At 42.9% G+C, this 144,179-nt stretch overlaps 1 protein-coding gene across 1 annotated transcript; it reads left to right on the top strand.

Moving 5' to 3' along the window:
* Positions 1-72,700: 72,700 nt before the first annotated feature.
* Positions 72,701-142,802, top strand: LOC126267634 (odorant receptor Or2-like). Its single transcript, XM_049972931.1, has 5 exons — positions 72,701-73,506; positions 117,705-117,804; positions 133,628-133,729; positions 136,439-136,594; positions 142,746-142,802. The coding sequence occupies exons 1-5, from the start codon at positions 72,701-72,703 to the stop codon at positions 142,800-142,802; spliced, it is 1,221 nt and encodes a 406-aa protein (XP_049828888.1).
* Positions 142,803-144,179: the final 1,377 nt, after the last annotated feature.

Here is a 144,179-nt window from a genome sequence, read left to right as displayed (position 1 = left end):
CCTTTTTTCCTCTCTCTCCTCCCTGATGAAGGAACAAACTTCCATAAGCTAGGAAAATAAATTTTCTGTTCTGTTTTGTGTATCTATCGGCTGTACTGAGCTGAGGTAATTAGTGGCCAGCCCCTCTATCTCTTTGTTAGTATTTGTTTCACATCTTTATATGAGATTTTCCATTGTTCATTAAGTATTAATAAAGTTATAAACAGATTGTAATGGGAAGTTAACTCCCATCCACGCAGTAGAACGTGTGTTAAGATGGTTCAAGTGGCTCTGAACACTATGGGACTCAACGTCTGAGGTCATCAGTCCTCTAGAACTTAGAACTACTTATACCTAACTGACCTAAGGACATCACACACATCCATGCCCGAGGTAGTATTCGAACCTGCGACCGTAGCGGTGTGTTAAGAAATTTGACAAATGTATCAGTTTATCCTGATACTATGTCCGGTTTTCCTATATAATCTCAGTTGGGTAGAACGGCCCATGTTATTATGGGCAATATGAATGCAAAAGTTTTCTGTTTCTCAGGGAACGATGTCCACAGACATGCAGCGTCTGAATCATGCTGCACTGCTTTATTGGAATCATTACTAGCGGTTTATTGCAATTTTTCTGGTGGAATTCATTTGGATGATGGAACAATTCAACTATGGCTGTCAATAATGAAAAAAAAAGACTCTCTCTCTCTTTCTCATCTCGGAGGGACAGTTAAACATGTACAGGGTGCTTCAAAATTCCTGCTGCAGATTTATAGCGTTTGCGAATGGAACTAGATAAAGTTTCGGTAAGGAACTCACGTCCGGCAGTGCACAGCTAGGACTTTAAATAAATCTGAACATAGGATCACTTCCAAATTTGCTGCTACACGGTACGCATACAGCGGAGACACAGAACTCTGTTATGTGTGACCTACAGCAGCCTGTGGCATGGGCAGCGTTCCATCGAGAATGGTTGGTGACATAGTAATTACAACAGGGACTGATGACGGCGTCCTCTTCTCAATTTATGTGCGTACCGTGAAGTGGGCATTTGAAAGTGGTCCGATATTCGAACTGACACGGCCCGTCCAAAACGATCCGATGCTGATTTTAATACTGGCGTATAAGCGACGTCAGTGTACTAACTACTGTGGCAGCTTAAACGAATAACTGCAGACAACAATGGTGTCTTCGAAAGTTCACTTGTAAGCAAGTAATGCTAAATAGTGGACATGCAGCCATAGTGTGTCAACGTTGTTCTGAGACAAATCGTAGTGGAACGATACCTCAAGTCAAGTGTTCAAGACATTCTGTAGAATGAGGAGAAGTGAGTGCAAAGAGAGAAGTGAGTGCAAATTTTGTCCCGCACACCTCGACTCCCAAACAAAAACAGCGACTAGATTGAAATGCAAAACATGGAAGGTTCTTTTTAGAGAAAATCCTCATGGATGGTGAGACCTATTAAAAACGACAAAGTGCACAAATTAGCATGAAGGGTCAACGCTTTGACGACATAACCGACATTCAAGCGAATGTGCGCGTGAGCTGAACAAAATCCCAAAGTAGGAACTTTCTGGCGGTTTCACATGGTTGTATGAAAGCTCTGTGCGTTGTGTTCAAGTGGGGGAGACTATGAAGAGCACCTGACGCATTAAGACCACCATCTTAACAATTCTCTCTCTCTTTCTTTTTTATTTATTTATTTATTTATTTTTTTATAAGCCAGGTCTCGAAACTTTTCGAACAAACGGGGTACAGTATATTGAAATAGTAAATTTCTGGGCAGGGTTCCTTATCAAGACTTAACTATTAAATGCTCTCTACTAACCCTAGAACGATGTAACAGTAAACCATAAGCACCATGTACCTCCAGAACGCATATATAAAGAGGCGTGGTTTTCATTAACTTCTAACGGGCAATCCGACGAATTTTCAAACGTACGTAAGAAATTTTTAATGTTTATAGCTCCCGAATTATGACACCGAATTGGAATTTTTAAGGAAACTATATACTCTTTTCCTATGGTATTGTAACAGTACTTCAGCTAAATAACATTTATGGATATTGTACAAAAAAAACCAAGATAGCAGTTCCGAAATCACTGTCTAGTCGTCAGGACTTGGGGCCTCGAAAACGTGTGCCACACCGTACCAAATATAAGTGAAGACATAATTCAGGTACGTACACTCACATAGTTTTGTGCAGATTATGTCATTCTCACGCTTGATTGAAGGTATATGTGCAGTACTGCTTCGACGCTGTGATTGTGTTGAATGAGGGGTTTCTTTTTTTTCGAAACGGTAGTTCGTAAAATGCTTTCTTCAATATAAATTGTATCAATTCAAGCAGGTCTTTATCATTAAGTTTTGTTCATCTATTTAATTTAGTTCTTCGATTGGCCGCCTCCGTAGCGTTGCGGCAGCGTTACCGCCTACCACACAGGGGGCCCGGATTCGATTCCCGGCAGGGGACTGGGTGTTGTGTGTCCTTAATTATCATTTTCATCATCATTGACTCCCAAGTCGTCGATGTGGCGTCACCTAAAAGGGGACTTGCAAAACGGGGCCCGAACTTATCCGAATGGGGCCTTCCCGCCAACAAAGCCATACGATAATTTCTACAAAACTTTTTTGATATCGCTTGTCCGTGTGAGTATGTGAGACAAACAGGACGTAATTAGTAGAGGCACACTCCATGGGCAAGTCCCTCTAGAAGTACTTTTGTGTTCTTTAAAAAGACTCCAGTAATGTAGTAAGCTATGAGTAGGTCCCCATTTACTCCTAACAGAGCGTTTAAGTTCAGGGAACCGATAACAGAACGAAGCTGGCAGTTGTTTCTATTCTTCCTTATAGTGATGATTAGTTGTTATGGACATTTTGAGAGAAGCACTCTGATACGCAAGATCTTCACTGTGGTGCAGTTCAGACTTTGAGCTCCATAGCAGAACAAATCCACCCGATTTTGTATAAACCACGTTGGATTGACACGAATACTTCCATTCCGATATAGGAAAGTTCCAATTTCAAACTGATGCCACTGTGTAAAAAGGGAGCTGTTCTGTAAAGTGAATATTTTGGTGGGCCACTTGGCAACAGAATCAGGGACTGATTACACTATTATAATAACATACGTTGAGCATTAAATTACTGAATAAGAGAAACATTATCATTTCTGTGCATTTTTATATTCGCGTCGTAGTGATACCTGGAACAACACTAAGGGACCAGAAGATTTGTAGACGTTAAAAGAAATGCAACACTACACAATTTAAAAAAAAATGGTTCAGAAATAATAGGAAAACGATAATGTTCCTTCTGCCTCATGCTGCGTTCGGCCCATCAGCGTGATCGTAATTTCTGCTGATGAACTAACAGAAAATATTTATCAATTGAGTAAATGAGGAGATGGAAATCATCAAGGTTAATTTACCATCTTTAACACACCTTTTCTAATGCTACGTACCTTTTCATATTAAATTACGATAGATGACCATTGTGGTTAAATACCTTATACATAACAGTCAAAATGTCCTCTTGATGCTGTCTGTTCGTAATCAGTTACAAAAAACTACATGTTTTCTGATTGGAAAAATAACAATTAGCATATTCACTCAGTATTTTCACATGAAATATAAAATACCGTTGCGGAACGCAGCAAGTCCGTGTCCACCTTTCATGAAATACAAACAGTAAAAGGTGAGGCGCCCATTGTCTCATTTGCCTTGAAACAACAGAATTCTTTTTTATATCATTAACAGATACATGTACATAGAGATTTACAGGCACCGCGCAAGAACGGCAAAGATAAAGAATAATAGATTCTGTCGCTGCTATGCGATGGTTCATTTCTTTTACTTTACAACTGTTCTATAACTTTAGGCCATCAGGCGTGTACTATTGAGCGTATATTAAGGTTTGTTAGGCGAAAATCACTGATATTACAACTTTCTGGCCAAATAAACGGATGACATCAGTTATCAAAACAGATATGCAGAGTTAAACGCAGATGCCAATCAGAAGTGCGTTAGATTCGAGGGCTCACTTGCTGGTGAAAAGTCCTTATCAATTTTATACATTAACAGAATTTAAGTATTTTCAGAGTTTTATTTTTTGTATGTATGTTTATCGGGTGACCCTATTTTTTTTAACTAATCCTGTGGATCAATTCTTCGTTCGAGGACGTGCCGCTGAATTTTTTGGGTTTCATAACTTGTGTTAATTTGATTCTTTTTGTTTCTCGTGTTTGTTTGTGTGTGTGGAGGACATTGGTTGAAGTATGATTCCATTCACTGGCGTGTGTCGTGTTATGATTGGTCTTCTTTCTGAGTGAAGCCAAGGATCACATCATTAGAAGCAAAAAACTGGAATAGAGACTCTTGTTCTCGGTTTTGCCGCTCCGCCTGTGTTAGTCTCTGTTCTCATGAATTTTCTGTCGTGTGGGGTTTGGCCTGCCAAGGGTGGATTTACGTAGCCTCATACGTGGGGAACGTGTTGAGATTAGAGGGTCAGATGGCTCGTGGATGCGTTTGTTTCTTTGTTAGAGAACTGTCTGGCTGACGAGTTGGAAGGGCATCGCAACAGTGCTAGCTGCACTATGTCTGCTGATACGGCAAGACGGCTGACACGTGCGGCTTACACAGCGAACATTACGTCACTTCAAGTGCTGTGATGAGTGAGTGTGAAGTGAAAATTGTGCTTCGAATATTGTTTCGACAACGAATGAGAACAAACTGCGGATTACCGCAAAACGGTACATCAGACTGGAAGAAAGGGGCACATAATGCCAGATAAACTGTTTCTGTAAATTCATTTTTACTGTTTGATCACCTCATTTGGAGCACAGGCGCTGATTACTCAAATCTGATACAGTATCTTGATAGTCAAATGTTTTATTTGCATACAAAGTGTTACTGTCACCCACGAACAAGTACATATGAGATTAGTTTATTTGTGACACATGAAGTGAAAAGGGACCTCTCGCAGAAAAATTTGGATTTTGAGCTATTGTAATTTTTACATGCTGCGTTAAATTCTGAATAACTTGCTATCTCTAGATTTGAGTGAGTTACGACAAGCTGAATATTGGTGATAGAAAATACGTGTTTTGAGATAATACGTGTTACAGATTCATTTTCTTATCATTGTTAAATTTTACAAATTTAAGAAAAATTCTGCATGTATATTATCCGTAAAATGCCATTTGTCAAACGGTACAAATTTTTTAAGTTAACATTACACGTAGATTGGTTAGCCCCTTGAGACCTATAGCACATTATAGTGTGCAGAAATTCAAAACCAAATAAATTGAACCCGAACTGAGAAAAATTAGTGTACGCTGCATAACTCTTTTTTGACAAAATACGAGGTCGGTTTAAAAAATTTCGGATACAAAATTTTCCTACACTTAACTTATATTTATTGCGCATGGTCTCCTTCGAAATACTCACCTCCACAATTGATACGCCGCACCCCACGCCTTTTCCACTTCCGGAAGCTCTCTTGGTAGGTCTGTTGCTGGATCTTGCGAATTTTCTTTCGTCTCGTCTATCGACGCAAACCTTCGTCCTTCCATCGGGGTTTTCAACTTCAGAAAGAAAAAAAAGTCCGCAGGGGCCAGGTCCTGAGGGCACAGAGGATGAGGCAGCACAGTGGTTTCGTTTCTTGCGCAACAGTCACGCACCAACGGGTGCGTTATCGTGATGGAAGAGCCATGAATTGTCTCGCCACATTTCAGGCCGTTTCCTCCTCTCATTTTCTAGCAGGCCTGATAGTACCATAGATTAACGGTATGTCACTGTGGCCCGAATTCATGATGAACTCATCCTTCAAAGTCAAAGAAATTTGACCTGATCTGACGAGCTTTTATTGGTTTTGGAGTACCTTTCCCGACCCATTGTGAAGATTAAACCTTGTTTTCAGCGTCATAAGCGTAGAACTATGTCTCACCACCAGTTTTGATTCCCTTGAAGAACATCTCGTTCTCATATCCGCTTTTCAAAAGCTCTTCACAGATTGCGAGGCGAAGGTCCTTCTGGTCTTTGACTCATGAGCCGTGTGACGAATTTGGCGGCAACACGATGCACTGTGTCAGGATTTCATGAAATGATCTACCTGAAATGTTACATTCTTTTGCAGTCCCTCGGACATCGGTCTTCGATTGGCACGCACAATTTGGTTGACGTTCCTGACATGAGCGTCGTCGTTAGACGTCGAAGGGCGTCCTGAACAAGACTCGCTCCCGTCCGACCAGTTTCAAACCGAGTGAATCATTCTTAACACCGAGTACAGCTTAAGCACTCATCACCATAAGTTTTCTGTATAATTTGGTGTGTCGCTGAGTTTCACTCAAAATTTAATGCAGACTCGTTGCACCTCTAACTCTGCCATCTCGAAATTTGCAAACTGTGTGACACAACGCTCTACTCAATACTGCACTGAACAATAACTGATAGACATACAGCAATGAAACTTTCAACAACTACACATTAAACACAGGCGTGTGCAGGGATGCCAATCACATTTTTCTCCAACACACAATTGGCGCGAAATTACGAATGTTACAGAATTTTTAGAACAGACCTCGCATTGGTATTTTTACTCTGTGGTGTGGCATCTTTTAGACCAAATTGGGATTTTAAAGTCATTGCTGGACCCTAAATCCCATAAAATTCCGAATTAAAGAAGCAGCAAAAAGGGATTACTTGGATCCCATATTTTATACTTCGCAAAGGATTTTATTTTATACTTCTAATATACTTGTGTCTGAGGGGGCTAGAGATCGCTCACTAACAGCGTTCCCGCCCCTTCTTCTTTGCTTCTGGAATATCTAGGTGGTAAGGTTCTGTCATCGACTTGAGGTTCTGTTTTTTTTTTTCTAGTTTTCCAGTTCCACTTCAGGACGCACGTTTTCTTTTTATTCCTCTTTGCAAAAGATTCTGGCGTTTTTCAAAAGATAATATTTTCTTTCTCTTGTCCTCCGTGCTGCGGCAACTGCACCAGAAACCCAACAGGTCAATTTTCCTTGGGAAAGATGTGGTTGGTTCAAATGGCTCTGAGCACTATGAGGCTTAACTTCTATGGTCGTCACTCCCCTAGAACTTAGAACTACTTAGACCTAACTAACCTAAGGACATCACATACATCCATGCCCGAGGCAGGATTCGAACCTGCGACCGTAGTGGTCGTACGGTTCCAGACTGTAGCGCCTAGAACCGCTAGGCCACTCCGGCCGGCGGAAAGATGCGGTTCACAAATTCATTTCCTTAAACGTCCATTTTGCATGCACACCACCTTAGTCGTTAGGACACTTCATTAACATTACTATTCTTCAAGACATATATCCAGTCATACGTATTCACAGCAACTTCACCTTTTCCATTTCTAGCAGCAAGAACCTAGTTAACATTAGTTTAGGTCCAGATTTTTGTTACTACAGTAACGTCAGTTGTCTGCTGGCGTTTTAGGGCTGCCAACTGCAAATAAATAACATCTGTACATATTTATCACTCTCATATAAAAATGGGCCATTTGTCTTGTTAGACATTATTGTATTCACAAAAGTTCTTCTTTTATACAAAGCTACTCTGAGCTCTTTAAAATGCCTATATAATTTAGGAGATACTATTTTGTAAGCATTGGATAGTCAACTGCGAGACTTAGAAAAGGGGCCTCTTATAGGGTCGTTGTTATTTCCCCATAACGAAAAGAGGTCCTTCTTAAGAATACTGACATAGCGATATGATGATAGACCAAATGAAGTAAATTACTACAATATGCAAAAGAACGAAAATAAATATTTTCGACATTATCGAACATTTTTGCTTGGATTAAAAATTTTACTTATACGACAAAAGGACCTTTTTATTTTCCCTTTCGGATTTATTATGCCTCTGGTTTGTAAATATGTTATTCTCTCTAATTTTGAATTATTACACTGACAAATTTATACAAGTTCAGTTTAAGACGTCAAATACGAACCACACATAGTGATGGTCTTACCATTGTACAAAAGATTATATTTTTATGGTTATTTATGTTATATTTTGCTGATTGTTATATGGGTATCTTCGAGAAACTAGTTTAATTCTTGGTGCTGCTTTGCTTAACTTAGTCACTGCTTGAAAGATAAGGTAAGCGGAGATATTGTGACACGACGAACTATTATTTGAGCATGAGTGATTGATTGGTTTTGGCCGCGGGTGGCGTTTGATTTGTGTGCGCTTCGGTACCAGGAGGCAGGACGTGAGCACATTTCTGGCCAGGGCTGTGTAGAGAGCCTGTCTACGTCAGATTCAAATGAGCGGACGTGACGTCCGTTCCGCCGCTAGCGACCACAAAGTCATTTTATGTATTGTTAGTTTATACAGGGTGAATTTTTTATACCGTGTACAAACCCTAGGGATTGATCGATGAGACAATATGGCACAAGAAAGATCGAATGAACTTATGTCCGTAAATGCGTGTTTTTCATGCGAGAGACCATTTATTCAATCATACTTTGTTACAGAGACTGAGGTCTAATGCGCGCTGTACCATGCAGCCACAGTTACAGTATGCATGGTTTCCTCCTTAGAGGATGGCTGGGTTCAAATGGCTCTGAGCACTATGGGACTTAACATCTGTGGTCATCAGTCCCCTAGAACTTAGAACTACTTAAACCTAACTAACCTAAGGACATCACACACATCCATGCTCGAGGCAGGATTCTAACCTGCGACTGCAGCGATCGCGCGGTTCCAGACTGTAGCGCCTATTTTTTTGAAAATGCACAATAGGGAGGCGAAGACGATATATCATCGCCGGGCCGATCAGTGGCCGTGCGGTTCCAGGCGCTACAGTCTGGAGCAGCGTGACCGCTGCGGTCGCAGGTTAGAATCCTGCCTCGAGCATGAATGTGTGTGATGTCCTTAGGTTAGTTAGGTTTAAGTAGTTCTAAGTTCTAGGGAACTCATGACCACAGCAGTTAAGTACCATAGTGCTCAGAGCCATTTGAACCATCATCGTCGGGTACTCACCGACAGCCGTCAACGCTTTTCAGCCCCCCTTTGTTGCATTGTCCAAGTTTCCATTCCAGTATTTACATGGGCAAATGCTGAAAGTAATAACTAACGAAAAGCTCTGTCCGTTGCCTTTAATCTCGCACATGAGAACTTAATCTGAGCTCGTGTTTTGGATCTCATTATAATCCAGGCATTATCGCATCAAAGAAGTTTCGTGCAGGCAAATGTCACCTGGTATTAGCACTTTTGGCAGTGACGGTCTAAACTGTGCACTCAAGTTAATACTTCGTTTGCAGACGAGGTTGACAATGCTGTAGTGCAGGTCTATCTGATGGCGCCATATACGGCCCTGTGTACCTCGTGTGTCTGCAGACTTAATCACTTAAATACTATTCTACACATCGACCAGATATGATTTCTTGTGGATGTTTCCTGGTGTTGTAACTGATACAAGCTTTAATATATTTGCAAATGGTTTTATAGAATCAATGTTTCTCGTTTTTTTCCATTTCGCTTACATTCAATTTTTGTCGGCGTTAACTGATTCATTAATTGTCACACGTGCCACAGATATTAGTAAAAGTCTCACAAATTATGTCATTCCATTCTAGATTACGCCTACTACTGTTTAATTATAAGAGGCGATCAAAAAAGTTCCTTTTAAGGGGGTTTCTGGAACGCATATGTAACATAGCGCGACTCCGATGTGACTACAGTGTGAAGCGAAATTTGCGCACTCGGACTTCGCAGAGTGACTCCTCACATGCCAGCCATAAAATAAATAAATAAATAAAATAAAAAATAAAAATCTGTTCTCAAAATTTCGTCCGGCGAGTACACCCGGCAGAAAAAGGACGTTAAAGAGTGGAAATCTAGCAACACTTATCAGATGCATAGTAACTGGCTCTGTCAACATACGACATTGTGCTGTGCAGTTGGTGCAGTGGATAGAGTGGGTACAAGAATATGTTTTTTACTTAGTAAATGTAGTCCAGATGGTATGGTATCTGGCATCTTAATCGTCAACAGCGATTGCAGCGGGTCCTCTGGAAAACATTTGCCCTTACATACGACAATCGTAGAAATGGAACATCGGTCAGCTTTGAAAGATGTCCTTTACACGTCGTGGGCTCGAATTTATTCGCACCACTTCCTCTTCTAGAAGCGAAACCTGTTTTGTTTGTACCCTCCCCTAATGGTCACACAGATTAGTACCAACTATTATTCTTGCCTCGTTCAGGTCAATTTCATTTCGTTAGGAGCTTACGTTACCAGTAGGAGTAGCAACGTGCTTTGCGAATGGTGTCCAAACTCGGTTACTATTTGTATGTGTTAGCACCATGATCCCATTAATTGTTTGAGCTGTCTATTTCTTAGTTGTCTAAGCAAGTATTTGTTGTGTTCAGCGTTACAAAATGTTGTAAATTTAGGGTACATGTGACATACGTGACATCGTGATCATACGACAACGCATGATGCATAAAGGCGAGTGTGAACTGGCCGACGCCTTAGGGGATAGCGACATGCAGAACGTCTGGTTGGTTTCAGCGGAAGTAGATGATGGGGTTTGCGGCCCAAGGACAACCACAGCACGACTGACACCCAAGTGGTACAGATCACTGGTATTGGTGACCTGTGGATTATTCTCTGAAGGATTTACATTGAAATTACCAGCAATAAAAGCCTCTTTTTCATCGACAGCAGTGAGCCAAAGTCTGACACCCCAGAGACCCTCTGGGTAGCTGATGTGTGGACTACAACACTCGTTGCTCCCACAGTAGTCAGCTCTGGAAGATGCACCTGATAGTGCCGAAGTGACCTCTTACGTGGACTGCCATTCCAATGCCTGCTGTCAAACTGTCAGTTCAGTAGCAACAGTAGTTGGTTACTTTGACGTTGACCTCCAGCCTTGAGGTGAGTTTCGCAGATGAGACAGATATCAACAGACAAATATTGGAGGAATTAACGAAACTCTCCGTCCTGAGTATGGATATTGTTGGTATTCCAGGCACAAACGATGAAGTCATGAATAGCAGTGTCATCTATGGTGGTGCTGCTGATGTGCTTGGGCGATGTCCTGGATGGTAGCCGAGACTGAAGAGATTATGATTCCTGGGAGTTGCTGGATGAGCTTCTTGAGGGACCATATGAGCAACCATAGATTGTGTGCCTTGGTCCCACCAGCAGCCCCTCATCATGTGAGATGGGATTGGTGCTGGGAGCCCCTCCATGGACTATACTGGCTGTATAATGAACAGTACACTTTGTGTTCTGGGGCAGTGGGCTGGGTTAGGGCGTTCTATCCTACATCCACCCCTATGTGTAGCAACCTGCACTTCCTGGGAATTGACTGCACTGTTTGAATATCTGCATCAGATGCCCCAATGCACTGATATGTCCCTCGCTAGCCCCAGTCTGCTGTTTGCTAGGCTGGTTCAGGTTGAGTAACTGATGCTTTCTGCTAAGGGGCAAGAATAGCACTATATCTCATTCCAGGCAGAACACTCCTGGCTTGCTGCACTGTTTGCCGCCTGCCTGCTTAAGAGCACTGAAGTCATGATAGCTCAAAATGTGTGACTTGGTGCAGTTACAATACTGTGATTGTTCTTCTCTAGGTTTCGAGCAGTCCTTTCTGTGGTGTAGCTCAGGGAACTTGAGGCAGCAGACCAGCTTCTTTCAATAACCAGCCGCACAAGAACTGTACCGTGCAATGTTTGGCTCTTAGTTCTTCCACTCTCACCCATATGTGGGCTACCGACTTCAGCTGAAAAATCTTATGATTATCTATATTGTCAATGGCGACAACGAGGAAAAGAGGCATGTCCTACGTGTCTTTGTTTACCTTATGCTTTAGCCAGAGCGCACAGCAAAGCCGAATTCCTCCAGCTATTCTTTGACGTGGTTTGGAGGCATCTTGAGTTTGACATTCTATAAGATCACCTTCATTGGCATGAATGTCTCCAACGAATAGGCATAGCCGCCGATGAGCTCCATGACTTTGCGGTAGTCATCATTGGTGCGTAATGTTAGTTACAAAGGTCGCTGTGGATGGGCATTTGAGGAGTGGTCTTGTTCGCCTGTGATTCGGCATCACATTCGCCAAAGCAGGCAGCCATCTGCAGTGACGGAACTTCATCAAACACTGTTGTTTTGGCACAGTGCCTGCAGTTTTGGGTGATAAATACGTCGTCGTGACTCCGTTGCTCGCATAGTAGAAATGGCATGGCACCTTTCCTTGATGCCATACTTACGGTTTGCAGCCTGGGTGCACTAGCAGATGGTGCAGTGGCAGACTGTGGTATAGACTCGTCCTTAACTGCAACAGCAAGGTGCTTTCAGGAGACCTGGACATCTCCATCTATTCCTCTGGGTTTGTTGCATGAAGTAGGCCAGTTTCGACTCTGCAATAGTAGTGGCAACAGTGTTTCGTAATTTCTTAGACTTTCCCGGTGACTTTGTGACATCTCGTTGAAACGAGTAGACTGCCGGTGGTCTGCGTTTGCATAGCACAATATTTCGACTTCGTACCTCGGCGTCTTCATCAGGTGCTTCCTGTGACGGAACGACAGGCTGACCGTGCCCCATATCTACGCCTGGACGGTGTCTGGCGTTCCCTAAGCCGTCCGCTCCCGCTGCGACCGTGTCGCTTGGTCGCCAGATGTTCCCTCCTTCCGTCCGTGACCGCTTCCGTTGTTTTCCCCGGTGGCGGCCGTTTCATGGCGTATCCTACTAGATACGCGCCCGCCACGCGCGTTCCTAGCACTGTCGATAGGGTGCGTTTGCTGCTGGTGACCGTTCCGACTATCTCCAGCGCCCCTGTCATTCCCCTGATATAGGTCCAGCGTGTCTAGCATACAGATATGTTGGTCGCATACCATAAATTAGCGTCCTTCTAACCAACACATAATCTTGACTGCCACTGAGGCAGTCAGCTTTTATCGGAAAACACAACAGACTTTCCACCTTGCCCTCCAACGTGCTCTCGTTTGACGCCATTCAAGTCGCAAATGGCGGTGGTTTAGTCTCAGTGAAGTGCACGTTACAGGTCTGGCTTGCAGCTGTTCTTGAAGTAATCGTTTTGTAACATTTTCTTCGCACTGTTTTGCCAAATGATGCTTAAATTGCTGCTGCAGATGCAGTGCCATACGCCAAAACACGATGGTCTTCCCTTTCAGTAGTGCCACATGGCCATCCGGAGTCCGTCCTTTCGGCTACAGTACATTATCGTGACCAACGCTGCCAGAAATTATGTACAGTGGCTACATTCCTGCCAAGTCATACTGTAATATCGCGGATGGAATATCCAACTTATCGCAGTCCTATTACACGACCTCGTTCCAATTCGGCGAGATGCTGATAATACCGTCTTTTCGCTATAAAGATATTCTTGACTAACGTCAACTCACCACGTCCAGTCTCAAAGGTAACTAACGCTCACGACCGTTACAGCGTGTGTTTAAAGCAAACCTGATTTGCATCCTAATAATGGCGGTACTAGCACCACTCTTTTGCAACTGGTGCAGAATTTGAATAATGTAGAAACAGGCTTACCAACTTTCGCTTATGTCGCACAACTGATTCATGGTGCTGCGATTTTTTTTCCGTCAGTGCACAAACGTTTGCAATTGAACATGTTTTCTTATATCATTCGTTATATTTATTTGGTCTATTGTACACGACCGTATAGAAACGTTTTGAAAATACTTTCAATGAAGAGGTTGTTTAGTACCTCTATACTAATTTTTTGTCTCCTTTGTTATGAAGTACTGTGACAACAGCTTGTTTAAAGGTCTCTGGGAAATTACAGCTTGGAAAAGCATCCTCATATTAGTAACGCACTGTATTAGATAGTTTAGCTAAACATTATTTGAGTATGGCTACTGATTTAATAATAACCTCCTCAAAATTTATTTTTAAAAGAGTTTTATTTAGAGGTTTATCAAACTTATTTTGAAATCCTATTCTTAGACACTGTAAACTATCCACTAAGAGAGAGCTGAAACCTAAATGTTTGCTCCCAGCAGAAAAAATTATTAAATTTTTTTACAACAATTAGCTTTCACCAGTTTATTGACTACCTATAAAAATTTCGTCATATTCTGGATTCATTTTTGTCCATCTTATTTTTTACTATGCCCCGAGTAGTTCTAGTGTTGTTGCTGGAGGACCTTATTTTTTTCTTGGATGTACTTCTATTTTAATGCTCTAGTAACTTTGCTTAAAATATTACAGTGAAGTTTATCATGTGATTTGACCCTGTCATCATCTGTGACACTTGATGCAAAGTAGTCTTCTCTCCGTTTTGCTTGATATTGTGATTACGTTCTAACCCAGTGGTTAGGTTCATTTAATCGTCTTCCACCGATCAATTTCTTATGAAAAAGTGTTCAGAGTAGTCTACGACTAACGGCAGGTAAGTACAAGAGCAATCGACAATCACCTTAACATCAGTATCATCCAAATTGCTAAGATGAATACTGTACAGAAGAAATAAAATAAATTGAAGATCTGTTAGATGACGATCAGTTTGGCTTCGACAAAGATATTGGCACCAAAGAGGCAGTGCTGACATTGCTCTCGATGACGAAAGTACATTAATTCACGTTCGGAAGATCTGTCGAACTAGAAAAAGCGTGTGACAATGTAAATTGGTGAAAGATGTTCGAAATTCTCAGAAAAATTGGTGTCACGTGTAGAAAAGGACGGATAACATCATTACAATCATCTTCATGTTCTCTTCAGATATTAGGAAGGAATTGGCTGTTATGGTACTCATCTCTGTCGGGGTCTTCCTCTGTCTCTTCTCCCATGTCACTTATAATTTCCTGCCTTTAATGGAAGTCTCTCACTCTCCATTCTTTGTAGATGTTCGTTACATTTTCTTCTGTAATCTTGAATTTTATCACTGAGGCTAAAGATTTGCGGTTTTCCTCTAAATTCTTGATTTCTTAGCCTGTCTTCTCTTGTGCAATATTTAACATCTCTAAGGAATTTCATTTCTTGTGACTGAATCTGGCGTTCTTGCTTCTTTGTAAACACCCAGGTCTCACTTCCATAGAGCAGTGGGGGAAATGCAAGTTTTGTAAAATTTAATTTGAGTGTCTTTCCTGGTTTTGTTTTTTAGGTTTCTGTTAATTGTTCCACATACCTGGCTGAATTTACTAGGCTTAATTTCAATATCTCTGCTGTAGCCATATTTCATTTCACATCTGTGGTAATTGAAATGGTGTACTTGCTCTAAATCTTCTGATCTATCACTATCTTGGTTCTGATTGGTTCTTCCCGCTTGAAGGCCATTGTCTTAGTTTTTTATTTTGAAATTTCCATGTTAAATTTTGCACTTATTTCTTTTAGCAAGTAGATTCCTTTCTGAAAGTCGTCTTCCTTCTCTGTTAGGATCACTGCATCATCAGCACATAGTAAATTATTTAAAAGAATGTTCCTGTATAGGTAGATGCCTTTTTGAATTTGTGGTTTCCATATATGTATTATTTCATTAATGTAGATGTTGAACAAAGTTGGAGAGATGCAGCAGCCTTGTCCTACCCCTTTGTTAGTTGGTATCTCATTAGTTGTTTAACCATTGAGATCTAGAGTGATATTTGTGTCTTGATATAAGCTTTTTATCGCAGTTACTAGATGCTTTGGATATCCTAGGTCTGTCATTACTTTCCGAAGTTTCTTTCTGTTGACATTATCAAAAGCTTTTTTAAATTCAATAAAAGCAATGTGTGTTTCTTTGTTATGCTCTGTACATTTTTCTATTATTTGCTGTAGAATAAAAACTGAATCTATTGTGGAGCGTCCTTTCTCAAAACCCATGTATTCCTCATCCAGTACTGCTTCTGCTACGTTTTTGAGTCTTGTTTTTAAAATCTTAGCATACACCTTGTATGCTGAGTCTAGTAAACTTATTCCTTTGTAATTACTTCATAGGCTTTTATCTCCTTTTTTAAAATAGATATCACTCTAGCTGTTTTCCAGTGTTTGGAAATACTCTTCGTTAAAAAGGTGATGCAGTCGTTGATATAACATCATTCCTCCATATTTTAATAATTCAGAATTAATGCCAACTTTCCCTGTTGCTTTTCTATTCTTAAGTGATGTTCAGATGTTAATTTGTCAGAATGTATTTCATGTAATCATTTCTCATCTAGTTTATAAATTTCAGTTTCTTATGCTGTATGATCATATCACAATTCGCTGTAATGATTTATCCACTGTTCTTCTTCAAAACTAAGTATTTGTATCTTCTCTCTTTCTGTTATGTTTAAGGTTTTTAAAACCTTATAAGCCATTTGTTGTCTTCCGTGGATATCATGTTCAGTATTAGAAATAAATCTATTCCACTGTTTCTGATGTGTTTTCTTTACTATGAATTTAGCTTTATTTCTTTTCTCCTTATAGTATTGTTTGTTCTAAATAGTGGAGTTGCTTAAGTATTTTATATATGAATCCTGTTTTACTTTGACAGCTTACATCGGATAACATACGATATCTGTAACAACCAAGAAGAAACAATGAAAATGGAAGACAAATGCTGAAATGTTGGCATTAAAAAGGACAGAGATGCAGCTATTTACCTCAACTGTACCATCTCTATTGTGGAGAAACAATGACGGAAATAAAAAAGATCAGGATTAAAATTCATGGTGGAAGGTCACTAATGATAAGAACCTCTGATGACATTGCTATTCTGTGAGGAAGCAAAGAGAATTATGGGACATATTAAATGAATTGGACGGTCCTTTGCGCACAGAATATATACTGAGAATAAACCTAAGAAAGATGAAAGTAATGAGGAGTATCAGAATTAAGATTAATAAGAAACTTATCATCAAAATTGAGGACTACAAAGTAGTCGAAATTAAGGGATTCTGCTGTCTAGGAAGCAAAATAACACATGATGGACAAAGCAAGAAGCATACTAAAGGCAAGCTAGCATGGGCAAAGAGGGATTCATGGCCACAAGAAGACTACTAGTATTCGACACAGGAAATAACTTGAGGAAGAAATTCCTGAGAATGTACGTTTCGAGCACAGCATCGTATGGTAATGAAATATAGAAAAATGGTTCAAAAGGCTCTGAGCACTATGGGACAGGACTTAACATCTATGGTCATCAGTCCCCTAGAACTTAGAACTACTTAAACCTAACTAACCTAAGGACAACACACAATACCCAGTTATCACGAGGCAGAGAAAATCCCTGACCCCGCCGGGAATCGAACCTGGGAACCCGGGCGTGGGAAGCGAGAACGCTTCTGAACGACCACGAGCTGCAGACAATGAAATGTAGACTGTTGGAAAACTGGAAAAGAAGAAAACCAAAGTAGTTGTGATATCATGGTATAGAAAGATGTTGGAAATTAGGTGGAGTGATAAGATAAGGACTGAGGTTCTTCGCACAATTGAAGAAAGAAGGAACATGTGAAAACACTGACACAAAGAGAGTACATAATTATAGGATCAGTGCACAACTTCCATGGTACTGAGAGGATCTGCAGAATGTAAAGACTGTAAGGGAAGACAGACATTGGGAAACATTCAACAAATGATTGAGAACGTAGGGTGCAATTGCCATTATGAAATGAAGATGTTGTCACACGAGAGATGTTTATAGCAGCCCACGTTTAACCAACCAGAAGACTGGTGACCCTAAAACAATGATTATAGTACACAATACATTACGTTGTTCATTAACACCACTCTTACTGTCTACGTCTTTGCAGTAGTTGACAAATATTTCTTGACTTACTCAATTCCTTTATCATTTATTTCCCGTGTAGTTGTCTGTTCCATTGACGAGTATGTACTCTGATAGTCTCAGTAGCTAACTAATGATGCCTGAGAGACCAATAACTACAGGAATTACAATAAGAACTTGCAGTCTCAGTGCATCCACCAAAATGTTGTCGAGTGTATTCCTGCTGATACTCATAAATCTTGTTGCAAATTGTATGGCGAGAGTTAGACGTATGAAAGGGCAAGGGACTCCAGTATAACCTCATAACATATATGCTTTTAAAAACTGAAATTTATATCTTGACTTAGTATCACGTCGCTCTGCTTGAGAGTTAAGAAGGTTAGTAATATATGAGTCAAAATTACCAAATGAACCCCTGTGTATTGTCACTAATTATATTAACTTTCCATGAATATTTACCTCTGCAGCAAAAGTTTCAGAAGGCTTAAGTGTTCAAAATCTGTGGGTGTCAATACTTTTATATTACTGTCCCTTTTTAGTGTAGATGGTAAGCCCTTCTTTTTCTATGCCTCACCTGCAGCAACTGGATGCTAAGTTATAGCCATCCTCATTTAGCATTCCTATAGCAGTGTTCAAATTATGTTCATAAACACACTGTTTTACTAAACAGGTATCTTGAAACCCAGTGCCAGTTGCAAGTTATCTAGCTGCCAGCAAGCATTTATCTTTGTCTTATGGTTTTAATGTGTAACTAAAGTATTTTGTTGTTCTACTTGTTTTAGCTTGTGTTTTCCATGTATTGGAGCTAAAATATCTTACTGTTTTAGTTGTTAGTGATTTAAACTCGCGTGTTTACTTATATACCTTAGAATGGAGAAGTAGGGTATTTGGAGGAAATAACCATGACATTATAGGTAATGTGATCATATTTTCTGAAGCTCAAAATGTGACATTTCTCAACTGAGCTTGTTAAATTAGGCTTTTAAGTTCAGGCAACTACAAAATCTAAAACCTTATACTGAATATGCATTGATTATCAATAAACAAAATATGGCTATCGAAGTACTCAATGTATTCTTTATGACAGAGGCAATGTTATTACAATATACAAAATAATACTATATATAACATTACTGTTACTATAAATATAAACACAAAACAATTATCATACTATATAACTCATAACACTGTTATTGGACATATCTTCCTGAAGAATGAATTTTCTTCAGGTTCCTCATTCTGCTTCAAGTAATTGTGGAACTCAAAACAACTGTATTTGAAATTTTGTTTGATAAGCAACATTGCTTTCAGCGTTTCAACTTTCAGTTGAGTTTTTTCTGATGTCCTTATCCATATTTTGTTCATGGTTGCAAAATCTCTCTCTACAGGTGTATTGGTACGTGGCAGTGATAAACCAAATTTTACTACTGTAGAAAAGTTGCTGAATGATAACTTTTGAGGGGAGAGATAGTGGAACATTTCTACCCAACTTTTTTCCCTCATTACTCCACTTAGAAATCCTGCCTGCAATAGCAAATTGCTTAACAAACAAAATCACTGAAAATGGTACACCATCAATATTTATTGATTCAGCAGATGCATATCTAATCATTAACAAACATGTTTCAACATCACTCCATTTTGGAACATTGTTAAGCAAGATCCATATACATTTCTCATGCATTTAAAATCTCTCATTCCAGACTGTTACTTACTCAATACATGAACCATAGAAAGCATATACTACTGTTCAGGAATCCTCTACTTTCACCTCACTTTCATCTTATAATTCACGCTAAGCACACTTTGCAACATGTGTGATAAAAGTGTTCTCCTTTCCCTGAGTCATATTTTCTTTCAACTTGGAAAGAGTGTTAGCTACTTCAACATCCGTTATAAACTCACCTCCTACCCAGAGAACTGCCTTGTGGAAACTGGTCGCTTGGTTGTGGAGAAAAGGAACAGCAGCTTTTGCCAATGGGTTTTAATAAAGGATTTTATTATCAATGGAGTTTTTCTAACAAAGTAAATAGAACTTCAGTCCTTCAAAAAGAGGAAGAACTCTTCCAAGGGTTGAAATTAATGCTAACCAACTATTATTACAATAACCCAATAATTTCCTGTTCTCAATTTGAGCAAAGCTGCAGAAATCATTCTGTGGTTCTATTTGCATGGTCTATGTGCGTAAATGATGGTAAATTTTGTGGACAACCATTTCTAAAGGGAGTCTTAATTGTGTTGTTGACTGTATGTGCTACTCATCGAAACTTGAAGGATTTCACGATTCAGTAGCATTGTAGGTTTGTGAAAAATATTTCTTGTTCCTTTGTGTGCCTCCTCACTAAAGTTACTACTGGTATTACCACCATAGAACGCTATTATTTTGCTATCTAGCTTTTTTTACGTGCGCATCAATTAGGTAATTTGTAACAATATTTGCTGTTTCACCAGTGCGTTCATCACGTTCCAAAATAAGACGCGGACTCCCTGAAGTGGTAAAAAGTGCCTAATTATAACAGGAAAAATAAGTTTCTCCCCAGGATTGGAAGTATCTGTAAACACTGTAACATAACTTACTTCCTGCAACTCTTTTGTAATGTTCCACAAGAATGAGGGGCAAATACTTTCACAACAGTGGCTTCAGTCTTCAAGTGACCGCAAGGGAATTTCTGATCACGTCAGTTTCTTATTAGTTTCGAAGCACAGACATTTGAGCGAGAACTACGATTTTCTTCAGCCACATGGTAATCCCAAGTTCCTTCAATTGCAACGAAGTGCAATTCACGGTCTGGTGCTGAATTTCGCCAGAAAAATGAAGTTACACTTCTGGATGGTGCATCAGTAATTTCTGCCTTTTTATGTCTACTTGAATTTATGTGTTGATCAATGTCACCCTTCTCTCCATGACATATGCAAGATTTGATGTTACAAGTAGCGCAATGCACATCAGAATCTAACCGCATTTTCTTTATGAATATGTTGATTGATGCATAATTATTAGGAGTTAATTGAAAGTTCTCTACGATTTACAAGTCCTATGCCATAGGCCAAGGTACTTAAGTTTTCTTGCAACGCAGCAATGGACACACACTTTGGTTTCAGCATCCCGAATCTCTCAAGAAACTGCCAAAACAATGCACATCACGCACTGGCTGTCACCGAGTCACTGGAGAGAACGGAATCGAATTGTCAAAGTGAAATATGGGAAACAAAACAATGTCAGCAGTGTGCCCATTTAAAATATTTGTTTTCGTAACAAATTTTGTTCATCGATAACATAACTTTCGTTCTTAGCAATTATGGAGATAAGGATTTAAATACTATATAGCATAACAGCGAATAAAAAATAAATGCAGCTTTTTAACAAAACGAGACGAAGAGGCGTCCCGACAAAATCTAGCGGGACATCTGGGTCACAGCCTGAAAAGCAGAGCTGTCCCTTCCGAGAAGAGACATCTGGGCACTTTGTTATAAGGGAAAGTGTCATTGGCAGTCTGGAAACAACACAGCCTGGCCCCATATGTACACGGTCGGCATTTAAGGAAAAAGTGGTGGCGGAGCACTAAGAAAAAATGTGACTAGATTGCGGGTTTTAAGGACATACGTGCTAACAAGAGAAAATCATATTTAGAGAACGAATGTTCGAGAAGTCGAGATATCAAAAATAAGTTCAATAGCGATGATGCCTACATACTTCTGTCTCCGTGGATACTAGCTAGTGCGAGAGTAAACACCTAACCATGGCGAGTGAGCAACAACCACAGCTACGAGGAAATAATCAGTGTGGGGCAACAAAAATATAACATTTTGGGTTCTTTCTGTCAGTGTTGTTGCCGATGCTTAGTATTAGTCGACCACAACATTATTGCACCTGGGAGTGAGAGTACTTCGGTCGGCTTATCGCGAGTTTCTATCGTTATATTTCACGAGGACACCCTGAAACAGTTGATAGTGCACGCACAATATTTTTTGAAATCATTCACAATACGAAGCATTAGCTTTGGTTATCACTAGACCGCGGATTCTAGGTAAAAACCTATTTTGTTCCTCAGTTTCTATTTGCATAAAAATTTGTACTTATGCGTTTCATGACTATTTGCACTTAACAGCGTTAATTCTATAGGACCTAAAAAAGCCTATTTCGACGTTAGTGCCTATTTTTGCCTATTTCGGCTTTAATATCCTAAAAAGTGCATATTCCATCATAGTATAAGTTTTTCCACACTATACGACAGATGAAAAAAAATATTTTCTGCCCAGCGTGCAGCAAGGTGGCTAGTGATATGCGCTCACGCTTCGTATTTGCCTAACACTTCGGTCTTTTTTTATTTTTTTTTATATCGCTATCCCTGTTAATACCAAATACTCTTTATAGTTGTTTTATTATTCGTATGTAAAAAAATCACGGATCCTTAGGTTAAAACCTATTTTTTTTCCTAAGCTCCAATTTGCATATAAATTGGTCTTACGCGTTTCACGACTATATAAACGGAATATCTTCAGTTCTATAGGACCTAAATTGCGTATTTCGACGTTGACGCCTAATTTTGCCTATTTCGTCATCAAAATCCTAAAACGTACCTATTTCGTTAATCTGACATAGAGTTCTTGTGTTTTCAAAGATTAGAAAAAGGAAGTAAACTTAGCGCTTTACGTCTCGTCGAAGGCGGAGGTCGTTAGAGACTGTTTACAATTCCTTTGCTTGCCTTACTACCAACAGCACTCGGCACGCTTGAATGGTCATCCATCCAAGTACGCGCCGAGCGCGACAGTGCTTAACTTCGGTGAGCGAATGGGAACCGGTCAAAGATTTGAGTTACACATTAGAATCGAACGTGGGAGTACTACATGTTACATCTGAAAATATTTCGTTCGTAGGATTCTGGCCAGCTGTGTATTTTCGCAAAGAATCGGTTTCATAGGCCTTAAGCTGAGCACAGATTCAAAAATCACAATGTTAATCGTAGACGCCCTCTATTGCTAAATTACTGCCCTTCGCGCATTTTCTCGCTGCTGTCTACAGGCAGTCCTATCAAACTACTCTGTTTCGTGAAAGGTATTGTACGTAAATTTTCCGGTTCGAAGAATAATTTGCCAGTAATGAGATGTTTTCATCTGAAGCACCGGTAGGTTCCATTCGCTTGTTCAGAAGGGGCGGCCATCTGTCAGGTGCCATATGTCCAGCAACGAGTACGGTACTTCCCCTACCGCTCCCAAGCAGGTCATCATTAACTTTTTCCCAGCGAAAAAAAATCAGTACATTATGTAGCGACCGACATGTTAAGTGTTACTGACGTTCTAAGTGTAAAATAAATTCTAGTTTCTGTGTGAGAATACTACGCCATGCCGAAAACAGCTAGTCCAAAGTCTACTCATATAAGGCAGTGGCTGCAAGATTTTCCGCATTATACAACAGATGGGAAAATCATTTTCTGCCAAGCATGCAACAAGGAGGTTAGTTGATGTTTTCCTTAGACTTCTTATTTTCCTGTAACTTAGGATTCTTTTTTATCGCTATCCTTTAGTAATACGAAATACTCTTTATATGCGATTCTAAACCGCATTTCCCGTTTCTCTCGTATTGGGTTTCGAGTGTTAAGAAATCTCACTTAACTCAGCATGCAGATGGAATCGCACATAAAGCTAATGTTGAACGAAAGTCAAAATTGAAGCAAACTCTTTTAACCACTAAATATGGTGAATCCAAAAAATACAAGTTCTGCAGTGATTTGTGTCATGCACTTGTGGCAGCAAACATCCCCTTTCGGAAACTAGAAAACTCTATTTGCAGAGGTTTTCTTGAGAAGTACTGCCCTCAGTCTATTCCTGCAGAGTCAACTTTACGTAAGAATTATGTGGATTCAGCTTACAGTGCTGCATTGCACAGAATCCGAGAAGATGTTGGAGAATCTTGTATATGGATTTCTGTGGATGAAACTACTGACAGTCTTGGCCGTTACATTGCAAACCTGATTATTGGCAAGTTACATCCAGATGCTCCATCCAGGGCTCATTTGATTTACTCAAAACAGCTTGCAAAAACTAACCAACAAACAGTAGCACAATTTGTGAACAATGGGCTTAAGGTGCTATACCCAAACGCAGTGGATGAGAATAAGGTGCTTCTGGCCGTCACTGATGCTGCTGCATATATGATAGCACCGTTTCAACTATTAAAAGTATTTTACCCATTGATGCTGCACGCAACTTGTGTAGTGCATGGGATCAACCGCATAGCAGAGCAAGTAACGCTACTATCTTCCTAAAGTAAATAAAGTAGTATCTATGGTGAAGAAAATTTCTGTTAAGGCACCATCAAGAATACAGGCATTCAAAGAACAGCTTCCAGATGTCCCATTGCCGCCAAAGCCTGTTGTCACGTGGCTGATAGCAGCAGAATACTTTAGTACGCATCTCTCAGCTGTCCAGAAGGTGGTTGAAAATATACTGGAGGATGCTGCACCCGTCACTGCAGCAATGGAGTTACTCAAAGATTCTTCTTTAAAACGGGACTTATCTTACATTAGGGCCCACTACACATTTATGGCAAGAATAATTTCACAATTAGAAGGCTCAGGGAGACCTATCTACGACAATATTTCTTTGCTTGAAGAAGTCAAAATGAAAATTAATGAAGCGCCAGGTGAAGTAGGGGAAAAAGTACGGGCAAAAATGCAAACGGTTTTGCAGAAGAACACCGGCCTGAAGGAGTTGTGTGCAGCTGCCAACCATCTCTTCCTCATCGTGATCCTCCTCCATCGGAACTTTCGCGGCTTTCGGTCACACAAAGGTGATTTTCGGCTGCTTTTAGCATCGCAGCGTCCCCTTGTATTCTGACCTTAGAAATGGAAATTGCGCCCTCACGACCACTTTGACCTTTCACGTTTCCTACAGTTCGTTTTGGCCTTCCGCCTTAGGTCGGCATTCCGTCTCATGGGGGCGTCATGCTGCTCATACAGGGTGGCATGCATAGTCACCCCATCTCCCTGACTACCTATCTTCAAGCTGTCGCAGTTCGCCACCTGATTTTTTCCCTCTGTACCGTTTATGTACCTCTGACATTCGATGTCACTAGGGCACACTTCCTTCAGCTTCTTGGGCAACTACCTCCCCCATTTGTTGCTACTCAGTGACTTCAACGTCCTTCCAGGACCTGCCAGAGAGCAGGGAGGTTTCCTCTTGGCTGATCTTCTTAACCAACTTAACCTCTCCTGCCTTAACAGTGGAGCTCCCACTTTCCTCTCTGACCCCTTGCTCACCTATTCTCATTTGGACCCATCCTTCTGCACTGCCCAGCTTGACCATCGTTTTGAGTGGTCCGTTCTTTCTGACACCTACTTGAGCGGCCATTTCCCATGTGCTATCCGTTTGCTGACTCCTACTCCATCTCTGTGCACACCCAAATCAAATGGCAGTTTACTAAGGCTGACTGGTAGCTTTACTCCTCCCTGGCTACCTTCGGAGAACAAGATTTCCCTAGTTGTGGAATACCTCACAAACGTTTTTCCTTAATGCTGCAGAACGTTCCATTCCAAGCACTTCTTCGTTACCACGTCGTGTCCCAGTCCCCTGGTGGACTGAGGCATGTCGCGACGCAATTCGCACACGGAGACGTGCTCTCCGCGTTTTTAACCGTCATTCTTCAATGACAAACTGCATTCATTATAAACAGATGCGCGCAAAGTGTCGACGCATTCTTCGGGATAGCAAAAGATCTAGCTGGATTTCAAAAATGGTTCAAATGGCTCTGAGCACTATGGGACTTAACATCTTAGGTCATCAGTCCCCTAGAACTTAGAACTACTTAAACCTAACTAACCTAAGGTCATCACACACATCCATGCCCGAGGCAGGATTCGAACCTGCGACCGTAGCAGTCTCACGGTTCCAGACTGCAGCGCCTAGAACCGCAAGACCACCGCGGCCGGCTCTGGATTTCATTTACTGCTTCTTTTAACAGTTCCACCTCTTCCTCTGTCGTGTGGGCCAACCTCCGATGGCTCTCTGGGACGAAGATCCATTCCCCAATTTCCGTCCTGACAGTAGCAGATAATGCCATCGTGGACTCTATTGCTATCTCCACGTTGGGCTGTCATTTTGCGAACATTTCTAGCTCTTCCCACTACCGCCCTGCTTTCCTCCACCGGAAATTAGTGGAGGAAGCTCGGCCGATGCCCTCCTCATCTCTGAATCGTGAGTCCTACAATCCCGCCTTTTCTATGAGAGAGCTAGATTACGCTCTCAGTTCATCCCGCACAGGGCACATTTCCCGGACGCTGGCAGAAGCCACGGTCATACCCATACCTAAGTCTGGTAAGGACAAAAACGTTCCTTCTGGCTACCAGCTGTGTTTTTGCATTCTGATGAAACATATGATTCTTGCCTGGCTGGTATGGTGGCTTGAGTCTCGCAACTTACTGAAAAATGCACAGTGTGGATCTCGAGTGTGGCGTTCTGCAGTTGACCATCTCATTACTTTGTCCACCCATGTCATGAATGCTTTTCTACAGAAATCCCAAAATCCCAGACAGTGGCCGTGTTTTTCGATTTAGAGAAGGCCTACGACACCTGCTGGATAACTAGTCTCCACCGTAGTCTTTACACGTGGGGCTTCCATAGCCGCCTGCCCTGTTTCCTTCAGGAATTTTTAGAAGATCGCGTTTTCAAGGTGAGTGTTGGTTCTGCCTTGTCGGACACATTTATCCAAGAAAACGGTGTGCCTCGGGGTTCCGTCCTGAGAGTCGTCCCCTTTGCTATCGCCGTTAACCCTATAATGACCTGCACCCGCTGTGTATTTCTGGCTCCCCTTTTGTTGACGATTTTGCCATCTATTGCAGTTCTCCACGGACCTGTCTCACTGAGCGGCGTCTTCAGCGATGTCTTGATCGTCTTTACTCCTGGAGCATCGACAATCCGCTTTTCCACTGACAAAACCGTCTGTCTGAATTGCTAGCGACGCAGTTGGTTTCTCCCACGGTCTTTACATCTTGGCCCTCCTGCCTTCTGTTCGTTCAAACTACGAAATTCCTGGGTCTCTTGCTCGATAGGAAACTCTCTTGGACCTCTCATGTGTCTTACCTGGCAGCCCACTGTGTCCTCAATAGCACCTCCTGGGGTGCCGATCGAACCACCTCCTCCGTTTGTACCTCAACTTGTCTGTTCGAAAATCGGCTATGGGTGCTTTGTTTGTGCGTCCTCACGTCCATCTCTCTTATGCCGTCTCAACACTATCCACCATCGTGGCATCCGTTTGGCCACGGGCGCCTTTTACACTAGCCCAGTTGAGAGTCTGTATGCTGAAGCTGCTGAACTACCTCGCTCCTACTGCCGTGACTTTCTCCTCAGCAGGTATGCAGGCCGTTTGTCCAACATATGTGGCCACCCATCCTATGCCTCCTTCTTTGATGATTCCTTTGATCGCCAGTATGGGCCACGTCCCTCTTCTCTGTTACCTCCTGGAGTCCGCTTTTGGCACTTGCTACAGTGGCTTAACTTCACACTATCTGCAACTTTCCCAATGGGTGTGAGCCCTTCACCACCTTGGCTTCGTGAAGCGGCCCGTATTACCCTTGGCCTACATTCGCTTCCTAAGGGCACTACTCCAGTCTCGCTCTATCGCCTTAAGTTTCACGACCTTCACATGAAACTTCGTTGTAGTACCTTTGTATACACTGACTGGGACTGACCGTGGGGTCGAGTGTGCCTTCGTTATTGGCACCAGTGTCTTTCGATATCGGCTTCCGGTACACTGCTCAATATTTAAATCCGAGCTCTTCGCCCTGTATCAGGCCACGGAGTACTTCTGTACATCTGGCGATGCAGGCTTTTCAGTTGTGTCCTCTGATCAGACCCTTTCGCCGCCCTTCAAATTCTCTGTGAGCTGTACACCTCCCATCCCTTAGTGCAGTGGGTCACTCTTCATGGAGCCAGTGTGATGTTTCTGTGGGTCCCTGGTCCTGTCGGTCTGCCAGGAAACGAGGCTGCTGACGTTGCTGCCAAGGCGGCAGTCCTTGTACTTCAGCCCACGAGTTCCCATATTCCCTCCGATGATCTCTGTGTTGCCGTCTTGCAAAAGGTGGTGTCCCTTTGGCGTCACCAATGGTCCTCCCTTCATGGGAATAAGCTCCGGCTTATAAGCCTCTCCCAGCGGCTTGGACGACCTCCTCTTGGCCCTCCCGCCAGGAGGAGGTCATTTTAAATAGGCTGCGTATTGGGCACTGCCTTTTTAACCATTGTCATTTGTTAAGTGGCGCTACCCCACCACTTTGTACACATTGCACCCAAGTTTTAGATGTCCGCCACTTCCTGACAGAATATCCATTTCTTACCCGTTTACGTTCCCGCTTGGGTTTGCTGTCTGAATTGTCGGTCGTTTTAGCAAATGTCTCGCAGGATGTTTACCGAGTTTTACTTTTTATGTGCCAAAGCAATATAGCGAAGGTCATTTAATTTTTACTTTAAAGTCAGTTCCGCCATTAGACTGTTGTTTATTTACAGTGTTACATTAACACTTACACAATCATTGCCTAAGGTGGCAATTTATTACACTTACAACACTTGATAATGGCACTTTGAAGCCGAAATCATGATTGTGTAAGTGCCATTATCAAGTGTTATAAATTGACTAAGATGGCAATTTATAACACTTAAAACACTTGGTAATGGAACTTTGAAGCCGAAACCAAGATTGTGTAAGCGTGAATGTAACACTGTAAATAAACGACACTCTAATAGCGGTACTGACTTTAAAAAAATACATCATGACTATGGTCCAGCATTATGAAAAGGAGTGGGTTACAACCATGCAAGGCATTACTAGGGATTGTGCTTTTGAGTGTCAATGTGGACTCCCTTATTCAGATATTATGGTACGTGATGCAATTGCACAGAACGTTTCTGATGTTCGTATAAGGGAACATTTTGAAACTAGTAGATCCCTCCCTTCAACAAGTGATGGACATATTGGATCGACAGGACACACTTGACTTTGCTCAGGAATCATTTGAAACTTCGCCAGCAGTGCGTCAGGTTAACCGGCCCGCCGTGCGAGCTGCACGGAACAGTAAACAGTTCTCGCGCCCGGCCGCGCCGCTGCCGCCAGGCTCTCAGCCACGTGTAACGCGACGGCAAGCTAATGTAGTGATCAAATCATGCTCGCGGTGTACTACTAAACACTCGCGGGAGAACTGCCCGTCACGCCAAGCTATTTGCTTTTATTGTAATAAAAAAGGACATGTTCAGAGTGTTTGCCAGAAAAAGCTCAGATCGGAAGCTCAAGACCGTTCCAGGCCCTTTCCTTCGCGCCGGAATCAGAGTCGAACCAAGGATACTCAGGCTCGCGAAACTTCGCCCATGGAAATTCATGTAGTTCATTCTACTCCGCGCAGTGCCACTCTCTCTAACAGTGACTGTGTTCGTCCCAAAAATAGTGTGCGTCGTCATCGCCGGAACTCTCGTCAAGTCGCAAGTGATTATGTACCAGTGTCAGTTCACGTTGCAAGAGACAGTCGCTCTTGTCGTCAGCAGGACAATAAACTTTTTGTGGACTTGGACATTAACGGCACAGTGATACCATTCCAGCTCGATACCGGCGTTGCAGTTTCACTGATCAATCAAGACACTTACAAACTGCTGGGCACACCTCCGTTGCGTGCCGCAGATGTTAACTAGCTATTCCGGTCAAGATATCCCTGTGTTATGACAGTGCAGCCTTCTTGCAACATACAAAGGACAAACAAAACTTGTGTCATTTTACGTCGTTCGTTCTTCTTCGGCGCTGAACTTGTTTGGTATCAATTTATTTCAGTTGTTTAACTTGTCTATAGTAAATCGGGTCCTATCAGTGAACCAGACAGTGCCTTCCGACAGTGTTTCTCGTCTCTGTGAAGAATTTGCAGACATTTTTGCACCGGGCCTCGGTTGCGCTAAGAACTATAAAGCACATTTGGAACTGCAAGTAAACGTGCAACCGAAATTTTTCAGAGCGCGCAATGTTCCCCACGCATACCGTGATGAGGTCGCAAAAACATTCCACGATTTGGAGTTACAAGGTGTAATTGAGCGTGTGCAGGCTTCTCTCTGGGCATCACCCTTAGTAATTTTGCCAAAACCTTCCAGAAAGTTGAGACTTTGTGTGGACTTCAAGGCAACAGTGAAACCACAACTAGTGATTGCAACTTTTCCTTTACCCCGCCCGGAAAATCTTCTTTACAAACTGTGCCCGGGTAAATATTTTTCGAAGTTGGACCTCGCAGATGCGTACTTGCAAATACCGGTGGACAAAGAATCCCAGCGCGTTTTGGTGGTTCACACGCATCTTGGTTTGTATCGATTCAAAAGACTGCCATTCGGGTGTGCATCCGCCCCTGCATTGTTTCAGCAATATCTACAAACTGTTTGTGCGTCGGTCCCTACTGCAGCAAATTATCTGGACGATATTGTCATCTCCGGAAAGACGGAAGAAGAGCATTTGGCCAATCTCAGAACATTATTTCAGGTCTTGCGACAAATTGGTCTTCGCTTGCGGAAGGACAAATGTGTGTTTTTTGCTCGTGACTTGCCATACTTGGACATGTACTCAATGCCCAAGGCATACATCCCAGTCCCGCGCACCTTCGTGCCATACAAGACTTGCCTTCGCCGCAGAATTTGAAGCAGCTACAGAGTGTGCTGGGAAAAGTCAACTATTATCATAACTATGTTCCCCATGCCTCTTCCATTTCAGTTCCGCTTCATCGCTTGCGCCGTAAGGGTGTTCCGTTCGTCTGGACGACGGAATGCGAACGCGCCTTTCGCCAGTTGAAATCGGCGTTGCTTTCCAATACTCGCCTTACGCCTTTAGATCCCCAGAAACCCCTCTTGTTGATGGTGGATGCATCGGATTTCGGGATCGGCGCTGTGCTTGCGTACAAAGATGGATCGCACGATCGCCCTATTGCCTTTGCGTCCAAATTTCTCTCGTCTGCGCAAAGAAATTATTCCCAGATCGAGAAAGAAGCATTGCCTCTCGTATTTGGTGTTACAAAGTTTCATGATTTCTTGTATGGTCGTCACTTTACCATAATCACAGACCACAAACCTTTGACATCGCTTTTTCATCCGACCAAGCCTGTACCTCCACGTACAGCGCAGAAATTCATTCGCTGGTCTCTTTTCCTCTCGCAGTACCGCTACGATATCTTGTATCGGTCCACTGCTAAGCACGGAAACACCGATGTGTTGTCCCGCTTGCCTGTGGCTGAGGATAGGGCATTCGATTCCTCCGAACTTGCTTACATGTTCATTGATGCGGAAACCGATGACGTGGTCGATCCTTTCCGATTGATTTTCGTCTTGTAGCTACAGCCACAGCTGCCTACCATGTCCTTGCTCCCGTTCTGCGTTTTGTTGCTACGCAATGGCCCTTGTCAAAGTCACGGATCGGGGATCCATTGGTTCGCCGATTTTTTGCTCACAGGGAGAGACTTTTTGTACGACGTGGTGTTTTGCTGTTGCGTTCTGATAATGATCAGTCCAGGGTCGTGGTACCACGTTCGTTACAGTTCTCTGTCTTATAGCTTCTCCACCAAGGACATTGGGGTATAGTGAGAACGAAACAACTTGCTCGTCAGCAATGTACTTGGTTCGGAATCGATGCCGCGATTACGAATATGTGCTCTTCTTGCATGGTGTGTGCCGAACAACAATCAGCTCCACCGCGGAAATTCTTTGCATGGCCAAAAGCCACTTCCCCTTGGCAACGCTTACACATCGATTTTGCTGGTCCATTCTGGAATGCTCGATGGCTGGTAGTGGTAGATTCATTCAGTAATTTTTCTTTTGTTGTCCGGATGTCTTCCACGACGTCATCTGCCACTATCCAAGCGTTATCCGCTATCTTTTGCATTGAAGGTCTTCCACAGACTATTGTTTCCGACAATGGCCCACAATTCATGTCCGCAGAATTTGTCATTCTGCAAGGCCAATGGTATTCAACATCTGACTTTCGCGCCGTTTTCGCCACAGTCAAACGCTGCCGCTGAACGATTGGTCAGGACTTTCAAGTCACAGATGTTGAAGTTGAAAGAGTCGCATTCTCGGGAGGACGCGTTATTGCTCTTTTTTCCTCGTGTCGCTCTCAGCCCCGAGATGGTCGCTCGCCGGCTGAGTTGCTCCACGGTCGTCGTCATCGAACCTTGATGTCTTTGCTACATCCGCCCCATCAGGTTCCTGTGCCGCGGCAGACATCTGCTTTTGCTCCAGGCGACGTTGTCTACTATCGCCACTATCGAGGTTCACGGCGTTGGCTCGAAGGGCGCATTCTTCGCTGCCTCGGACGCGCTATGTATCTGGTTTTGGGGGCCTCTGATGAGGTGCGTCGCAATCTCAATCAGCTGCGCCTCTGTCGTCGCACGGGATCTGCCGCTCGCCGTCTGCTTTCATCGACGGTGCCGTCCGGTCATCGCCCCGGGGACCCATCTACTGGCTCGCCTCAGCCCCAGGTGTTACCGACGCTGCCTTCCATTTTGCCCATGGCGACGCGCCGCCGCCGCCGCGACCGCCGCCGCCGCCTGTCCTCCCACCGGCGACGCCCGCAGTGGACGCGTCGCTGCAACCGCCGGGCGCCTCCCTGGGTCACGCGCCGCCGATCGCTTCCCGTGACCAGTTGTCCTCCGACATGGAACTCTTGCCCGCTCAGGACCATATGTCGTCTTCGCCCGTCGGGTACCCCGGCCCGATGGAGGTCGACCCTTGGGCCCCTCCTGTCTCCTTAGGGGCGCATACACTGCATGTTGGCGTGTACCCTGAAGCAGGTTTTCAGGCGTTTCCTAGCTCCCCGCGATCCGAATGGCAGGGTGCGGGTGGCACAGCCTCGCCTGTTGTTGGGCTCCCCACCTCGTCGCATACGTCAACATAGGGTCCTCCCCACGGCGGGCGGAAGCCTTATGCCACAACCGTACGCCGATTTGCGGGGAAAGAATGTGGTGTTACCGCCAGACACCACACTTGCCGGGTGGTAGCCTTTAAATCGGCCGCGGTCCGGTAGTATACGACGGACCCACGTGTCGCCACTATCAGTGATTGCAGACCGAGCGCCGCCACACGGCAGGTCTAGAGAGACTTCCTAGCACTCGCCCCAGTTGTACAGCCGACTTTGCTAGCGATGGTTCACTGACGTCCACGCTCTCATTTGCCGAGACGATAGTTAGCATAGCCTTCAGCTACGTTATTTGCTACGACCTAGCAAGGCGCCATTATCTGTTAGTATTGATACTGTGAATCACGTAATGTCAAGAGCGACGTTCTTCATTAATGGATTAAAGTTAAGTATTCCACCAGCTACGTCCGTTGTTTCTAAATTCTAATTTCCTTGCCCTGTTCCAGACGTCACGCCAGACTGCGTGAGCTAAATCGCGTGCCTTTCGGCCTCCTTTAGTACCAAGGTCTTGGCTCTCCTGCCAGCCACAACAGCCTCTGTGTCAGTACCTGATTTCAGTATTTACTAGTGACGGCGGCCCACAAATAGCAGCATGAAGATTTTTACCAATAACTCCAATTCTCCAAAAACGTGAGGGGAAAAAGTGAACACCGCTACCTTTAAACAGCGTACAACCATCTATGGACACCAGTGGAATAACGAAGACGATACCAACAGGAGGATCAGACGTTAGCAATCGAATATGACGCCGCCTAATGTCTCACAAGATTTTATTAGCAATACAGCACACTTACGTGCTTATTTTACAATAGTAACCGACTTAGAGATAGTTCTGCTATAAGTGATTTTTATCTGTGTCAAAATATTTTGTTTTAAATAGCACCCTATATTTTTTATTCAGCAATCCACTTACTTTCCTCATGACTGATTCATAAACTTACCACACTGCACCTAATCATAACATTATGAAAATGTAACACAATATTGACTCTGATTCTCATATACTAGCATGCAGTGCAGGTACCTGGGGTAAGATAAGAAGTTGAAGGTTTGTGTAAATACAATGTATAACAAAGAAGACGAGGTAGGAATGCTACTAGTATATAGAGAATGTGACCTAGCGGAACAGTCACGACTGGTGTACATCTGTACTTCCATTTGTTTACTGTTAACTCTAGCAAATGGGTGACTTTACACCAGGTACGTGTCCTATGTGCTAGTACAGTAGTACGGGAAAGTCAAAGACAATTCTATGTTTATATTAATGATACACTGTGATGCGTTTCTGGTCTTGTTTTGTGGAGAGTAAATGAACTGCCGATTTAAAAACCTAGGGTGTTATTTAAAAAATACGTGCTGCTGTTCGTAATTCCATAACGGAACGGAAAAAGACACAAGAAAGGCTATTACGCCTCATGCTGGTTAATGTACCCCTAGTAGCTAAAAATATTTGCTTTTTATGGATAAACGTTGGTTATGCTGGTCAGGAGACACTATGATGCTCTTTGTGGATGGAATTATGTACGTTTTCCTAGGCGTATGTGAAAAGCTGATGGAAGAAAACGATCAATCTCATATCTTCCTGAGCCACTAGAAATTGTTAGCAACTAATTGAGAGTACTGCAGAGATAAATCTCATTATCAACTCTAAATTAATGTAAGACTCAAAAACGAAAGTCCATTATATCAGAATCATAATTAAATGATAGCATAGTCTATTTGAATACGTAGGGATGTGAATACGTAGGGATGTGAATCCGAAATTCAATTTACGTTTCGTTAGAGAAAGGCTGAAGCGACAATATGGGATGATCCCAACAGTCACTTTGACACACATGAGAAACTAAATCTTCCTGGAACACGTCATCGAATTATTACAGTAGAGGAAATCAGTCAATCTATCGCATATGACGAGCACGAGGCAAAAATTATTATAGTCAATTTTTTCCATTTTCTGGTTAGGACAGGAATTTGTAGCTCGAGTACGGCCGAATTTGTATGGGGGTGTACATGGCAAGAATGCTGGTAGTTACTAAATTATTTGTCATTTTATTTTTGTTGTGCGCGGTAAAACCGATTAATGTCATCTGTGTTCACGGCAGATATGATGAGAGTCATTTCATAAGGTTGGCAAAACCTGCTTGATCAGGAGTTCAACGTGCTGTCTTCATTCTTTTGTTTACTTTGTGTTTGTGGTTAGAAAGTTGCCAAAGTTTATAGCTTCTGTTCTTGGTAGTAGTTTATGTGAAAATGAATGAATTAAGTGAGTCAAGTGTGGATGAAGATAGTGAAAACGTCAGTAAACCTAGCACAAAGAAGAGACAATCGTATGGAAGGGTAAGATATGTGATGAAAAAACTTAAAGTGTGTACTCAAGAAACTGGGCCCTATTCAAGATGTAAAAGACTACAGTTTGTGAAGGTGAAAGAAAAAGATTAATTTCTCATTTTAATAGTTTAGAATCTAATGATGCGCAGTCCACATACTTAGCTGAGCTTATCAATGTTTATGACGTCAAAAATCGCAGACCAAGATAGCCTGAAAGTGAATCACGTTTTAATTATAAGAGCTACACTTACAAAGTAAGAATGGTTCAAATGGCTCTGAGCACTGTGGGACTTAACTGCTGTGGTCATCAATCCTCTAGAACTTGGAACTGCTTAAACCTAACTAACCTAAGGACATCACACACACCCATGCCCGAGGCAGGATGCGAACCTGCGACCGTAGCAGTCGCGCGGTTCCAGACTGTAGCGCCTAGAACCGCTCGGCCACACCGGCCGGCTACAAAGTAAGAATAAAGGATGGTGATAATTTTATTGACACCCCTGTGTCTTATAAAGCATTTTTGTCTATTTTTGTGTGTAACTGGGAGAAGGGTTCAAACTATTCAAACGAGTCTGAAAGAAACAGGTGAACCTCCGACAGACAAGAGATGAAGGTATGACCACAAACATTGTAGGACCCCGGAAGAAGTTATCAAAGTGTCATTGATCACATTGCATCGTTTAAGGGCCGTAGAAGCCATTATAGTTTTGATAAAACTAAAAAAACGTACTTGCCAACACTCGAAATTTGAAAATAATGTACATATTGTACAAGGCAGGTAGACCTAGTGGTAAGATTGTGTCCTATGAATATTATTGACAGATGTTCGTATCTAAGTTTAACATAGCTTTTGGATATCCCAGAAGCGACACCTGCAGTGCATGTGACAGGTACCAAGCAGGAGTGAAAGCTCTAAACCTCTAGCTGGAACAGACTAATGATGACAAGGAAAAAGCAGATATTTTAAGCAGCATTAAGACAAAACAATGTGAGAATGAACTACACTTGAGGAAAACTAACATGTTTTATGACGCAAAGAGAAAATTTAGAAAAATTTCAAGGAAAAGGGAGGATACTGAGACACCATTGATTTAAAAAAAATTAAGCTTACCTAATTTGACCACAAATGACGTTTACTACCGCCGTCAGCTGTCATTGTATTTGTCCAATGTCCACATCCTATCTACGGGAAATGCAACTATTTTTGCTTACCCAGAAACAGAAGGAGGTAAAGGTGCACACGAAGTAGTATGCCTAGGAAACCTGCTTCTCGGATCGCTAGACAACAATTCAAGTAAATCGTGTTAATTAAGTTTATTACAAAACGAAATGATTACTATACTTAACTTCGTGAAATACAGACGTGTCGCTAGCATAGGGCGACAGACAAACAGAAGCAAGCTCTTCACTATATAAAGTCGGAGCGTCGCTTATGTTCTCTGCGCTTAGACGTCGCTGCTGTCTCGGGGTCGTCCTAGAGAGGGGTCAGTCAGCATACTATTGGCTGACGTCTTCATCACAGCCCTCTCTACTTTAAAATTCTTGGGCGGCATGCCGGCGTTTGACGTTATGACGGAGCAAATACAATGAATATTAAATTTAACTCACGGAAGGCAACCATTAAAGAAGTCAGCGAATAAAGCTTGGAAACAGGAACATAGACAGCTAAAAAATGAGTCTGACAGGAAGTGTAGTATGAGAAATTAGAAATTAGGAAAGGAGAAATGCAAAACTTAAATGTATGCTTGACTATGTGAGAGATAGATGCTACCAATAGGAAAATTAAAGACGCTTTTGGAAAATAAAAGAAACAGCTGCCTGAATATCCAGCGCTCATGTGGTAAGCCAGTACTAAGCAAAGAAGGGAAAATTGAAAGGTGAAAATAATATATTCAAGGACTGTCCAAAGCAAGAAACCTGAAGACTTTATTTTGTGAAGGAAAGAGGAAGCAAATGAATATGAGATGCGATACTGCAAGAAGAATTTTACAGAACACTGAAAGATCTAAGGAAAACGGCACATAGAGCAGACGACATTACCTTAGAATTTCTTAAACCCTGTGTGGAATGAACTATCACAAAACTATTCACCTGGTAAGTAAGATGTATGGGACAAGTAAAGTACCATCAGATGTAAAAAAGAATGTCGCAGTTTAATTTTTAAAAAATCGTAGGTGACAATGTTACTGAACCACCAGTCATAGTGTCAGAATAGTAACAGCAATTATTTGCAAAGGATGGAAAGACTGACAAAAGCCACCTCTAGGGGAAGATAGATTAGGACTCCAGAGAAATACATGAACACAGGAGTATACTGACCCTACAGTTTAACATAGGCTGTAGAAGATAGACTCCAGAAAGACAAAATAGTATTTGTAGATGTAAAAACCACTTTCGGCAGTTTATTCTGGAATGCACTTTTAGAAATACTGGAATTAACAAAAATAAAACATAGGGAGCAAAAGTTCATCTACTACTTGCACAGAAGCGAGTCTGCAGTTCCAAGAGTCTATGGATTCCAAGGCGTGGCAGTATTTGGGGCGAGACTGAGGCATGTTTTCCTTCTTTTCCCCATTTATTGCCTCTGTCAATTGAGCAAGCCGAAACGGAAGCTAAAGAGAATTACAAATAAAATTAAAAGTTCATGGAGTAGAAGTTATCTGCAGAATGTCAACATAAGTAAAACAAGGATAATGGAATGTATTCAGATTAAGTCAGGGGGTACTGAGGAAATAAGATTAGGAAATGGGGCACTAAAAGAAGCTGATCTGTTTGCTATTTGGGCAAAAAAGAAAAAAAAAACAACTGATGACGAGAGGGGTAGAGAAAAAAGACTGACTATTGCATGAAAAATGTTTCTGGAGAAGAAGAAATGGTTCAGATGGCTCTGAGCACTATGGTACTTAACTTCGGAGGTCATAAGTCCCCTAGAACTTAGAAATACTTAAACCTAACTAACCTAAGGACATAACACACATCCATGCCCGAGGCAGGATTCGAACCTGCGACCGTAGCGGTCGCGCAGTTCCAGACTGTACCGCCTAGAACCGCTCGGTCACTCCGTCCAGCCTGAGAAGAATGAACTGGGTACTATGGAATATAAATCTAAATATTAGGAAGGCTTTCCCGAAGGCATTTTTCTGATATGGAGCCTAATTTGGAATGAATACATGGCCGATAAGCAGTTCAGAGACGAACAGCATAGATGCATTTCAGTGTGGTGCTACAAACGTTGATAATAAGATGATATGGATAACCAGTGAGGTGGCATTTTTCTGATATGGAGCCTAATTTGGAATGAATACATGGCCGATAAGCAGTTCAGAGACGAACAGCATAGATGCATTTCAGTGTGGTGCTACAAACGTTGATAATAAAATGATATGGATAACCAGTGAGGTGGTACTGAATCGAATTGGCAAATAAAACAAGTTATGGATAAATATGACATATTATGAGGCATCAAGGGATCGTCGATTTGTTAATGGAAGGAAAAGTAAAGGGTAAAAATTTTAGAGGGGGACCAAGATGTGAAAAAAGTAAGCAGGTTCAAATGGATGCAGGTTGCAGTGTGGAAGTCAGCACCAACACAAACAAGGAAGGAGATAAGTGCGTTGGCTGGTGGAAGGAATCCAAAATGATTTATATATTAAAATTCCAAATTAACAGAGCACTTTGTTTCTGACAACGAAAGAAACATAACTTCTCTTTACTAAGTGGCTTGATGTTCTTATTGTGCCTCCCACATCCAATTACTTTTCTCTGTTGCTATTCGGGGAATTCAGGCTAAGTATTATCTTACTATTATTCAGTACTGATTCTCTCGAAATCTGCGACCGAACTGGAGCCGACCAGCGATGGGCGTTACGTGAGCGTTGACAGGCCGCGCTGAAGTCTGCCTTCCTGGAGGTGTTGCGCTGCGCGCTCATCCACTGACGCGCAGATCAGCGCCTTCTTGATTACGTTCCGTGGCACTGCGCTGCTCGGTGTACAGTCGATGCCTTAGTATTGCACACAGGTTGCAATAGCTACTCAGAGAAAAAAAGCTTTGTACAGGATAGACTGAGATGGAGAGCGCTTCAAAACTGTCTTCAGATCACAAAAACAACAATCTCAAACCATAGCTTCACAAATTGTTCCCTTTTTGTCATCATTGTCCCTTTTCATCTGTCCTTTCTTTGTCAGCTTTTGTTATCGGATTTTAAGGCTCTTGCTTATGATATTGGCAGTTATGCCTCCAATGAAAACTGTTGAATCTTTGTTTTATTATGTCCTCACTTTCTGTGACATCTTTCTCTGTTGTGTGTGTGTGTGTGTGTGTGTGTGTGTGTGTGTGTCATATGAACAGTAATGTTATGCTTGTGTCTCTTCTAAGTGTTCGTCCTTGTTTGTGAAATTAATGTCAGTATTATGTTTTCTGGTATATAAATGTTTTATTTACTTTTACATTGATCACACTCTGGCTGCTGCCTGACAAATGTGTTTTCATGTATTGAAATACTTCCTTTCATCATTTCTCTGATTGTCTTAAAAAATAACACAATACATATTTCTATTTGGCTAACTGTTACATCTTTTTTTGCTTACTTACATCGTCGTGCTTTCTTTTTTTTATCTTCTCTCATCACTATTTACTATGCCACCCTTTTTCCGCTACCATCTCCTTCTTCCTTTATTATCTCTCTCCTAACAATTGCTGCCACAGTGCATAGTGCAGACCTACCTTTTTGTTAACTGTCTTTATATTCTGTTTTCACTTACAATATAACATGAGTTAATGTTAGCTGTAGAATTATTATTTGTATTCTTTTACTCATTTAGATTTCTAAATAGTGGATTCTGTATCAAATACTTGAAAAATTAACTTTAGAACATGTTTCAAAATGAATTAACCGATAAAATTGTGAAGAATCATTCATCAGATGTAATAAATTGCCTTAGAATCCTAACATTGAAAGAATAAATAATTTTTTCGGATGTTTGGTCAGTACTGTAAACGATTATTACTATCAAACACCTTTAGCTTAATGTAGATTACATTAGAACATACGGAAACACCTGTATGACCTTGGTATTTACAAAGTAAAAGCTGCAGCTGATCTAATTGTCTCAGCCAAAGAACTGAACCACTGTTTCACATTACCTTGAATCACAATTGAACCACAAACAGACTCATTGATTACTTCATGGAGGTAAACGATTGTCGCCACGAAAAATTCTATCTAAACATGTTACTTGCAATGCCGTCCAAAAATTCATCATGCCTATCCAATTAGCATCTACTGGACCCTGTGGCACCCCAGCACAAATAATGAAGCTTATTACTGACCTACTACTGCTCACTAAACAGATACCTTCCATTACTCCTTAAACACATGTTTTACCCTTTAAGCCACTACCAAAAAAAAAGGACGTTACCACAGTACCTTATGATTACCGACCTGTTCGCATTCTTCCTGCACTGTCCACAGCCTTAGAATACATACTCCAAGATCAGCTAACGAATTATCTGACCACAAACACACCTACTAGACGAATACAAATCAGGTTCCCATGAACTCTGCGGCACAACTTCTGCCTTAATAAAAGTAACAGATGACCTGAAGCTTGGCATGAATGCACAAAAAGCGACTCTCATGTGCTCCTCAGGTTGCAGCAAGACCTTTGACACTGTCGACTTCGACATTGTACTTGCCAGCAACCAAACTTTTTCGCCAAGTGCCACACAGTGGTTTCACTCATACCTGACGTCTCGCCAACAATGCCTCATATCCGGCGCCATAGTCACAGTGGAGGCAGGTAGTATCAAGTCGTTTACATATTTCTGTATTACGTACTATAGTCTTTTCATTGTACTCATATGTCGACGATGTATCATCAGTTTTGTCCTACAGCAAATACCACATGTACACTGAAAGCCTCCAGTTACACCTAAGTGCAAAACAAATAAACCTGATGACAGCTGTCGGGAATCTTAGTACCCACCTGCGTGAACTATCAAAATGGGTGCAGGATATGGGGTTGAAGCTTGGCCCATCCATAACCCAAGCGTTGTAGGTCGGTCATTCTAGGCTCGTTAGCCGAAAATATCGGGAATCCCTACCACCTTTAACCGCAATGGGACAAATATCAACGTCTCTCCTTCAGTAAAGAGTCTAGGAGTAATATATCTATATCCGGATCCCGCTCCAGCTACTGCCGGGTCTGGGTGTTTACGAGTCCTCTCCATTTGGCTCGGTCACCCAACCACTTTTCTTCCTCCACTTGCTGCCTTGTCACACCTCTCCTTTCCACAGATCCGTTTTACACCGTGTTCTTGGGTTGCCTCTAGGTCTTTTTCCATCGATACTTAGTTCTTCCATAATTTTAGGGATCCTCTGCCCAGCATCCTCTTAACATCCACGTGCCATCTTAATCTCTTTTTTCGATTTATTCTCTCATACTTCCTTGTTTAAGGTCCTTTCAAATATCTACACTTCTTACTCTGTCCGTTCTTGTTTTTCCCTTAACTGCTGTGAGAAACTTCATTTCTCCTGCTTGCAGTGTGCTCCAGTTCCTTTCTGATACTGTCCATGTTTCTACTCCATAGATGACAATAGGGAAATAACTCTTATACATAAGGAGTTTTGTTTTTTCTGAAACCTTCTTATTCCAAATCAGGCGTTTTATTGCTGGATAGAAATTGGCTCCCTTCTATAACCTCCTATTAATTTCGTTGGTTATTCTTCCATCACTAGATATAGTCTAGGAGTAATAATAGTTGAAAATCTAAACTGGCATGAGTACACAACTGCAATGTACAAGAAGGTATCAGCATCTCTTCATGTCCTACAAAAATACAAAACTTCTTGCCTCTTGACATGAAAAAAAAACTTGTACAAACAGCTATACTTCCAATTACTGATTACAGCGATGATATCCTGCAAGACCTTTCTCGTGTCAAGAAAGACCATGGCGCCTGGAACTGGTTATAAATACCTATGTTCATTATATATATGTGATTTTCGACTCTCTGATCATATTTCATCATCATATGCGCAGCTATCCTGGGTGCTTGCGCACAAGCATAGAGATTTCCGCCCCACTCTGCCTTCTCTGCTGTGTTATCAACATACACTGTTCACCATATCTATCCATCACTGAGCCACCTTCTCGACATCCTTCTCAGTAGCAGAAACCCGACTCTGAAATAACATTCTGCATTACTGCATTATACAGGATGCAACAGGTACACATACAGAAATTTTTGTATGTTTTACCTTAATATGTACGCACATCAGTGTGTTAGCTGATTTTTCTGCATGTCGAACAGTCTTCTCACAAATACGTCATGGTCGTGACTGCACCACTACGTGGACTACGCTTGACGGTACTGACTAACCGCTTTGTGTCCACATGTCCACACTTCAGCCTCTGATATGTTGTTGGTGTTGTGGTCTTTAGTCCTGAGACTGGTTTGATGCAGCTCTCCATGCTACTCTATCCTGTGCAAGCTTCTTCATCTCCCAGTACCTACTGCAACCTACATCCTTCTGAATCTGCTTAGTGTAGTCATCTCTTGGTCTCCCTCTACGGTTTTTCCCTCCACGCTGCCCTCCAATACTAAACTGGTGATCCCTTGATGCCTCAGAACATGTCCTACCAACCGATCCCTTCTTCTAGTCAAGTTGTTCCATAAACTCCTCTTCTCCCCCATTCCATTCAATACTTCATCATTAGTTATGTGATCTACCCATCTTCAGCATTCTTCTGTAGCACCACGTTTCGAAAGCTTCTATTCTCTTCTTGTCCAAACTATTTATCGTCCCTGTTTCACTTCCATACAAGGATACACTCCATACAAATACTTTCAGAAAACACTTCCTGACACTTAAATCTGTACTCGATGTTAACAAAACGCTTTCCTTGCCATTGCCAGTCTACATATCCTCTCTACTTCGACCATCATCAGTTATTTTGCTCCTCAAATAGCAAAACTCCTTTACTACTTTAAGTGTCTCATTTCCTAATCTAATTCCCTCAGCAACACAAGACTTAATTCGACTACATTCCATTATCTTCATTTTGCTTTTGTTGATGTTCATCTTATATACTCCTCTCAAGACACTGTCCATTCCATTCAACTGCTCTTCCAAGTCCTTTGCTGTCTCTGACAGAATTGCAATGTCATCGGCGAACCTCAAAGTTTTTATTTCTTCTCCATGGATTTTAATACCTACTCCGAATTTTTCTTTTGTTTCCTTTATTGTTTGCTCCATATAGAGATTGAATAACATCGGAGAGAGGCTACAACCCTGTCTCACTCGCTTCCCAACCACTGCTTCCCTTTCATGTCCCTCGACTCTTACAACTGCCATCTGGTTTCTGTACAAATTGTAAATAGCCTTTCGCTCCCTGTATTTTACCCCTGCCACCTTTAGAATTTGAAAGAGAGTATTCCAATCAACATTGTCAAAAGCTTTCTCTAAGTCTACAAATGCTAGAAACGTAGGTTTGCCTTTCCTTAATCTTTCTTCTAAGATAAGTCGTAAGGTCAGTATTGCCTCACGTGTTCCAGTATTTCTACGGAATCCAAACTGATCTTCCCCGAGGTCGGCTTCTACTAGTTTTTCCATTCGTCTGTAAAGAATTCGTGTTAGTATTTTGCAGCTGTGGCTTGTTAAACTGATTGTTCGGTAATTTTCACATCTGTAAACACCTGCTTTCTTTGGGATTGGAATTATTATATTCTTCTTGAAGTCTGAGGGTATTTCGCCTGTTTCATACATCTTGCTCACCAGATGGTAGAGTTTTGTCAGGAATGGCTCTCCCAAGGCCCTCAGCAGTTCCAATGGAATGTTGTGCACTCCGGGGGCCTTGTTTCGACTCAGGTCTTTCAGTGCTCTGTCAAACTCTTCACGCAGTACCGTATCTCCCATTTCATCTTCATCTACATCCTCTTCCATTTCCATAATATTGTCCTCAAGTACATCGCCCTTGTATAGACCCTCTATATACTCCTTCCACCTTTCTGCTTTCCTTTCTTTGTTTAGAACTGGGTTTCCATCTGAGCTCTTGATGTTCATACAAGTGGTTCTCTTATCTCCAAAGGTCTCTCTAATTTTCCTGTAGGCAGTGTCTATCTTACCGCTAGTGAGATAAGCCTCTACATCCTTACATTTGTCCTCTAGCCATCCATCCCGGCATAGCCATTTTGCACTTCCTGTCGATCTCATTTTTGAGACGTTTGTGTTCCTTTTTGCCTGCTTCATTTATTGCATTTTTGTATTTTCTCCTTTCATCAATTAAATTCAATATTTCTTCTGTTACCCAAGGATTTCTACTAGCCCTCGTCTTTTTACCTACTTGATCCTCTGCTGCCTTCACTACTTTATCCCTCAAAGCTACCCATTCTTCTATACTGTATTTCTTTCCCCCATTCCCGTCAATTGTTCCCTTATGCTCTCAGTGAAACTCTGTACAACCTCTGGTTTTTTCAGTTTATTCAGGTCCCATCTCCTTAAATTCCCACCTTTTTGCAGTTTCTTCAGTTTTAATCTACAGGTCATAAACAATAGATTGTGGTCAGAGTCCACATCTGCCCCTGGAGATGTCTTACAATTCAAAACCTAGTTCCTAAATCTCTATCTTACCATTATATAATCTATCTGATACCTTTTAGTATCTCCAGGGTTCTTCCATGTATACAACTTCCTTTCGTGATTCTTAATCCAAATGTTTGCTATGATTAAGTTGTGCTCTGTGCAGAATTCTACCAGGCGGCTTCCTCTTTCATTTCTTAGCCCCAATCCATATACACCTATTACGTCTCCTTCTCTCCCTTTTCCTACACTCGAATTCCAGTCACCCATTACTATTAAATTTTCATCTCCCTTCACTATCTGAATAATTTCTTTTATTTAATCATACATTTCTTCAATTTCTACGTCATCTGCAGAGCTAGTTGTCATATAAACTTGTACTACTGTAGTAGGTGTGGGCTTCGTATCTATCTTGGCCACAATAATGCGTTCACTATGCTGTTTGTAGTAGCTTACCCGCATTCCTATTTTCCTTTTCATTATTAAACCTACTCCTGCATTACCTGTATTTGATTTTGTGTTTATAACCCTGTAGTCATCTGACCAAAAGTCTTTTTCCTCCTGCCACCGAACTTCACTAATTACCACTAAATCTAACTTTAACCTATCCATTTCCCTTTTTAAATTTTGTAACCTACCTGTCTGATTAAGAGATCTGACATTCCACGCTCCGATCTGTAGAACACCAGTTTTCTTTCTTCTGATAACAACCTCCTCTTGAGTAGTCCTCACCCGGAGTTCCGAATGGGGGACTATTTTACCTCCGGAATATTTTACCCAAGAGGACGCCATCATCATTTAATCATACAGTAAAGCTGCATACCCTCGGGAAAAATTACGGCCGTAGTTTCCCCTTGCTTTCAGCCGTTCGCAGTACCAGCACAGCAAGGCCGTTTTGGTTAGTATTACAAGGCCAGATCAGTCAATCATCCAGACGGTTGCCCTTGCAACTACTGAAAAGGCTGCTGCCCTATTCAGGAACCACACGTTTGTCTGGCCTCTCAACAGATACCCCTCCGTAGTGGTTGCACCTACGTTACGGCTATCTGTATCACAGAGACACGCAAGCCTCCCCACAAACGGCAAGGTCCATGGTTCATGGAGGGGGGGGGGGGGGGGGGCTCTGATATGCTACCCTGGAAAAACAAGCATTAATGGCTTGGTCTTGCCAGACATACCTGCAGATACTAACCAACCTAAAAACATGCGACACCCACCCACACCCAACAACACCCACCCACCCACCCACCCACCCACACCCACACACACACACACACACACACACACACACACACATTGATATATATATATATATATATCACTCTTCTGACTGGTTTGATGCAGCCCTCCACGAATTCCTCTCCTATGCTAGCCTCTTCATCTCTGAGTAGCACTTGCAGCCTACATCCTCAGTTACTTCATGGATGTATTCCAGTCTCTCTTTTCCTCTGCAGTTTCTGCCCTCTACTGCTCCCTCTAGTATTGTGGAAGTCATTCCCTGATGTCTCAACAGATGTCCTATATCCTGTCACTTCTTCTTGTCAGTGTTTTCCACATATTTATTTCCTCTCTGATTCTGGGCAGAACCTCCTCATTCCCTGCCTTATCAGTCCACTTAATTTTCAACATTCGTCTGTAGCACCACATCTCAAATGCCTCGAGTCTCTTCCATTCCGGTTTCCCGACAATCCATGTTTCACTACCATACAATGCCATGCTCCAAACGTACATTCTCAGAACTTTCTTCCTCAAATGAAGGCCTATGTTTGATTCTACTACACTTCTCTTGGCCAGGAATGTGCTTTTTGCCAGTTCTAGTCTGCTTTCGATGTCCTCATTGCTCCGATCGTCATTGGTTATTTTGCTGCCTAAGTAGTTGATTCCTTAACTCCATCTACCTCGTGGTCATCAATCCTGATTTGAAGTTTGTCACTGTTCTCATTTCTGCTGCTCCCCATTACTTTCGTCTTTCTTCAATATACTGTCATTCCATATTCTGTACTCATGAGACCGCTCATACCATTCAGTATATCATGTAATTCTTCTTCGCTTTTACTCAGGATAGCAATGTCATCAGCGAATGTCATCATTGACATCGCTTCACCTTGAATTTTAATTCCACTCCTGAAACTTTTTTTCCGTCATTGCTTCTTCAATGTACAGATTTAACAGTAGAGCCGAAAGACTACATCTCTGTCTTACACCCTTTTTTATCCGAGCACTTCATTCTTGGTCGTCCACTGTTATTATTACCTCTTGGCTCTTGTATATAAGCTATAATAATTAGGCTGAAAATAATGCAAACTCTGATGTAATGTTGTTTGGTACACATACCTCAGTCAACAGTAGAAATATCTACACTTATACCCATTACATCCTGTATTAGAGAACTGAATAACGTCTTCAGCTACAGAAGACAGATAATGGGATAGCTACTAAAGCAACAATAATGATTACCATTGTTCCTATACGTACTTGTCACACCTTTACATCCTTCTTTCCAATCACAACTTCCTAATTTCCCAGTATTCTTAGCTGGTGCAACCTCCTTAAATTTCCTTTCCCCAAAACTTGTTATAACAGAAAACCTCTGTATTGTGCACCTCTAAATTCTTTTTATTCTGTCACTATCATTATTGTTATCATTTTCAATATTATTATCACATTTATCATTATTGTTCTTTCCTGTCTCAGACGTTATGTCTGGTTAAAAATGGAAAGTGACACGGACCTTGATCAAGCGTGACTTCCTTTTAACTGTACGGTATATGTTGCATTGCATTTAGGAACTTTCGGGTAATTGAACATGTATCAATAAATACAGATTTCTGTAGTTGTATATATACGTTTTGCATTGATGTACTCGCGGATATTGTGTGGTATGACTCCTGTAGTTGATAGTATGGTGTCAACTTTTTCCTGATGCCACATGTCTTTGACTTCCTCAGCCAGTTGGATGTATTTTTCAATTTTTTCTCCTGTTTTCTTCTGTATATTTGTTGTATTGGGTACGGATATTTCGATTAGTTATGTTAATTTCTTCTTTTTATTGGTGAGTATGATGTCAGGTTTGTTATGTGATGTTGTTTTATCTGTTATAATGGTTCTGTTCCAGTATAATTTGTATTCATCATTCTCCAGTACATTTTGTGGTGCATACTTTTTTGTGGGAACTTGTTTTATTAGTTTATATTGTATGGCAAGTTGTTGATGTATTATTTTTGCTACATTGTCATGTCTTCTGGGGTATTCTGTATTTGCTAGTATTGTACATCCGCTTGTGATGTGATCTACTGTTTCTATTTGTTGTTTGCAAAGTCTATATTTATCTGTTGTCGTATTGCGATCTTTAATAATATACTTGCTGTAATATCTAGTGTTTATTGTTTGATCCTGTATTGCAATCATGAATCCTTCCGCCTCATTGTATATATTGCCTTTTCTTAGCCATGTGTTGGATGTGTCTTGATTGATGTGTGGCTGTGTTAGATGATACGGGTGCTTGCCATGTAGTGTTTTCTTTTTCCAATTTTCTTTCTTCGTATCTGTTGATGTTATGTGATCTAAAGGGTTGTAGAAGTGTTTATGAAATTGCAATGGTCTAGCCAATGTATTTATATGAGTGATTGCTTTGTGTATTTTGCTGGTTTCTCCTCGTTCTAGAAAGAATTTTCTTAAATTGTCTACCTGTGCACAATGTAGGTTTTATACGTCGATAAATCCCCTCCCTCCTTCGTTTCTGCTTAATGTGAATCTTTCTGTTGCTGAATGTATGTGATGTGTTCTATATTTGTGGCATTGTGATCGTGTAAGTGTATTGAGTGCTTCTAGGTCTGTGTTACTCCATTTCACTACTCCAAATGAGTAGGTCAATATTGGTCTAGCATAGGTATTTATAGCTTTTGTCTTGTTTCTTGCTGTCAATTCTGTTTTCAGTATTTTTGTTAGTCTTTGTCTATATTTTACTTTTATTTTTTCTTTAATATTTGTATTATCTATTCCTATTTTTTGTCTGTATCGTAGATGTTTATAGGCATTTGTTTTTTCCATCGCTTCTATGCAGTCGCTGTGGTTATCCAATATGTAATTTTCTTGTTTAGTGTGTTTTCGTTTGACTATGCTATTTTTATTATATTTGTCTGTTCCAAAAGCCATATTTATATCATTGCTGAATACTTCTGTTATCTTTAGTAATTGGTTGAGTTGTTGATTTGTTGCTGCCAGTAGTTTTAGATCATCCATGTATAGCAAATGTGTGATTTTGTGTTGGTATGTTCCAATAATATTGTATCCATAATTTGTATTATTTAGCATATTGGATAGTGGGTTCAGAGCAAGGCAGAACCAGAAAGGACTTAATGGGTCTCCTTGGTATATTCCATGCTTAATCTGTATTGGCTGTGATGTGATATTATTTGAATTTGTTTGGATATTAAGTGTGGTTTTCCAATTTTTCATTACTATGTTTACGAACTGTATCAGTTTAGGATCTACTTTGTATATTTCCAATATTTGTAGTAACCATGAGTGGGGTACACTATCAAAAGCTTTTCGGTAATCAATGTATGCATAGTGTAGCGACCTTTGTTTCGTTTTAGCTTGATATGTCACCTCTGCATCTATTATCTGTTGCTCTTTACATCCTCGTGCTTCTTTGCAGCAGCCTTTTTGTTCTTCATTTATAATTTTGTTCTGTGTTGTTTGTGTCATTAATTTCTGTGTAATGACTGGAGTTAATATTTTGTATATTGTTGATAGGCATGTTATGGGGCGATATTTTGCTGGGTTTGCTGTGTCTGCTTGATCTTTAGGTTTCAGATAAGTTATTCCATGTGTAAGTGTATCAGGGAATGTGTATGGGTCTGCAATGTACCTGTTAAATAATTTAGTTAGATGTGAATGTGCTGAGATGAACTTCTTTAGCCAGAAATTTGCTATTTTATCTTTTCCAGGGGCTTTCCAATTGTGCATAGAATTAATTGCTCAGGTGACTTAATGCTGCAAAATTATCACTTCAGGCATTCGTGGTATCATCTTGTATGTGTATGTTTCTGCTTGTATCCACTGTGCATGCCTGTTATGTTGTACCGGGTTGGACCATATGTTGCTCCAGAAGCGTTCCATGTCTGTCATTATTATTATTATTATTATTATTATTATTATTATTACTGTTACCAAAATTAGTGGTAGCTGCAGCAGTAGTAAAAGTGCTGCCAGTATTAACTTCATTTGCTCATAGTCAGTATTACGTACTCACAATGTCACTATAGACAATGAAATTATTTTAATACCATTTCATATTAAAATATTTATTTCTTTTGTAACTTTGATGTGAAACAGGTACATATGTGAGAAAACCTGGTCCGATGTAACATAACAGGATAAATAAATTAACAATCTTGTTTGGAGAAACACAATTACTCTTGAAGAATCAAGTTAGTTGAGATGGCAAACAATTCTTTTTATCACTATGTTCGGTTTTGAGGGATCTACACTATTAACATCCGATCTTAAAGGTACAAAAACAAACATACGAAGTGAAGATGGTTTAAACACATACGATTTCATATCACCACTGCATACACAGCTTCAATGTTAGAATGTACCTTGTAACATTATTAGCTGTACATGTTTGTTACAATACTGAAAATCACGTAGTGATGTTGTGTCAAACAAAATGTGGGCAAGGAACATCAGCATGTCACAAATAAAATAATACACAATATAACATACATGTTATGCTTATGTCTCAGTGTACACTAATGGCTTGACATCACAATGGCGACTTAGGTAGTGTAATATTTTCACAGATAAGAACGTACACAGTTCTTCAATAGTGGCATCCGATTATCGATAAATTTCGATACGTATGCCACACTGCTGTTTCACTGCCCACCGCGACATTGGATGCCATCTGGTGGGGTTGCGGGCATCTAAAGTATGTAAGTGGACCAGATAGGGACAGGTTATCACACTAGTGAAGATAGGGACTGCAAATGGGAAAATCTATTGAGATAAATGACTTTGACAAAGGGCAGATTATTATTATGCAGAGCCTGTGACGAGTATCTCGAAAACAGCGAAGCTGGTCGAATTTTCACGTGCTTCTGCCGTGAGTAACTGCGGAAAGAGGTAGGACTGTGAAACTACCACTAGGCGCTAAATGGTTGGATGTCCACAACTCTTTATAGAACGTGGGATTCGGAGACTTTTCTGCTGTGTGAAGTACGACAGATAGTGAGCTGTGGCACCTCTGCCGAAAGAGCACAATGCTGGTGCACGCGCGTTTCGAAGCATACTGTGCATCGTAAGTTGTTGAACATGGAGTTCCGCAGCAGACCAGCCTTACGTGGTTACATGTTGACCCAATGACGTCATAAATTACGATTGCAGTGAACAGGGGACCATCGGGATTGGACCGTCGATCAATGATAACTTGCCGGCTCTTCTGGTGGATCACATTTTTACTACCTAGGTCGATGGTCGTCTCCACAAACGCAGTCAGCACCGGCTCCAAACACGCAGCTCGCACGGACGCAGGCTGGTGGGAGCAATATTATACTATGGATGACATTCTCCTGCGCTTGCATGGGACCTGTAGTAGTGATCAGAGACACGCTGACAGCTGCGAACCATCTGTATCCATTCATGCTTGATGTTTTCCCCTACGGCGATGTCATCTTTCAGCAGCATAGTTGTCCATGTCACGGAACCAGAACCGTGCTTCCCAGTACTTCGAGGAGCATTATAGTGAACTCATGTTTATGTCTCGGCGGCCACGTTCCCCTAGGAAATCCAATGGGTCGCTATCGGGCGACATCACCGCATACGCAAATCAGCTGCTCTTTATTAACGTGCATTACGTGACATGTGCAGAGGCATCTAACGCCACATACCTCCACAAACCTAACAACAAACTGTCGAATCGCTGATACCCAGAATCAGTAACGTATTTCGTTCCAAAGACGGACAAATAAGCTATTAAGCTGGTGGTCATAAAGTTTTGGGTCACCATTGTATGTGCTCTCTTCAATGTCATTACAGGTATTTTCAAGACAATTTACGTAACATTTCAAATCGCAGCTTTAGAATAACATTGTGTTTGAAAATATACAGTGTCATTTTTGAAAAAGTAATGTTTACAATGAAATATACATAGTCATCCATTACACGTAAACTTATAATAAACTGTCATTTTCTAAAAATAAATTTACAATAAACATAGTTCAGATTACTCATCAGCACAGACCATATCAAAAATGCTGACAGAAGAGAACATCAAGGTAGCTGCATGCAAGACAAATATAGGCGTTAGCCGTGGACCACATAAAATCACTTCAAGACATACAACCAGGTTCACATAATTGTATTTTCGCAACATATTTAATGAGCTCCTCCCCCCATGAACCATGGACCTTGCCGTTGGTGGGGAGGCTTGCGTGCCTCAGCGATACAGATGGCCGTACCGTAGGTGCAACCACAACGGAGAGGTATCTGTTGAGAGGCCAGACAAACATGTGGTTCCTGAAGAGGGGCAGCAGCCTTTTCAGTAGTTGCAGGGGCAACAGTCTGGATGATTGACTGATCTGGCCTTGCAACATTAACCAAAACGTCCTTGCTGTGCTGGTACTGCGAACGGCTGAAAGCAACGGGAAACTACAGCCGTAATTTTTCCCGAGGACATGCAGCTTTACTGTATGATTAAATGATGATGGCATCCTCTTGGGTAAAATATTCCGGAGGTAAAATAGTCCCCCATTCGGATCTCCGGGTGGGGACTACTCAGGAGGATGTCGTTATCAGGAGAAAGAAAACTGGCGTTCTACGGATCGGAGCGTGGAATGTCAGATCCCTTAATCGGGCAGGTAGGTTAGAAAATTTAAAAAGGGAAATGGATAGGTTAAAGTTAGATATAGTGGGAATTAGTGAAGTTCAGTGGCAGGAGGAACAAGACTTCTGGTCAGGTGACTACAGGGTTATAAACACAAAATCAAATACAGGTAATGCAGGAGTAGGTTTAATAATGAATAGGAAAATAGGAATGCGGGTAAGCTACTACAAACAGCATAGTGAACGCATTATTGTGGCCAAGATAGATACGAAGCCCACACCTACTACAGTAGTACAAGTTTATATGCCAACTAGCTCTGCAGATGATGAAGAAATTGAAGAAATGTACGATGAAATAAAAGAAATTATTCAGATAGTGAAGGGAGACGAAAATTTAATAGTAATGGGTGACTGGAATTCGAGTGTAGGAAAAGGGAGAGAAGGAAACATAGTAGGTGAATATGGATTGGGGCTAAGAAATGAAAGAGGAAGCCGTGTGGTAGAATTTTGCACAGAGCACAACTTAATCATAGCTAACACTTGGTTTAAGAATCATGAAAGAAGGTTGTATACGTGGAAGAACCCTGGAGATACTAAAAGGTATCAGATAGATTATATAATGGTAAGACAGAGATTTAGGAACCAGGTTTTAAGTTGTAAGACATTTCCAGGGGCAGATGTGGACTCTGACCACAATCTATTGGTTATGACCTGTAGATTAAAACTGAAGAAACTGCAAAAATGTGAGAAATTAAGGAGATGGGACCTGGATAAACTGAAAGAACCAGAGGTTGTACAGAGTTTCAGAGAGAGCATAAGGGAACAATTGACAGGAATAGGGGAAAGAAATACAGTAGAAGAAGAATGGGTAGCTCTGAGGGATGTAGTAGTGAAGGCAGCAGAGGATAAAGTAGGTACAAAGACGAGGGCTGCTAGAAATCCTTGGGTAACAGAAGAAATATTGAATTTAATTGATGAAAGGAGAAAATATAAAAATGCAGTAAATGAAGCGGGCAAAAAGGAATACAAACGTCTCAAAAATGAGATCGACAGGAAGTGCAAAATGGCTAAACAGGGATGGCTAGAGGACAAATGTAAGGATGTAGAAACTTATCTCACTAGGGGTAAGATAGATACTGCCTACAGGAAAATTAAAGAGACCTTTGGAGAGAAGAGAACCACGTGTATGAATATCAAGAGCTCAGATGGTAGCCCAGTTCTAAGCAAAGAAGGGAAGGCAGAAAGGTGGAAGGAGTATATAGAAGGTTTATACAAGGGCGATGTACTTGAGGACAATATTATGGAAATAGAAGAGGATGTAGATGAAGACGAAATGGGAGATACGATACTGCGTGAAGAGTTTGACAGAGCACTGAAAGACCTGAGTCGAAACAAGGCCCCCGGAGTAGACAACATTCCATTAGAACTACTGACGGCCTTGAGAGAGCCAGTCATGACAAAACTCTACCAGCTGGTGAGCAAGATGTATGAGACAGGCGAAATACCCTCAGACGTCAAGAAGAATATAATAATTCCAATCCCAAAGAAAGCAGGTGCTGACAGATGTGAAAATTACCGAACTATCAGTTTAATAAGCCACGGCTGCAAAATACTAACGCGAATTCTTTACAGACGAATGGAGAAACTGGTAGATGCAGACCTCGGGGAGGATCAGTTTGGATTCCGTCGAAATGTTGGAACACGTGAGGCAATACTGACCTTACGACTTATCTTAGAAGAAAGAGTAAGAAAAGGCAAACCCACGTTTCTAGCATTTGTAGACTTAGAGAAAGCTTTTGACAATGTTGACTGGAATACTCTTTTTCAAATTCTAAAGGTGGCAGGGGTAAAATACAGGGAGCGAAAGGCTATTTACAATTTGTACAGAAACCAGATGGCAGTTATTAATGTCGAGGGGCATGAAAGGGAAGCAGTGGTTGGGAAAGGAGTGAGACAGGGTTGTAGCCTCTCCCCGATGTTATTCAATCTGTATATTGAGCAAGCAGTAAAGGAAACAAAAGAAAAATTTGGAGTAGGTATTAAAATTCATGGAGACGAAGTAAAAACTTTGAGGTTCGCCGATGACATTGTAATTCTGTCAGAGACGGCAAAGGACTTGGAAGAGCAGTTGAACGGAATGGACAGTGTCTTGAAAGGAGGATATAAGATGAACATTAAGAAAAGCAAAACGAGGATAATGGAATGTAGTCAAATTAAATCGGGTGATGCTGAGGGAATTAGATTAGGAAATGAGACACTTAAAGTAGTAAAGGAGTTTTGCTATTTAGGAAGTAAAATAACTGATGATGGTCGAAGTAGAGAGGATATAAAATGTAGACTGGCAATGGCAAGGAAAGCGTTTCTGAAGAAGAGAAATTTGTTAACATCGAATATAGATTTATGTATCAGGAAGTCGTTTCTGAAAGTATTTGTTTGGAGTGTAGCCATGTATGGAAGTGAAACATGGACGATTACTAGTTTGGACAAGAAGAGAATAGAAGCTTTCGAAATGTGGTGCTACAGAAGAATACTGAAGATAAGGTGGATAGATCACGTAACTAATGAGGAGGTATTGAATAGGATTGGGGAGAAGAGAAGTTTGTGGCACAACTTGACTAGAAGAAGGGATCGGTTGGTAGGACATGTTTTGAGGCATCAAGGGATCACAAATTTAGCATTGGAGGGCAGTGTGGAGGGTAAAAATCGTAGAGGGAGACCGAGAGATGAGTACACTAAGCAGATTCAGAAGGATGTAGGTTGCAGTAGGTACTGGGAGATGAAGAAGCTTGCACAGGATAGAGTAGCATGGAGAGCTGCATCAAACCAGTCTCAGGACTGAAGACCACAACAAAACAACAAACAACAACATTGAATAGGATTGGGGAGAAGAGAAGTTTGTGGCACAACTTGACTAGAAGAAGGGATCGGGTGGTAGGACATGTTTTGAGGCATCAATGGATCACAAATTTAGCATTGGAGGGCAGCGTGGAGGGTAAAAATCGTAGAGGGAGACCGAGAGATGAGTACACTAAGCAGATTCAGAAGGATGTAGGTTGCAGTAGGTACTGGGAGATGAAGCAGCTTGCACAGGATAGAGTAGCATGGAGAGCTGCATCAAACCAGTCTCAGGACTGAAGACAACAACAACATTTAATGAGCTACAGTAATTTTTATACGCCAGTCATGCGGTACTGGTAGTCTAAGCACAATGCATTCATGATATAACTATGCGATAAACTGTTAGTGCAATCGTTTACCTGATTATTGAAAAGTATTGTGTATCTAATGGTACAGTTTCCGAGCTATTCACGACAGCAGATCCACCCACATATGAAAAACTGGCGTGTATTGTGGAATTCAAAACTTATATACTCTGAAGTGCTCATGGTTTATATCTTCTAGTTTTTAGTTTAAGTAGGCACAAAGTATGTTCTGAAATCATTTGTGAATGTGGTACTAAATGTCTACATCTTTTGTGTAGTAATTCCTTAATAAATGAATGAAATTTGTATGTGTACATGATGCAGTGCTGGATATTTATGTTTACTACAGCACTCTAATATTTGTTTAAGTAGATACAACAATAAATTCGTCATGGTAGGCAGATGTGCGAGCATCAAGAATCAAAGATCACATGAAAGAGGTATAGTATTAATGACGATATTCCATACATGATTACATCTTAATCCATAAATCAAATATCTATCTGTAACCGATGCAATGCTCGATGTTTATGCTTATTACGGAACTTGAGATATGATTTAAGTAGACCCATTAGTAAAAACATCATAGCAGACAAACGAGTTACAACTACATAATTAATTTTTTTAATTAATTGTATTCATAATATGTGAAATTAAATTGATACCATAATTATATACAAATGATGTGGGGCTTGAGGTCTATCTGAAAGCGTGTCTGTATTGATATGGCTCTGTGTTGATGAATAATCTGAACTATGTTTACTGTAAACTTATTTCTAGAAAATGACAGTTTATTGTTAAGTTTGCATGTAATGTATCACAATGTATATTTCATTGCAAAATTAACTTTTTAAAAAATGACACTGCATATTTTCAAAACACATGGTTATTTTAAATTTGCGATTTGAAATGTCACGTAAATTGTCTTGAAAATAATTTTAATGAGATTGGAGAGCAGACAATTTGCTGTGTGGCACATGTATCGGAATTTATCGATTATCGCACACCACTATGTAAACAACTGTGTACAGTCTTATCTGTGAAAATATTGAACTAGATAAGTCGCCATTGTTGTGTCAAGCCATTAGTGTTTTTTGGGATAGCAGCAAAACATTTTGTATGTTTTAACTGGTGTGTAATTTTATTTGTGACATGCTGAAGATGGCTGCCACGTTTTATTTGACATAACATCGCTATGTAATTTCCATTATTGTAACAAGGATGCACAACAAATAACGTTAGAAGGTACGTTCTAACATGGAAGTAGTGGCACAGTGGTTACATGAAATCGTATATGTTTAAGCCACCTTCACCTGGAATGTTTGTTTTTGTAACTTTCAGATCCGATGATGAAAATGTACATCTATCGAAACCTTTCATAGGAATAAAAAAGGATTGCTAGCAATCTTGGCAGACTTGATTCTTCAAGAAGAATACTACCTTCAGGTCGCCCTTATGCTGACAGAATGTCAAACATATATAAAAGCATAATTATTTGCTGTTTTTACCAAGATAATGAATCAACCTGCGGGTATCTATTGTTCTAGACCTCTGCACTCTAGCTTTAATGTGAGCGATTGGAAAGAGAGAGCTTTCTTGTAAGACAAATTTGATTATGTGTCTGGGACAGGCGATTTCGGTTGCATTTTAATTGCACCATAGACTCACGTGTCTCTACATTTACAGGAAATCGAAAAGTTTCTACTTTTTGAAATACACCTTTCGAGCCCAGAATCTGCTGTAACACATGCACGTGTCTTTAAAAACACTTGAATAGATTAATTAACTCTTGTAGATATGATGCATTACATGAAACCGTGAAGTCGAGATTCATGGGTGCAGTTAGTATGCACAGTTCCCAGCCTAAGCCGACATAAATACAGGAGAAGTTCTACAGCAAAAATTTATCCTTCCTGTATGAAATGAGATCGAAATGAACGAGTAGTGTCTACTTGTAACTGTTCTACAGAAGTCTAAAATTACATCGCCAGAAACTGTTGTTCATTAGCGTGCATTATTTTCCTACTCCCGGTAAGAGTTGCTAAAGAGGGGTTCATCTCAAAAGTTCTTGGTTTGTAAATCCATCGGGACAAAAGTAAAATAACATAAGGAAAGCTTAGCCATACCGCCAATGGACAAATCCGTAACAACTGAATTGTTATAACTTTTGTTATTACAGTCTGTTGCTGCACTTTTTTTTCGTTTAGTTTCAGAACATCTTGGGATAAATCTTAGTTGCAGAGAAACCTGACAGTTTCAGGTGACGTTCATAGTGACTTGCGTACGCTATTTACAGAAATTGGTACCGAATGCTTTCGCTAAAATTGCTACTGATCCGAAGATATTCTGCAACCAAGCGAAACCTGATCTTACTACAGAAAAACTGTGACAGTAGACTAAAAGAAAATACATTAAATCTATTGCGCAGTAAATGTGATTCGATGGTCTTGATTGTCTTTAACTAGTAATAGAAAGAAACTTTCTCCATAGAGCGAGAGAGACCAGTGCCAAGCCATTCAACTCTCTTTTGGAGGAGAGGGGGCCAGAGGTGTAGCCATATGAGCATTCTGTTATGAATAAAAGGTCTCTAATGAGCATTCGAGGATGCATCTGTGGTCTAGGGGAAACGTCTTTAATTAGTAAGCGAAACGTCATCGGTCCCGGGTTCGAAACCCTTCCACCACTTAAATCTTGATTAGTAATCAGCATTTGGCCTCCGAAGACTTCCAGCATAAGAAGTCACCATCATTCTGCCAACGGCCTTGTCAAAGAGGGCGGAGGTGCAGACAGAGGTTCAGGGCACTATCTTGTCCTTGGGGTGGGAAACTGCCCCGCAAGGCAGAAGAATCAGCAATGATCAAGCATGAGGTTGCAGAAGGCAACGGAATCCACTGTATTAAAGACACGTAACGTGTATCCACAGGAAAAGTGCCCTGTAACTGAAAAAATGTCATGATGATCTCTTCATGGCAAAAGATTCAGGAGTAGTCCCCCATTTGGATCTCCTGGAGGAGACTGCCAAGGCGGAGGTGACCAACAGATAAAGATTGAATGCCCAACGAAAGGATAACGTTCTATGAGTTGGGGCGTGGAATGTCAGAAGCCTGAATGTGGGAAGGAAGCTAGAAAATCTGAAAAGGGAAGTGCAAAGGCTCAGACTAGATATAGGAGGGGTCAGTGAAGTTAAGTGGAAAGGAAACAAGGATTTCCGGTCAGATGAGTATAGGGTAATATCAACAGCAGCAGAAAATAGTATAACGGATGTAGGATTTGTTATGAGTAGGAAGGTAGGGCAGATAGTGTGTTACAGTGAACAGTTCAGTGGTAGGATTGTTCTGGTCAGAATCGACAGCAAACCCACACCAACAACGATAGTTCAGATATACATGCTGACGTCGCAAGCTGAAGATGAAGAGAGAGAGAAAAATATGAGGATATTGGAAGGGCAATACAGTACATGAAGGGAGAGAAAACTCTAATTGCCATAGGGAAGTGGAATGCAGTTGTAGGGGAAGGACTAGAAGAAAAGATTACAGAAAAATATGGACTTGGAACAAGCAATGAGAGAGAAGAAAGGCTAATTGAGTTCTGTAATAAATTCAAGCTAGTAATAGCGAATACTATGTTCAAGAATCACAAGAGAAGGATTTATAATTGGAAAAGACCCGGTGAAACTGGAACATTTCAGTTAAATTACACCATGGTCAGAAAGAGAAATCAGATACTGGATTGTAAAGCGTTCCCAGGAGCAGATATAGACTCAGATCACAATGTAGTGGTGATGAAGAGTAGGCTGAAGTTCAAGAGATTAGTGAAGAAAAATCAATACGTAAAGAAGTGGAATACAGAAGACCTAAGGGATGAAGAGACGCGCCTGAAGTTCTCTAAGGCTATAAATACAGCAGTAAGGAATAATTCAGTAGGCAGTACAGTTGAAGAGGAATGGACATATCTATAAAGGGCAATCACAAAAGTTGGAAAGAAAATCATAGGTACAAAGAAGTTTACTGCGAAGAAACCATGGATAACAGAAGAGATACTTCAGTTGATCGATGAAGGAAGGAAGTACAAAACTGTTCAGGGAAATTCAGGGATACAGAAATACAAGTCGAATGAAATAAATAGGGAGCGCAGGGAAACTAAGACGAAACGCCTACATGAAAAATGTGAAGAAATCGAAAAAGAATTGACTGTCGGAAGGAATGACTCAGCATACAGGAAAGTCAAAACAATATTCCGTGACATAAAAAGCAACGGAGCTAAAATTAAGATTGCAACGGAAATTCCACTGTCAAATGCAGAGGAGAGAGCAGATAGGTGGAAAGAATACATTGAAGGCCTATATGAGGGGGAAGATTTTTCAGATGTGATACAAGGAGAAGTCGATTTAGAAGAGATGGGGGATCCAGTATTAGAATCATAACTTACGAGCGCTTTGGAGGACTTAAGATCAAATAAGGCAGAAGGGATCGATAACATTCATCACAATTTCTAAAATCATTGACAGAAGTGGCAAACAAAATGACTATTCACTGTGGTGTGTAGAATGTATCACACTGGGGACATACCATCTGTCTTTTGGGGCCGGCTGCGGTGGCTGCGCGGCTCTAGGCGCTTCAGTCCGGAACCACGCGGCTGCTACGGTCGCAGGTTCGAATCCTGCCTCGGGTATGGATGTGTGTTAGGTTTTAGTTGTTGTAAGTCTACGGGACTGATGACCTAAGATGTTAAGTCCCATAGTTCTTAGAGCCATTTGAACCATTTTTGACTTCCAGAAAAATATCATTCACATAATTCTGAAGACTGCAAGAGATGACAAGTGCGAGAATTAAAGCACAGTCAGCGTAACAGCTCACGCATCCAAGTTGCTGACAACAGTAATATACAGGAAAATAGAAAAGAAAATTGAGGATGTGCTAGATGACTATCAGTTTGGCTTTAGAAAAAGTTAAGGCACCAGAGAAGCAATTCTGACGTTGCTGTTGATAATGCAAGCAAGACTAAAGAAAAGTCATGACACGTTCATAGGATATGTCGACCTGGAAAAAGCGTTCGAAAATGTAAAATGGTGCAAGATGTTCGAAATTCTGAGAAAAATAGGGGTAAGTATAGGGTGACACGGGTAATATTCAATAAGTACAAGAGCCAAGACGGAACAATAAGAGTGGACGACCAAGAACAAAGTGCTCGGATTAAAAAGGGTGTGCCGCTCGGGATTAGCCGAGCGGTTTGAAGTGCTGTAGTCATCGACTGTGCGGCTGGTCTCGGCGGCGGTTCGAGTCCTCCCTCGGGCATGGGTGTGTGTGTTTGTCCTTAGGATAATTTAGGTTAAGTAGTGTGTAAGCTTAGGGACTGATGACCTTAGAAGTTAAGTCCCATTAGATTTCACACACATTTCATATTTTTTTTAAAAAAGGGTGTAAGACTGGGATGTAGTCTTTCGCCCGTACTGTTCAATCTGGGCATCGAAGAAGCAATGATGAAAATAAAATAAAAGTTCAGAAGTGGAATTAAAATTCCAGATGGAAGGATATTAATGATACGATTCGTTGATGACGTTGCTACCCTGAGTGAAAGTGTTGAAGAATTACGTGATACACTGAATGGAATGAACAATCTAATGAGTACAGAATATGGATTGAGAGTAAATCGAAGAAAGACGAAAGTAAAGAGAAGTAGCGGAAATGAGAACAGCGAGAAACTTAACATGAGTATTGTTGGTCACAAAGTAGACGAAGTTAAGAAATTCTGCTACCTGGGCAGCATAGTAACCAATGACAGACGGAGCAAGGAGGACATCAAGAGCAGACCAGCCCTAGCGAAAAAAGGCATTTCTGGCCAAGAGAAGCCTACTAGTATCAAACATAGGCCTTAATTTTAGGAAAACAATTTTGAGAATAGACGTTTGGAGTACAGCATTGCGTGTTAGTGAAACATGGACTGTGGGAAAATCGGAACAGAAGAGAATCAAAGCATTTGAGATGTGATACTACAGGCGAATGTTGAAAATTAGGTGGAGCGATAAGATAAGGAATGAGGTGCTTCTGCCCAGAATCAGAGAGGAAATAAATATGTGGAAAACACTGACAAGGAAAAGGGAGAGGGTGATAAGACATCTGTTAAGAGATCAGGGAATAACTTCCATGGTACTAGAAGGAGCTATAGAGTGCAAAAACTATAGAGGAAGTAGAGGAAGGCAGAGATCTGAATACATTCAGCAAATAATTGAGGACGTAGGTTGGAAGTGCTACCTGAGATGAAAAGGTTGGCACAAAAGAGGAATTCGTGGTGGGCCGCATTAAAACAGTCAGAAGTTTTATGACCTAAAAACAAAACAAACAAACAAAATTCCGGGTTCCGCGGCGGAGGAGAGAAGTGGGGCAGAAATGACCTCCCTCTCTCCCTGCACTTTCTGCAGCATATGACTCTGCATCATACAATAACTGGCTGGCAGGTACCGAAGAAATGCCGGATATTACACTCATGCTCATACATTAAGGAATGTGGTGCCACACAACGTGGCACTACACAAAACTGGCGCTAATAGCATAGGCACATAGGGAACACACACGGAACATATCTGTAAGTCAATGGTATTGGTGATAAGTTTAGAAAACCGTCCCGAAAAACATGTGGTACAAAACAACACTGTTTCCTGCGCATGTACTTCGACATCAATATGGGATATGATCACCATGCACACATACACAGGCCGCACAAAGGGTTGGCATGCTGTGGATCATGTGGTCGAGCAGCTGCTGGGGTATAGGTTCCCATTCTTGCACCAGTGCCTGTCGGCACTCCTGAAGTGTCCTAGGGGTTTGAAGACGAGCAGCGATACGTCGACCGAGAGCATCCCAGACGTGCTGGATGGAGTTTAGGTCTGGAGAACAGGAAGGCCACTCCATTCGCCTGATATCATCTGCTTCAAGGTACTCCTCCACGATGGCAGCTCAGTGGGGCGTGCGTTATCATCCATCAGGGACTCACTGCACCCCTGAAATGGCGGACATACTGGTACAAAATGACGTCCCCATACATCTGACCTGTTACACTTCCTCTGCCAAAGACATGCAGCGTTGTAGGTGCACCAATCGTAATGCCACCCCACACCATCAAACCACGACCTCCATACAGGTCCCTTTCAAGGACATTAAGGGGTTGGTATCTGGTTCCTGATTCACGTCAGATGAAAAGCCGGCGAGAATCACTCTTCAGACTATATTTGGACTCGACCCTGAACATAAACTGAGACCACTGTTCCAATGACCATGTACTTGACACCAGGCAATAATCTTGCAATAATCTTGAGATTACACTTTGTGGCACATGGATGGCCCGTGCTAAGACCTGCTGTGCTTGACCAACCTCCAGTCGCCCTGGTATTTACCTCTCATAACGTCACCCATGTGTGTTCATTGAGCCATTTTCAACACAGCCATCATTAGCACGTCTGAAAACGTCTGCAGACTTGCTCGTTGCACCGTACTCTGACACGCACCAACACACCTCTGAGTATGTGGACTGCTGCCAGCGCCACCGTACGACGACCGCAGGTCAAATGCACAGCATGGTCATACCCGAGGTGATTTAAACCCGCAAACCGCCCACCAGAGCGTTGCTTCACCATGTATCAGCATTATCCTTAATTTATGAGCATGAGTGTAGATGGTGGGTTTCAGATTCCAATTGAAAATATGTTGCTAAGGTTACTAATTTTTTCAGAAACGTATTCTCCAAAAAAAGAAATAATTTCATCCCTTAGGTATAGCAAGGTAAGGGCGTCGTCCGGCTCTATCACGTCAGTTACTCTGTGGTTTTGTTTTAGACAGCCCTGATAATTTGTAGCTGTGTTTTTCATCCTATCTTCAGCGTTTGGGTCCCATTCCCTTGCTCTTCTCCCTGTACTACCTCAGGCCGCTGGGAAGTACAACACACAGAGACGCTTTACCAGCGGCGACAAGGGTAGCCTTACTGGGGACAATATCCCGAGTTTAAAGTCCCAGTTCAAGGTGCCTAAAGCATAGAAGACTATCATGATCGCAGAAGTTTGCCAGGCTCTGCTGGAACCTTTGGAAAGTTACATTAAGGTGAGTTAATACTGTGTAATATTTTTCTCTGGAAAACGGAACTCTTGATTCTTGCTTAACCTTTACAATAATTGGTCTCGGAATATGAGAATAGGCTATGAGTTAACTTCTGAATATGCACATGTCTGTGTATTTGCTAGGCGAGAGGGAGTGTCTTGTCCTATCAAAAGCGTTTAATCAAATTTAACTCTAGAAAAGACGAGTTGGATGTCATGCGAGATTTTGAAGTGAGTGGAATTTCCCGCGCTGCATGGGGACTATGCACGGCAAACATATGGTTCTGCAATTCCCATACAACAGTGGCAGCACCTGTTTCAATTATAAGTACGATTTCAATGTTACTTATTTGCTCTCGTTGACGCAAGTTACTTATGAATCAAAGCGGCTCGTTAAGGAACCAGGACGGCTTCGGCACATCGAGACCCCACAGCCACTCTTCTTCAACAAGCATTTGTCGGAAGTACGAACGATAGCTTTTTCTTTTATTCAGGTTTGCCTTTGTTGTTTCCAGGCTGTTCTTTTTTGTGAGGAACGGTAGACAATCATTTCGTTTCATTTTTTCATTATAATCCATGGAATTAGACGACCATAAAAAAAGGAAGTACATGATAATACTGCTGAAATTGGATGTCTGTTGTTGTTAGGCCAGTCGGTCAAAATGCTAACGCAAAATCAAATTCGACTGCTTGCGAAAAACTGAATCTTTTAGCAGTGAGGCGCAATAAAATGAAGCACCAAACTGGAAGAACTGCGGACAGGTGTACGTCTGTTATACATATCTTCCCTTATGGGATGGAGAGACCGCAGTGCGCAAAAATCAGAAGCATGCGCGACTTCAGCTTTGGATGTGCCTGCTTGCCTTCTCGTGCAACGGCAGCGTGCAGCTAGTGCCAACGGAAAGGTGTACAGGTGTTGATCCACCTTCACTGCAGTAAAATCTACCAGAGGTTGCTACAAGTACAACCAGAGGGGAAGCAATATTTTTTCGTTTCTCCGGAACTCGAACATTGAGCTTTGTAGTCGACTGGCAGCTCCGTGCCAGTTGATTAGTCCGAAAACGCTTCACAGCCTGATTGAAGGCTTAACTATGCAATGTTCTCTCTCCCTTGTCGAATCATACTGAGGGGTTGGCAAAGTAGGATCTTGCTAAGGACACATGCACAGGGGTGGTGTAAAAACTGTCTGGAAGAGAAAAAAAGAAGACGATTTATGAATTTACCAGGAGAAGCGCATCAGTTGTCGTACCAATAGTGTTCTTATATTCTGCGTTTTGCCTACAAGAAGAAACCTTTCTCTCGGTATGTAACTGTAAATGCAAGCTGTTGTCACAGTGTCACTCAGTGGCAGCCGGTTATCATGTGCTACAGCACGCAGTACATGTCGCATTAAAGTTATGGCAGTTCTCTTCAAATGCGAGCCGAAAATCACGCTAAAATTACGCCATTTCTCTTAGAATACGAGTCCTAATTCGCACTAAATTTGTGCCATTTCTCTTCAAAAGAGTGCTGGTATGCAAATAAAAAGCACAAAAACATGTCTTGTAGTACTCTCTCAGCGATAAATAGAAATCAGTCTTGAGTGCTGAAATGATGATCAGCTGCGCTATGATTTTTCACAAAACTTATTTGTAGCTCTTTTTCTTTTATCTTTAATTAATTTATTTACTATTAAGAAGTAATGAGGAACAAATAAAGTCTGCTATTTATTACATATACTACTAAAACCAACGTACTGTAACTGCAAAACATAGCAAGACACAGATGTGGTTTTACTTGCAAAGTGTCATACGTTTGATTTATTGTGTGCAATATTTTTCATAAATGTAGTTAATTCCAATAAAATTTTTCAATAATAATTTATTTAAATAGTATACTGTATTTATATACTAACATACTTCAGAGTGAGAGGCGGGGGTGGGGGGGAGGGTGCGGGGAAAATTAGCAGCTCTGCCGGGGACGCAGAATGCCTTCCAGGTTCTATGTTCTTCTAAATTCTAATTCATTGGTCCTAAAGCAATGTACTAAACATTGACGTAAATAAATAATTATTATTACATTAAACCATTTCATCTATTTTATCTTTATTATTATTATTAAAATCGTAAGTAACTATTGTGCACTAAAAGTGTGCGCGACGGTAAGTTATATTCGCTGGGCTGAGAGGAGAGAGAGAGGGTCAGGAAGGGAGGGAGGGGGGAGGGAGAGGGAGAGAGAGAGAGAGAGAGAGAGAGAGAGAGAGAGAGAGAGAGAGAGAGAGGGCAACAAACGGTGACCGAGTCATAGAACCATTCCTGTTTCCCGACCTATCATTCAGCAATTATACCAGCCACAGAAACTTTCTACTATTTCGTAGAATGAGGACTCTCTCGTGACGGATATGCTTGAGTCGGTGGGATAGAATAAGAGCCATGACATCTTTATTTTTCAAGCTTACGTTTAAAGGCGATTCTTTAGGGTTAAGTTTGTTTATATCATTTGGTACGATACTGAACTATCTTTCATCGACAGAAGCGCTTTGGAGGACAGATGGTTATGGTTTAGCGATGAAGTCAATAGAGATAGACCAGAAGCTCGGTTGGAACTAGGACGGGGAACGAAATCAGCCTCGTAATTTTCAAAGAAACCATAACAGCATTTGACTTTGTCAATTTAAGAAGATTACAAAAATCGTATAGCTCGATAGTCGGGCAGTGATTTTAAACCATCATCCTCTCGTGTGCGAGTTCAGCGGCTATAACACTACGCCACTGCATCCCAAAAAATTAGAGAAGCGACCGTGTTACGGATCTGACTGGTTGTGCAATTACTTTGGAAGCACGATAAAAGATAGTGTTCTGTCTTTCATTAATGCGGTATGATGCATAACCACGAATATCGTATTTCAGTACTTCAGAGCTTCTTCTTTGACTCATTGCTTATCAGTTTATGTCGCTTAATTCCCGTCTACAAATCATCATAGTACAGTGGAGGATATTCGTTTGTATCAGCAATGTAGGAAATAACTGTTGCTGTTATTTAGTGGCATTTGATACGGAATGTGTGACGAAAAGGTAGTAATAAAAACGACAAGCCAAGTTGTAACACAGTGCTTCTTTTGCTAATGAACGGATGAGTCCTCAAATTCAAATGAAGGCATTACACATCATCTGGCTGTTGTACTCCTTAAACGTGACCCACTGTACTATGATGATTTGTAGACGGGAATTAAGCGACATAAACTGATAAGCAATGAGTCAAAGAAGAAGCTCTGAAGTAGTAATAGACGGCAAATCATCGAGTAAAACTGAAGTGATATCAGGTGTTCCCCAGGGAAGCGTCCTGGGACCTCTACTGTTCCTGATCTATATAAATGACCTGGGTGACAATCTGAGCAGTTCTCTTAGACTGTTCGCAGATGATGCTGTAATTTACCGTCTAGTAAGGTCATCCGAAGACCAGTATCAGCTGCAAAGCGATTTAGAAAAGATTGCTGTATGGTGTGTCAGGTGGCAGCTGACGCTAAATAACGAAAAGTGTGAGATGATCCACATGAGTTCCAAAAGAAATCTGTTGGAATTCGATTACTCGATAAATAGTAAAATTCTCAAGGCTGTCAATTCAACTAAGTACCTGGGTGTTAAAATTACGAACAACTTCAGTTGGAAGGACCACATAGATAATATTGTCGGGAAGGCGAGCCAAAGGTTGCATTTCATTGGCAGGACACTTAGAAGATGCAACAAGTCCACTAAAGAGAAAGCTTACACTACACTCGTTCGTCCTCTGTTAGAATATTGCTGCGCGGTGTGGGATCCTTACCGGGTGGGATTGACGGAGGACATCAAAAGGGTGCAAAAAAAAGGGCAGCTCGTTTTGTATTATCGCGTTATAGGGGAGAGAGTGTGGCAGATATGATACACGAGTTGGGATGGAAGTCATTACAGCATAGACGTTTTTCGTCGCGGCGAGACCTTTTTACGAAATTTCAGTCACCAACTTTCTCTTCCGAATGCGAAAATATTTTGTTGAGCCCAACCTACATAGGTAGGAATGATCATCAAAATAAAATAAGAGAAATCAGAGCTCGAACAGAAAGGTTTAGGTGTTCGTTTTTCCCGCTCGCTGTTCGGGAGTGGAATTGTAGAGAGATAGTATGATTGTGGTTCGATGAACCCTCTGCCAAGCACTTAAATGTGAATTGCAGAGTAGTCATGTAGATGTAGATGTAGATGTAGGTAAGGGGATGTTACGTCCTGACGGAAAAACGAACTTGAAATAGCAACTTTTTTTTTTAGGCCGGCTGGAGGAGGCAAGGCTGTTACCGTAGGAGAATCGTGAAAACATCACGTCTGCATGTCAATCAACTTCTTCTCACACTCTGTACACCCCAGCTTGGCGGAGGGTCCGTGAATAGCACCCCTAAATACGAGTAGTTTGCAAAGAGGTTCTGGTATTGTGTTCTGGTCGTTAAGATCAAGAACTCGTCGATCATATATTGCCACAAACCAAGGACTTCCTTTCCGCCGACGCGATACATGTCGTTATCGGTATGTATCGCTATTCCTTGTGCCCAATTGACCGCATAGCATTTCGCTATCCGAGCGCGACCCAAACATCTATGTGTCGTCAACCATGGCAACATTGCATCGTAATTCGGAAAAAATATAGGCACTAGAATATCGTGCTTGATGCTGTGTCGTTCTTCCCATCCTAGATACTCGGTAGTTAAATGAGTAAGTGTCAAATCACAAATCCAAACGTGCGGAGCTCAAACCACAGTTGGTGAATGGAGTTTTTCGGCACTTATCTCATAACTGACGTTTGGTAATGATCGTAGTTTGTGAAAAATGCGAAATCGCACAGCGATACAGAGTGCACGTTTAATTGTAGATCCTTCTGTTATTGGCTAGTTAAGTCATTTGAATAGAACCATGTCAAGTAAAGCACTGCATTGTCTAAAGCAATCTTAGTGTAGATGGGAGTTTCGCCTTTATCTATTTTATTAACTTGCCGTTCGTCTACAACTAATAAATATTTATCAGAAATTCGAGTCTAATGAAACTCAAATACAGTGTAGTTAGGATCTGAGTGTTAGAGGGCTACATGACACGAATGACTAAGGCATCGTCCCGATGAAAATAACCACGTAGTGCATAATAACAGACAACATACAAACCCATTTCGCGCTCTTCCCTCAATGTCGTAATACCCGGGAAAGAAGTCGTAGACTGGACTCGGAGACTGTAGACTTTCGCTATGCATTCCATGAGAAACCGCACCGATATCTACTAAATAAAATATATTCGCCATTTATGAGACTGGAGGCGAATTTGCTTAAAATTTAGAAAATAGTTCTTAATCATGCAAGGATAATTATCTACAGACACGCAAGAATTCCTGGTGGTGCCCCTGGGAAGTGTGATAATGCAGTTTCTGTTCGTGATATAGATAAACGAGATAGCGGAGAGTGTTAACTGCAATCTCAAATGTTTCGCCGATGGCATGGCTACAAAGAAAATAGTTTTCTGCTGCAATCACTTATTTATTTTGTCACTTTGCGTTTCGATGGTTCACACCACCATCATCATCCTCAGTTGGAGAACTGTTTATTTACTCGTACTTGGCTGGTTTTAGTGAAGAGCACAGATGTCTTTTCTCAGCTACAGACCAATAGTTACGTAAATTATGTTGCGTCTTTTTCTGATGACAATATTTTTTTTGAGAAGACTCTTTGGAAGTTAGAAAAAACGAATTTGTGACAGTAAATTGTACTTAGAGGGAAAGTAGATGTTACAGAGATGCTTCCTCACATTGGGAACAAAGATAATTAAAAAGTACTACAACTGGAGCTTGTTTATTCGTTACTCTACTTCACAATGGTGTACATGTAACAGATGTACTTCCTTAGACTAGATACAAAGTTGACTGAAAGGTGCAATCACAGCTGTAATGCTGAGTATCGAATAACCAAGCTCTAGCTGTTTAACGTTTCAATTATCTTTGTACCCAGTGCAAGCAACAGTATCTGTAGCATGCATAACATCTTTGAACTGACATTTTAAACATAATGGAAAGCGGAGAGGACATACACTAAATGGCAGTTGCAGCCTTTTTTACGACTGTACTGTCCCTCTAAAGAACATTTCTAGTCACAATTCATGTTTTCTGACATCAAAAGAGCCTTTTCTACAAAGGAATATTTATCATCAGCGAAAGACGCAACATAATCTACATTGTCCTTGGTCTTCTGCTGTGGAAAGACCTCTGTGCTCTTCACTAAAAGCAGCTATGTATCTAAACACTTCTTCATCTGATTATGGTGGTGCGAACCACCGAAAGGCGTAATGGCAAAATAAGTAAGTGACTGAGGTAGAAAACTGTTTTATTTTACGTATCGCGACAGCTGCAGCCCTCATGACCTCGTCATTTATGTATGAAATGTTCATATGACATGAATATCAATGAGAAAATGTTATTTGTATAAAATTTTAGTAATATTCAATCATATCTTGTAAAGGATCACACTGGGTGGAAGGACTGGCTACTATGTCTTAATGCAAAGAACTGTTAAATCGCGCATCTCAAGATGCGTAAAAGTAGAGTAGCGTTCGACTATAGGATTTATGACTAGCTAGTGTCCTTATTTATGTGATACAAATACTTGGGAGTAGCAATGTATGGAGCCACGATGTCGTTGGATCGTATAGGTTCAGTTCTAGGTAGGTGGAAGGGTACATTGCAATTAATTAATGGGGTATCTGAAACTGTAGTACGTTTAAAACGAGACTGCTTAGAACGACATTGCATACAAGTGAGTTATACTAGTGTACTACCAATATATCTTTAATGGAGAAGTAAGACGAAACCCAAAGCGTGTGTAAATGGGGTTGGTGCAGGTAATTCTAGCCTTGTTTGCCACGTGAGACACTGTGACAGAAATGCCGGAACCAAATCTGAACTGTCAGACACTACAAACTGACACCTTGAAAACTGAGAAAAATCTAACTCTGGGGGCAAAATATACAAGTGCTCTTCAGCCGACCACCTCTGGCTCCCGTCGATTCCATGGTAGATGGATTAATGACATATTGCGTAGAGGTACGTAGACACCGGTTTTCCCCAAATCCCTACCCGTTTATGGAAACGGAAGAAACTCGGATATATTGGACAACAGATAATCGTTGCCATGTACAGTACAGATGTGCAGTAGCAAAATAGACAGACTCAAGTTATTTGCTATGCGTCTTTGTCGTCTTAACTTATGAGAGTCTCTCATAATCATCACCATCATCATCATTATCATTATCATACAACAAAAACGTATCATTACACTGTGCATGCATCTATGACACTCACCTACCCATACGAAACAAATCTCATATATCCGTAAGGAAAGGAACCAATATTCTCTGGGGAAGAACACCCTAAACCCACCTCGTCGAATATGCGAGCCAACGGTATCATACTACGAGGGTAATACCAAAAGTAAGGTCTCCTATTTTTTATAAGTACATAGATCTGTTTATTTCTACAATGATTTACGTCAGTTTACAGCTTGAACATTTAGCTATTTTTCGTCATAATTACCATTTCTGTCGATGCATTTCTGTAGACGCTGTGGCAGTTTTTGTATGCCCATGTCATACCAGCTCGCCGCCTTGCTATTCAGAAAGTTATGAACCTCTTCTTTCACCTCGTCGTCGGAGCTGAATCGCTTTCCGACCAAATGTTCTTTTAACCTAGGGAAGACATGATAGTTACTGGGCGCCAAGTCAGGACTATAGGGTTGGTGGGTGATTATGTTCCACTGAAACTGTTGCAGGAGAGCAACGGTTTGCCGAACGATGCGTGGGCGAGCGTTGTCATGGAGAATGTGTACGCCCTTGCTCAACATTCATCTTCTCCGGTTCTGAATTACCCGTTTGAGTTTTTTCAGAGTCTCACAGTACCCATCAGCTTTAACTGTGGGCCCAGCGATTGAGCTCCAGCAGGCCGGAGTGGCCATGCGGTTCTATGCGCTACAGTCTGGAGCCGAGCGACCGCTGCGGTCGCAAGTTCGAATCCTGCCTCGGGCATGGATGTGTGTGATGTCCTTAGGTTAGTTAGGTTTAATTAGTTCTAAGTTCTAGGCGACTGATGACCTGAGAAGTAAAGTCGCATAGTACTCAGAGCGGTTTGAACCATTTGATTTGATTCAGCTCCGACGACGAGGTGAAAGAAGAGGTTCATAACTCTCTGAACAGCTTGGCGGCGAGCTGGTATGACATGGGCATACAAGAACTGCCATAGCGTCTACAAAAATGCACCGACAGAAATGGTGATTACGTCGAAAAATAGCTAAATGTGTCAAGATGTAAACTGATGTAAACCGTTGTAGAAATAAACAGGTCTATGTACTTATAAAAAAAAAAAAAAAGACAGGAGACCTTGCTTTTGGGATAACTCACGCAATTATCAGATATTCTATTTCTTTGAAAATATATTATGAGACGTATGTTGTGCTGCAGCGTTACAACATAGTAGCAGGTGTTACATGCATGCTGTGGCAGTTTTTGTATGCCCATGTCATACATGCTCGCCGCCGCCATGTACATGTTGTCCCAGGTGTCGAGCTGCTTACTCGGTTCAGACTCGGCACCCACGGACGCGAGAAAGGACGCATCAGCCCGTCGGAGCTGACAGTACTCCCCCCGTCTCCTTGCTTCGCGGATGTATAATTTACTCTCTCAATCCCAGCGCTAGGGGGGCGCGCTCTCTCTGATGCAATATTTACTCTTCATATCGACTTACTTTCATTTGCAATATTAAAATCGGCCGAGTGTAATTCAACGTTAATCGACACTTGAGAACCACGACTTGGATGTAACGAGTAATTAATTACAAACCGCCCTATTTACGCTGATCGAGAATTCTCTTTAGGCTGGTCGAAGGGAGAGGTTTGTAAAGAATTGCGGAGCGTTTAATATTGACGCTAGGCGACGGGTGTATAAAAATAGAGGGAGGAAAGATGCGCGAGATACTGGTGGCCCGGTCGGAATTCTGGGAGTTTTTGGGAGGAACAGGTAGGGAGGAAGAGGCCGAGAGCGATGACGCAGTGCGAGACAGAGCAGAGGCGGGGCCAGTCGGTGCTGCGACCCAACATCCGGCTGCTGTGCGCGCTGGGGCTGTGGCAGCCGGCGGGCTCTGCGCTGTTCCACGCCTACACGGCGGCCGTGCTGGCGGTGGGGGTGGCGCACCTCGCCGTCGCCTCCGTGGGTCTCTGGTTGCGGCCCGGCGGCCTCGCCGAGGTTACGCTCGGGCTGGCCAACCTGTTCGTCATCCTGACAGCGCTCACCAAGTCTGCGCTGCTGCTGAGCCGGCGGCCGCTCTTCTACGCGCTGGTGTGCCGCGTGGACCAGCTGGCGGCGGAGCAGCAGGTGTTCTGCGGGCGCGACTCCTGCCTGCTGCAGCTGAGCCGCTGCTCGCAGGCGCGCGCCACCCGGCTGACCCTCTTCCTGCACTGGTACGTTCTTTTCGCCCTCCTCTCGTGGGCTGTGATCCCGCTGTTGGCACCCCCTGGCGAGCGCCTCTGGCCCTTCCAGCAGCTGCCCCTGGAGCCCTGGGGTCGCTCCCCGCTGTACGAGTGCTCCTACGCCCTCCAGTGCGTCGGTACCGCCTATTTCTCGCTCATCAACATGGACACCGACTGTTTCTTCATGGCCGTGATGGCCCACGTGTCTGTCCAGTTCAGAATTCTGGCGTCTCGCTTCGCCAGCCTGAACGCCGTCGAGGCGATGGTGGCCGAGTCTAAGCCGAGCACTGTCCGCGAAGTCAGCTCTCAGATCCGACTGGGTCACGACGTCGTTCACCGACAACTGCGTGCCTGCGTAGAGACTCATCAGAAGCTACTGAGGTACGTAAAGAAATGTGCATGCTCTGACACCTCTCCCGCCGGCGGTTCTAGGCGCTTCAGCCTGGAACCGCGTGACCGCTACAGTCGCACGTTCGAATCCTGCCTCGGGCATGGATGTGTGTGATGTTCTTAGGTTAGTTAGGTTTAAGTAGTTCTAAGTTCTAGGGGACTGATGACCGCAGCAGTTAAGTCCCATAGGGCTCAGAGCCATTTGAGCCATTTTGACACCTCTCCCGAATTTCTGTTTTCCAATTTCTGACGTGTCTACTGGCGCGAAGATATTCATGGTGTTTGAAATAAGGTGATTTTCTTTGTAACTAACAAAGTAATAAGTGAAAGGAATATTTACACTCCTGGAAATTGAAATAAGAACACCATGAATTCATTGTCCCAGGAAGGGGAAACTTTATTGACACATTCCTGGGGTCAGATACATCACATGATCACACTGACAGAACCACAGGCACATAGACACAGGCAACAGAGCATGCACAATGTCGGCACTAGTACAGTGTATATCCACCTTTCGCAGCAATGCAGGCTGCTATTCTCCCATGGAGACGATTGTAGAGATGCTGGATGTAGTCCTGTGGAACGGCTTGCCATGCCATTTCCACCTGGCGCCTCAGTTGGACCAGCGTTCGTGCTGGACGTGCAGACCGCGTGAGACGACGCTTCATCCAGTCCCAAACATGCTCAATGGGGGACAGATCCGGAGATCTTGCTGGCCAGGCTAGTTGACTTACACCTTCTAGAGCACGTTGGGTGGCACGGGATACATGCGGACGTGCATTGTCCTGTTGGAACAGCAAGTTCCCTTGCCGGTCTAGGAATGGTAGAACGATGGGTTCGATGACGGTTTGGATGTACCGTGCACTATTCAGTGTTCCCTCGACGATCACCAGAGGTGTACGGCCAGTGTAGGAGATCGCTCCCCACACCATGATGCCGGGTGTTGGCCCTGTGAGCCTCGGTCGTATTTAGTCCTGATTGTGGCGCTCACCTGCACGGCGCCAAACACGCATACGACCATCATTGGCACCAAGGCAGAATTGACTCTCATCGCTGAAGACGACACGTCTCCATTCGTCCCTCCATTCACGCCTGTCGCGACACCACTGGAGGCGGGCTGCACGATGTTGGAGCGTGAGCGGAAGACGGCCTAACGGTGTGCGGGACCGTAGCCCAGCTTCATAGAGACGGTTGCGAATGGTCCTCGCAGTGTCCGGAGCAAGTATGGTGGGTCTGACACACCGGTGTCAATGTGTTCTTTTTTCCATTTCCAGGAGTGTATTTACATAACTAAACATAGGAAACATTACTCTTTCTGTAGAATTATTAACATAGTTTACTTAGCTATTTTCCTGAAATTTAGCAATAACGAGCTACAATTTTTTGTAAGTACAAAGTTATATTTTCCTATACTGTAGCAAATGTATTTAATCTAGTGTCTATAAAAGCAATTCAAATCATACATCACATTTGGTTGGGAGCTAGAAACATTCCAAGTCTTAGGGTTGGATGCAACATACAGCACCTAATTGGCTGTGGTGAGGGCAATGACAGCTCAGAGTCACTGTCAGTACGAATAAAAAACCCTCAATAACCATTTAAATTGAATCTTCCTGGCAGATTAAAGCTGTGTGCCTAGCCGCGACTCGAACTCGGAACCTTAGCCTTTCGCGGGCAAGTTTTCTACCATCTGAGACACTCAAGCACGACTCACGCCCCGTCCTCACTGCTTTACATCGGCCTGTACGTCGTCTCCTACCTTCCAAACTTGACAGAAGCTCTCCTGCGAAGTTTCATATCAGCACATACTCCACTGCAGAGTGAAAATCTCATTCTGCAAACATCCTCCAGGCTGTGGCTAAGCCATGTCTCCACAATATCTTTTCTTTCAATAGTACTACTTCTGCAAGGTTCGCAGGAGAGCTTCTGTAAAGTTTGGAAGGTTGGAGACGGATACTGGCAGAAGTAAAGCTGTGAGTACCGGACGTGAGTCGTGCTTCGGTAGCTCAGATGGTAGAGCACTTGCCCGGCAAAGGCAAAGGTCCCGAGTTCGAGGGTCGGTGTGGCACACAGTTTTAATCTGCCAGGAAGTTTCATATCAGCGCACACTCCTCTACAGTGTGAAAATCTCATTCTGGAATAGGAAACATTACTCTTTCTGTGGAATTATGAACATACTTTACTTAGCTATTTTCCTGAAATTTTACAGTAACGAGCTACAATTTTTTCTAAATACAAGGGTAATTCCAAAAGTCAGGTCACCTATTTTTATATGTACATAGACCTGTTTATTTCTACAATGGTTTACATTAGTTTACTGCTTGAACATTTAACTGTTTTTCGACATAATCACCATTTCTGTCGATGCATTTTTGTAGACGCTGTGGCAGTCTTTGTGTGCCCATGTCATACCAGCTCGCGGCCATGCTGTTCAGAAAGTTATGAACCTCTTCTTTCACCTCGTCGTCGGAGCTGAATCGCTGGGACCACAATTAACGCTGACAGGTACTGTGAGACTCTGAAAAAACTCAAACGGGCAATTCAGAACTGGAGAAGAGGAATGTTGAGCAAGGGCGTACACATTCTCCATTACAACGCTCGCCCTCGCATCGCTCAGCAAACCGTTGCTATCCTGCAGCAGTGTCAGTGGAACATAATCACTCACCCACCCTATAGTCCTGACTTGGCGCCCAGTGACTGTCATCTCTTCCCTAGGTTAAAATAACATTTGGTCGGAAAGTGATTCAGCTCCGACGACGAGGTGAAAGAAGAGGTTCATAACTTTCTGAACAGCATGGTGGTGAGCTCGTATGAGATGGGAATACAAAAAACTGCCACAGCGTCTACAAAAATGTATCGACAGAAATGGTGATTGTATCGAAAAATAGCTAAATGTTCAAGCTGTAAACTGATGTAAACCATTGAAGAAATAAACAGATTTATGTACTTATAAAAAGATAGGAGACATTACTTATGGGATCACCCTCGCAGCAAGTTATATTTTCCTATTCTGAAGTAAATATATTTAACCTAGTGTGTGAAATTTCAGTTCAAATGAAACGTCTATCACGTTTAGTTGGGAGCTAGAAACATTCCAAGTCTTAGTGTTGGATGCAACATGCAGCACATAATTGGCTGTGGTGAGGGCAATGACAGCTCAGAGACGCTGTCAGTAACAATAAAAATCACTCAATAAGCTTTCAAATTATCACAAAAGTCAAGAATCAAGAAGTCAAGAATGATAAGGTGTGTCCAAAAGTTGCATAGCTGTATGAAGGTCCTTTATTTGCAACTATACGTTTCACATCAGTATAGACGCATCATCAGACTTATAATTCTTATATTTTCATGCTGTAGATGGACAGTTACAAAGTCCCAGCATTCTGGAAGTTATTTATGTAAAGAGTCAAACCACATTGAAGGGCTGTCATAATGAATTGAACACATAAAAAATAAGCTTTCCAGAACGTGAAAAGCATGAGTATTGAATAAACCAGGACGAATAACACACCGTAGGATATACGAGTATTATAGGATCCAGCAGATACCAGCTCTATGAAGTGAATGCAAGTAAAATTTAAAATACTGTGTGAATTCCGCCATACGGCTAACAGGCCGACGTGGTGTAAGGAGCCCGTGGAGGCTAGTGTTATAACTTATACGATAATTTTAACGATTGTTCAGCGTTGAGTGTTTTGTATTGTTATTCGCTGTGTTCAAACGGATGTTCTGGTAGCGGAAGGTCTATTTAAGTCAGATGTTTAAACGAGTGCCCATTTTTATGAATGCATAACTCTGTGAGCCTTCTGAACTACCTGCAGAAAAGACATAAAGAGCGATAAGCTTACTCCATATCCTGTTTTAAGTCATCTGGAATTTTGGATTTCGACATGGTCAAGATTCCTTAGGTGTACCCCCAAAAACAAATCTACTGGTATCTATTCGGGCGACCATGTGGATAATGGTGTCGTAAAATCTGCCACGAGATCTGTTGTTCTGTTCTTGCACAACCTTTCGTGCAGAATGGGCTGGGTGATCATTATGCTGCATCCGCATACCACCTTTAAAGTCTAGACTGTCGGTTTCAAGTAGAATACTTAAACTGTGGACAATAAAAGCTTCATATATTTCACCTGGAAGAGGACCTGTGAGTTAGTGTGGACCAATGATTTCATCTCCAAGGATTCCGCACCACACATTAATGTACTACCTCCTTTGACGATCGACATGACGTGCCCACCTAGGAGTTTTCTGTGGTCCAGTAACGCATATCATGACCGTTCACTGCACCGTGATTTGTGAACATGTATTCATCAGAGGACACAACATTTTGTAAGGTGTGAAATTATTCATGACCGATTCGCAGAAAGTAACTCTATGGTTGAAATCGTTCTCATACAGCTCCTGTGTCAGTGACAGGTGGTGCAGGTGAAACTTATGATCGTTCATTATTCGCCACATAGATGTAAGGATGATACCAGAAACTTTTCGTAAGCTGACTTGAAGATCGTGGTGTATTCAGTTAAAACACTTTCTTATTCTCCTTCTCTTCAGTACTCCTCTTTGTACATTTAGTCTTAATATGTTTGCTTCTAAAAGTCCTGTGTCGTATATTAATATTCATGACATGCTCTACTCATCACTTAAGTAATGACAAATGTAATGTTGTGGCTTAAACCATTTTAATCCTTGTCTGTGAAGATGGTCCATAACTAAAACCGGGCGATGAAGTAAAAGCAGCTGATTGTCAAACATACTTTTTATACGTTAATTAACGGCTGTTGATAGTCACCTTCCAAAAATATTTAAAACTTACAACTTTTCTAGCCCTCTAAATAAAATGGATATAATTTTGATTTGAACTGATTCGTACATATTTCCATTAACTACATCACCTACAAGGTAGAGTAGAGTTATTTTCTATTTAAAAAGTATGACTCGTTTCTGTAAGTCTCTCGAAAATAAATAAGTAAGTTATGTTTGTAACCTCGCGGAAAGACTAACGTTTCTTACGTTCATCTATCAAACTGATTATTCCTTGTACTCAGTATTTTGATGCGTGATTTAAAATTCACCCCAAGTTGCTATCTTTACTCAGGTAGAAGATATAATCATGTGAACTGGATAGATCTTTTTGAAAGCCGCTGTATTACGCAGCAAAATTGAGTGAACCAATTAGCAAGTGCGTCTCAAACCCTGTGGCTAAGTGTGCTTCTTCCTACATGTTGCCGCCTTACTGTTCGGCCACAGCCGTTTGTGAATTAGAAGAGTGGCTGCAAGTGATGTACGAAACGCTGAAGATAGTAAAGGCATCTCTGAGCTGCGTTCTGTTTAAACGTAACATCGACGTGGATTTTAAAGTATTTGCGAGATATGAATTCTGTTCCCTAAATTAGTAGGAGTGGATGGATCACATTTTTTAAATTTTAATTTTAATTTTTATTGTTTTTTGCAATAAGTACTCAGATAGGCTTTTCCACACGTCGGACCCGACATTTAACTTGATTTCATAAATGTAGCACCATTTTAACAGCAGTTGTTACCAAACACTACAGCAACGATTTTAAAGTGCATGTGGGTCTGATTTGATGAGTGAAAAAATGACATTAGGACTGGGAGAAACAGTCCGAGATTTTAATAGCCTCCTTACAGTTCTCAATTTTTGATATTTTATTAATATTTATGTTCCCCTGGTTAGTTCAAAGAACTCAAAACAAAAAGTGCTGTTAAACGCCCTACATGAAATACATTCACACACCTTCTCTCTCTCTCTCTCTCTCTCTCTCTCTCTCTCTCTCTCTCTCTATCACATACACACACACACACACACACACACACACACACACACACACACACACACACACAGAATGGAATTACTGACTCGAAGCCGAAAGGGTACCCGAAATCTTTTCAGTATTGCTGAAACCTGGAAATAACATTGTACGGAATTGTAGATCGCACCAAGCTGGAAAATAATGTACCAACGTTGAGGTCAATACAGCAGCTGACCTTCAACAGGATTGTTTCTCACATTTGGATGACGGCAGCTTGCAAGGATGATGGAAACGTATGGTCTATAGCTCACAAGAATTCTGCGGAAATTTACACCAGCAATGAAAGTCTGAATTCTACCGCTTTCCCAAACTCCACACTAGAAAAGCAGTTGACCAGTGATCCCACGTCCCTTGCGTCAAATTTTTCTTCTTCAAATGACCGAAGTTCCATTCGAGAGCCAGCCGTTGTGGTCGAGCGGTTCTAGGCGCTACAGTCTGAAACCGCGCGACCGCTACAGTCGCAGGTTCGAATCCTGCCTCGGGCATGGATGTGTGTGATGTCCTTAGGTTAGTTAGGTTTAAGTAGTTCTAAGTTCTAGAGAACTGATGACCTCAGAAGTTAAGTCGCATAGTGCTCAGAGACAAGCCCATTCGAGAAACGCTGTAATTAAATACCTGCCTGTTAAACTGGATGTTATTGATAGGCCCTTATTAGTAAAGTCGTCTACTTCCATGGATTTATTGTAGGTTGAACGCTTGTGATTACTGGACCATGCGCAACTAATAGAGCTGTCGTGGAACTGACACGGTAGAAGTACGCTGTTAACGAAGCATACGTAGTGTTTCTTAACAACTTCTGTGGTACGGATTTGAGAATATGCAAAATACGAGTACCTCTGTCGCATTCGAATTAATATGCATTAGCTCCGGCACGCCTTTCATAACGTTTGTGAAATACCACTGCCGGAAAAGAAAACAGTACACCGGGAAAGCAGACTTCGATTTTTATTCAATGACGGCACGTGCCACCTGGGGAATAATATACACTACTGGCCATTAAAACTACTACACCACGAAGATGGCGTGCTACAGACGCGAAATTTAACCGACAGGAAGAAGATGCTGTGATATGCAAATGATTAGCTTTTCAGAGCATTCACACAAGGTTGGCGACACCTACAACGTGCTGACATGAGGAAAGTTTACAACCGATTTCTCAACGTTGTTGAGATGCCTCGTATAAGGAGGAGAAATGAGTACCATCACGTTTCCGACTTTGATAAAGGTCGGATTGTAGCCTATCGCAATTGCGGTTTATCGTATCGCGACATTGCTGCTCGCGTGTGTCGAGATCCAATGACAGTTACCAGAATATGGAATCGGTGGGTTCAGGAGGGTAATACCGAACGCCGTACTCGATCCCAACGACCTCGTATCACTAGCAGTCGAGATGACAGGCATCTTATCCGCATGGCTGTAACGGATCGTGCAGCCACGTATCGATCCCTGAGTCAACAGATGGGGACGTTTGCAAGACAACAACCACCTGCACGAACAATTCGACGACGTTTGCAGCAGCATGCACTATCAGCTCGGGGACCATGGCTGTGGTTACCCGTGACGCTGCATCACAGACAGGAGCACCTGCGATGGTGTACTCAACGACGAACCTGGGTGCACGAATGGCAAAACGTCATTTTTCGGATGCATCCAGGTTCTATTTACAGCATCATGATGGTCGCATCCGCGTTTGTCGACATCGCGGTGAGCGCACATTGGAAGCATGTATTCGTCATCCCCATACTGACGTATCACCAGCCGTGATGGTATGGGGTGCCATTGGTTACACGTTTCGGTCAGCTCTTGTTCACATTGACAGCACTTTGAACAGTGGACGTTACATTTCAGACGTGTTACGACCCGTGGACCTACCCTTCACTCGATCCCTGCGAAACCCTGCATTTCAGCAGGGTAATACACGACCGCATGTTGCAGGTCCTGTACGGTCCTTTATGGATACAGAAAATGTTCGACTGCTGCCCTGACCAGCACATTCTCCTGATCTCTCACCAACTGATTACATCTGGTCAATGGTGGCCGAGCAACTTGCTCATCACAATGTTCCAGTCACTACTCTTGATGAACTGTGGTATTGTGTTGAAGATGCATGGGCAGCTGTACCTGTACACGCCATCACAGCTCTGCTTGACTTAATGCCCAGGCGTATCAAGGCCGTTATTACGGCCAGAGGTGGTTCTTCTGGTTCCTGATTTCTCAGGATCTATGCACCCAAATAATACATTTGTCCATTGAATACCCGTTTATCATCTGCATTTCTTCTCGGTGTAGCAATTTTAATGGCCAGTAGCGTATGTATTGATAATGGTTTCAACGTCGCCCGCCAACAGATAGTGAAGTGGCATAGCTACCATTGCGCCATCTGTGTCTACCCATGGGAAAGCTCACAGCCTGAAGGCTCAGAGTGCTGCAAACGTGTGAAGCAAACAGGCGACCATTCCACGCAGACGCACTCGTTCTTCCTACAGCCACAGAGCGGTTGAAAGGGGTCAAATTGTGACGTTGCGATTGGCGGAATGGTTCTTTCGGAGAGCTGCCTTGCAAATTGGACGTGCTTTGTTAGTTGTGCAACTATGCTGGTATCAGAGACCATGTAAGCATTCTCACGTCTGTAGGCGAGGTTCTGGACGTCCACGCAGCGCAGACGCCCGCGAGGATGGTCGTATTGTAATGGCAGCAGTGGCAGATGGTACAGCTACCACAGCACAGATAAGAAGCCCAGACATGTCAACACAAACTGTTGTCAACCGGGTATTAGCAGTGGGACTGCGGCCACGAGTAGCTTTAGCCCACTTTCCACCCACGCCACAGCATGGCTCGACTGGTGCCGCCAAGGGTCACTTGAAAGATGTACTGGCGCGCAGTGGCCATCAGCAAGCCTGCAAGCAAGTGATGATCATTCGCGCGTACGACGTACACCTGGCGAGAGCCTTCTCGTAAAGTGCATGCGTCCAAGACGCACTAACCCCATCCCAAGACTTATGGTCTGGGATGCGATAAGCTACAACAAACGTTCACCTTTGGTGTTTCTTGAGGGGATGCTAACCAGCGATCGGTATATGCAGAATGTTGTTAGATCCATTCTTTTGTCGTTCTTGCAACAGGAAGGTGACGTGTTGTTCCAACAGGATAATGCTCACACACACACTACCTGTGAAACTCAGCGAGCTCTGTCTGCAAGAAGTGCAGTAACTTCCCTGGCCAGCACGATCTGCGACCGTGTCTCCAATCGAACATCTGTGGGGTATGACGGGACGAAATGTGACTCGTGCGACTCGTCAACCGTCAACCATTACGGAACTACATGAGCAGGTCGAGCAGGCTTGGAATAAGGTACACCAGGACAGTATTCGCCGATCAGCTGGATGTCAGAGACAGCGCCTGCACTGACGCCCATGGAGGTTACACCATATTGTCGCACAGTTGACAAAATGGTAGATATCGAAGTAGACGACAGAGGGATAGAGAAACAATTAAAATCGCTCAAAAGAGGAAAGGCCGCTGGACCTGATGGAATACCAGTTCGATTTTACACAGAGTACGCGAAGGAACTTGCCCCCCTTCTTGCAGCGGTGTACCGTAGGTCTCTAGAAGAGCGAAGCGTTCCAAAGGATTGGAAAAGGGCACAGGTCATCCCCGTTTTCAAGAAGGGACGTCGAACAGATGTGCAGAACTATAGACCTATATCTCTAACGTCGATCAGTTGTAGAATTTTGGAACACGTATTATGTTCGAGTATAATGTCTTTTCTGGAGACTAGAAATCTACTCTGTAGGAATCAGCATGGGTTTCGAAAAAGACGGTCGTGTGAAACCCAGCTCGCGCTATTCGTCCACGAGACTCAGAGGGCCTTAGACACGGGTTCACAGGTAGATGCCGTGTTTCTTGACTTCCGCAAGGCGTTTGACACAGTTCCCCACAGTCGTTTAATGAACAAAGTAAGAGCATACGGACTATCAGATCAATTGTGTGATTGGATTGAGGAGTTCCTTGATAACAGAACGCAGCATGTCATTCTGAATAGGGAGAAGTCTTCCGAAGTAAGAGTGATTTCAGGTGTGCCGCAGGGGAGTGTCATAGGACCGTTGCTATTCACAATATACATAAATGACCTGGTGGATGACATCGGAAGTTCACTGAGGCTTCTTGCAGATGATGCTGTGGTGTATCGAGAGGTTGCAACAATGGAAAATTGTACTGAAATGCAGGAGAATCTGCAGCGAATTGACGCATGGTGCACGGAATGGCAATTGAATCTCAATGTAGACAAATGTAATGTGATGCGAATACATAGAAAGATAGGTCGCTTATCATTTAGCTACAAAATAGCCCGTCAGCAACTGGAAGCAGTTAATTCCATAAATTATCTGGGAGTACTCATTAGGAGTGATTTAAAATGGAATGATCATATAAAGTTGATCGTTGGTAAAGCAGATGCCAGACTGAGATTCATTGGAAGAATCCTAAGGAAATGCAATCCGACAACAAAGGAAGTAGGTTACAGTACGCTTGTTCGCCCACTGCTTGAATACTGCTCAGCAGTGTGGGATCCGCACCAGGTAGGGTTGATAGAAGAGATAGAGAAGATCCAACGGAGAGCAGCGCGCTTCGTTACAGGATCATTTAGTAATTGTTAAAGCGTTACGGAGATGATAGATAAACTCCAGTGGAAGACTCTGCAGGAGAGACGCTCAGTAGCTCGGTATGGGCTTTTGTTAAAGTTTCGAGAATATACCTTCACCGAAGAGTCAAGCAGTATATTGCTCCCTCCTACGTATACCTCGCGAAGAGACCATCAGGATAAAATCCGAGAGATTAGAGCCCACACAGAAGCATACCGACAATCCTTCTTTCCACGTACAATACGAGACTGGAATAGAAGGGAGAACCGATAGAGGTACTCAGGGTACCCTCCGCCACACACCGTCAGGTGGCTTGCGGAGTATGGATGTAGATGTAGATGTAGATGTAGATATACTACTATGGGTGTTTCAGCATGAATCGATACCTAGTACCTCAAAACCACTGGTGCTATTCATCTGTAAAGGTAATGATTTCATGTACTCCATATGCACTGTTGCAACAATAAATCTTGAGTCAATTGAAAACCTCTAAAAATGTGAACTAATTTTTTTCCGACAGTGTAGTTGGTATACTTCAGAAAGTTACCGCAACATTCATGTAACAAGCTTTTTCGATGTCTTTTGCAATATAACGAGGCAGCTGTACATACTTACTGTAATAGTAGGCGTGCCTTACCCATAACGGGTTGGTCGTACACCTGTTATGTTGACTGCTTGGTCGAAAGACCGATCTCAGCCACACGTGTCAATGACATATCCAGCCGATACCTTCTCATCAGCTAATTTGCACAGTGCAAATCGAGAACAGATCTTACGCTTACCCATTCTGCTTGCCAACGAGAAACTTCTCCGACATCTCTCTCAGAGTCAATGAATGATTTTGCGCCAGCCTCTGCGGCGTTTGCTCGATATCGCCTGTCGTTACGCTTGTCGACAGCCAATTCGAACATGCTGCATCATTGTTAGTACCCTTCCAGTTGCGAAAGTAACTGTACAAGTCGTAAACATCCTTTATACACAAGGGATCTCTTCCACACACTAGTACCAGCATCGAGTGCATCTCCATTGACGTCTTACTTAATTTGCATCAAAACTTGATAATTATACTTTGTTTCATTGCTCTCTGACAAAAGTCTTTTAGCATGTACTTGCGTATGTACTCATCTCTAAAGTAAGTTGAGTTTACATATCGAACATTGGAGATCCACGCATCTTATACACTGTGAACGTGAGCTGCACCGACAACATTTCTAGTGCTGTTTAGGGATATTTCCTGAGTACTTTGGTACAAAGGATCCTTGGTCTCTAGCGGGTCATTTAAGATAAATAATGTAATTATGATTCATTCGGTTTGTTTCCACATTTGCTTTTGTTTTTGTGAATTTATTTTCGGAACATTGAAAAAGCGTCTATTATGAAATCAATAAAAGATAAGCAAGATTCCTGTTTCTGCTAGGTGAGAATGTACAGATGTAAAGGAAGTGAGATGAGGCTGTCGTCGATCCGGGAACATCCCAGCAGGACGTTTTTGCGCCGTTCTTCCATTACATTCGTCGAACCCATATGCAGAGAACATATCGGTCAAATTTTCAACAGTAATGCGATCGTCACACTAGCCTACAGTCTCCTCTTGAATTATCGTCTATTTCTTTCGGTAAACATCTGCAGCAGTGAGACAAAGCGCTGTAATAAGGTGGTTGTTAACAAAGCGCAATGCTAGTCACGGTACGCGCTATCATTGATTCTGAAAAGTTGGAAGATTTGAATTACACTGAATAATTCTCCTACACATACACAATAAGAAGTGCCACAGTTCAAAATCCTGGAAGGGTAAGTTATTTTGTAATGTGTCGTTTTCACGTCTTACGTCATTTAGGGAAACCACATGTTTTGCCTTTGTCTCACCCCCTTTCCCAACGGACTCGGTAATGTTACACATCGATTTCGGTAGTGTTAATGGCACTTGGCGGCTGGAAGCCCTTCATGAAACCATCTCATTCCCAAGAAAGGAATCTGGTGCCCCATCTGTCTGCGTCCAGTTTAGTTCTCGTGTTCAGTTGTGGTAATGTTTCCTAAGTGTTTGCTTAGCGTGTATGTGAGAAGGGTGATTATTACGGATGTGCATCCGGCAGCTTCCTTGGTGAATTAACAAAGGCCTTAAACCGAAAGAAATGATCTAAGTCGATCGCATAACATTTGGCTACAAAATGCTTAAACTAATGCTAATCTGTAATTTTCCTGCTAGGTTTTAGAAAAGGGCTACTTCTGAAAGTAAATCTGGATTTGCTCTGATTGGATAAAAGTGCCTTCTCATATATAAAGTTTCGACCCATTCATCAAATTTAGTAATGCAGTCTAACAGTAAAGAGTCTGTAGAAAGTTAGCTAGCCAGTGAACAGTTACGTTATTACTGCAACGGTTAACAGTGGACGTAGCAAAAGAGAAACTGAATTTAAGTAAATATGAGCAGTCGTATTAGATATCTCACCAAACATTAAGCCGGCCGGTGTGGCCGAGCGGTTCTAGGCGCTTCAGTCTGGAACAGCGCGACCGCTACGGTTGCAGGTTCGAATCCTGCCTCGGGCAGGGATGTGTATGATGTCCTTAGGTTAGTTAGGTTTAAGTAGTTCTGAGTTCTAGGGCACTGATGACCTCAGGGCCATAGTGCTCAGAGCCATTTGAACCAAACATAAAAGTGTTTCAGCAACATGGATTATAGCCTGCTACAGTGTAGTGTAGTACAGATAGTGAAGGGAGACGAAAATTTAATAGTAATGGGTGACTGGAATTCGAGTGTAGGAAAAGGGAGAGAAGGAAACATAGTAGGTGAATATGGATTGGGACTAAGAAATGAAAGAGGAAGCCGCCTAGTAGAATTTTGCACAGAGCACAACTTAATCATAGCTAACACTTGGTTTAAGAATCATGAAAGAAGGTTGTATACGTGGAAGAACCCTGGAGATACTAAAAGGTATCAGATAGATTATATAATGGTAAGACAGAGATTTAGGAACCAGGTTTTAAGTTGTAAGACATTTCCAGGGGCAGATGTGGACTCTGACCACAATCTATTGGTTATGACCTGTAGATTAAAACTGAAGAAACTGCAAAAATGTGGGAAATTAAGGAGATGGGACCTGGATAAACTGAAAGAACCAGGGGTTGTACAGAGTTTCAGAGAGAGCATAAGGGAACAATTGACAGGAATAGGGGAAGGAAATACAGTAGAAGAAGAATGGGTAGCTCTGAGGGATGTAGTAGTGAAGGCAGCAGAGGATAAAGTGGGTACAAAGACGAGGGCTGCTAGAAATCCTTGGGTAACAGAAGAAATATTGAATTTAATTGATGAAAGGAGAAAATATAAAAATGCAGTAAATGAAGCAGGCAAAAAGGAATACAAACGTCTCAAAAATGAGATCGACGGGAAGTGCAAAGTGGCTAAACAGGGATGGCTAGAGGACAAATGTAAGAATGTAGAAGCTTATCTCACTAGGGGTAAGATAGATACTGCCTACAGGAAAATTAAAGAGACCTTTGGAGAGAAGAGAACCACGTGTATGAATATCAAGAGCTCAGATGGCAGCCCAGTTCTAAGCAAAGAAGGGAAGGCAGAAAGGTGGAAGGAGTATATAGAAGGTTTATACAAGGGCGATGTACTTGAGGACAATATTATGGAAATAGAAGAGGATGTAGATGAAGACGAAATGGGAGATACGATACTGCGTGAAGAGTTTGACAGAGCACTGAAAGACCTGAGTCGAAACAAGGCCCCCGGAGTAGACAACATTCCATTAGAACTACTGACGGCCTTGGGAGAGCCAGTCATGACAAAACTCTACCAGCTGGTGAGCAAGATGTATGAGACAGGCGAAATACCCTCAGACTTCAAGAAGAATATAATAATTCCAATCCCAAAGAAAGCAGGTGCTGACAGATGTGAAAATTACCGAACTATCAGTTTAATAAGCCACGGCTGCAAAATACTAACGCGAATTCTTTACAGACGAATGGAAAAACTGGTAGATGCAGACCTCGGGGAGGATCAGTTTGGATTCCGTCGAAATGTTGGAACACGTGAGGCAATACTGACCTTACGACTTATCTTAGAAGAAAGATTAAGAAAAGGCAAACCTACGTTTCTAGCATTTGTAGACTTAGAGAAAGCTTTTGACAATATTGACTGGAATACTCTTTTTCAAATTCTAAAGGTGGCAGGGGTAAAATACAGGGAGCGAAAGGCTATTTATAATTTGTACAGAAACCAGATGGCAGTAATAAGAGTCGAGGGGCATGAAACAGAAGCAGTGGTTGGGAAAGGAGTGAGACAGGGCTGTAGCCTCTCCCCGATGTTATTCAATCTGTATATTGAGCAAGCAGTAAAGGAAACAAAAGAAAAATTTGGAGTAGGTATTAAAATTCATGGAGACGAAGTAAAAACTTTGAGGTTCGCCGATGACATTGTAATTCTGTCAGAGACGGCAAAGGACTTGGAAGAGCAGTTGAACGGACTGGACAGTGTCTTGAAAGGAGGATATAAGATGAACATTAACAAAAGCAAAACGAGGATAATGGAATGTAGTCAAATTAAATCGGGTGATGCTGAGGGAATTAGATTAGGAAATGAGACACTTAAAGTAGTAAAGGAGTTTTGCTATTTAGGAAGTAAAATAACTGATGATGGTCGAAGTAGAGAGGATATAAAATGTAGACTGGCAATGGCAAGGAAAGCGTTTCTGAAGAAGAGAAATTTGTTAACTTCGAATATAGATTTATGTATCAGGAAGTCGTTTCTGAAAGTATTTGTTTGGAGTGTAGCCATGTATGGAAGTGAAACATGGACGATTACTAGTTTGGACAAGAAGAGAATAGAAGCTTTCGAAATGTGGTGCTACAGAAGAATACTGAAGATAAGGTGGATAGATCACGTAACTAATGAGGAGGTATTGAATAGGATTGGGGAGAAGAGAAGTTTGTGGCACAACTTGACTAGAAGAAGGGATCGGTTGGTAGGACATGTTTTGAGGCATCAAGGGATCACAAATTTAGCATTGGAGGGCAGCGTGGAGGGTAAAAATCGTAGAGGGAGACCGAGAGATGAGTACACTAAGCAGATTCAGAAGGATGTAGGTTGCAGTAGGTACTGGGAGATGAAGCAGCTTGCACAGGATAGAGTAGCATGGAGAGCTGCATCAAACCAGTCTCAGGACTGAAGACAACAACAACAACAGTGTAAATGGGCATGTGGAACCATTTAGTTATAATAATACTTCAATGCAAGTCATGCACTACACACGCTCCGTACAGTAAATCACTGTGTCTCTGCCATCTGTTGCAGCACCCAAACCTACGTTTTCTGCTGAAAATCATGCTCAGAAATGTGAAGTACAATAAGCATAATGATTACTATTGTTGTTGACGTAAATTACCGTTGACGTAAATTACCGTAAGAAAACCAGAAAACTATAACAGCTGCGGTGGCCACCCACGTAGGAAACTTTTGGAAATTTGTGGTAAGACCTTATGGGACAAAACTGCTGAGGTCATCGGTCCCTTAGCTTACACACTACCACACTACGTAATCTAACTTAAACTAACTTACGCTAAGGACAACACACACAGCCATGCCCGAGAGAGGACTCGAACCTCCGACGGCGGGGGAGGGGGGGGGGCGTGTAGGGGGGAGGGGGCAACCGTGACAGGACGCCTAGACCGCGCAGCTACACCGCGTGGCACCCACGTAGGAAAATCAAGCGAAGTATAACCCATGCAAATCACAAAGCATTTACAAAGTTTCACCAAATGAATAAGTGACTAAATTGACTGTGTTACCATTCGAATGAATAGAGTGCGGACATATTCTGCACCGAGCATCCAAGCATACTCGTACTCGCTTCACAAAGACCTAATATTCACATGTGTGGCTCGTGTCCCGCACATTAAAGTTAAAGAAACTTCGTGATGTGAATCAAGAAAATGGTTAAGCATCAACCGCACGTCCGCTGTGAATGATTAATAAAATCCTATTGCAAGTGTGCACTTAAAAGCACGTAGCCAAGCAACATATCACCTCCTCACTGTCCAGCGACCAGCAACTCGGGGTATTCGGGAGCAAACACGACCTCCCTCAACCTGGCGGAGCAAAGAGCCGCTACTTTAAACTCATGCTCCAGGATTCCCTGCACCGCGGGCAGTGATCCGATTGGTCCGCGCAACATGAGCTCAACGGAGACTTCCTGGAGATTTCACAGAGTGCTCCAAAGATACGTAAGTTGTTATACTAGGTACAGAACTGTTTCTTTGCAGTAAGCCTGCAACAAGTATTACGCGAAAATAATTGAACTATGAAAATAGCGTTGTTCGGCGTGGCCACGTGGTTAGCGCGCGGGAATGCGATACCAAAGGATACGGGTTCGCGTATGGAGGGAAGCAAAATTTTCCTCAGACTTCTAGAAGAATATAATAATTCCAATCCCAAAGATAGCAGATGTTGACAGATGTGAAAATTACCGAAGTATCAGTTTAATAAGCCACAGCTGAAAAATACTAACACGAATTATTTACAGACGAATGGAAAAACTGGTAGAAGCCGACCTCGGGGAAGATCAGTTTGGATTCCGTAGAAATGTTGGAACACATGAGGAAATACTGACCTTACGACTTATTTTAGAAGAAAGATTAAGGAAAGGCAAACCTACGTTTCTAGCATTTGTAGACTTAGAGAAAGCTTTTCACAATGTTGACAGGAATACTCTCTTTCAAATTCTAAAGATGGCAGGGGTAAAATACAGGGCGCGAAGTGCTATTTACAATTTGTACAGAAACCAGTTGGCAGTTATAATAGTCGGGGGGCATGAAAGGGAAGCAGTGGTTGGGGAGGGAGTGAGACAGGGCTGTAGCCTCTCCTTGATGTTATTCAATCTGTATATTGAGCAAGCAGTAAAAGGAACAAAAAAAATCAGAGTAGGAATTAAAATTCATGGAGAAGAAGTAAAAACTTTGAGGTTCGCCAATGACATTGTAATTCTGTCAGAGACAGCAAAGGACCTGGAGGAGCAGTTGAACGGAATGGACAGTGTCTTGAAAGGAGGGTATAAGATGAACATTAACAAAAGAAAAATGAGGATAATGGAATGAAGTCGTATTAAGTCGGGCAATGCTGAGGAAATTCGAGTAGGAAATGAGACACTTAAAATAGTAAAGGAGTTTTGCTATTTGAGGAGCAAAATAACTGATGATGGTCGAAGCGGAGAAGATTTAAAATGTAGACTGGCAATGGCAAGGAAAGCGTTTCTGAAGAAGAGAAATTTGTTAACATCGAGTATAGATTTAAGTGTCAGGAAGCCGTTTCTGAAAGTATTTGTAAGGAGTGTAGCCATGTATGGAAGTGAAACATGGACGATAAGTAGTTTAGACAAGAAGAGAATAGAAGCTTTCGAAGTGTGGTGCTACAGAAGAATGCTGAAGATTAGATGGGTAGATTACATAACTAATGAGGAGGTATTGAATAGAATTGGGGAGAAGAGGAGTTTGTGGCACAACTTGACAAGAAGAAGGGACTGGCTGGTAGGACACGTTCTGAAGCATCAAGGGATCACGAATTCAGCATTGGAGAGCAGCGTGGAGTGTAAAAATCGTAGAGGGAACCAAGAGATGAATACAATGAGCAGATTCAGAAGTATGTAGGTTGCAGTAGGTACTGGGAGATGAAGAAGCTTGCACAGGATAGAGTAGCATGGAGAGCTGCATCAAACCAGCCTCAGGACTGAAGACCACAACAATAACAACAACATGAAAATATCAAATTAAATGTTGGCAGTTGCAGTGTGACGATCAACTTTTAAGTTTTAAAGTGCTATACCAACTAAAAATGTTCCAGGTGAAAGTAATAAATGAAATTCGTCTTGAGCATAAAGTTCACTTAACCAATAAAATTTTTACATACTTTTAACACAAGCAATTGATCTTGTTGTTCTCCGAAGACTGGTTGCTGCAGCTCTCCTCGCTAAACTGTTCTGTCATCTTCATCTCTGCATAATTATTGCAGCCTAAGTCACTTGAATCTGCTTACTGTTATTTTACCGTGACGGAAAAAAATCCCAATACCAACAGGGAGTTGTGTGAAATAAACGGAAGTTGGTAGGCGTGTTTCTTCATATGGAAGTTCCGCGACAGTCACGCAAGAGAGGTGCTAGCATCGCCACCATGAGAATACAAACTGGTTTGCTTTAGTTACGCGTTGTAACGTCGTGAGCATTAGTAACCTTTCAGACCTTTCAGATTGGACATGATGAGTTGAATGAATTCAAGACAACAAAGCAGCCGTTATCAGAAGCTCAGTAAGTTTGAACTGGGTCCTGTAATAGGCTGTGAGAACCTGCAAGTTCCAACTGCGATACTCCAGGAAGACTTGGCAAGGTTGAAGCTACTGTACTTGATTACTGGCAGCGGTGGTCACGAGAATGTACGATAGCAAGAAGACCGGGCTCTCGACGGCCTTCTGGCACTACATCTACATCTACAGCTACATACATACTCCGCAATCCACTACACGGTGCGTGGCGGAGGGTACCTCGTATCACAACAAGCATCTTCTCTCCCTGTTCCACTCCCAAACAGAACGAGGGGAAAATGACTGCCTATATGCCTCTGTACGAGCCCTAATCTCTCTTATCTTATCTTTGTGGTCTTTCCGCGAAATGTAAGTTGGCGGCAGTAAAATTGTACTGCAGTCAGCCTCAAATGCTGGTTCTCTAAATTTCCTCAGTAGCGATTCACCAAAAGAACGCCTCCTTTCTTGTAGAGACTCCCACCCGAGTTCCTGAATCATTTCCGTAGCACTCGCCTGATGATCAAACCTACCAGTAACAAATCTAGCAGCCCGCCTCTGAATTGCTTCTATGTCCTCCCTCCTGACAGGGAGGACCAATCAAGTTCGGCGTAAGGGTCTGGCACATCGTACTGCATCTGCAGCAGCACTCTGAGCAGCCATTGGCACCACAGCGACACAACAAACTGTTATGAATCAGCTTCTTCAAGGACAGCTCTGAGCCAGACGCCCTGTAGCGTGCATTCCACTGACCCCAAACCATCGCCATTTGCGACGTCAGTGGTGTTAAGCGAGAGCTGATAAGAGGGCAGGGTGGAGGTCTGTTGTATTTTCTGATGAAAGCTGGTTCTGCCTCGTTGCCGGTGATGACCGTGTGTTGATTAGATGTTGACCAGTCGAGGGCATGCAGCCACCCTCTCTGCATGCTAGACACGCTGGGCGTACACCTGGAGTTATGTATGGTCTGGGGCGCTACTTCGTATGACGGCAGCAGCGCTCTCGTGGTTATCCCACACACCCTGTTTGCAAAATTGTCCGTCAGTCTGGCGATTCAAACTCTTGTGCTATTCATGAACAGCTTTCCAGGGGTTGTTTTCCAACAAGATAACACTCGCCCACCTACCGTTGTTGTACTCTACATGCTCTACGGAGTGTCGACTTGTTGCCTTGGCCTGCTCGATCAACAGATCTCTCTACAATCGAGCACGTGTGGGCCATCATCTACATCTACATCTACATTCACACTCCGCAAGCCACTCAACGGTGTGTGGCGGAGGGCACCTTACGTGCCACTGTCATTACCTCCCTTTCCTGTTCCAGTCGCGTATGGTTCGCGGGAAGAACGATTGCCGCAAAGCCTCCGTGTGCCCTCGAATCTCTATAATTTTACATTCGTGATCTCCTCGGGAGATATAAGTAGGGGGAAGCAATATATTCGATACCTCATCCAGAAACGAACCCTCTCGAAACCTGGACAGCAAGCTACACCGCGATGCAGAGCGCCTCTCTTGCAGAGTCTGCCACTTGAGTTTGCTAAACATCTCCGTAACGCTATCACGTTTACCAAATAACCCTGTGACGAAACGCGCCGCTCTTCTTTGGATCTTCTCTATCTCCTCCGTCAACCCGACCTGGTACTGATCCCACACTGATGAGCAATACTTAAGTGTATGTCGAACGAGTGTTTTATAAGCCACCTCCTTTGTTGATGGACTACATTGTCTAAGGACTCTCCCAATGAATCTCAACCTGGTACCCGCCTTACTAACAATTAATTTTATATGATCATTCCACTTCAAATCGTTCCTCATGCATACTCCCAGATATTTTACAGAAGTAACTACTACCAGTGTTTGTTCCGTTATCATATAATCATACAATTAATGATCCTTCTTTCTATGTATTCGCAGTACATTACATTTCTCTATTTTAAGGGTCAGTTGCCAGTCCCTGCACCAAGTGCCTATCAGCTGCAAATCTTCCTGCATTTCGCTGCAATTTTCTAATGCTGCAACTTCTCTGTATACTACAGCATCACCCGCGAAAAGCCGCATGGAACTTCCGACACTATCTACTAGGTCACTTTATATACACTCCTGGAAATGGAAAAAAGAACATATTGACACCAGTGTGTCAGACCCACCATACTTGCTCCGGACACTGCGAGAGGGCTGTACAAGCAATGATCACACGCACGGCACAGCGGACACACCAGGAACCGCGGTGTTGGCTGTCGAATGGCGCTAGCTGCGCAGCATTTGTGCACCGCCGCCGTCAGTGTCAGCCAGTTTGCCGTGGCATACGGAGCTCCATCGCAGTCTTTAACACTGGTAGCATGCCGCGACAGCGTGGACGTGAACCGTATGTGCAGTTGACGGACTTTGAGCGAGGGCGTATAGTGGGTATGCGGGAGGCCGGGTGGACGTACCGCCGAATTGCTCAACACGTGGAGCGTGAGGTCTCCACAGTACATCGATGTTGTCGCCAGTGGTCGGCGGAAGGTGCACGTGCCCGTCGACCTGGGACCGGACCGCAGCGACGCACGGATGCACGCCAAGACCGTAGGATCCTACGCAGTGCCGTAGGGGACCGCACCGCCACTTCCCAGCAAATTAGGGACACTGTTGCTCCTGGGGTATCGGCGAGGACCATTCGCAACCGTCTCCATGAAGCTGGGCTACGGTCCCGCACACCGTTAGGCCGTCTTCCGCTCACGCCCCAACATCGTGCAGCCCGCCTCGAGTGGTGTCGCGACAGGCGTGAATGGAGAGACGAATGGAGACGTGTCGTCTTCAGCGATGAGAGTCGCTTCTGCCTTGGTGCCAATGATGGTCGTATGCGTGTTTGGCGCCGTGCAGGTGAGCGCCACAATCAGGACTGCATACGACCGAGGCACACAGGGCCAACATCCGGCATCATAGTGTGGGGAGCGATCTCCTACACTGGCCGTACACCTCTGGTGATCGTCGAGGGGACACTGAATAGTGTACGGTACATCCAAACCGTCATCGAACCCATCGTTCTACCATTCCTAGACCGGCAAGGGATCTTGCTGTTCCAACAGGACAATGCACGTCCGCATGTATCCCGTGCCACCAACGTGCTCTAGAAGGTGTAAGTCAACTACCCTGGCCAGCAAGATCTCCGTATCTGTCCCCCATTGAGCATGTTTGGGACTGGATGAAGCGTCGTCTCACGCGGTCTGCACGTCCAGCATGAACGCTGGTCCAACTGAGGCGCCAGGTGGAAATGGCATGGCAAGCCGTTCCACAGGACTACATCCAGCATCTCTACGATCGTCTCCATGGGAGAATAGCAGCCTGCATTGCTGCGAAAGGTGGATATACACTGTACTAGTGCCGACATTGTGCATGCTCTGTTGCCTGTGTCTATGTGCCTGTGGTTCTGTCAGTGTGACCATGTGATGTATCTGACCCCAGGAATGTGTCAATAAAGTTTCCCCTTCCTGGGACAATGAATTCACGGTGTTCTTATTTCAATTTCCAGGAGTGTATATTGTGAAAATCAATGGTCCCATAACACTCCCCTGTGGCACGACAGAGGTTACTTTAAGGTCTGTAGACGTCTCTCCATTGAGAACAATATGCTGTGTTCTGTTTGCTAAAAACTCTTCAATCCAGCCACACAGCTGGTCTGATATTCCGTAGGCTCTTACTTTGTTTATCAGGCGACAGTGCGGAACTGTATCGAACGCCTTCCGGAAGTAAAGGAAAATGGCATCTACCTGGGAGCCTGTATCTAATATTTTCTGGGTCTCATGAACAAATAAAGCGAGTTGGGTCTCACACGATCGCTGTTTCCGGAATCCATGTTGATTCCCACAGAGTAGATTCTTGGTTTCCAGAAACGACATGATACGCGAGCAAAAAACATGTTCTAAAATTCGACAACAGATCGACGTCAGAGATATAGATCTATAGTTTTGTGCATCTGCTCGACGACCCTTCTTGAAGACTGGGGCTACCTGTGCTCTTTTCCAATCATTTGGAACCCTCCGTTCCTCTAGAGACTTGCGGTACACGGCTGTTAGAAGGGGGGGGGGGGGGGGGGAATTCTTTCGCGTACTCTGTGTAGAATCGAATTGGTCAGGTCAAGTGGGCTTTCCTCTGTTGAGTCATCAGATGACATCTCCAGTGTCATCTACAACCAGCATTAACAGTCCCTGTATTGTACGACCAAATGCAACAGGAGTGGGACACAAGCTGACACAACACTCACAAACTGACATCCGGTGCCTGTGTGTGACAGTGCAAGGAAGTTCGCATTTTTGCTTTAGTGTATTTTAAGAAATACAGCAACCAGCCTCATTTCATTTATTTTTATTTATGCCATTAAGCGTTTCGGGATTTCACCGATCCGCATTTGGCACTGTACACATTTGAATCTTCAGTAAGTACATCGTTAAAATAACGACTGCAGTTTGGATGCTTACTGCAGTTACGCCTTGGTCTCTCTCTACAATGTTTACCTCCGACATTGCCCTCCATTACTTAATAACTTATTCCTTGATCTCTCAGGCTGTGCCCCGTCTATTTACCATTTATTTTACTCAAGCTGTGCCATGAATCCGTGTTCTCCGCAATTCTACGCAGTACCATTTTATTAGTTACACGATCAACCCATCGACCTCATCGGCATTCTTCTGTAACACCATATACCAACAGACTGTATTCACCCTCCTAATGTACGCATAAATTCTACGTTCATTTCCATTTAAGGCTAAGCTCCAGACAAATTCCTCCAGAAAAGACTCGCTAGCACTTAAATTTATGTTCGATTTTAACAACTTACTCTTTTCGATCGATTCTTTTCTCGCTATTGTCAGTCTGCAGTTTACATTCTCTTTTCTTATGCCGTCAATATTTACTTTGCAGTCCAAATGCACTTGTAGTGTCTCATTTCCTAATCTAATTCCCTCTGCGTCGCGTGACTTAATTTGACTGCACTTCATTCATCTTGTTTCACTTTTGTTGATGTCTAGCTTATAACCTATTTTCAAGGTGCTATCCACTTTCTTCACCTGATCTTCCACTTTCTTTGCCGTCTCTGACAGAATTATTGTATCACTGAGAAACCTAAAACTTTATGTCTCCTGCATTTCAATTCATTTCCCAAATTTCTTCTTTGTTTTCTCGATAACATGGGATATAGATACAACAATGTGTAATTTCCTTTTCAATTACTATCTGACTTTCATGCGTTTCGTCTCTTGTAAACAAGATTCTGTATTCTTAACAAACAGTAAATTAAATTTCGCTCGGTTTTCATTATTCAGAATTTCAAACAATTATTTCAGTAAGCATTGTCAAATACCTTTGCTTTGCTCGTACAAATATTCAAACGTCATTCCCTGACAGCATGAAACGTTTTCTCTCCTCCAAAGTCCAGTGCTAGAGGCTTATTTGACGCTCCTGTCTTGCAGATTTGTGGCCAGGAGTGGGTGAGATGGTCTTAAGTACACATCTGTTTCGTGTGGTACAATTTCCTTAACAGTGTTCCCGGGAAAAACAGACGAGAAGCAGCACCACGTTGGCGCCGTGGCAATTCCAGTGTCTTCTCTCGTATCGAAGAGCACAGTCAACTACGAACGCGCCCTTACGTTTGAAGTCTCAGTTGTTCAAGATCATTTCTGATGTGCATTCGGTCTGAGTTGTTTGTGACCTCCGGTAAACCCTTTAGACAGACGAGGCTACACAGCTACAAAATACACTATTCCCTTCAGAGAAATCCTTGACACATTGCTACACATCTAAACTTGGATATTTTTAGTTCAGAGAAGTGTTTACGCATCCCTCCGCCGCACGGATGTTGTTCATGAAGTACCCACGTGTGAGGAATGCGGCCTGGACGTCGTACAAAGACGTACATGCTGAGGGCAGGGCTACAGGTCTCATGATATCAGGGAGTCCAGTGTACGCGACACGTGATCTGCTCATATGGCTTAACACATTGATTGCCAGACCTTACTTATGTACCACGACGAGGCTTATTCAGCTGTGCATAATTGTTGGGCACATGGCGTGTGATGTTCAACATTATTCCTGCTTGGCCACGTGTATAGGAATAATGAATAATCTTTAATAACAAGTCAAGACTCCATACAACATTTCAGGCGAATGGCATTTATTTTTTGGAAGAATGGAGCAAAAATAATATCAATGTTGAATTTAAAAATTCAAGCCAGATGTAGCAACATACCTGAATTTATTAATAGGTTGTTTGCTTTACCTTACAAGTGTTAGTAATGAAAAGCTATTCCAAACACCTGAATTTACATTCGGACAGCCCTCGCGGCTTGTGACGACTTCCTCTGATTTCTTTACAGCTTCATCTCGACCAAAATTTTAAGAATAACTTCGGTAGAATCATGTGCAACTGTTTCTCTTGCTGCTGGTTTCTTGCAAGACGTGTTTCTGTGAATCTGATGTTCCTGGTACATCTTTCGAATTTCCCATGTTTTTCAATGCAAGTACCGGTCTTGCTTACGAGATGAAGGCAGAGGTCACCATCTGCAGCATCGTTGACAGAACCGACTGCGGACCTTTGGTGCAGAGCCGGGTGGAGGGTCTGAATCAGAGGCTCAGACGGTTTTGCGACCGTGTTGGCTGCAGATTCCTTGACTTGCGCCATAGGGTGGTGGGGTTTCGGGTTCCGCTGAGTAGGTCAGGAGTTCACTACACTCAGCTGGCGGCTACACGGGTAGAGGAGGCTGTGTGGCGTAGACTGGGCGGTTTTTTAGGTTAGAAGGCCTCGGGAAAGTACGGGGTGGGCTGCAATCTCAAAGGGTGCATGGCAAATGCAGGACGAGCTTGGATCAAGGAACAGTCGGAATTGTAGTTGAAAATTGTTGTAGTTGTGCTGGGAAAGTCCATGAGTTTCAAGCGCTAATAGAAAGCACAGAAGCTGAAATCGTTATAGGCACAGAAAGCTGGCTAAAGCCTGAAATAAGTTCTGGAGAAATTTTCAGGAAGTCTCAGACGGTGTTCAGGAAAGATAGATTAGGCAGAATTGGTAGTGGAGTGTTTGTGTCTGTCAGTAGTAGTTTATCTTGTAGTGAAGTCGAAGTAGATACTACGTGCAAATTGGTATGGGTGGAGGTTATAGTTAGCAGCCGAACTAAGTTAATAATTGGCTCCTTCTACCGACCGCCAGACTCCGATGATATAGTTGCTGAACATACAATGTAAGCTTTCACGGCCGGTATTGTCTTCACTTAAAACTTCCGGGCTGATAGGCCGTGGTCGAAGTATAAAACTCTCTCCTGACGTTTCGTCTCCGACTGCGGGAGACATCCTCGGAGGTAAATCAGTGAACTGCAGTTCGCCGCTTTACCTCCGAGGATGTCTCCCGCAGTCGGAGACGAAACGTCAGAAGAGAGTTTTATACTTCGACCACGGCCTATCAGCCCGGAAGTTTTAAGTGGAGTTGCTGAACAGTTCAGAGAAAATTTGAGTCTCGTAACAAATAAATACCCTACTCATACGGCTATAGTTGGTGGGGAATTCAACCTTCCCTCGATATGTTGGCAAAAATACTTGTTCAAAACCGTTGGTAGGCAGAAAACATCTTCCGATATTGTCCTAAATGCTTTGTCCGAAAATTATTTCGAGCAGTTAGTCCACGAACCCACGCGAATTGTAAATGGTTGCGAAAACACACTTGACCTCTTAGCCACAAACAATCCAGAGTTAATAGAGAGCATCATGACTGATACAGGGATTAGTGATCACAAGGTCGTTGTAGCTAGGCTCAATACCATTTCTTCCAAATCCATCAGAAACAAACGCAAAATAATTTTATTTAAAAAAGCGGATAAAGTGTCACTAGAAGCCTTCCTTAGAGACAATCTCCATTCCTTCCGAACGGACTATGCAAATGTAGACGAGATGTGGCTCAGATTCAGAGATATAGTAGCAACAGCAATTGAGAGATTCATACCTCATAAATTGGTAAGAGATGGAACTGATCCCCCATGGTACACAAAACGGGTCAGAACGCTGTTGCAGAGGCAACGGAAAAAGCATGCGAAGTTCAGAAGAACGCGAAGTCCCGAAGATTGGCTAAAATTTACAGACGCGGGAAATTTGGCACGGACATCAATGCGAGATGCCTTTAATAGGTTCCACAACGAAACATTGTCTCGAAATTTCGTAGAATATCCGAAGAAACTCTGGTCAATACCTCCGCTGCGCAGTGCCCATGGTACTGTTACCGACGACTGTGCCGCTAAAGCGGAGTTAACTGAACGCAGTTTTACGAAATTCCTTCACCAAGGAAGACGAATGGAATATTCCAGAATTTGAAACACGAACATCTGCTAGCATAAGTTTCTTAAAAGTAGATACCTTAGGGGTTGCGTAGCAACTCAAATCGCTTGATACGGGCAAGTCTTCAGGTCCACATTGTATACCGATTAGGTTCCTTTCAGATTACGCTGATACAATAGCTCCCTACTTAGCAATCATATACAACCGCTCGCTCACCGATATATCTGCACCTACAGATTGGACAAATTGCGCAGGTCGCACCAGTGTTTAAGAAGGGTAGTAGGAGTAATCCACCGAACTACAGACCTATATCATTGACGTCGGTTTTCAGTAGGGTTTTGGAGCATATACTGTATTCAAACATTATGAATCACCTCGAAGGGAACGATATATTGATACGTAATCAGCATGGTTTCAGAAAACATCGTTCTTGTGCAACGCAGCTAGCTATTTATTCGCACGAAGTAATGGCCGCTATCGACAGGGGATCTCAAGTTGATTCCATATTTCTAGATTTCCTTAAAGCTTTTGACACCTTCCTCACAAGCGACTTCTAATCAAGCTGCGGGCCTATGGGGTATCGTCTCAGCTGTGCGACTGGATTCGTGATTTCGTAGTAATAGACGGCAAATCATCAAGTAAAACTGAAGTGATATCAGGTGTTCCCCAGGGAATCGTCCTGGGACCTCTGCTGTTCCTGATCTATATAAATGACCTGGGTGACAATCTGAGCAGTTCTCTTATGTTGTTCGCAGATGATGCTGTAATTTACCGTCTAGTAAGGTCATCCGAAGACAAGTATCAGTTGCAGAGCGATTTAGAAAAGATTTCTGTATGGTGTGGCAGGTGGCAGTTGATGCTAAATAACGAAAAGTGTGAGGTGATCCACATGAGTTCCAAAAGAAATCCGTTGAAATTCGATTAATCGATAAATAGTACAATTCTCAAGGTTGTCAATTCAACTAAGTACCTGGGTGTTAAAATTACGAACAACTTCAATTGGAAAGACCACATAGATAATATTTTGGGGAAGGTGAGCCAAACGTTGCGTTTCATTGGCAGGACACTTAGAAGATGCAACATGTCCACTAAAGAGACAGCTACAAAACACTACACTCGTTCGTCCTCTGTTAGAATATTGCTGTGCGGTGTGGGATCCTTATCAGGTGGGATTGAGGGAGGACATCGAAAGGATGCAAAAAATGGCTGCTCGTTTTGTATTATCACGTAATAGGGGAGAGAGTGTGGCAGATATTATACACGAGTTGGGATGGAAGTCATTAAAGCAAAGACGTTTTTCGTCGCGGCGAGATCTGTTTACGAAATTTCAGTCACCAACTTTCTCTTCCGAATGCGAAAATATTTTGTTGAGCCCAACCTCCATAGGTAGGAATGATCATCAAAATAAAATAAGAGAAATCAGAGATCGAACAGAAAGGTTTAGGTGTTCGTTTTTCCCGCGCGCTGTTCGGGAGTGGAATGGTAGAGAGATAGTATGATTGTGGTTCGATGAACCCTCTGCCAAGCACTTAAATGTGAATTGCAGAGTAGTCATATAGATGTAGATGCAACTTCCTCTCGAAATTCAGTTATGCGTAAATTTTTGTCAATTACTTCCTTAGTGAAGGAAGCTGCAATGCCGTCTTGCAGTAGCACTTCACTCCTTTTCGTAAAGTTGAGGCATGAGATGCCTTTGATCTCACACGTCGATGAAGGCATTACAAAACTGCGGATGGTTTTTTGGTTCCACCTTTTTTGAGGTCGTTGCTACCATTATGGACCTTTCTTAATGGTGAGGAAAAAGACATCACTCCCGTCCTTGCAATTTTCCTACAATAACGTTTGTGTTACTCTGAATGCATGACATTTCTTGACCTTTCCTTTCACTACAGTCGTTGGATTGTACTTTTTGTTATTCCTCAACTTATCAACAAAGTAGGGTTGAATGTTCGTTCGCCGGCCGGTGTGGCCGAGAGGTTCTAGGCGCTGCAGTCTGGAACCGCGCGACCGCTACGGTAGCAGGTTCGAATCCTGCCTCGGGCATGGATGTGTGTGATGTCTTTAGGTTAGTTAGGTTTAAGTAGTTCTAAGTTCTAGGGGACTGATGACCTCAGAAGTTAAGTCCCATAGTGCTCAGAGCCATTTGAACCATTTGAATGTTCGTTCAACTCATGGGTTAAGGCAACGCTTGTCTAATAATTGTCGACGTGCAGAGTGCGTACGATATTCAGTAATGGACTCATTAACTCCATCACTACACGGGAAGACACTTCATCATCAGTGATACCAATGTCCTTTCCATTTCATACTTCCACATGCCAGGTATAGCCTCAGTGAACACACAGCTTTAATAGACTTCGATAACATTTCTGACGTTTCCCCGGGAAAATATAGCGTACTCAAAGGAGCCTCAAACCAGTTGCGGGATAAAGCTTTAATTACTTTATTTTTGTACAATTCATTCGATGACCAAAAGTTTTGGAGTGTAGGTTTTCGGTCCACACCAATTCACAGAACAAATTCAAAAAGCATAGTATTTCTTCATTCTTTATATCCAACCATTGTTGTAGTCTGCTGTATTTTGTACATTTTTTACTGACAATATAGTCAGTAAATCGTTGCTCAGCTTTACAATTAGTTTCGGTGGCTATCATGTTCAAAGCTGTGTCATCAAAAAATAATCGATACAAATACAGTTCATCACATTTTCCAATCATCTTCTTCATCACATGATCAAAAATTCCCTTATTATAGGTTGTTACATAGTGTCAATAACTTCGCAGACGTCTCTGGGAGAAGCACTTTCTGATCCACCAACAGTTGGCTCTCTTCTTTTCCTCGGTCCAGCTGCATCGGAATCGTCGGAATCACGACCACAACTCTTAGGAAAGTATTCAAGATCATCGCCAAACAAACTGGCCTCACTCTCAATGAATTCGCTTTCTTCGTCCAATCAACCCTCAATTGTCTCCGTGTCGGACATTGTCACAAACTCACAGGAAAACAAGCTCAGATCTTGGAGGAAGCACGGCTTCAAATACACACAGTCTCTAGGAACGTTGTCGCGCGAGTTATCTTGATCGTAACAGAGGTCGTAAAAGCAAGGAATCAGTTGGTTGCAGGGCAAACTACAAAGAGTCACTGCCACACTACCCGTCAACAAATTTCAGTAACAAAAGTGCACGGCCTCTCCATTCTAATTCAATATAGTTTTGTATATGAATCGTGGACACAACAAGGAATAGGTGTATCGATTTCACGCACATAACTTTCCAGGGAAGTCACCATGTTTATCAATTTGATACAATTGACAATCAATGCCTTAAGGAGGCTGTAAACATTCATGGTGGTGCCTGTTTGTTCTATATCGTGTCTCCCTAGCACTTTCGCGCAACGACACTCTGAGCGTGTTTTTTAGGGAATTGACTTGTTTGAACCTGGGACCTGATGCTGGTAAGGAGACGCCAGACCACACATGACATGTAGAATTCAGAAGAGTTCAGTGAGACTAGCGATGATATAACCAAATACTAAATGATCTCAGCCTCAGCTCCACTACACTCCCTGTAAAAGAATCTTAATACTAACTAAATTTAGTGGAAGGGGTTCAAGGCTTTCCTATTTTTAGTTAGCTGGTAAAATAACGTCGAAAACGCAGTTAAGTTTACCATTGGAAATTTTATTCTACTCACAAACCATCGTTTATAAATTGCACTACTGATAAAAGGAAATGTTTTAATACAGGATGGTAAAAACCAACTGCGTTCAACAAAAATGTGAACGAATATTCCCTGAATGGGTTTCCAAGTTCTACAATGGATCGAAGGATGACCTATGCCATATCACATCTATAATCTAGGTTTAAATTAAGTTTCACAAAAGAGAAAACTATCAAAATGGTCTACAGTGACCCTCAATTATCTTTAATTACTCATCTAACTTGTGGTAAATTACAGTGGCTGATGTGGCTTCTCAATAACTATATAACAGAGAAAACATCGCTTTTCAGATTTTTACTTCAAGTGGCAAATGTGAACACCATGAGCTTTAATTTACGATCGACACTAGTATTACACAAAAAGGGGGTGTAACAGATGAGACTTCTGCAGTTCTGAGTGAAGCCTTATGCGCTCAAAAATGCGGCATCGCGTGCGTTCATTACCTTGTCGGTGTTTAGGCAGCTTCAGGGGGGCAGCGGCCGGCGCACAGCTCCGCTCACCTCACCATCTCGGAAGCAACTCTTTTCTAACTTCTCCTTACTGCAATTTACCGAAGTTGGTTTAAAAAAAACTATCTGGCTGTGTTTTCATCTGACCAGTCAGGGTCTCAATGTTAACCTTAAGCTCCGCCTACAAAAATTCTGTCTATCCAATGAGAAACGTTATACTTTTCGTGGTGGGGCAATGTTTTTAAAGTTTGCAACGTAACAGAGACGCGAAAAAGTTTCACGCCAAAACCTGCAGCTGGTGTGGTCCTTTTAGCGTTATCGTAAGATCTATACTGATCTACTGGAGGGCTCTATCTTTTAACATAGGCTGGCGGGGGGTCCTAATGTAACAGACACGCGAAAAAGTCTCACGCTAAAACTTGCGGGTGGTAGTGGCCCTTTTTGTGTTATCATAAGATCTATACTGTTTTTCTGGAGGGCTCTAGCTTTTAAAATGGGCTGGGGGGTGGTCCTTGACGTAACAGAGACGCGAAAAAGTCTCACGCTAAAATGTGCGGTAGTCTTAGCGGTAGGCTGCCGACGTGGGTGTCCAGTCTGTCCCTTATCGTAGGCCCTTCTAGCTTAACACGGTTCTGCTCTCGGCTTCTGTTTTCGTTTCTCCCCTCGGAACTGCGTCGGTCTCATGGTGGGAAGGTACGACATGCATTTAGGCATTCTTGTGTTAGTCTGTGGTATTCCATTTGCTCAATCGTTACTCGTATTAGTTTGTTTAATTTAATGTCACAATTTATTCGGAGCTATGTAACATACTACTGGATTTGCTTATCATGTCAGGGTTTTCATGGAAGGTGTTGGATTTGCCTGACACCTTACAAGGCGACCAGACACAAATCTGACAAGTGGAAATAGCTCCGAAAGCCCACATCGATGATGTTTCGTTGAATGGTTCGCACGCTGACAGTTGTTGACGCCGAGCATTGAAATCTGCAGCAATTTGCGGAAGGGTTGCGCTTCTGTGACGTGGAACGATTCTCTTCAGACACTGTTGGTCCCGTTCTTGCAGGATCATTTTCCGACCGCAGCGAGATTTGATGTTTTACCTGATATTCACGGTACACTCATCACTACCTCGGAGTGCTGTGTCCCATCGCTCTTGCGCCGACTATTAACACCACGTTCAAACTCACTAAGTCTTGATAACCTACTATTGCAGCAGAAGTAACCGATCAACAACTGAGCCCAGAGACTTGTCTTATACATGCGTTGCCGACAGCAGCGCCGTATTCTGCCTGTTTACATATCTCTGTATTTGAGTACGTATGCCTATACCAGTTTCTTTGGCGCTTGAGTTTATAAGGCTAATACTTTGGTAACTGCAGAAGAATTCCGACTTACGCAAGGCACCTATGTAGGTTTGTTTTCACTCAGCCATGTGTCAGCACTTTTTGTGCCAGCTTCAGCGGGTTCGTTTATTTTCCTTCTGCAAAATTATTACACATTAACCTTTAAACTACTGGTTCAAAATATTTACATTTGTAAAATAAGGGATTATGGTCAAAAGTTTTTATATTAGTTGGCACACAGCACAGATTTGAACCGTGTATTACTGAGCTGAGATATTCTATGTTGTTTATTTACGATATGGCAAAAGTTTCTAGTTTTATAGTGTATTTGGAAGCAAAGTGGATGTATACATTTGTGTACGTATCTCATATGGAGCTATTGGATATTTATGCTAATAGCTTTAGGTCTATTACTCAATCTACGCTTTGTCAACTGCAAACAGCAAAATGTTATTTCATTTTTGTGTTTACTATACATTTCCGACCGTAAACCACTATGTATCTACATCTACATCTACATCCATACTCCGCAAGCCACCTGACGGTGTGTGGCAGAGGGTACGCTGAGTACCTCTATCGGTTCTCCCTTCTATTCCAGTCTCGTATTGTACGTGGAAGGAAGGATTGTCGGTATGCTTCTGTGTGGGCTCTAATCTCTCGGATTTTATCCTCATGGTCTCTTCGCGAGATATACGTAGGAGGGAGCAATATACTGCTTGACTCTTCGGTGAAGGTATGTTCTTGAAACTTTCACAAAAGCCCGTACCGAGGTACTGAGCGTCTCTGCTGCAGAGTCTTCCACTGGAGTTTATCTATCATTTCCGTAACGCTTTCGCGATTACTAAATGATCCTGTAACGAAGCAAGCTGCTCTCCGTTGGATCTTCTCTATCTCTTCTATCAACCCTATCTGGTGTGGATCCCACACTGCTGAGCAGTATTCAAGCAGTGGGCGAACAAGCGTACTGTAACCTACTTCCTTTGTTGTCGGATTGCATTTCCTTAGGATTCTTCCAATGAATCTCAGTTTGCCATCTGCTTTACCGACGATCAACTTTATATGATCATTCCATTTTAAATCACTCCTAATGCGTACTCCCAGATAATTTATGGAATTAACTGCTTCCAGTTGCTGACCTGCTATTTTGTGGCTAAATGATAAGGGACCTATCTTTGTATGTATTCGCATCACATTACACTTGTATCGTGTTGTTTGGGGTGTTACTTACAGTCTACTGGATGCTGTGACGGTTTTAAATTTTTTGTGTCGACCTAACACACTTATTCCTGACGTTTTTGTTGTTACACATTCTTGCCAAGCACAGAATTTTCACTGCTGTCACGTGTTGTTCTGACTGTAGTGTTCATATGTTTCTTGGAATGTCTGGGTGAAAACAAACTTCAAAGTTATCTTGCATACGGCGGAATTCGTCTTCAATTTTCTTAGCAAGTACGGAAATAAGAACTGCAACTTTCACCAGATGATAAATACTTTGATATCATTTTACAAAAAAGGAAAAAAATTGTTTTTATGAAGAAAATCTTTCCTATCAGTGATTCAGATCCCAACCTAGCACGGACTTGGACACGTCGGAGGTACTAAGGCTAAGAGGGGCGGCTGCGGCCCACCATCGTAAGGGGATCCACTGCAGAGATATGCGCGTCGCCTGGGGCCACCAGGTGGCGACTGTTCGCCACTGATTCTGTGGACAAGGCTCGCGGCATGGCTCATTCCTTCTTGTACCTTGTAGCTGTTCGTATCGCGCCACAGCACAGCCAAGCTGAATCAGTTTTCTTCCGGTCTCGCGAGGTTACTAATTTGGAACTGTTTCATTGCTACGCTGACTTCGCAGCGTCTCGGACCTATTAGTGCTTCGTTCATGTCTATTGCGGAATAACAGGAACGTGTTTTCGTTTCCCTTCGGTTCGGTGTACCCTCAGGAGTAATTAACGATGAATAGTTTCTACCCGCACCCTGCAGAGTAGAAAAAACACAATGATGTAATCTATCTGAAGATGGCATTGATGGAGACTGAGATTGGGCTGTGATAGGCAGACAGAGATCCTGAAATATATTTAAAAGAGAATGGCACAATTGGTAATACACTGCTCTCGAAAGGGCTAACACAAAAAATCACACCAATTTCCTGAATAAATTCCAATTCTGTCCATAGTGTATCCTGCAGTGAATGCTTCTGAATGATAGAAATCCGTCCATCGGATGAGCACTTTAATCTCGGTGGCCTCCATAGTGTTAGCCCAAAGGAGGGAGCATTGTGCTGGAACCTGGTTCATGCTCTCCATCCTTTCTCTCAGCGCTATCAACAATAGAAACATAGCACTAAACAACATGTATGCACTTAAGATCGTTACTTAAATCGGAAAGATGTACTTGATACAGGACTCTGGCACTTCACGAAGAAAAGGTGTCGTTGCACGCTACGATGGAAAGCCTTAATGATTAGGTGAGTGGAAAACTTATTGGGTTTCCCAGCCAACAATGACACACTGTTTTCCCTTAGGAGTGGCGACAAGTCTCCAACGAAATTTACCGCCCAGGGAAAAATATCCTTTACTTTTTGTGTAATAATGATCTACATACATCGTCTTCCAGTAACAAATTGGGAAGTAATTGTAATAATAATTACAACAATAATTTTATTATTATCATAATATCACGAGCACACCAACAGGTAATCTTGCTAATCTATAGCTGGATTAGTAAGTGCCACCGATAAGCCAAACAACCTGCTTGCGCCTTTAGAGCGCAATATAACAGCGATTCTGCGTAGCATGGATTCGTCAAGTACTTGGTAGGTTTCTAGGTGTACGTGACACGAGATATCTAAACACAAATATCGGAATTCCCCTCAGTTACAGGATGATGGATTTTGAGCACGTTGCTGGAGCCCGATAGCATTTCATAAGTGTACCACCAGGTTCAGATCAGGAGAATTCACTGGCCAAAACATCAATGTGAATCATCTGTCGTGCACCTCAACTCGCTGTAGCACGATTCTGGCCTTGTGAAACGGAGTTATGCTGCTGGAAGATGTGGAAGCATTAGAGGATGACCGTGAGCTCCATTAACGTTAGCCGGCCGTAGCGGCCGAGCTGTTCTAGGCTGGAACAGCTCGACCGCTAAGGTCGCAGGTTCTAATCCTGCCTCAGGCATGGATGCGTGTGACGTCCTTAGGTTAGTTAGGTTTAAGTAGTTCTAAGTTCAATGGGACTGATGACCTCAGAAATTAAGTCCCATAGTGCTCAGAGCCATTTGAACCATTTTGTTTGCACAACTTCACTCCCGACGGCCATGGTGAGGTCCATCTTTTCAACCACGACACCATGCAGCGCTGTGCAGATGGGCCGAGCAACATGTTGAATGGACCGCTCAGGATTGGCATCACATTCTCTTCACCGATGAGTGTCGCATATGCCTTCAGCGAGACAAACGTGTTTGGAGGCAACCCGGCCAGGCAGAACGCCTTAGACACACTGTCCAGCGAGTGCAGCAAGGTGGAGGTTCCCTGCTGTTTTGGGGTGGCAATATGTGGGACCGACGGACGCCGCTGGTGGTGGTCATGGAAGGCGCTGTAACGGCTGTACGATACGTGAATGCCATCCTCCAACCGATAATGCAAACCATATCGGCAGCATATTGGCGAGGCATTCGTCTTCATGGACGACAATTCGTGGCCCCATCGTGCACATCTTGTGAATGAATTCTTTCAGGATAACGACGGTACTCGAGTAGAGTGGCCAGCATGTTCTCCAGAAATGAACCCTATCGAACATGCCTGGGATAGATTGAAAAGGGCTGTTTATGGACGAAATGACCCACCAACCACTTTAAGGCATATATGCTGAATTGCCGCTGAGGAGTCAGACAATATGGACCGACAGTGCCTTGACGAACTTGTAGATAGTATGCCACGACGAATACAACCATGCATCAATGCAAGAGGACGTGCTCCTGGGTATCAGAGGTACCGGTGTCTATGCGATCAGGACCAACACCTCTGAAGGTCTCGCTGTATGGTGGTACAACTTGCAATGTGTGCCTTTCAAGTCACAAAGGAAGGCACTGAGGGGCATCAAAGCAGATGAAACCATCATCGTGCTTTCTGCGGATAAAGGCAACGCTACTGCCGTGATGAAGAGTAAAGACTATCATGAAAAAATCATGGACATTTTGGATCCCAACAATTACAAACAACTTCAGAAGGATCCGACATCGAGGATTTTAAAAATGGCCAATCAGTAGGTGAAAGCGTCTTTCCTCTCTTTAGTAGACAAGAAGAAACTCTTTAAATTAGAAGCTTACTCGCCCACACTCGATGGGTCCATACACCGTTGGTACCTTTGAGATATATAGTAAGCGCAATAGGATCTCTCACCCATGAATTAGCTGGACACCTTGCCTCGCTTCTGAAACCTCACGTTGGTGGAATTGACAAGTCATGTCCATATCACTTCATCGATATTATTAAGGAAATTAGTGTGGACCCTAATGATATCCTGGTCAGTTTTGATGTGGTGTCGTTGTTTACCATGATTCCGGTGAATGAAGCAATCACATGTATAGTGGACACTGTTCCAAGTGATATTTTGGCATTATTCAGACACTGCCTTACAACAACTTGTTTTCAATATAATAATGTTTTTTATGAACAGATTGACGGGGTGGCTATGGGAAGTCCTCTTAGTCCAGATGTAGCTAACTTGTTCATGGAGAACTTTCAACAACGGGCGCTGCAAACAGCTAGAAAAAGACCAGCCAGATGGTATCGTTATGTAGACGATACATTTGTTATATGGACCCATGGGGAAGAGGGTTACATCTGAATAGTATTAATACAAGAATTGAATTCACAATGGAAAAGGAAATCGATGGTCACCTGAACTTCTTTAGATGTGACTGTAATCAAACGAGAGGACGGATCATTGGGTCATAAGGTTTTCAGAAAAGACACACGCACTGATCGTTATCTGCAGACAGATTCTAACCACCACCCAAGGCATAAATGAGGAGTGATTAAAACATTAATAGACAGGGCGCACAAAATATGTGAAACAGCTCACTTAGACGATGAGATTGAACACGTCAGAGCGACCTTAAAGAAGAATAGGTATTCCAGCAGAGAGATAGATCGTGCACTACGCCCTAGACTGACAACTAGGACGGACGATGATAGACACCAACCCAAGGGAAAAGCGTTCCTTCCATTCTTCAGTAAGGTCATTGATTGCATTGGAAAAATTTTAAGCAAGTGGAAACTGTTTTCAGACCCACCACGAAAATAAAAGAATGTTTAAGATCCGCAAAAGATAAACGACATCCTCTAGCTACACCAGGTGTCTATTAAATTCCGTGCAGCTGTGGAAAAGCCTACATAGGCACAACAAAAAGAAGCGTCAACACCCGTCTGACTGAATATAAAAGGAACTTCCACCTCGGACATACTGATAAATCGGCTGTAGCGGAACATGTGTTTCAGGAAGGTGATCATGAAATAAAGTTTAGTGAGACGAGCGTCATAGCAACGACGTCGCGTTATTATGAGCGAATGTACAGAGAGGCCGTTGAAACTGCCAAACACTGCAATAATTTTAATAGAAAAGATTAAGGCATTAAGCTGGGTAAGATATGGATGTCAACATTGGAACAACAGCGTGGCAATCGATTAATTTCAATTGAGAAAGTTGGCAATATCAGAGATCATAGCACATCCGACGTCACTTGATTGACAGTGGCGCCCTCTGGATGGCTTATATATACGGCGCTCACTCGCGCTCTTGTTGCAGTAGGCCGATTGTCCTCGGAGGATGCCTTCCGCAGCCGAAGGCGAAACGTCAGGGGAGCGTCTTATGTATGGATCACGGCAGCTCAGCCCGGAAATGTTAAGTGATGACAACACCTTCATTCTATGATCATTTACCTTCTTTGTTATTTTCCCTTCCTCGTAGCGAATTATTTCCACGTTTATCTATCTTCAGTGGTGGCTGAATGTTAATCCTCTTCTCCCCCCCCTCTCCACTTTTTCGTGGCCGCTAACGTAATTTTCTCGGATTAATGGTCAAGCCCCGTCATTTTCTCCTTTTTTTCCAACAAGACTTCTTATTGAGAAACTTGTCTGCTGAAATAAAAGTTCATGCAGACATAACGTTAAATTGTGGTAGGCTAATGATGTCGCATTTGCAATCAATGCCGAGATTTGCTACAATAAACTGATAATGGAAATTCTTTCTTTTAATGACATATAACCTCAACAATACCGTAGATGAAACGCATGAAGTTGCAAAGAATCTGAATGAACAAGTAAATTCATTAAAATATCATTTAGTTTTCGTACGATCGTCACGGATTTCGCGTTGTCGTTGTGCTACTGTTACTAAATTAAACCTAGAGGTCAGGCAGTTACATTTCAAGATCCCTTCCGACCATTGCACTTGCGGAGGGCTAGCCGAATATCGATCCTTTTAATCGTATCTTATGCTGGACGCGAAATAAAATTCTACTTGATGTGATGAAAGATGTTGCTTGTTTTCGGAAGATCATTCTGCGAAGGCAGTCTACCTTATTGGCCCCCCGAATGCCGACATTTATGACGAAAAGTTATGATCAATGAATTATAAACTTTCACTGGTGCTTTGTTGGAATACGAATCCTAGCAAAATCCTACTTCACTCACTCAGACACCTGTTTTCAAATATTTCAAAAGATATAAGGTTAACAGCAGTGAAACCAAGTCTACCATCAGTAGTTCTACCTCCAGCTTTCATTTCGGAAGAAAAAAGACTGTAGTGCGTAGAACCACTCGGCCACCCCGGCCGGCTGAAGTTGCGCATCGTGCAGCCTACTGCGCACAGTTTGAGTCGTAACACGACGTCCTATGGCTGCACGAAAATCATTATCCAACATGATGGCGTTGCTGTCATGGTTCCTCTGAGCCATAATCCGTAGGTAGCGGTGATCGACTGCAGTAGCAGCCCTTGGGCGCCCTGAGTGAGGGTTGTCATTGACAGTTCCTGTCTCTCTGTATCTCCTCCATGTCCGAACAAGATCGCTTTGGTTCACTCCGAGACGCCTGGACACTTCCCTTGCTGAGAGCCCTTCCTGGCACAGAGTAACAATGTGGACGCGATCGAACCGCAGTACTGATCGTCTAGGCACAGTTGAACTACCTGGTGGAATGACTGGAACTGATCAGCTGTCGGACCCCCTCCGTCTAATAGGCGCTGCTCATGGATGGTTGTTTACATCTTTGGGCGGGTTTAGTGACATCTCTGAACAGTGAAAGGGACTGTGTCTGTAATACAATATCCACAGTCAACGTCTCCCTTCAGGAGTTCTGGGAAACGGGGTGATGCAAAACCTTTTTTTGATGTGTGTATTCATTTAACTTTGATAGTTTCTTCTTGTGGATCACTAATGTAGACATGGCGTCTGATCGCGAAAAGTGACCACACTACCATTCCGGAAAAGTGGCCAAGGTGTTCACCCCAGTAAGAGTTAGTTAATTCCATAAAACACGCGTAATACTATAGATAAACTGAATTCTGAACAATTTTATATACAAAACTATCAAGCGACATTTTATACCTTTGACACAGTTTTGAATCAATAAAGTTATATTATTTAATACCGTCTCTGTTCTGTTATATCTGGCCTAATACAAAACTCCGAATGAAAATAGTCTGCTGCAGCTGCTTGGTATTCTTTCAGACACTTGCGGTTGAATATGTCCAGAAAACGTGCCCGGAAATCAGGAAAAATCTGGACATCATGTTGCACTGGCACGGCCACAGCACCCGCTTAGCTATGGAAAATTTGTCACCCTGTAAGCCTTCAGAAACATATATATATATATTTTCTTTTTCACTTAAAAATATTTGCTACGAAACTTTATAACATGTAGATTCAAGATTTGTAAATAGTAAGTTCCTACTATCAGTAACCATGATTTGGTGAAAATTGAATTACTCTTTGAGTGGCCACTTTACATACCTGCCCCCCCTCCCCCCCCCGCCCCCCCCCCCCCCCCCCGCCGCGGCCCGAAGATTCGCCCTACAATGTCAATATTGTCTCTTAAGCAAAAAAATTTGATGACCACAGCTCTATTCGGAGTCGGCCTCCCAGTCACACTTAACATAAATGAACTGTGTGTCAAAGCATTTTCAATTTACAATGTCGAATTAGCTTTGTAACTCCGTAAGAGAATAATGAAAGTTTATTAAAAAATCCATAATGTAAATAACTGCAATATACTGCTCATGGATGGGCAAAGAGAGAGTTTACTGTTTGATAATGCTATTGGCGATAAATAACAGAAAAGAGTGACAACCATAAATTATCCACTAGTTACCGTCAGGGACAACCCAAAGTGGAATGACGATGTAAAACAAATTGTAGGAAAAGCAGATGGCGGTGCAGCATTCACTGGAAGAATCTCAACGAAATTTAGTTTTTCCACGAAAGAAATGTCTTTCAAAACACTGTTAAGTCGATTTTTGAGCATTGCTCATCAGCCTGGGAACCTTACCAGGATGAATTTATAGAAGAGATGGAAAAGACCCAACGAATAACACCACACTTAGTCACTCGATCATCTAATCGGCGCGAGAGCATCTCGTAGAAGCTCAAGAAACTCCAGTAACAGACGCTACAAGAAAAACTTCGTGCATTATAGGAGGTTTACAGTTAAAATCCAGACTGCGTACATTGCAAGAACGTCCCAAAATTTTTTTCTGTTACGTTTCTGTTTCTCTTACTTTGTAAACGTGAAAAATTCCAAACTGTAGTGTATTTTGGAGTAACGTTATGTCCTCCTGTAACTGATCGTGTATGTCTGTTCAAAGATCGAATGAAGGAAACGACTTACCACATCTGATAACTACAAGCCTAATTAAGCAATACGTTGTTCAAATCAACCTTCGTTTTGAGGAGAACTTTACCTTTACACTGAGGTGATAAAAGTCATGGGATACTTCTGACATAGTGTCAGACCTCCTTTTGACCGGCTTTGTGCAGAACCTCGACGTGGCATGGACTCAACACGTCATTGGAAGTCCCCAGTAGAAATACTGAGCCATGCTGTCTCTATAGCTGTTCATAACTGCGAAAGTGTTGGTGGTGTAGGATTTTGTATACGGACTGACCTATGCTTTATGTCCCATAAATGTAAAATAGAATTCATGTCAGGCGGTCTGGGTGGCCAAATTGTTCGCTCTAATTGTCCAGGATGTTCGTCAAAAATGGCTCTGAGCACTATGGGACTTAACATCTGAGGTCATCAGTCCCCTATAGTTTAGAACTACTTAAACCTAACTAACCTAAGGACATCACACACATCCATGCCTGAGGCAGGATTCCAATCTGCGACCGTAGCAGTTCCGGAATGAAGCGCCCAGAACCGCTCGGCCACCGTGGCCGGCCACGTTCTTCAAACTAACCACGAACAATTGTGGCCCAGTGATATGACATCGTTATTTAGGAGCATGAAGTCCATTAATGGCTGCAGATGATATCCAAGTAGTCCAACGTAACCATTTCCAGTCAATTATCGGTTCATTTGGACCAGAGCAGAGGGCCAAGTTCATGCCGTGTAACCACAGCCCATTTTTGATCACAAAATATTGCTCCAGAAGTTGGACCATTATGGAATATGGGGAGTAGTTCAGAGTTGGTTCACATCTTACGTTAACAACAGGCAGTAGAACGTCATTATTCACAGTGTTGAGAATGGCTATGATGTAAGGTCTGAGTGGGGCACAGCCAAATAGGGGATGCCCCAGGGATCAGTTCTGCGCCCATTCCTGATCCTTATTTATATAATTGATATGCCTTCCAGTATTACAGGTAGTTCTACAATATATCTGTTTGCTGCTGACATGATCCTCATAGTAAAGGATGTTGTGTGCAACATTGGCTGTGTTTCAGATACTGCAGTTCATGATATAAGTTCATGACTTGTAGAAAATATGCTGACACTACATCACAGTAAGACACAATTTTTGCTGTTTCTAATACACATTTCAACAAAACCCGACGTTTTAATTTCACAGAAATGACGTATTAGTTAAACTGAACAGTTCACGTTTCTAGCTATTCAGATAGACAGTAAAATGTCGTGGGAGGTCCACGTTCAGGATCTTGTTGAAGGGCTTAATGCTGCCATTTTTAATATTCGTACGGTATCTGAAATAAGTGATAGTTGAACACGAGATGTAATCCACTTTGCTTATTTTCAATCGTTTATGATGTATGGTATTATATTTCGGGTAACTCCTCCCATTCTCAAAGGATAGCTTTGGCTCAAAAGCCGGCGGTTCAGGCAATAAGTGGTGTAATTTCGCGAACCTCCTGTCGACCCCTGTTCATTAGTCTGGGTATTTTGACATTGGCCTCTCAACACACATATTCTTTACTGTCGGTTTTTGTTAACAGTATCAGCTTATTCCCAAAAAGTTAGCAGCTTTCACTCAGTTAATACCAGGCAGAAATCCAATCTGCATTTGCATCGTACTTCCTTGACTCTTGTGCAGAAAGGTGTGCAATATACTGCTGCATCCATTTTAATAACTTAACAACAAGAATCCAAAAATCTTAATAGTAATCCACGTACTTCCAAATCGTAACTGAAGAATCCCCTCATGGGTCAGTCCTTCTGTTCTGTGGAGGAGCTCCTTGAAAAATTAAACTGAATCAGATGCAACATTGTTGATTACGTTTACGTAAACTTACGCCTTGTCTTTTTTTGGGTTCATAAATATCTTATTTTATCTGTTGTAATTTCATGTACTGACACGTTCCATGACCTTGGAGATTCACTCCTCAATTTGGTCCTACGGAACTCGATGTGTAAAATAAAAAATAAAACCGTTGCAGAGCCACCACTAGCTTGCACATGCCTTGTTGACATGGCTGCGCCACACTCGAGTGCCACCATCAGCTCTTATCAACTGAAATCGTAACTCATCTGACCAGCACACGGTCTTCCATTCGTCTACGATCCAATCGATATGGTCAGGAACCCAGGAGAGGCGCTGGAGGCAATGAGTGCTGTTAGCAAAGGCACTCTCGTCGATCGTCTGCTGCCATAAACCATTAACGCCGAATTTCGCCGCATTGTCGTGATGGACAAGTTCGTTGCATGTCCCACATTGTTTTCTGCGGTTATTTCACGCAGAGTTTTTTGTCTGTTAGCTGTGACAACTTTTAGCAAAAGCTGCTGTTCTCGATCGTTAAGTGAAGGCCGTTGGCCACTGCGTTGTTTGTGGTGAGAGGTAATGCCTGAAATGTGGTATTCTCGACACATTCTTGACGCTGTGGCTTTCGGAATATTGAATTCCCTAACGATTTGCGAAATGGAATGACCCTAGCTGCAGCTACAATTCTGTGTTCAAAATCTGTTAATTCCCGTCGTGCGGCGATAATCACGTCAGAAACCTATTCAAATGAACCAGCTGAGGAGAAATGACTGCTCCGTTAATGTTCTGCCCTTTTATACCTTGTGTACATGATACTACCGGCGCCTAATATATGTGCATGTTGCTATCCCGTTACTTTTGTCACATCGGTGATATCTCTCTTGTAACTTACGCAAATATTTTTATTTTGGTTGCAGTCTGGTGAGGTTCCTGAACATTGTGATGAGTCCTATGGCGATGATGCAGTTGGCGGTGGGCGCGATCAACACATGCATGGTGCTGTTTCCGGCCACATATGTAAGTTAGCACATACTTACCGCACGTATCTGATCTTAACGCGTCTCACAGAGATGCGTCTAGATGTTTCAGCAGGCTGCAGCTACGTTGACAGGAAATACCGTATACATCAGGCACTCCGAGAAATTGTCTCTCTCTGATGAGGCGTCTTAGATCCCAGATCTTTGGAATAACGCGCACCTTAGTGACTGTCTACCCATCCCTAGAACGCGCCCTGCATTGCGTGTCTTCAAGCCGAAGTTCGGAAAGATTCGGCTGGCTTGGCCTCTTGACAAAGCGACCTACGCCGAAAACACCTGAAGGCGTATGCAATTTCTAGAAAATGTTACTTTCCTTTCAATGTAGCTACGATATTAAGACTTCTTGGTGTACTGACAAAAAAAAATCACAATACCAAAAAGTAATTAATGTAGAGTAATGAAATTTCGGGAATACATTTGTCTAGGTAACACAATTTAGTGATTAATGTTGCGACATCCCAGGTTAAAGTAAGAGTGAGATAAACACTTGCAAATGTGAAATGCTGTACATTAATAACTGGTGTAACTCAGGATGTTGAATGCAATCATGCAGACATCGATGCATTGTGTTGTATAGGTGCCGGATGTCAGTTTATTGGATGGAGTCCGATGCCTGTTGCACTTGGCCGGTCAATGCAGAAACGATTAATCCTGTTTGTGGATGACGCTGGAGATGTCATCCGATGCTGTCCCAGATTTGATGACTGAGCAGGCCAAGGCAGCTTGTTGACACTCTCTAGAGCACGTACGGTTACAAGAGCGGTATATGGGCGAGAGTTATCCTGTTGGAAAACACTCCCTGGAATGCTGTTCATAAATGGCGGCATAACAGATCGGATCACCAGAATGACGTACAACTGCGCAATTAGTACGCTTGGGATAGCTACGAGAGCGCTCCTGTTTCATAAGAAATCGCATCCCAGACCATAATTCCACGTGTAGGTCCAGTGTTTCTAACATGCAGACAGGTTGGTTGCAAGCCATCAACTGGCCTGCTTCTAACAAACACACAGCCATCACTGACACCGAAGCAGACCCAGCTTTCATCAGATAACACAACAGATCTCCACCCCGCCCTCCGCCCTCAAGTCGCAAATGGCGGTGGTTTGAGGGTCGGTGGAATGCACGCTACAGTGTATCCAGCACGGAGCTGTCCTTGAAGGAACCGATTTGTAACAGTTCGTTGTGTCACTTTGGTGCCAGCTGCTGCTCACTTTTCCGCTGCCGATGGTGTACGATGCCCCAAAGCAATGCCAAACACGATGGTCTTCCCTCTCTGTAGTGCAACGTAGCCGTCAGGAGCCCGGTCTTCTTCAATTCGCGTGATCACCGCTGCCAGTAATAGTGTACGGTGGCTACATTCCTGCAAAGTTTTTCTCCAGCATCACAGACAATGTTACATGGTCTCGTTCAAGTTCAGTGTCGTGTTCATAATAGCGTCTTTGTCGCCTTAAATGCACTCTTGACTAACAATCAATTCACCCCGTCCAATCTCAATGGTAACTATCGCTCCCGACCGTTACAGCGTAAATAATCGAACCACAATTGCATCCTACTCTTACGCGACTGGCGCGAAATTACAATAGATGTCATCTTGCAGGTGTAGAAACACGCCTACCAACTTTCTTTTATGTCGCAAAACTCCTTCTTGGTATTGCGATTTTTTTTCCGTCTGTGTAAGATACGGCAGCACCCACGATGGTTGAAGTCTCACAGTCATTGGTTTTCTGCTGAACACATTCTCCACATAAAAAAAGGGATCTGAGTGACTGCCTTTAGAGCATGGGTCTCAAACTTCAAGTCGCGAGCCGCATGCGGCAAACCATGAATATCTTTGCGGCCCACTCCTGCGCTTGGCGGCCAACGATGTCCTTTTTCTCTTTGTATACTCATAGCTTTCCAAACATGTTGTGGAACTATTCACTCCGCAAAGAGCAGATGAATCCCACAGTTTCCTTCGTCGCTACTCCTGGAAGCGTAGCAGAAAAAGGGGTATTGCAGTGCCACTAACAATAACGCAAGCTGCAACTAAAACCAATATTTTGTTTCAATTAATGGACAAGGCGTATTACCTGATTCATCCGTCGCTTGTAGGTAGAATAACATAATAATAAGTTGAAAGTACAATGCCGTGTATATTCTACAGAGGGATCTGAAATACCTAACATTTGTTGTTTACTAAAAATGTTAAAATAAAGTGAACCCACGGTACATGGCAGCTGTATGTCATCGAAGTTGGTAAACATTAGCAAGTTTTACTGGCAATGACTTCATTACGGGACATCTAATTACCTCTCACACATAATTTTTCCGGAAAATATGAAAGCTGAACAAACTTTTCTCTATTTACCGACACACTAGCGGGAAGAATTGCTAATTTATTAACAATTTAAGCATGGAGACCAAAGTAAAATCATCTACCCTCGAAGTCTTTTTCACTACCTGTAACGAGAGTGTAGATGAATTATATTTGTTTATTCGTGCTAGCGGAACGGATTGTAATACTTCTGGGAAATTTTTGGATCTATTACGAGTGTAAACTAATAACAAAAGGTCAGGATATATTTAACTGTGTTTTTTATTGTCTGCAAAATACAGTTCACCTATGTCAAAATTAAATATTGTAGCTACAGAAGGAGCTGCTTTGATGACAGGAAAAAACACGGTTTTACCCAACACCTTACAAAATTAATGTTATTATCGAACTAAGATCAGTCACACTAATTGTACGCACTGCATTATACGTCAAGCGAAATATATGCTGACATGTCTAAAAAAATAATTAATTTCATTACATGGTGAGGATTAGATCAGCGACATTTTTCTGCCTTCTTAAGTGAATCAGAAAGCTAATTTTTTATTTGTCTTACTATAACGACGAAGCTTTGTCGCCATGCTCCAACATTGTAAGCTACAATCGGATGTAAAAAATGTCAACTCTTAATAAGTAAAAATTGAAACAGAAGCCTAATGTAAGGCTCAAGATTTATTCTTCATTACTGATATAATAAAACTCTTACATTATTTAGATTTAAAACTGCAAAGAAATGTTCAGCCCATTATGTGAAAGCATGCTACAGCATTCAAAGGTAAACTAGTTCTTTGGGGAAAGTCTCATACTTCAGGAATGAAGATCTGATGCACGATGCGCCATGAAATATGAACAAATTATGTTGAAGTGAAACTGTTTTGCATCAGACATATGCAGGGAAACATTGCAAACCCAAGAACTGAATCAGGAAAAACGCACACAAATTTTTTAGCTTTCTTCAGTTTTTTCAGTTGGTACTGAATCAATTCTTATCAGATGCAAGCATAAGTAGCTCAGATCCAGTGTGATTATGATTTGAAGACAGAATTCAGTGAAATTAGATGTGCCTGCATTTTACAAATTATTACCTGCCAGATTTGAAAATAAGAGAAAGTACACATAGGACACAATATTCACGAGTAGCTGCTCAGGGCAGGTTCTGATGCAAATTGCTGAGTCAGCTCCTTTGACACGTCACACTTGACCTTTTTGATACCATTTCCAGTGTCAGGTAACACAGATGAACAACTCATATTCAAGGTCACCCAGAGGAACTCCCGTCCCACCCCATCCCACCTGACAAGGATCCTGGTGCCGGGTTACACTTGACCTTGAGAGGGAGTATCGTGCTATAGCTGAGACAATTGGTAAAGTAAGTTGAAGGTCAAACCCCACTCCTTCCCTCCCCTGCCCAGCACATATACAGGATGAAAAGTATTTAAACCGACAAACTCTGGGAGGTTTTAGGGGACATCAGAACAAATATTTTTCCCTAAGGCCTTTTTCACTATGAGGAGTATTTAAACTGGTAGAGGAACATTTCTTTGGCGGCAAATTAATTAAACCAACAAACACTTTTCCATTTTTTTATGACTAAGAGACAACACATTAACACAACCCAATTTCAATTACAGTAGATTTTCAAAAATGCCTCCAGTGACATGTAAATAAAGGTTACACCGTTGGATCATGTCCTATCTGACACGGGCAAAAACCCCAGGAGTACCCTGAATTGTTCCTGCTGCTGCTGCTGCTGCTGCTGCTGCTACTATCCAGGCAACCAGATCCTCTTCTGATGCAACAGGAGTTGCGTAAACAAGGTTGTGCATCTCTCCCCACACAAAAAGTCCAGAGGGGACATATCTGGGGATCGAACAGGCCATGGTACAGGACCACCTCTGGCAATCCACGTTTCTGTGAACCGTCGGTCCAGGAATCGACGCACACGACGATTGAAATGTGCCGGCGCCCCATTATATTGGAATCACATGCGTTGTCTTGTAGGGAGTGGGACGATTTTCAGCAATTCTGGCAATGCTCCGGCGAGAAAATTGTAATAGTGCCTGCCACTTAATGGCCCAAGCAGCAGATACGGCTCAATTAAACAGTCCCCAACAACACCGACCCACACTTTAACGAAGAACCGCACTTGATGAGCACTAGTAAGTGTGGCATGTGGGTTATCCTCACTCCAAACATGCGAATTGTGCATGTTGAAGACTCCATCACGCCCAAACGTTGCTTCATCGGTAAACAACACTGAGGATGGAAATGTAGGATGCATTTCACACTGTTCCAGGTACCACTGCGAAAACTGTGCTCCGGGTGGATAATCAACTGGTTCCAGATTGGGGACACGCTGCATGTGAAATGGACGTAACTATTGCTCGCGAAGGACTGTTCTTACATTCGTCTGATTCGTTCCCTTGTTACGTGCAATTGCACGAGTGCTGATTGAAGGATCCCACTCCACATGCTGCAAGACAGCTTCCTCAAATTGCAGCGTTCTTACCGTGCGACGGCGTCCCAGTCCAGGTAATCTGCAAAATGACCCGGTCTCATGCAGACGTTGGTACGCCAGTAGCAAAGGTCGAATGATGGGGGATACGGCGATTAGGATATTGTTGTTGATAAACCCTCTGTGCAGCTCGTCCGTTGCGGTGCGCTACGTATTATGCACCAACTATATCAGTGTACTCACTCCAGATGCATCGCTCCATTAGCAAACAGAGACAATGCACTACTACACTGGTGGAAAGCAGTTGCCTATAACTGAAAAGGGTAACACACCCTCTAAAATCTGAAGATCGTAATGCGGCCTCTAACAACTGAAGAGCGTGATACTGCCTCTACCAGTTTAAATAATCTTCATAGGAAAAAATGTCATTAGGAAAAAATATTTGTTTTGATGTCCCCTACAACTTCCCAGAGTTTGTCGGTTTAAATACTTTTCACCCTGTATATGGTACATTCAAGGTCAGGATGCAGCTTGGTACCAGGTGCAGCAACTCATAGAAGTCCAGTATGGGCTGCAGTTACCTAGCAGCAAAACTTAGTAGATGTGCTAAAGAATGCATGATTGAATGAATGAATCAATCAATCAATCAAAGAACGTGAAACTGACATGCTGGAAAAAATTAGGTGCGATTTTGGTCAGCAGTAGCAAATCTGGCGCTGTGAAGCATCTCGTTGACATATCCAGTTCTCATATTGAACAGATTGTGCAAGAAACCATTAATAATAAAATCAACAGTATAACTCTTTCATTCCTCCCCATGTCCTGTTTCTGATCCACTACATGTAAATACATTTGTGCAAGTCTTTCTTGCATTCATAGCTCCATATTTGCACACCTGTGGCCAAAATTCAGAACTAAATTTGTCCAGCATAAATCAGTTCCTCATTAACTCATTACTGGGACAGATGACCATAGCAGTCTGGTCCCTTGACATCCCCAAAAACCACAATCATTACAATAACTACGAAGCTTTGCTGCCATAAGATAATTACAGCTCACACTTGACCTCTGTAATTAGCTGTAGTTTAATATAAGCACCCAGTAACTCACCCACACATGTAAGGCGATAAAATTGGCAGGTAAATGGTCAGCCCTGGAGTAATGGCACTTAAGTCGTCGTCCCTCCTCCCCCTCCCCCCCCCCCCCACCTGCAGCTCTTATAATTAGAGCAGTTGAGTGGGTGGATTCATTCTTTAGCTATGTACAATAGGGAGAAGTCCCTCATGTTTGTTATTAACAATAACAATTATTCACACTCTCTAGGGTTCAATTGTGATAAACGATTATGAAGTAATAATTATTTTACAAATTCACTTGAGGTTTATCAGTAACAATTACTTTGCAGTGCAGTTATTAACAGTTTTGTTGTTAAATTTTTTTGGTTTGTTTACAATCCTTACAATGTCTTCCAAATTTAATTAAATTATTTTTTTTTACTTTAAAGATGGCTGTATGTACTATCAGGTACAGAGATGCTTGGTATATACATAGATTCTACTTAACTGAAACTAGAAAGAGGAAGAAATACCTGCCTACCATGTTTCCCATTTAATCATTTAATGATTACATTATTATGCAGACAGACATGTGGTGGACCAGATCTCTCGAAGGGGAGAGGAGCGTTGTGCCACTGTTCCACTAGGTGAAGTGAGTGACTGTTGTGACCTCTTCAGCAAAGTGATGTCTTAAGGAGCGTTTCACAAGACACCAACTATGTGTCCTGGAGAAAGGAAACGAATCATTAAGTTGATATTGCAGAAGTCGCCGAGACTTCTGAAAAGAGAAGTCGACTCAACACTGACAGGGCTCCTTGAGGTGCTGACATGACGGCAAAGCTGGATCAAATTACGTTATGCTTCCCCAACAGCTATACCTGGCATGTCCTACCTGTTGTGAGTTACAGATCAGGTGGCCGCCCGCCAGGCTTGCATATGTAGCGCGTAATTCAGGCAGACATTAGGCAATCATCGCCAGGCGCTAGACATGAGAGAAAGTCACTGATGGTCGTAGTGAAATGAGTCAACAAGCTACCATAGCAGGACTCTTTCTTAGCTAACCTCAGGCTGCGCCTGTACCAAGTCTGAATGCTGCTGACTTTGCACCTCTCCACTGATGGGTCACCAGTTGGGTGATTGCCACCTGCTGCTGGTCGCCTTTCTGGCAGATGGAAGTACAAGCCTGGAGCATGTAGCTGCACAGCGATCACCACCTGGGGGGCAAACATTGTCGCTGTTCTTCACAATGTGTGGGCACAACACCACTGCCATCGTTCATACCAGAGTTTGCAGATTGCTAGTGCCTGCCCTGATATGCTTGAAGCCAAGTAGCATAATCAGGTCAGCTGCCATGGCCACCCCTCCTGTCCACCACTGGCTGCCATCTGTTATCCCATGTCAGCACCTCTGCTAGCTTTCCACCAGCAGCCACCACCACCTGAAGGAACACGCCATGTGCTGTTGGTTCAACTTATCCATCTGTGGCCAGCCTACATCACAGAGGTCATTAGCTGCCGCCCTGGCACCATCAACCCTGTTGTACTTGTTATGACATCAAGGGATTATTCAATCAGTACTGTTTCCGCAATACATGATTGACTTACACCTGTCACCAATCGACTGCAGCCATGCCGAGGACGGGGAATTGCAGACATGCTGACCTATCACAGCGAGCCTCAACATCTGCTTAGCAGCGACTCACCCCAGTCGCTACATACAGATAGTATTTTCCCCCCTGTTGCCTCGGTATTGATGGTTGCATATTGAACACTTCTGGTATGGGCAACAACCATCAGTTGTACACTACATGATCGAAAGTGTCTGGGCACCTGAATGAAAATGACTCACAAGTTCGTGGCGCCCTCCATCGGTAATGCTGGAATTCAGTATTGTGTTGGCCCACCCTTAGCCTTAATGACAGCTTCCACTCTCGCAGGCACGCGTTCAATCAGGTGCTGGAAGGTTTCTTGGCGAATGGCAGCCCATTCTTCACGGAGTGCTGCACTGAGGAGAGGTATCGATGTCGGTCCGAAAGGCCTCGCACGAAGCCGGCGTTCCAAAACATCCCAAAGGTGTTCTATAGGATTCAGGTCAAGACTCTGTGCAGGCCAGTCCATTACAGGGATGTTATTGCCGTGTAACCACTACGCCACAGGCCGTGCATTATTAACGGGTGCTCGATCGTGTTGAAAGATGCAGTCGTTGTCCCCGAATTGCTCTTCAACAGTGGGAAGCAAGAAGGAGCTTAAAACATCGATATAGGACTGTGCTGTGATAGTGCCACGAAAAACACGACCACACCATAACACCACCGCCTCCGAATTTTACTGCTGGCACTAGACACGCTGGCAGATGACGTTCACCGGGCATTCGCCATGCCCACACCCTGCAATCGGATCGCCACATTGTGTACCGTGATGCGTCACTCCACACAACGTTTTTCCACTGTTCAATCGTCCAATGTTTAGCTCCTTACACCAAGCGAGGCGTCGTTTGGCATTTACCGGCGTGATGTGTGGCTTTTGAGCAGCTGCTCGACCATGAAAACCAAGTTTCCTCACTTCCCGCCTAACTGTCATATTACCTGCAGTGGATCCTGATGAAGTTTGGAATTGCTGTGTGACACGCAGTCACTCGACCACGTTCGAAGTCCATGAGTTCCGCGGAGCGCCCCATTCTGCCCTCTTACGATGTCTAATGACTACTGAGGTCGATGATATGAAGTGCCTGGCAGGTGGCAGCACAATACACCTAATATGAAAAACGTATATTTTGGGGGGTATACAGATACTTTTTGTCACGTAGTGTATCATACAGACACTTTAACGTGGCAGCTTTAGTGGAGGTGTTTTGAACTATGGTTGCACGAAGATAAAGGTAAAGATCAGGCCTGAACTACTTCATTTACGAAAATGTCAGCCTCAGCAAGAAATTCCGCGGTAAACAATACCAAATGCTTCGAGCTCCCCTCTTGCAGTCGGTTGTGACTTGCTCATTGTATTCGTATCTTTCCTTATTTTGAATTGAAGAGACTAATCTTGACCCCTCACGTGATTCGAGTGCAACTTTGATGGTACCAACAAGCATTTCATTGTGTAGATTACGGAATTTATGACTTCACAAACAACTGGTTTGAATCATACTTAACACACACAACACACAAAGTTGTGCTCAGTAATTCAAAACAATGTTGGAAGGAGAGAAAGTATTAAACATTGGGGAGAATTTACGGAGGGACTCTCACGAGGTTCAATTTTGACTCCACTCCTATTTCTTATACACTCATGCTGGAAAAAAAAAACAGAACAGCTTGAGACAGGACGTTCATGTTCACAGGACATGTACATTAGTATGTTCTGTAGAAATAATTAGCATCTTAGTCACCTCAGTTTAGCATGTGTCCTGTTGCCTAGTAGGCACAGGATCCTCCATCGGCCCTGATAACTCGTACCTTGCGTGATGAAATCGACACGTATAAGGCGCGAGTGGCGTCGTGTGCTATAGCCATCCAGAGATGGTTCCTAAGTTCATCCGTGGTGGTTGGCACTGGGTCACAGCTCAGTAGCTGTCGTTTCACCACATCCTGCACATTTTCGATTGGCAACAAGTCTGGTGTTCTGGCGGGCCAGGGCAAAAGCCTGGCATCCTGTGACACCAAGAAGGCAGGTATTCGTGCAACAACATGTGGTCATGCAATGTCTTGCTTATAAATGGCGTCTGCGGTGTTGTGCCGAAAGGATATGGCTATGGGTCACAGGATGTCATTTATGTAGGTAATACTGGTCACAGTGTCCTGAACACGCGCCAAATGTGATTTTTTGCCGTACCCAGCAGCACCCCACAAGATACGGCCTTGGGTTGGCGCTGTATGTCTTATGTGAATGCAGTCACTGTGAAGGCGCTCCCCCTGTCTGCGGAGAACCAAAATGCGGCCATCAGAACCTGGATTCGTCCGAAAACACCATTTCATGCCATTGCTGTTCCCCAGTGACGTCGTTCCATACACTATTGCCGTCTAGCATGTTCCCGCACATTCGTCAAAGGTAGGAGGAGAAATGGATGAACGCATGTAATCAGTGCCGTAATAAACGGCGACGGACTGTTACCCCTGATAGTGTACGATGTGTTATACTGTTCCACTGTTGCACCAGAGCCCCGTAGGACGTAAATATGTACTGCAGTGCCCTTCGGTTTTGATGATGATGATGTTTTGTTTTTGTGGGGCACTCAACTACGCGGTTATCAGCGCCCGTACAAATTCCCAGCCGTTGCTCAGTCCAAACTCGCCATTTCATGTATAATGATGAAATGATGAGGACAACACGAACACGCAGTCATCTCAAGGCAGGTGAAAATCCCTGACCCCGTCGGGAATCGAACCCAGTGCCCTTCGGATAAGGGGTTGATCTTCGCGGTGGGTGGTCTGGGTGGTGTGACCTATCACGTCGTGTTCTAGAGCCTTCAGTGAACGATCTGCACACACCCGTTGCATTGCCGAAACACTTCATTTCAAATGAGCAGCAATTTCCCGGTTGGATGAATCATTTTTTCTAATGCCAATAATACTTCCTCTTTCGAACTCACTGATTTGACGGTACGATTTGAGCATACGCCTGCGAGGCATCCTGCACGTTTGCTCAAATCATACTAACCATTACTTTTGGTTTATAGCGACCAGGCACTTTTTACGCGTAGGTGGTGTTGTGCCGACATATCGATGCCGACCTTGAACACGTACGTTGACATGGTTCAAATACTAATCATTTCTGCATAACATACTTACGTACATGTCCTGTGAATATGAACGTCCTATCTCTAGTAGGTCAAGGTGTTCTGTTTTTTTTCTGAACATTAGTGTATTATTATATGAATAATCTTCCATTCACCAAGCATCACTAAAACTTTTTGCAGATGGTACTAGTGATAATACGTCCCATTAGAGATAAAGCTATAGAAGAGATAGCTAATTATGTTTTTTGAAGAATTATTATGTGGCTTTCGGAAAATAGACTCTCCCTAAACTGTGGAAAAACGCACTCTGTTCTGTACAGTGCAACAAATAGAGTCATACCAACAACTGATGTAGCACATGAACAGGGTTCAGTAAACAGGGTAGAATGCTCCAAATTCTAATGAAACTTTGAACTAGAAGAAGCATATTACTGATCTGCTCAAACAATCAAGTTCAGTTGCTTCTGCTCTGTCTATTTTCTGCTCTTGCAAATAAATGAATCAGACTCCTGACATCATTTGCATAATCCTATTCAGTTATGTGTTATGGAATATTCTTCTATTGTAATTAATCAAAAATGGTTCAAATGGCTCTGAGCATTATGGGACTTAACTTCTGACATAATCAGTCCCCTAGAACTTAGAACTACTTAAACCAAACTAACCTAAGGACATCACACACGCCGGCCGAGGTGGCCGAGCGGTTCTAGGCACTACAGTCTGGAACCGCGCGACCACTACGCTCGCAGGTTCGAATCCTGCCTCGGGCATGAGTGTGTGTGATGTCAAAATGGCTCTGAGCACTGTGGGACTTAACTTCTGAGGTCATTAATCCCCCAGAACTTAGAACTACTTAAGCCTAACTAACCTAAGGACATCACACACATCCACGCCCGAGGTAGGACTCGAACCTGCGACCGTAGCTGTCGCGCGGTTTCAGACTGTACCGCCTAGAACCTCTCAGCCACCCCGGCCGGCGGTAATTCATCAGTTAGAAAGAAAGTATCGATTGCACGAAAGCGAGCAGTAAGAATAATGTGTGGTGTTCACCTCTGGCCGTCAAGAAGGTGCCTTTTCAACGAGTTAGACATATTAACTACACTATCACAGTATGTAATTTCGCCACTGAAATACGTCATAAAGAACCCATCACAGTTTGAAAAGAACAGTGATGTCAGTATCTACAATACTAGAAAAAAGACCTGTAATACCAGTTATCGAAGCGCTCAGTAACTCAGAAAGTAGTTCAACATACAGCAACCAAAATTTTGATCATTTGCCCAACAACATAAAATGTCTAATAGGTAGTAATGCAAGTTTTAAATATAGCCCAAAACCATTTCTCCTGGACAGCGCCTTCTATTCCATGAAGGAATTTCTGTTTAAAAGCTGGTAACCAGTATAAAAAACAACACCAGATGGTAGAGCACTTGCCCGCGAAAGGCAAAGGTCCCGAGTTCGAGTCTCGGTCGGGCGCACAGTTTTAATCTGCCAGGAAGTTTCATATCAGCGCACACTCCGCTGCAGAGTGAAAATCTCATTCTGGAAACATCCCCCAGGCTGTGGCTAAGCCATGTCTCCGCTATATCCTTTCTTTCAGGAGTGCTAGTTCTGCAAGGTTCGCAGGTGAGCTTCTGTAAAGTTTGGAAGGTGGGAGACGAGATATTGGCAGAAGTAAAGCTGTGAGTACCGGCGTGGGTCGTGCTTCGGTAGCTCAGATGGTAGAGCACTTGCCCGCGAAAGGCAAAGGTCCCGAGTTCGAGTCTCGGTCGGGCACACAGTTTTAATCTGCCAGGAAGTTTCGTATCAGCGCACACTCCGCTGTAGAGTGAAAATCTCATTCTAAAAAAAAAAAACACCTGGTCTTTATGTGTAGCGGGATGAGTGGAAGTAAAAAAAAAAAATACTACGTTCATTAATCCTAACATTAGTCGCGCATACATATTCTGCAAAAGTGACTCAGTCCACATCACTTCGATAAGAGAATCGATAAGATGAGCTATGGAACGTTACGTAACTGACTAAAGCAGTGGTCGTCAAACTGCGGCCCGCGTGCCGCATGCAGCCCGAATTAAATATTCGTGTGGCCCGCGATTCTCCGTCGTATTTTATAACAATATGCATCTGACAACTAACAGACGAATCGAAAACGTTAGATAACGTTAAGAACTGTAGTTTTCCTGCTTAGTAACGAAAAAACACTTACACAGCCAGTAACGGTTTTAAGATGTGCTTAATTTTAATCGATGTTGATGAATTTGTACATGAGCTAAGTAAACTTGGCCGCTTACCTCAGGGGTGTAGGGGTCAAGTAGCGCAGCCACTGCTGTGTTAACAGCGGAAACGTTTATTGTTTTGTCTTCCAGTACCGATAAGCCACGTGTGCGAGCTTCTCGTAGCGATCAGCTGCTACGGCATGAATTTTGAGACGGAAGTAATATGGATTTGTGAATGCACGTTACAGAGACGGTCATCTTCAAATGTGGAACTTGCAGCAAGGAACATTACATTATAGATCTCATAACACAGTGCAATGAGTAGAGGGAAACTGACATTCAAATCATGTGTCATAGTGTCTCATATTGAATAATGCTTTGAAAAATAAATACAGTTACTTTTATTAAACAGTTAACCATCCGTTCACACAGACAAGAGATTAGGTAAAGCTGTGCTACGACTTTGAGGTCACTGAGGGTGCAACAGTCTGAAATAGAGAACAGCTGACACGAAGTGGTCTGAATGCTATCCGTTGTAACGACCACTACATGGGGGCCAGTTGCCAACTTATCGCGCCCTTACCACAATTAGTCTACTGGACGCTTGCAACATACCAATTTGTATAGTTTACCAATTAACAGTAAGATTGGTACATATGCGGCCCAAGGTTCAAAATGGTTCACATGGCTCTGAGCACTATGGGACTTAACTTCTGAGATCGTCAGACCCCTAGAACTTAGAACTACTTAAGCCTAACTAACCTAAGGACATCACACACATCCATGTCCGAAGTAGGATTCGAACCTGCGACCGCAACGATCGCACGGGCGGCCCGAGGTGTCGTTCCTCAATGTTAATACTGGCTCTTGAGCAAAAAGCTTTGACGACCACTGAACTAAAGGTATCGGTAGTACCTGTGACTATGTTCCAGTTCTGCTTTCCGCTTGGAACAGAACATCCCAGCTCTGCGAAACTGAGGCGGAACTTGTTACCCCTACACCAGCCGTCTCCCTTCGAACTGGTGAGGCTCTTCTTTGTTCATGCTCGCAACCGATTGCCACGTTATAGTGTTTATACACTTTAGGTGCACCATCAGCTTACACACTATAAAATCACTCAGCTATCTTCACTTACTGATATTTGTATTTTGCCTCTACTGATCCTTTTATACTGAGATGTTTCCCGCACCTTGTTTTGTGGCTTTATATGTATGAGTGATTGTGTGTGTGTTCTGTTGCAGTGAATACATACGTCGTTGGTGGGACACAGGGCAATGCGTGAAACTGCTTTCACACTATACGCTTCCGTTGTTACGGCGATCTGCTGCAGGGTGCTGCAGATGCTGTATTGAAGCTGACTGAAAGTGTTAATCAAAGTTGCGTAGAAATAACAATTTGTCCATTTTATTTGGACTGTTGAGCTCCGTGGCCGTGGATAATGATATTTCACTGAAAAAATACGGCAACCAGCCACTTTTTAATGCGTTTTTTTTATTTACGCCAATATGCATTTCGGGTTTGCACCCATCTTCAGCTGGCAAATTACATGGATCTTCAGTTACTACAGTAGTACAATCTCGACAGCAGTTTGGATGCTGCAGCAGGCCTGTGCAAAAGCAACGACTCCAATCATTTACTTCAATTTCGCGAGTTTAAAGTCACACACTATCAGCTGTTCATTTTACTTACAATGAACAGCTGATAGTGTGTGACTTTAAACTCGCGAAATTGATAGTGTGTGACTTTAAACTCGCGAAATTGAAGTAAATGATTGGAGTCGTTGCTTTTGCACAGGCCTGCTGCAGCATCCAAACTGCTGTCGAGATTGTACTACTGTAGTAACTGAAGATCCATGTAATTTGCCAGCTGAAGATGGGTGCAAACCCGAAATGCATATTGGCGTAAATAAAAAAAAACGCATTAAAAAGTGGCTGGTTGCCGTATTTTTTCAGTGAAATATTATTGCGTAGAAATGTTCGTCGGGGCTCTGCTGCATAGCAATCAGATGTTTCTTAGAAACATTGGTGGCAAAAAAATGATCCGTCAAATCACTTATTTTCCGAAGAAAGCATCAAATTATTTAATTAGAACTGAACACTCCCGTCGGAATTGTTCTGGAGCTGGTATTCATTAATACATCACACTTGACTATACGTCGTTTGTGAAAATAACACGCACCTTTTTTAAATGAACCAAGTATTATTGACCTTAGTGTTCAAAAATGGTTCAAATGGCTCTGAGCACTATGGGACTTAACTTCTGAGATCATCAGTCCCCTAGAACTTAGAATTACTTAAACCTAACTAACCTAAGGACATCACATACATCCATGCCCGAGGCAGAATTCGAACCTGCGACCGTAGCAGTCGCGCGGTTCCGGACTGAGCGCCTAGAACCGCTAGACCACCGCGGCCGGCTGACCTTAGTGTCAATGAAATTGTTCTCGCACATGAATTAGCGATTTTCTCTCTATATATATATACAGATGTATATACAAATTTCCTTCCAAATCTAGCAATGGCGTTTATTTGTACTACACAATAAAGAACAGACTCCTCTCATGAAATTAAATCGTAACAAGAACAAAATCTTACTCTAAGAATAATACCTAAACGCATTACGCTGCAGTAAAGAATATCTTTGCCTCTCTCTCATACCGCTACATCAAAGCATAGCAATCTTATTACGTGATACATTATAATACACAAACACAAACAAGGTACCACTCATGCCCCACCCTTCAACTACTAGTACATCAGCTAACGGTTCCACTAGTCAAGGTCACGTCATTCAACTTTTACCGCGATAAACGCCGAAAACACTCTCCATAAGTTAGCTAAATTTTAACGCTGCGTCCCAGTGTTCCGCCAGTTCCCGAAAGAACGCCTTAGTCGAAATTTCGGATCGGAAGACTCTACAGGAATAACGTGGTACTAGTATGCGAGAACTTTTATCATCATAAGTACATTACTTATTTAATCAATCACATTACCAGCCTGTTCTGTTGAGAGAAGCTTGTGGTGTCGTTGCAGAGTGAAGACGACACAGCTGTCATGAAATGTTGGGGCGCGCTGCCTCTAATCGCTACACAGGTGTTCCTCTACTGCTCCGGGGCCCAGCATCTCATGGACCAGGTACAGCCTCTGTGTCTCTGTCTACCTCTCTAATATTTTTCACAGTGCTTGCTCTCGCACAATATACACTACTGGCCATTCAAATTGCTACACCAAGAAGAAATGCAGACGACAAACGGGTATTCATTGGACACATATATTATACTAGAACAGACATGTGATTACATTTTCACGGAATTTGGGTGCATAGACCCTGTGATATCACTACCCAGAACAACCACCCATGCCGGCTGAAGTGGCCGAGCGGTTCTAGGCGCTTCAGTCTGGAACCGCGCGACCGCTACGGTCGCAGGTTCGATTCCTGCCTCGGGCTTGGATGTGTGAGATGTCCATAGGTAAGTTAGGTTTAAGTAGCTCTAAGTTCTAGGGGACTGATGACCTCCGATGTTAAGTCCCATAGTGCTCAGAGCTATTTGAATCTTTTATATTTGTACAACCACCTCTGGCCGTAATAACGGCCTTGATACGCCTGGGCATTGAGTCAAACAGAGCTTGGATGGCGTGTACAGGTACAGCTGCCCATGCATCTTCAACACGATACCACAGTTCATCAAGAGTAGTGACTGGCGTACTGTGACGAGCCAGTTGCTCGATCACCATTGACCAGACGCTTCCAACTGGTGAGGCATGTGGAGAATGTGCTGGCAAGGACAGCAGTCGAACATTTTCTATATCCAAAAAGGCCCTACAGGACCTGCCACATGCGGTCGTGCATTATCTTGCTGAAATATAGGGTTTCGCAGGGACCGAATGAAGGTGGAGCCTCGGGTCGTAACACATCTGAAATGTAACGTCCACTCTTCAAAGTGCCGTCAATGCGAACAAGAGGTGACCGAGACGTGTAACCAATGGCACCCCATACCATCTCGCCGGGTGATACGCCAGTACGGCGATGACGAATACACGCTTCCAATGTGCGTTCACCGCGATGTCGCCAAACACGGACGCGACCATCATGATGCTGTAAACAGAACCTTGATTCATCAGAAAAAAATGACGTTTTGCCATTCGTGCACCCAGGTTCGTCGTACCGGGCGCCAGCTGGTCCCCGTAAACCACTGTCCCGTAATTTGCTGGAATTTAGTGACCTGTGAGTGGGCATCTGGTGCCACTGGAAATATATCAAGGACCTGTAGAATCCATGCCAAGCAGAATCGCTGCTGCACTGTATTTGAAAAGTGGACCAACACGCTATTATACGAGCGGTCATAATGTCTTGGCTCGTTGGTGTTATCGGGGCTTTATTTTTTCGAAGGCCTCTTGTTTAGTTGCCCGAGTATACTCGGCATTTTAAGTTTCCGTGAAACAAAAAAAAAAAAAGAAAAAGTAAAAAACGAAATAACTCGTGGTTTTATGTTAAGGCGAAGACATATTTGTAAAAAAATCAAAAAAAAATTGCATCACCCCAATTTCCAGATATCCTGAAGATAGCCGTCGACTGTGGATATTGTACCACAGGCACTGTCCCTTTGACTGTTTAGAGATGTCACTATACCCGCCCAAAGATGGTTGTTTAACCATTCATAGGCAGCGCTATTTAGATGGAGGGGGTCCGACAGCCGATCAGTTCCAGTCATTCCACCAGGAAGGAGGTACACGACTCGTGTTGTCTGTTGTTCAACCATGCCTAGACGGTCAGTACCGCGGTTCGATCGCGTCTGCATTGTTACTTACTTTGTGCCAGGAAGGGCTCTCAACAGGGGAAGTGTCCAGACGTCTCGGAGTGAAACAAAGCGATGTTGTTCGGACATGGAGGAGATACAGAGAGACAGGAACTGTCGATGACACGCCTCGCTCAGGCCACCCGAGGGCTACTACTGCAGTGGGTGACCGCTACCTACTGATTTTGGCTCGGAGGAACCCTGACAGCAAAGCCACCATGTTGAATAATGCTTTTCGTGCAACGACAGGTCGTCGTTTTACGACTCAAACTGTGCGCAATAGGGTGCCTTATGCGCAATATCACTCACGACATCCATGGCCGCTGCCTGTCATGGGTCGCACCGTGACGGCTGCACGATACGTGAATGTCATTCTCCAAACGATAGTGAAACCATATAGGCAGCATATTGGCGAGGCATTCGTCCTGATAGACGACAATTCGCGCCTGCATCGTGCACATCTTGTGAATGACTTCATTCAGGATAACGACATCGCTCGACTAGAGTGGCCAGCATGTTCTCCAGACATGAATCATATCGAACATGCGTGGGATAGATTGAAAATGCCTGTTTATGGACGACGTGACCCATAAACCACTTTAAGGGATTTACGCCGAATCGCTGCTGATGAGTCTGGACAATCTGGACAAACAGTGCCTTGACGAACTTGTGGATAATAGGCCACGACGAATACAGGCATGCATCAATGCAAGAGGACGTGCTACTGGGTGTTTGAGGTACCGATGGTTACAGCAATCTGGGCCTTCACCTCTGAAGGTCTCGCTGCATGGTGACACAAGATGCAATGTTTGGTTTTCATGAGCAATAAAAAGGGCGGAAATGAATTTTATGTTGATCTCTATTTCAATTTTCTGTACATTTTTCGGAACTCTCGGAACCGAGGTGATGCAAAACTTTTTTTGATGTGTGTATTATCAGTTCACACTACTTCTTAAATTTAATAATAAGTGAAACACGTAAATGAAAAATTTATTGCACTGCCGCGAGGGAATTCCTGGTACGGAGCAACAGAGTCGTATGTGCGCAGGCAGAAGCAGTGTCCACGGCGGCGTACAGCTGCGGGTGGCCGGAGTCCAGCTGTCAGCTGCGGCGCTCCCTGCTGCTGGTGATCTGCCGGGCCCAGAGGCCGCTGGCGCTGACGGCTGGCAGGATGTTCCTCATCAACAGGGCCACCTTCCTCTCGGTAAGCAAACAGCTCTGCGCAATCCGACACCAAAGCGCTCTCCCCTCCTCTACTGCGGGCGATGTTCTGTGTTCGTCAGCCACTGTTGCTGACGGCTCGCTGTATGTTCTCCAACGACTGGATTATCGTCGTCACTGCAGGCAAATGTACTCCCGTGATGTAGTAATTTGGTGATATTGCATTTTAACATGCAGCGCGCCCCAAACTTGACTTTATCTAACATGCGCCGGCCGCGGTGGTCTCGCGGTTCTAGGCGCGCAGTCCGGGACCGTGAGACTGCTACGGTCGCAGGTTCGAATCCTGCCTCGGGCATGGCTGTGTGTGATGTCCTTAGGTTAGTTAGGTTTAAGTAGTTTTTCTTTATCTAACATGCTATGAATCTCTGATTTCTGCGCCACGCTCGAACCCTCCCATCAAATCTTACCAACTGAAATCTGGACTCATCTGACCTGGCCAATGCTTTCAAGTCGTCTAGGGTTAAACTGATATCGTCACGAGACCAGGAGACACGCAGCAGGCGATGTCGTGCTATTCGCGTAGCTCGTCTGTAGCCGCAGACCGTTAACGCCAAATTTCGCCCCACTGTCCTAGCGGATACCTTCGTCGTACGTCCCACATTGATTTCAACGGCTATTTCACGCAGTGTTGCTTGCCTACTAGCACTGAAAATTCTACGCAAACGCCGCTGCTCTAGAATGTTAAGTGAAGGATGGCGGCCACTGCTTTGTCCGTGATGAGTGGTAATGCCCGAAATGTGGTATTTCCGGCTCACTCTTGACACCATAGATATCGCAATATTGATCGTCTAGCTCCAGTAATCACTCCGCGAACAAAGTCTGTTAAATCCCGTCGTGTGTCCGCCTTCTTAGCTGAGAGGTAACGTGCTTGCCTACCATGCAGCCGACTTGGGTTCGATTCCCGGTCGGCTCGGGGACATTCCCCGCTCGTGGATTGGGTGTTGTGTTGCCCTCATCTCATCATCACCGACGCGCAAGTCGCTCTATTTGGCGTCACCTGAAATAAGACTTGCAACTCGGCGGCCGAACTCTCCCGAAAGGGACCTTCCGGCCATCAGTGCCATACGGTCATTTCATTTCACTTCCCGTCGTGTGGCCGTAATCATATACCTTGTGTACGCGATGCTACCGCTATGTCCGCAGCTCGTGGTCGTGCGGTAGCGTTCGCGCTTCCCGCGCCCGGGTTCGATTCCCGGCAGGGTCAGGGATTTTCTCTGCCTCGTGATGACTGGGTGTTGTGTGATGTCCTTAGGTTAGTTAGGTTTAAGTAGTTCTAAGTTCTAGGGGACTGATGACCATCCATGCCCGAGGCAGGATTCGAACCTGCGACCGTAGCGGTCACGCGGTTCCAGACTGAAACGCCTAGAACCGCACGGCCACACGGCCGGCCGACCGTAGCAGCAGCGCGGTTCCGGACTGAAGCGCCTAAAACAGCTCGGTCAATGCGGCCGGTAATATTGCTATCCTATGACTTTTGTCACATCACTGTGTATCCAGAATGAATGAATATATCGAGGGTTCCGGTGTCCGCCAAGTTACAACAACCGACTTTATGGCGAATTTCCTGATGTTGCAAATAATTTTTATCTTTTATAGTTGCCGAATAATGACACCGACTTGGTTTTTTCTTTCTAATGGAATTATAAACTTCTTTCTGTGGCACTAGAAAGAAGTTTCTGAGAGAAGTTCAAACGACATAACATGTATGAAACTAGGTCGAATAGTATCACGATAAGAGCACAGAAAACCAATGTCCTGCCGTCAGGAGAAGAGGGTCCATAAACGGCTGACTTAGTACACTAAGGTATGAAATGCCTTATAACACGGGCCTGTGTTGCCGTTAACTCCGGACGAAATTGAACGTGTAGTATTGTGGCTGCAGAATCACTTTATAGCGTGTGGCAATGCTCAAGTTCAACATTTTAATCATTTATGTAATAGCTCTGATAATGAACAGACGAACGGTACCTGAGTTACGTGCTTGGTTACATTTGGTTTGCCGGCCGGAATGACCGAGCGGTTCTAGGCGCTACACTCTGGAACCGCGGGACCGCTACAGTCGCAGGTTCGAATCCTGCCTCGGGTATGGATGTGTGTGAAGTCCTTAGGTAAGTTAGGTTTAAGTAGTTCTAAGTTCTAGGGGACTGATGACCACAGATGTTAAGTCCCATAGTGTTCAGAGCAATTTGAACAATTTTTTATATTTGATTTAATAGGGCGGACGTTTGTGAAACCGCTTATTCTGATGGCTAGGCAGTGGTTTGAGGCCCTGTTATTTTGCGCAGATTCGTAATTGACAGAAAAACCTTGTGTTATTTCGAATCGACCGTATTCCGTATTAGTAGCGCACCAAGATCGGAAGAATTTCCAGATGTAGGCACGTGCTTTATTCCCAAAAAAGGAATATAAAAAAAGCGAAAAATATGGAATTTGACGATTTGAACAAAACGTTAGTGCGCAGAACTGTAGTTGGTTATTACAACAAAGAAAATAATCCGACGGCCAGAAAATACAGGGTGATCTCTGTCAAAAAATTAATATTTCTGGCCGAGGGGTTTTTGCTCTTCGTCTTGTCCGCTCATTTGGGTTTCACTTCGGAAAATGTAATGTTGGACAAAAATGTTTAACGTACAAAGAGACTTTGCACCAGTAAGAGCCACTTGCGTGCCCAGGAAATTGGAATAAGAACACCGTGAATTCATTGTCCCAGGAAGGGGAAACTTTATTTACACATTCCTGGGGTCAGATACATCACATGATCACACTGACAGAACCACAGGCACATAGACACAGGCAACACTGCATGCACAATGTCGGCACTAGTACAGTGTATATCCACCTTTCGCAGCAATGCAGGCTGCTATTCTCCCATGGAGACCATCGTAGAGATGCTGGATGTAGTCCTGTGGAACGGCTTGCCATGCCATTTCCACCTGGCGCCTCAGTTAGACCAGCGTTCGTGCTGGACGTGTAGACCGCGTGAGACGACGCTTCATTCAGTCCCAAACATGCTCAATGGGGGACAGATCCGGAGATCTTGCTGGCCAGGGTAGTTGACTTACACCTTCTACAGCACGTTGGGTGGCACGGGATACATGCGGACGTGCATTGTCCTGTTGGAACAGCAAGTCCCCTTGCCGGTCTAGGAATGGTAGAACGATGGGTTCGATGACGGTTTGGATGTACCGTGCACTATTCAGTGTCCCCTCGACGATCACCTGAGGTGTACGGCCAGTGTAGGAGATCGCTCCCCACACCATGATGCCGGGTGTTGGCCCTGTGTGCCTCGGTCGTATGCAGTCCTGATTGTGGCGCTCACCTGCACGGCGCCAAACACGCATACGACCATCATTGGCACCAAGGCAGAAGCGAGTCTCATCGCTGAAGACGACACGTCTCCATTCGTCCCTCCATTCACGCCTGTCGCGACACCACTGGAGGCGGGCTGCACGATGTTGGGGCGTGAGCGGAAGACGGCCTAACGGTGTGCGGGACCGTAGCACAGCTTCATGGAGTCGGTTGCGAATGGTCCTCGCCGATACCCCAGGAGCAACAGTGTCCCTACTTTGCTGGGAAGTGGCGGTGCGGTCCCCTACGGCACTGCGTAGGATCCTACGGTCTTGGCGTGCATCCGTGCGTCGCTGCCGTCCGGTCCCAGGTCGACGGGCACGTGCACCTTCCGCCGACCACTGGCGACAACATCAATGTACTGTGGAGACCTCACGCCCCACGTGTTGAGCAATTCGGCGGTACGTCCACCTGGCCTCCCGCATGCTCACTATACGCCCTCGCTCAAAGTTCGTCAAGTGCACATACGGTTCACGTCCACGCTGTCGCGGCATGCTACCAGTGTTAAAGACTGCGATGGAGCTCCGTATGCCACGGCAAACTGGCTGACACTGACGGCGGCGGTGCACAAATGCTGCGCAGCTAGCGCCATTCAACGGCCAACACCGCGGTTCCTGGTGTGTCCGCTGTGCCGTGCGTGTGATCATTGCTTGTACAGCCCTCTCGCAGTGTCCGGAGCAAGTATGGTGGGTCTGACACACCGTTGTCAATGTGTTCTTTTTTCCATTTCCAGGAGTGTAGTTCTTACTCGGCTCCAACGGAAATAGTGGCCTCAAAGTACCTACAGTTACTTTGTATAACGTATCTCGGCTTTATGGGTGAAAGTTGCAATGATGGTCTGTGAGAGCCGCAATTTTTTTAAAAAATCTAGAGGTAGGGAATATTACCAGTACTAATAAGGAGAGACGTCGGAGCAAAAATCCTGGTGGCGGCATGTAAATAAATTTTATTTCTATATGACGCGACACAATCTGTATAGATGTTACCAAAATTAATTTTATAGTTTTCTTAACAACTTTCTCGCTGGAAGTTTCTATTGGGTTCAGTAGAGCGCAAGTTCATCAGCGACGACATTTTTCGTTTCACAAGCGAAGCAATTTCATATCTCTTACGGTATTTTATTTTTATTTCTGGGGATGCTTTTACGTTTTCACGATAAAATATGTATCACATGCATCTATAAAATTTGAAAATGTTCATATTTTTTCAGTCCCAGTATTTTAGTGTACCTCTTTTTCTCCACAGGTTGAACCACAAAAAAATGTTTCTTCAAAATTTATTGTAACATTTGTTGTCTTTCTTTTTTTTTTAATGACTGGCAACAACTTTCTTTTGGAATATACTTCATCATATTTTAGTACTTTAGGCTAAAAGTAGATATGTATACATATGTCGTCGTTATTTTTACAACATTTGGAATCATAGATAATTGGTAACATCGTGAGAACGGGAGAAGACCTCGACACTCTAATTTCGTAACGGCCACTTCATTAAGGTTGAGGATCTCACACACTGCCGAAGCAAACAAGTTGCCTCACACCAACGATACCCTGCAGGACTTTCTTTTGTGATTATTTGAAGCAGTATGATCAGAAGTATTCTTCTCAGTATGTGTAATGGCTACGACGTTTAGTCGCGACTGCTGACGTAGCAGATGCGACGGGGTCAGAGGACGAGTGCAATGCCCCATTTTCCTGGCGTAAGAAGAAAACTCTTTGGCTTTGTGCTGTCGGCTCCCGGACGAATTTTTTGTTGTAAAGGTTTACGTTCAACAACTCATAGCCAGTCTCATGCTAATGCAGCTACATCAGACGGTAAACCACTGCGCGTTCGGCTACATCAGCAACTCAACAACTACAACTACCGACAACAGACTGCTTCCTACTACAGATATTCCATATGCAGCCTACTCTCTGGTGGTGTCTGCGTCATTAACTAACCCACGTTGCTGACATCGCCCAATTTAATTAAATTAATATTTTACTATTTGCGATAAGACTTAACACCGGCAGTGGTGCTACATAAAATTATAACAAAGTATTTATAGTGTGTGTAGATGCATACATCCAAATACGATACATCCAAAAATTAAGATACAAGGTTTAATAAAAAATCGAGAAAGAGATATTTAATTATACAAATAAAATCACATCTGTGTTGCCATGTTACATTTGTGACGATGAATTTCAGCACACAGATAGCTCTTTGAGTTGTAGTTTCTCTACACAGAAAAAGTGTTTGCCTTCAAAAAAGCTTTACTAGCAATTACAAGGTTCTTTATCAAGTAATATGCCTGTTACCAGTGATCTGTTTTCCTGATAAAGTGAGTTAATAAGGGAATGACAGTTGCATACAAATGGTTTCCTTTGCATGGTGAATGGCGCCTATGCAATACAATGATCAATATATCCAAGCGTTTTTTTTTTTTTTTTTTTTTTTTGTAACTCAGATATATTATTGCTGGAACCATTGTGGGAATATTTATGATGCGTTTTTTAGGGAAAAAATAAGAAACTTTTGCCTTAAATTAACATTATAATGCCGTTTTGAACATAGTACGGTGCATTGCGAATTGGTTCGAAGAAAGTCTGATGGAATGTCCGACAGGCCAGTGCGTATGTGAACAACGTCTTTAAACGAACAGAAATTGTCTCCAGAGAATTTAAGAAAGACAGTTTACATCTCCGAAATAAAATGTTGTAAATGAGTTTTGTTTTCCTTTTCTGCATTTAGTAAAGCATTAGTTTAAATCTTTGCAATGCTCTTTCACTTGTCCTTTGTTTCAGCTGTTGCAGGCAACGTACTCATACTACACGATGCTGCAACATTTTAACAGTCACTGAAGACAGTGTGCTACAGATTGATCTTGCTCTGTATCTCGGATGATGCTCTTCGCACAAGGCACGAAACAGCTTCTAGAGCTTACTGCTTCAGCTAGACTGACATGTAAACTGATCATGCATAATGTAGCAGGGGTTGCTATAATGCAAGGAGAAATTATGCCACATCAGAGGCTACAAGGAATCCAGATCGAATTTAGTAACTTCGAGCAGAACGCTGTGGCTCAAATTGTTCAGTCACTTGGAATAACTACAGAGCGACATAATACAGCTCGTTCGTTCCTTCCTATAATACTGGCGTGCTGAAATGACTGGATAAAGCTGACAAACAACACTTACATGGTGAGTGATGGAAACTGTGAGCCGAAAATAAATGAAAGGTGTAAATGTATTTGTGTTTAATTCTACGCACATGCTCCTTTCACGCTGTAGCAGGTGCAAACATAATCACCCAAATAAAATTTAATTATATAATAATTAAAACTCCGTCAATTTAAACCATGCTTTTCACCGCCTCAGTTGCCTCTAGTGATAGTTTAGATTGGTGCTACTTTTTAGTGTGCCAAAGGAAAGGGTACACAAGGTCATGAAGTTATTGCTGCTGCAATGTGAAGTATAAAGTATTTCCATTCACAGTTGTGGAATTCTCTCAGTTTCAACGTTCGGCAGTTTTAGTCATCTTTTTAGGGCTGATAAGCATTCCGATTCTCAGTATTCATACTGACAGTCTGGGAGAAAGATGTGGGATGATGGATCCACATCCTCAGTATTTTTCTGCGCAAAAGGAAATGTCCTCTACACTGCGATGAGACATTGCCTACATGGAGACACCCTTTGCTGTATGATATGAAGTCACACAGAGCGCGTTCCTCAAGTTGTACAGAGCTCTTTGCCACCATGACGTGTTGAGCAACAGCAATCCCTGTCTAAACTGGTTGTCGAACTGTAGTTGTTAAACAGTGCCGGCCAGATGTCGTCATACATCTTTTCTTGGTTAACAACATGGTAAAAAGAAGTGTCACTACAACGCAAAGAACAGTATTTTTCGGTTCTGCGTCCAGATAACCCTATTACATCTTATGTTCCATATACCTGGAGTATAACGACATTAATTGTTTCAAAAATAGTGCAAAAACGTTGACATTCCCGCTCTAACATTCCAAAACTCTATTATGACCTGGACATTGACCTGTATGTTGAGCAGTTGATCTGAAAACTGATTTTGCTTTAAGTTTGCACTGAATTAGTATTGGTATAAGTTATACTTGACAACCAAAGTAAATTAATGATTGGTGCATTCTGACTCAGGTGAAATGGTTGCTGAATGGTTCAATGAAAATTAGAATCTCATTTGGAACAGCTACCCGACTTCAATTTATT

The sequence above is a fragment of the Schistocerca gregaria genome, chromosome 4, assembly GCF_023897955.1.
Source record: "Schistocerca gregaria isolate iqSchGreg1 chromosome 4, iqSchGreg1.2, whole genome shotgun sequence".
Classification (NCBI taxonomy): domain Eukaryota; kingdom Metazoa; phylum Arthropoda; class Insecta; order Orthoptera; family Acrididae; genus Schistocerca; species Schistocerca gregaria.
The sequence above is the reverse complement of the archived record's forward strand: the minus strand, read 5'-3'. Positions and strand labels throughout refer to the sequence as shown.

Bases quoted from the DNA above. Each gene is read 5' to 3' on its own strand.
- LOC126267634 (XM_049972931.1), top strand. From the start codon at position 72,701: ATGACGCAGTGCGAGACAGAGCAGAGGCGGGGCCAGTCGGTGCTGCGA. The intron at 117,805-133,627 runs GTAAGTTAGCAC...GTGTCGTTGCAG, and splicing joins TGCTGTTTCCGGCCACATAT to AGTGAAGACGACACAGCTGT. The intron at 136,595-142,745 runs GTAAGCAAACAG...CCTTTGTTTCAG, and splicing joins ACAGGGCCACCTTCCTCTCG to CTGTTGCAGGCAACGTACTC.